Source organism: Canis aureus, chromosome 27 (assembly GCF_053574225.1).
Source record: "Canis aureus isolate CA01 chromosome 27, VMU_Caureus_v.1.0, whole genome shotgun sequence".
In the NCBI taxonomy this organism is placed as follows: domain Eukaryota; kingdom Metazoa; phylum Chordata; class Mammalia; order Carnivora; family Canidae; genus Canis; species Canis aureus.
This window is the reverse complement of record NC_135637.1, coordinates 33,830,193-33,961,605: the sequence shown is the minus strand read 5'-3', so window position 1 is coordinate 33,961,605 and position 131,413 is coordinate 33,830,193. Positions and strand designations below refer to the sequence as shown.

Sequence of the window (131,413 nt, the reverse complement as noted above, 5' to 3'; positions counted from 1 at the left end):
AAAAGGATGTTGCCTATACAGAATGGGAATTCTGGAAGAAGACAGGAGCAGAAGGAACATTTAAAGTGATAATGGCTGGGACTCACTGCCCATGTCGTGCAGGGCCAGTGGTGGTGGATGTGTGGCTCAGAGGTCTGGGCACCTGCAGCAGCAGCTCTGGCCTGTGAGCACTCTGTTACTCTTGGGGATGGGGCCTGGATACCCAGCACCCCTTCACAGGCTGTGGCGTGTAGGTGAGCATCAGCCTTGGGGTGCCCATCAGTGCATCCAGGTGCCAGGCATTCTGGGCTTTTAAAAAAAAAAGATTTTATTTATTTATTCATGAAAGACACAGAGACAGAGGCAGAGAAGCTGACTCCCTGTGGGGACCTTGATGTGGGACTCGATCTCAAGATCCCGGGATCACGCCCTGTGCCAAAGGCAGATACTCAACCATTGAGCCACCCAGGTGTCCTGGCATTCTGGGCCTTGTGGCTGAACCAGCATGAGCCCCAGAGATGTCCCCGAGCTCTGGAGGCATGACTGGTGTGCTCACAATTCATGGCCACCTTCTGAGTGGTGTCCACTGAGGCTATCCAGGAATGGGTGGCTAAACAGAATCTGACCTCATGTTCCAAGCTCACTGGGCATCCTGGGCCCCTTCTCTGCACAAGAACACACAGGAACAGCACACAGACAAAGGACAGATAGGTCCACAGAGGCTGAAGGTGGGAGCCTGTCCCTCCAGCCAGAGGTCAGCATGGCAGTCTAGCCAGCACCACTGGCCCCTAAGTGATGGTGAGTTCTTGTCCTCAGCACAGAAATGAGTTCTCCATAAGTGAGATAAGCCATTTACAAAGTGGTATTTGTGACCATCTCGTTTTTGCAATAAAATAAGTTCTGGGCGGGGTGCCTGGCTGGCTTCAGTTGGTGGAACATGTGACTCTTGATCTTAGCATTGTGAGTTTGAGCCTCTCCCCCCCACACTGTATATAGAGAATGCTTAAAAACATAATCTTAAAAAAAATAAGTGCTAAGAAAAATGGAGTAGGGCCCTGGTTAAAGATAAAATATCTTTTTAAAGGTAGTGTGTGTGCCTTGGTGTGACTCCATCGTGGAAAAAAACCAAAACACACACACAAGAAACCCCCAACGAAAACAAACCAAGAGTATTCCAAAGTTAATGACAGAAACCAAATCACAAATTCGGGGAATCCTAGACAACACCAAGCAGGGTAAATATGAAACACCGTCCATGTAGGCATAGGATATTCAAAGTGCAGAAAACCAAAGATAAAGGGACAACCCTGAAATAAGCCAGAAGAAAAAACAAAAACAAAAACCAGCTCACCTAGAGAGAAACAAGGGTGAAAGTCACCTGAGATTTCTTGTCTGAAACCATGCAAGCAAACAAACAAACAAACAAACAAAAAAACAAAACCAAAAAACAAACAAACAAAACATGCAAGCAAGGAGTGAGAGGGAATACTTAAAAGGATGGAGTGGTTCAGTCAGTTAGGTAATTAACCCTTGATTTTGGCTCAGGTGGTGATCTCAGGGCTGTGAGACTGAGCCCCGCGCTGGGTGTGGAGCCTGCTTGAGACTTGCACCCTGTCTCTCTCTGCTCCTCCTCCTGCACTCTCTCTCTCTCTAAAAAAAAAAAAAAAAAAAGGGTTTATGTAGATCTGAGATTCTGGCCTATATAATTTTCCTTTTCTCTGAAGAACTTAACATTTCTTGCAAAGTGGATCTACTGGCAACACAGTCTTTAAACTTTCTAAAAAAATTTGTTTTTAAGTAGTTTCTGTGCCCAATGTGGAGCTTACAACCCTGAGATCAAGAGTTACACACTCTATCAACTGAGTGAGCCAGGTGCCCTGAATTCTTTTCAGCTTTTGCCTAAGAAAGTATTTTTCTGTTTTGGAAGGATATGTTCACTGGATACAAAATCCTAGGTTGGTGTTTTTTTGTTTTGTTTTGTTTTTGTTTTTTTTTACTCTTTCAATATAATGTTTAACAGGAGTGGTGCAAGAGGACACCCCTGCCTTGTTCCTGACTTTGGGAAAACATGTAGCTTCTCAACATTAATAATGTTATCTGTAGGTTTTGTTATTGTTATTGATCTTTTAATTGAAGTATAATTGACATGTACCTACAGGTTTTTTGCAGACATTCTTTGTTATGTTGGGAAAGGTCCCTTCTATTCCTACTTTGCTGCAATTTTTTTTAAAGATTACATTTATTTATTCCTAAGAGACACAGAGAGAAAGAGAGGCAGAGACACAGGCAGAGGGAGAAGCAGGGTCCATGAAGGGAGCCCAACGTGGGACTCGATCCCAGGACCCCAGGATCACGCCCCGAGCTGAAGGCAGATGCTCAACCACTGAACCACCCAGGCGTCCCTTTGCTGCAATTTTATGATGACAGATGTTAGATTCTGTCAAATGCTTCCTCTGCATCTATTGATATGATCATGTGATTTTTCTTCTTTAGCTTGGTGATATGATGGATTGCATTAATTGACTCCCTAATGTTGAACCAGCATTGCATGCCTGAAATGAATCCCACCTGGCCATAGAGGAATTTGTTTATTTATTTTTTAAGATTTTATTTTTAAGTATCTCTACAGCCAATGTGGAGCTCAAACTTCCAGCCCAGAGATCAAGAGCCACATACTCCATTGACTAAGGCAGCCAGGTGCCCCTGTAATTCTTCTTATACATTGTCAGATTTGTAAAAAATTTGACTTTCTAATATTTTGTCGAACATTTCAGCACTTATGGCCATGAAAGATACTGTGATTTCTTTTCTTGCAGTCCCTTTATCTGATTTTGGAACACTAGGGTAATGCTGCCCTCATAAATCAGGTGTGTGCCCTCTATTTTCTGAAGAGACTGTAGAGAAACCATGTCATTTCTTCCTTTAAATACATGTGTTTGGTGCTGTCATGGACCATGGGGTAGGTGTTACTGGAAAGAGTTGAAAACTTACATCCACACAAAAATGTGCACACGAAGGTTTAGAGCAGGTTTATTTATTTATTTATTTATTTATTTATTTATTTATTTATTTATTTATTTATTTATTTATTTTTTAGAGCAGGTTTATACACAATTGGCCCAAATGGGAAACAGCCGAGATGCCCTTCACAGGTGAATGGATAAACAAACTGTGGTGCATCCATACAGTGTAGTGTTATTTGGCGATGAACAGAAATGTGCTGTTGTAAACAGAGAGGAGAGTGTGCTTATCAAGGGCTGGGGGGTGGGGGACATGGGGAGATGCTGGTCGGAGGGTCCGAGCCTTCATGTATAGACGAATGAGTTCCGGGGATGTCATGCACAGCGTGGCGACTCTAGTTAATGATACTGTGTTGTGTTGTAGACTTGAAATTTGCTAAGAGTAGATCTTAAGGGTTCCCATTACCTACACACACACACACACACACACACAAGAAAGGTAACTGTGGGAGGTGATAGATGTGTTAACCTGATACCGGTGATCATTCCACGAAGTAAATGTATTTTGAATTATCACGTTGTACACCTTAAATACATACAATTTTATTTGTCAATTGTATCCCAATAAGGTTGGAGGAAAAATGAGCTGTCAAGCCATACACAGATCCGTAGCGGCCTTAAGCACACATTGCTACACGGAAGAGGCCAATCTGAAAAGGCCACAGTCTGCGTATCTCCAATTACAGGACATTCTGGAAAAGGCAAAAGCTTAGCGGTGACAGAGCAAAAGGGTCTGTGGTCACCAGTGCTGAGGGGAGGGCCGGGGTCTCGGAGCCTGCACGCTAGCTGCTACTTACCCGTCAATCTTAAACTACTCAAAGGCAATGAAGTCTACTTAAAAAAAAAAGAAAAGAAAAGTAGGGACATGAGCAACAGGGACTGCACAGCTGGATTTGGTGGAGAGGAGCTCTTTGGGAGATGTGGGGGGGTCAGGAACTGACCAAGCTGGTTTGAGAACCCCCAGTGAGAGAGAGGGCGCCTCATGATCCAAGAAGTAAAGGGTAAGTTAACTGCTTTCTGGACTTAATGCCCGAATTAGAGTGTTGGGGAGCAAAACGTACACAGCCCAAGATCTACTTTTTGTCCAGAGTAAACATAAGAAAGCAGCGATGGGAAAAAGTAAAATGATTCTGGGGAGAGAACCCCCTGGAATTCTCGCCCCGCCTGCAGCGGCCCCAGGCCCAGGTGCGGCAGCGTCCACGCCGCTGTCCTAGTCGGACGCCGGCCCTTCTCCAGCTGCCAGACTGGCACGAAGCCTGAAGCCTCCTGGCACGTGTCCCCTGCGTTTGAGGCCCTCCGTGTGCCCCGGGGCTGCCGTCTGAATCTGGGGGGCAGGGGCCCGGCAGCCCACGCGGCGGGCTTCAGGGCGGCTTCGGGCCTGTGGTCCCAGGCCCCTCCTGCGTCCGCCCCGGGGTCCTGGGGCCGGGGTCCGCGGGCTGGAGCGGTGGGCGGGGTGTGGTGCCGAGGACCCGGGCGGCCCGAGCCAGGGCGGGCCCGTACCTCCGGGAGGCACAACGCGAAGCCAAACCGCCCAGACGCAGAGGAGAAGGCCGGGGAGGGCGAGGGCGCTCGGCTCCCGGGCAGCAGGGCGGCGGGTCGGGGTGGGGGTGGGGGTGGGGGTGGGGGTGGGGGTTCCCCGCCTCGAGGTGCGGCGCCCACGCGAGCCCGCGGACCGGGAGACGGAGGGTCTGCGCGGTTCTCGCGGTCGGACCGAGTCCCGGGGGCGGACACCCCCGCCTCCCGCAGCGTCCTCACGCAGGTCGCCGGCGGCCCCCCGGCCCCGGGGAGTGGAGGCGGACGGCGCGGGCCCTGGCCTCCGGCGAGGCGCACGGTGCCCGCGGGGGATCCCGGGCCTCCTGGGGAAACACGCTTGGGTCCCGGCTCTCGGCCCTCCGCCGCCTGCACGCCGCGCAGCGAGGGCAGCGGCGCCTCCGCCCCTCTCGGGCTCTCCCCCGCGCGCCCACGACGTCCGTCCGGCCACAGGCTCTGCTCCGGGCGCAGCGGCCCCGGCTTTGCTCCCGCGGCCTGGCGAGCGCCCCTGCCCCTCCGGGGGCCCCACTGCCCCGCACTCCCAAGCCGGGCGACCCTCCCGCACCCCGTCGCGGGGCCCTGGCGCGGGCTCGAGCCGCTGCTCCACCGGGCCGCGGGGCGGGGCGGGGCGGGGCGGGGCGGGGCGGTCACCCGGGGCCCCACTGCGGCCGGTCCCGGTCCCGGTCCCGGTCCCGGTCGGGGCTCCCGCCCTTCTCCGGGCCCCGACTCCTCTGGCGCCTGGGCGGGAGGCAGGGGAGGCGCGGCCGCCCGCCCTCGCCTATTCGCAGGCCAGTTTTACTGAACTCATCAAAGGGCTCTGGTGATGAAAACATTTTAAAATTGGGAGATCATTGCTGTGGGGGATGCGTGCGCCCAGCTGGGCCTCCAAAAGCAATTAAAGGGACCCCCGGGGGGGCTCGGCGGTTTAGCGCCGCCTTCGGCCCAGGCCGTGACCCCAGAGTCCTGGGATCGAGTCCCACGACGGGCTCCCCGCATGGGGCCTGCTTCTCCCTCTGCCTGGGTCTCTGCCTCTGTCTCTCAAGAATAAATAAAATATTTAAAAAACAAAAAAGCAATTAAAAACGCGATTCTTTACAAGAAGTCGGCACTGGCTCCTTGGAGCGGCTTCCCGCGTCCCCATCGTGCGCCTTGCGCCAGTGCTGTCCTCCCTCCTGGGCAGTTGGCCCGATCACAGAAAGCCCCCATTTTCTAGCCTCTATAGGGTCTGCTGGCTCCCCAGGAAATGGGGATGCTTTAGTGTGGAGTGCGCTTTGGGAAGGAAGTAAAGGCACTCTCCACGGTTTAGAAGGGGAAAAAAGGGGGGCGGGGGGCATCCGGACTTCTGGGAGTGGTAACGGACCACGGTCCGGCTCTCCAAGGTGGTTTCTGCCAGCCTGGTGACCCTCTGCAAGGAGACAGCCGGAGCTCATGCGCCCAGACCGCCAGTCTGAGACCTCCCGCCAGGCCCTGAAAGCTTTGGCCCCGGTGTCCCACGTGCCCCAGGCCACTGCACACCCCGCCTCTCCTTCCCACCACAGATGTGGCCTTCCAGTCTTACCATGTCCACAGCTGACAAGAGGCTTTGTTACTTTTTGATCTTACTGAAAGATGGGGCGATGGCTTCCCTGCTCCTGACCGAGAAATTAAAAGGGAAAAGCATCTCTACCCCCAACATGTAGAGGGAACCCCTGTCGCGTCACCTGTCTCCCCCAGCCTCCCTGGGCCTCTGCTCTGCCCAAGCCCGCCAATGCTGCTGACGGGAAGGACATGCAGGCCCCACGGGGCAGTACTTCACTAGACTCTCGGCACCACCTCAGTCAGGCTTCACAGCGACAGGCATTCCTGATTCCTCTTCTCACACTGGGTCATCCTTATTCTCGAAAGACTCTCCCACTTCACCCAAAAAACACCTGTCATGGGGCATAACTTCATTCCCTTTCCTCCTCTCTACCTTGTCTTCAAAGGACCTTTGTCTTCAGCTTTCCTTGGTGCCAGACTCCGAGAAAGAGCCCCTGTGCCATGCCCACCTTGACCCACCCCTTCACTGGCCCTCAGCCCTGTGAAGCCCAGCAACATTGTCCCCACCGCACCCCCCGTTTCCCTCGTAAGACGTAAGTGTGGTCACCCATGAAAACCTTGCCTTCACTGCTCCCCTGTGGACACACCCAACCCCTCTCTCCCTCTTCCACACTTGGGGCTTCAGGGAGGTCTGCACCTGCCTCCACCTGGTCTGTAACCCCGTGACGTGGGATTGGCTTCTGCACTTCCCAGAGAGCCACTCTGTGGCCACTGGTCAGCCCTGAGCGCTCTGGTTCTGATTAAATACAGAGAATCAACCAAGATGCAAATCTAGACTGCCAACTGGAATGGCTGCCCTACTGCTAAGACAAGGAGCTCATCATAATTAATGTGGAAAATAGAATTCCTTGTGCTGAATAAGGAAAATGACCATTATAATCGGTTTCTATAGGATCTAAACAGAGCTGATTTCTCAAAGGAAAGGGAAGGTGAAAATTCCATCAGCATTTCAAATACCCACCAATTGAGGAGAGATCAGCTCATTTCCCTGCAGAAAGTTTCAGACAGGTTTTTTTTTTTTTTTTTCAGACAGGTTTTTTCCCCGTTCAGATTAATAGAAAGCAGGTAGTTCAGTTAGCAGACATCTTAGTGCTGCCTTACAACAAATAAATACAAAAGAAATAAAATAAATAAAGGATTTAGGATGATCTGCTATTTAGTGTTTGTTTTGAAGTAGTGGGCTAGAAACTTAAAAATATATTTGTATAATCTTTACGACACGCAAAATTCCAGTTTACGGTCAAAGGTTTGAATGTACACCACAAGGAGTGGCCCAAAGCCTGTGCTCTTTCTACATCACTAAACCAGAAAATTTCCCAATATTTTTGTCCTGCAAGTAAATCACTGCCTGATGCCCAATATAGAGATGAACCAAATGTTCAAGAGTCCCTAATACATTCATGACATCTTGGTCTGAAAAAAGGCCGCCGAGGACACCTTCCCTGGCAACAGAGCTGCTGCAGTTTAGCAAGGCAGAGGAGGAGACGCACATGGGCACTGTGTCAGGACTCCCAGCAATGACGACTTCTCCCATCTATTGCCACGCATCTGAAGAGCAATCTGGAAAACCTGATGGAGCACTAAAATCCCACTGGCCTTCAGAGCACCATCTTATGGTTCTATCACTGATTACTATAAGCAAAGTCAAATTACAAACACACTTATTTGGGAAGCATTGTAATAAAGGACTAGACCACTTCATATTTTCACATATGAAATTCCAATTAAGCTATACATGCACAGTACTATATTATTTTGGTAACACAGGGACACAATTTAATGATTCTAATTTTTTTTGTAGTTTTTTTTTTTACAAGTCAGGTGCCATAAACATTCAAATAATCCATCTTTTAAAAAGTACGTTTACAACATCAAAAGAATTAAGATGAAATATAAACCTTTCTACTTACAATTTTTATACAGATTAACCAAATCACAAATACCACAAATAAATGTTAAATTGTAACAATATAATGAATAAACATTCAGATTCTTAATAAAATCTTCCTTTAACATTTTTTTTTAACTTACCATTATACTAAATAATCTATGCAGAGTTTTGGGGTACAATACCAAGAAGGCACCAACAGTACAAAGCAGATACAAAGCAGTTTCAGAACTTTCTCGAGTGCTCTACATGGATAAACAGCACAGAAAAGGCAACGAGCTTTAGGTAAACCTGGTGCAACCCCAGAGAATTTCCTCTGGATTCCTATTCATTCCCGATCCATGATGCCCAACTGGATTACAGTGAGAGAGACCACATATCTACTGTTACATGCTTCTCATCTGCACTATAGGAGTATCGTATTTCAAACACCAGCATGACAATTTTAAAGCACAACTGCTTTAAAAATGTATAAGCAAAAGGATTGCTCAGATTTTCAAAACCACTACATTTACAAAAATATTTCCCTTAAACTTGGGATTGCTCCAAAACATTGATTTACAAATATAAAAGTATTATGGAAGGACCCAAAGCATGTGTGCATATGTCGGTGTGTATTAACATACTGTTACCGTACTATATAAAAGTTACCAATTTAAAAACCGTATTAACATATAAGCAAATAAAGGTAAAACAGTCTCCTCTGAATGGTCTGAACATTATGTGGCATGTGGCGCAGGCAGCATATGTGTGTGACTCCTCACTCAGATACAACCACTGATGAGCCACGTGTGGCTCCAAACACTGACAGGACTCTGCATACCCATCGCCTATGCCTGCAGCAGAAGGACTGACCGTGAACACACCACGTACTGTGTACTGCACACTAACACAATGATACTTTCCTACCCATGCATCAAAATGGTCTGCGTGTCTCCATTATCTCTGAAGACTTGTGTCAGCACAGAGTCGTCATGAGTTCTCTCAAATCCATTCCACTGGCTTGGTTACGTATTTTGTTTCATACTAAATGAAAAGACTGGAATGTTTCAACAGGAATTTTTTGCTTTACGTTTTAGACACCAAAAAAGCCATTTATTGGTCTGAAAGTTTCTCTGAGCATACTAAGATGGAGGCATTCAGTATCACCAATAGGAATTTGGATGACCTAAGTGGATACATTTTTAGAGATATAAGAAGATCCAAATGACGAGCCTAGCACATAGAATAGCTAGTACTTTTCACAGGTACCTTGATTATGACAATTCTCTGACCTGTTAAACCAAGTTTGGCATGATTAATAAAAAGCACACAACTTACGGCTACAGTGATTCTAGAATGCAGTTAGTGGTTTCATGCTAATCTGACTCCACAGTACCAGTGAGGAGGGTGGGACAGCCCACAGTCCTCAGGTATTAGTAACCAAGGCTATGGCTTTCTATTTAGAGGACTGCAAATTAACCTCATAATAATACTAACATTCCATTAAAAAAAGAACAAAAGAAGAGTAAGAAAACTGTCACTGCTTCTTCGAAAATGAAAACTGACTCACCAATGTTATTAAGTAACAATCAAACTTCTATCCTGTCAATGCCGGATGCATTGACCTTGGCCTGGCAGCTCTGAGCATGGAGATGAATCACGTATTTTAGGGCAAGAATCTAGATGTGGTTCCGATCTCTGAGGCTGAGTTAGCCGTCCATCGTTAGCCCATGAGGTGTGAGCATCCACACCCTGACCCAGGTGGTATGGGCCAAGTGACACTGGGCAGCCCTTCCCAGCACCCCGCCATGCCCAGGAGCAGTTCTGGGGCACATAGGCAGGCCCTCTTTAGAAAGAACCAGAGAATCCAACCTGAGACGTTTGGGCTCTTCATCAGAGTTTGATATAGTATTTTAGACCTATGGTTTGAGTAAAGGAACATGTCAGAGTTGATCCTAGGAAACTAGGACCCTACAGAAATGCCTTCTAAATCATCCTGTGTAAACCAGTGTTGGGGCAGTGCCCGGGCGGGAAGGGGAGGCCCGTAAGCATTTCTGCTCCAAGCACAACTGAAGCTGACTGTCCATTTGGACACGCTGATCCAGAGGAAATTGACACTGAATCTTAACATGAATATGAAGATCGAAGATGTACATTTATTTTCATGAATTACAAGTGCATTTCTGTTCATATTAGCAGGCAGTCTTTATATAACCCATTCTCCATTGCTGTCAAAAATCAAACAAGAAAAAAAGGACAGCTGAGAAATGAAAAGCTAAAAATAGAATTATTTTTCCTAAGTGATCTGCTGGATAGCATTTCCGTGGAACACAAACTCAGAGGTAACAATAAATTTTTCGTTTCAATCATAGGCATGTGGCACTTGGACAGTCATCTCTGCACAGAAAGCTGTAACAGTCATGCGAGGGTACAGTAATTATTGAACAAGGCAAATTTCTCACCACAGAGAGCAGTGGGGGAGTCAAGAGGAGGCACCGCACTGGGACAGAACACCAAGTCAACGCCACAGTGTACAGTGGCAGGAACAAATACTTAAAGAGATCAGGAGAATATGGGATAGAGCTCCAAACATGACTTAGTGCTAGCTTTTTCTCATGGTCTTAGCTCAGCAGTATCAGAAACATTTGAGAGTACTTGACGACAGAACAGTGCTTCACGCCATGAGCTCATGAAGGCTTTATTACAAATTGTTATATCGTAGGTTGAAAAATGAACTTGAGATGCTGACATGCTGTAGGAGGAAAAAGAATTGTACACTTTCTCATTTAAAGACGCAGGGCTCCTCTCTGCTAAATCCTGAGGCATTGAATGTGGTTACACTGAACGTGGCACACCATGTGAAGTAGCTTGGGGATATACGTACACCTGTGTGTGCAGCTCTGCCCCATGACAGCTGGGTGGCCTGCTGGCTGCTTCTCCAGACACTTTCTTTAGCACCCTGTTGTGACCTGTGTACATCTCTCACTAAATCCTGAGTGCAGCTGTCACTTTAAATCTTTTTGTGTAAGCCTTGCAAACAGTACTGCAGATGACACATCTGGGGCAAGTGTTATACCTCAATAAATGGTGTAAGAAACCACATAAATCTACAGAGTGAAGTTGCTGGATGCAGTACTTCTTTTATTTAGAAAAATGGTTGAGTATTCTAAAAGCTGGGCAAACAGCACAAACCTTAAATATGTTAGTGACTAACATGATATGAGAAAAGACACGGGCAAGTGCCCCTAAAGGTTCCCGAGATGGGAGCACTTGCCGCAGGCTGCAACGACATCCCAGTTGTTTCCAAACACTCCTGCTCCGGGGAAACGCTGATGGTGAAAAGGTGATGTGCAAATAAGGGGCTGTCACTGACTTAAAGTGCCCTAGGTAGTAGCCTTCCCTATCATAAAGTGAGAGGCCAGTGACGAGAGCCAATCTGGAAAGAACTATCTCTGATGTGACTGCATGGGTCAGCAGGGCGGTACATAGGGAGGATTCAGGAGAGGGAGGAACCACTGCATCTTTCAAACCAGAAAGCGATTAGTGACTAAAGCAACGGTAAGCAGTAGGTGCACTGAAAGTACATACTGCCACAGGTCACCGGTGGGTGACACACACAGGGATGCCAGGAACAGTTCTCTGGACTGAAGGAATTCTTTGAAAGCATAAAAGCCACAACTACCAGAAACCGCCCCTCCGAACGGCTCAAAGGAGTCAAGGTGGATTAAGCCGAGACGGGCTGGAGACAGGACCGGGGTCAAGAACTGGGAAGAACAACACCGATGTCTGAGCACGTCCAGTCCTCTGAGCCCTTGTCCTATTGAAAAACAAACAAACAAACCTATGAGTTAAAAAAGACCCACGCTGGGGCACCTGGGTGGCTCAGTGGTTAAACATCTGCCTTTGGCTCAGGTCGTGGTCCCAGGGTCCTGGGATTGAGTCCCGCATCGAGGCTGACATCGGGTTCCCTGTGGGGAGCCTGCTTCTCCCTGTCTCTGCCTCTGTGTGTCTCATGAATAAATTTTAAAAATATTTAAAAAAAATTTTTTTAAAAAAGGACCTACATTAAAACAATGGAGCAGCAGCAGCATTAGGAAAATGGAGAAGTGAAAAGAATGAACCAACATGACAGAAACTGGAAAGTGGGGAAAAAGAATAGGGTAAGAGAAAAGCCACTCCTGCAAAAAGGTCATTTTACCTGGAACCACTCAGGCCTACACATCACAAGGTAGCTCTGAAGGGGTGGGCTCTGCCTCTGGTCTATAGGCACCTCTTCTCGGACAACTCAGAGGAGGTTCTTGCTACACTCACAAGTAACACATGTGCGTGCACTCATAGCTTGGGGGGGCTTCAGTGTTCTCAAGATGCCTTTTATTAACTACTGTACCCGCCACTCCAATGATCAAAACCAGAATCTGAAGGTCTTTGTAAAGAACATACATTTGGTGGGGTGCTTAGGTGGCTCAGTCAGTTGTCTGCCTTTGGCTCAGGTCATGATCTCAGGGTCCTGGGATGCAGCTCCATGTCCAGCTCCCTGGCTCAGCGGGGAGTCTGCTTCTCTCTCTCTCTCTCTCTCTCTCTCTCTCTCTCTCTCTCCCTCTACCACTCCCCCTGCTGGTACTCTCTCAAATAAAGCCTTAACACACACACTCGGGGCGCCTGGGTGGCTCAGTTGGTTAAGTGTCCAACTCCTGAGTTCGGGTCAGGCCATGATCTCAAGGGTTGTAAGATCAAGCCCCACATTGGGCTCCACACTGGGCACGGAGCTTGTTTAAGATTCTTTTTCTCCTCCTCCCCCTCCAAAAAAAAGAAGGGAAGGGGAAAAGGAAAGGGAAGGGGAAGGAAAAGGAAAGGAAACACATTTATGTAAAACATTTGTTTGCTCTGCCACCTCCTTTTTTTTTTATTTTATTTTTTTATTTTATTTTTTATTCATTTATGATAGTCACAGAGAGAGAGAGAGAGAGAGAGGCAGAGACACAGGCAGAGGGAGAAGCAGGCTCCATGCAGGGAGCCCGACGTGGGATTCGATCCCGGGTCTCCAGGATCGCGCCCTGGGCCAAAGGCAGGCGCTAAACCGCTGCGCCACCCAGGGATCCTGTCCTTTTTTTTTTTTAAAGTAATCTCTACACCCACTGTAGGGTCAAACTCAGAACCCTGACATCAAGAGTCACATGCTTCACTGACTGAGCCATCCAGGCACTTATACTGCCTCCTATTCTTACCAAGCCTCTTTTTCTCTCTGGATGTCCAGTCAGGACAGAATCAACCACAGAGCGCCAAGCATGTTGTTGTAACACTCAAGTTTCCTGTAACTGCAACAAAGCAAGACAAGCAAACTGAAGCACTGGCTGAAGTGTGAAGTTGGTGGGCCTGGATTCTGGTGAGGCAGGGGACCATGGCAGGGTTCCCACGAGCAGGAGATGGTTCTTATGGCTCAGGTCAGAGGTGATCTGACAGCTATTTCCCCACCAGGCCTCCAGGACAGCACCTTGAAAGCAGGTGGCACCCCGAAGATACCCTTCGTTCATTTACTACACTTGACAGGGCCCACCTGGCTCTCCAGATGTCTGCATATGGGCCACCTGCAAGAGATCCCCAGTACAAATCAAATCTACTCTCTTTATAGGCTAGTAGTTCTCAAGGGTGAGCATCAGAATGCTCTGCAGAGCTTGTTAAAACACAGATTATTAGGGGGTAGGGCACAGATGGACCACACTTTTGAGAACCACTGCCTAGGGCATCCATATATAATGAATTAAGCTCATCCCTAGGTTTCTATTAGCTTTGTATCATCCTAGGGAGAAGTGAAACATTGCCACTCCAATCATGTTGTGTTCTTGATTCTGATGAGGAAACCTGCTTGAGATGGCTGGGAGGGCAACTAAATATGTCAAAATGCAAACAAAATAAATATTCTCTCTGGAGAGACTTGTGTTTTTTTAAATATTTTATTTATTTGAGAGAGACAGTACAGAGTGAGAGAGAACAAGAGAGCATAAGAGAGAGCACAAGCAGGGGGAGGGGCAGAGGGAGAAGCAGACTGCACCGTAAGCAGGGAGCACAGATGTGGGGCTTAATCCCAGGATGCTGGGATCTTGATGCTTAACTGAATGAGCCATGCTGGCACCTGGAGAGACCCTTATTGCTATGAAATGTTTGCTAGTACGATCTAGCAGAATGTCACTTTGGTATTTCACAATACACTTTCAGGCAAGATGGCTTTCATCTACCACTCAAGAGTCAGGGCAGGAAGGATGGATATTATATCCCAATTCTGTGGCAAGGAGATAGACTCAGAGATGGGAAATGATCTCCTTCTAGGTCCCACTATTCTGAACTGCAGCCAAACGTACTGGCGGGGAGAAATTAATCCATTTGAGAAAACTCACCAACAGGCAGATGAGGAAGGGAGTCAGGAGCCTGCCTTCACCTTCACCAGCCTCTTACAACATGAGGCTTGTCAAAAAGTTAACCATGAACACATTTTTAGACTTTTCAGTGGACAATCTGAATCTGGTCAGTGACCTGACCCACTTAAATAAAATATAATGAATATACTCTGATCTTTTAAGACCACTAAGGGCATCAGTAAAGCCTGTGATGAGGTAAGCAGAGGACACCTGGAGCTTCTTCTGGAGTATCTGCCATCCCCTCCCACAAAGGGGTCCCCATGGCTGTGCTCTGAGGTCCTGTGTGTGTATGTTTTCCAGTTCTTTCCTATGTAGCTGGACAGTCAACATCACCTTCCTCTAACGTCCCTGTATGTTCTAGCACCTGTATCTACCTGACTCTCCAGTTTGTAACTTCTAATCTTACTGTTGTAGGCTGGGAACTCAGTAACACTGCTGCATGGTATTGTGAAAGAGTTCCTCGACCCTTTCCAGAGCACAGAACTACTCCAAGGCAGTCTACAGAACTCATAAGAAAATGGGATTCTGGGTCCAGAAGACCCAGACCTATCTAACTTTGCCACCAGCATAATGCCTAAACACAGGCAATCTTCAGTTTCCTCAATCATAAACATGGGCTGTGTGCTGACTTCAGACAATGTTGCTGTGAGCATCAAAATGAAATGTTTGTGAAAGAACCTGGCCCAGAATTTAGCAAATGCCCCCAGCCCCCACCTTCCCATGGATTCAACTTTTATATTCTAGATGACTAAATTTTTAAGCTGGTCTAGATGTTGGCAACCTCCTTTGAAATGCACACAAAAGTAGTAAGATAGATTGACAAGTAGATGGAAGAACAGATGGACAGATATGTGAGAAAGCATGTATAGCAAAATGTTAATTATGTAATATAGATGGCGGGAATGTGGGTTTTTATTGTAAAACTCAACTCTTCAGAATAGCTGAAAATTGAAAAAACCACTGGAAGGAACTAGATCTATTGAGGTGATTATTTTGTGATGTATAAAAATCAAATCATTATGCTGTACACCTGAAGCTAGTATTTTTTTTTTTTTATTTCTGAAGCTAGTATTATATGTCAATTATAATTCAGTAACAGAAAATAGGGAAAAAAAGGCTATAAGCACATACTGTGCCTTTTGCCCCCATGGAGAAAGTGAACTAAACAGAGAGTGAGGGTCTTTGCCACCCCTGTCCATGGTAACAAGCCATGGTCCCAGACTCTCAGAACTAGGGTGGACTCTGGCAGCTGCCTTGACCTCTGTCTGCTAACTCAGACTTCAGATGTCAGGCCCCAGGAGTTGCGCCCTGGATCCCCAGGAGCATGCTCGCCTTTGTCTTGTTCCTCTGTGGCTGCTGCACTGCCCTTCTCCTCCAGTAGCCTTGCCAGTGATCCCAAGGGTGCCCGTTCTCTGAGGTTGCCCAACATTCTTACTGCCCTAGCATCACGTACTCTGGTGCTTCAGGACCGGAAGATGCCTGGGAGGGAGAGGCGGGGCTCCTTGATAAGCCTGGACTTCAACCTCCCACTCGGACCTGACTCCCTGGCCCCACACTGCCAAGCACCTCCCCAGACAACAGAATGCTCCCTTCCTGGCACATTCTTTTACACGAAAACTGTGCATGGCAGTTCTGCCTGTCTTTGTACTCTACTAGACCGTATGCTCCTTTGAGGCCAGTTTCAGAGTTGTTTGCTCTGCTCACTTAGGCAGTCTAACATGTGCTTATCACAGGCATGCAGTATGTGTCAGTTCGACAAGAAAAAGATGGGGAAAAACAAAATCCACTAACAGACTTCAGGAAAATGAGCTGCTAAAGGGATTGTGAAGAAGAAAAGCAACCGAAGTAGTTCAGCTCACTATTCTAGGCCAGGGGTCAGCAAACCTGTTCTTGTATAGGGCCAGATTAAACTTTATCTACAAAACCGCAGGCAGCTGATCTGACCTCCTGCAGTCACAGGAAGGGAGAGAGAGGACCCCTTCCACTGTGAGCACCAAGCAGAGGGACCAGAAAGGAGAACCGAAGGAGACTCAATATAAGGAGTGAAAATGGTTGGTCCTGGGGTCTGACCTGTCAGTAAATGATCTTGCAGATCACTGTACATAACAAATACTTTAAAAGACTATCACACCAAGAGGTATGAAAGGATAAATGAATCCAAGCCTTGCTAGACTCTGTCCTACTCAGCCTCCTAACACCTTCTGTCTCTCATTCAGACACTTCCCCAAAGGCTTGTTTATCAGTATTCTCCTAATGTCCTGTAAGCCTACACTTCTTCCACACTTTACATGCTTTGTCTTTTAGGACATGTTCAGTGTCAGGCTAAGATCTCCTGGCCCCCAGGTTGCTAGGGTTAGGAAATTTGGAGTCTTTCAGACTTTGTGTTCCCTCCACTCTCCTGAACACAATGGTTCTCACCTCCACAGCCCTCATCCTAGCCTCTAGCCCTCTGGTCTGGAAGATTCATTTTGAGCTCATCTCCCATCCAGGCTTCTCCTCCAACCCTCCATACTTGGATACCAGACTTCTGAAAATTCCATTTTCTGTCCCATTAGTAGAGTAGCGGTACTCTAACCAGTTAGTACCACTAACTGGTAGTGGTATTCTCTACCAGTTAATAACCCAGCCTTACTCTGCCTGGCTTCCACAGCTCTCTGAAGCTGAGCTGGCCATGTCTGTTCTCAGATATCCTTTCTAGTTTTCCCCTGTCCTCTGTCCTTAATGACAGTGCTGGGAGCTTGTCACTGCACTGTTGGACTTCACTGGTGATTGGCTTCTGAGAGGTTCTGCCAATGGCTGGCACATATAGGAAAAAACAGGTTTCCTTTTCTCTGCTTCTTACCGATACATGGTTTTTTAGGAGGGAGACTCCTGGTTTTAGGAAGAAGGATGGTAATGATGGCTTTAGGCTCCAGAGATCTTCCACATCAGTGGCAGCACAGGCTCTTGACCCCTTTTCAGCAATGGTGATAATCTAACAGCTGCAGTTACAGCAGCTGCCCAGCACCCTTGCTGTGTGATGATCAAGGACCCTGGAAAACAGTTTGACTTTTGTTCCTTTAGCTGGAGGCTAGGAACAGCTTCCTGCGGTTACATCTAATGCCCTCTGACCATTTGTATGTCCTCCAAGTGAAACCCCAAGCAGTTTCTACTTGGAGCCTCAGTACTGCCCTCAGCCTGAACCATCATATGAAAATGCAATGGACAAAACAGGGAAGAGGGGAGCAGAGATATGGTTGTATTAGATGCATACTGCCACAGAACCCATTCCTCTCTTTCTGCTGTCAGGGAGCCTCCAGTTCCAAGGCAAGCGCAGCAGCTCCATGGACACTTGTGGGCACGCAGCACACAACACTGCTCCAGCCCCTGAGGCTGGTATGTCAAAGCATTTCTCCAGCAAATGCTTTGGCCCTTGCTTGTGATTCTCAACTTCACTGCTCATTTCTACAGAGTTGAACACAATTCTCACTCCCAAGTTCCCACACTATCCTCTCTCCTCTTTCCGTATGTTCTCTAAAATCAAGATCTGCATTTCCTTTTTCTTGAACACAATTTTTTGAAATCTTACTGATACCACAACATTGCTCACCACCCTTTAAAACTTAAGCAAAGGAAACTTCCATGTGGAACTCAAGGAAATATTTTGTAAATTTTATTTGTTTATTTATTTATTTATTTATTTATTTATTTATTTATTTATTTATTTGAGAGAGAGAGAGGGAGAGAGGGAGAGAGAGAGAGAGGCAGAGACATAGGCAGAGGGAAAAGCAGGCTTCTCGTGGGGAGCCCGATGGAGGACTTGACCCCGGAACCCTGGGATCATGTCCTGAGCCAAAGGCAGACACTCAACCACTGAGCCACCCAGGCTTCCCCTTTCTTTTTAATAACATTTAATTTATATTCTCTCTCCCTCACCAGGGTTTGTTGTGCGACTAAAACTCTAGGTACCTGATAAATTTAAGATCTGTATCCCGGCTGGAATCTAGCTGTCTCTTCGAAGATGAGCTCCTTGAGCTTTTCCTTGGGCAGGTCATCTAGCTCCATGTCAAACTTGAATGGCGCCTCAGCGATGGGCTGTAGGAGAGCAAAGAACATGGAGTAGACAAGAGTGATTGTGGTTGAGGTAGTCATGTACTGATTCATAATGTATGTGGATTCAACTCTGAAATGTATATAGTAGCACTGACATCTTTGGAAACCCAAAAGCTCTGAGAAGTATCTATGTACCCGTATTCCATCTACGTGATCCAAAAGGCACATTTTCTGTGAACATACAGTAAATGCACGGGGAGCAACTAAATCTATTTTGACCACTCTTCTGAATTTACCACTAATCCCAAAATCATTTTCAAAATTTTAAGGCACTGGGACACCGGGGTGGCTCAGTGGTTGAGCATCTGCCTTTGGCCCAGGGCATGATTCTGGGATCCATGATCGAGTCCCGCATCCGGCTCCTTGCGGGGAGCCTGCTTCTCCCTCTGCCTGTGTCTCTGCCTCTCTCTCTCTCTCTGTGTCTCTCATGAGTAAATAAATAAAATCTTAAAAAAAAAAAAAAAAAATTTTAAGGCACTAAGTATTGAAGTAACAGAAATTTGCTGTTGTGGGGATAGGTTTACACAATCAAAAGCCATGATACTCAAAATCAAATACTTGATTAAATACATTATACTATCTTCATATGAAAAATTACTATGGAGTCATTAAAAATGAAGCCGTAAGAAAGAATAATATTATGGGGAAATGTGCATGTTTGTGTTAAACAAAACCCTGTTTTTAAAAAAAGTTTAGATACAGAAATATTAGACTGAGAAGAAAATACTCCAAAATCTTAATATCTGTGTAACAAGACTACAACATGATCTGTCATAGTTTTCTGCAAGTTTTCATTTTTACTTTTCAGCACAACCTATGACTAATCAGAAGGCTATTTAATATTTAAGTACATATTTAAAATGACTATGTCAAAGAATTTCCATATATACAATGGTGAAAAAGAAAATCAGTCAATTGATATTATTTATATTTTGATTTTTAAGTACCTCCAAACTAACACAATGTTCTACAACTAATCTGATGAGGATTCCAGCTATCAATCAGTGGATGCCTAGTTACCAGGCACTCCTAGATTTTATCCATGTAATCCTCACACCAGGCCTTCAGGGTAAGGAAACATGGACACCAACTCTGCACTAAGCATTGGTTTTTTGAAAGGGGGAAAAGGATTCATGTCCACAAGAGAAAAACAAGTAGTTAGCCCTCTTTGAAGGGCAGCTGTATGTGTGAGGTCACAATGGTGTCCCACATATGCCATCCTTCTGGTCCTCCCACCTGCTAACTGGATTTGGAGTACCACCTAGGCTTGTGATTAGGACACGGGGGGCTCATAGGGCTGGTCAGAGCTCCAAACTTTACACTCTCCCCTCCTTCCCTATTATTTATTATGTTGTAGGTATCTTTGTAAGCTGCCTCCATTATTTTTGAGGGTAGGGGACAGAGATGGAAGGGGGCTAATTAGGAAATACTTCCTCTTTTTGATTTCTTCTTTCTCTTTCATTTATCAGTTTTTAACTTTTATATCTTTTTCTTTTCCTCTTCCATTTTTCCTTTTAACACACTCCGCTTGGTTCTCTTATGAAAGCTTACTGTCTCTGCATGAGCCTCCACTAGAAAGATCCAAACTTTGGTTCATACTACATTTTTCTTCATTACCATCCAGAGAATAAAGCCCCAGAAGAATCCAAGAGGCTAAGGAACTGGGACTTTCTTAGAGATAAACATGACACACAGGATTTTTTTTTTTTTTTTTTTTTTACACACACAGGATCTTTACCTGGCTTTGGAGGCCTGCCACATCCACCTCTGGACGCATTTCTTACCACAAGAGGCTCTAGTATCCCCATACCTAAGGAGGCATACCAGGCACATACCAGGCATACCGCCCCCTTGCAATGCCCCTCTCCAAGCAGGCAGTTGGCCTCCTTTCCACCCTCAGACAGGCACTGTGATTGAGGTAGCTCTTCCTGCCACAGACCATGACAATGGTCTCTAGCCTTGGACTGCTTGTTTATTCGTGCTCCCCTTTATTCATCTATTTCCCCAGTCCCACCTCTGCTGCAGGTGCCCTGGAGGAAGCTTTCTGAGACAGAAGGGGTTTGGGGGGTGGGGTAGGGAGAGGTTTCAAGCTGTGCTGACAGTACTAGTCCTCAAGCAGACAATGCAGGCTGAGAGGACCAGGTGTGGCATCATACACTTCTCAGAACCAATCTAACGTGACATCTGGGCCCTTCCTGGTTGGGCCTACTGCTGCCTGATAGATATTCCTGAAGCAGCAGCCAGGGTATAGGTCTTACCTCATCACTTGGGTCATAATACTGCTCCAGATACGGATGGGCCAGAGCCTGTTCTACTTCAATCCTCTTGTGAGGGTTGAATGTCAACATTTTGTCCAGTAAATCCAGAGCTACAAAGAGAAAGGTTTTGCAGTGGTGAGAAGCCAAAGGAACATTTACTGATTACTTTCCATTTCCTGTTTAAATTGACTCATGAAACAATGGAACTAAGCATCACTATGGGGAGAAGAGCCAGCAGCACACTGGGTGCCTATTACCTCTCTGAGCTTCTCAAGACTGTGGCTAATCTAACAATTGCAGACCTAGACTCAGAAAGGTGATGTGATCAGCCAAAGGCTGAAAGTGGAAGCCTAGGGTTCAAACCCAACTCTTCCTACAAAACCTGGATTTTTTTCCCTAAACCATTCTTATGTTTTGCAGGCATCTGAAGGTAAAGTGTTATATATGTATTTCTCTGAAATCCAAAGTCCTCTCTGCAATGGTCGGTTTATCTTTCAACATATAAAGAAGGCCTCTAAGGTCACAGAAGACAATGGTCACTTGTCCTCCTGTGTGGTTTCCAGGTCCTGGCTGAGATCCATGTGTGAAGCACAGGCCCCCTGGCCCACTCTGCAGCTTGGCATCTTTCTCCAAGGCCCAAAACAAAAGTATGCTCTCTCTCTCTTTTTTTTTTTTTTAAAGTTTATTAGTTTATTTAAGTAATCCCTACACCCAACATGGGGCTCAAACCCATGACCTCTACATCAGTCACATGCTCTTCTGACTGAGCCAGCCAAGCAACCCCTAAGTATTCTCTTGATCTGGTCAGTAGTGAGCAGCTGAATATTTCTGTGTAGAGAGTACAGGAATAGGAAGCAAGTGTAGCATCAACCAGATCAAGATGGAGGGACAGCTAATGATTAGCTCACCCTGGTGGCCTCCATAGCTAGTGTCCAGGCACTACTTCAAGCCATGAGAAAAGCCAAAGGTCATGGCTGACAGTGGCTGGAACACGGGTTAAGGGAAACGTGACCGAACACTTCCTGCATTTAATATCAGGCGCAGATTTCAATGAGAAAGAATACATGCTAGAAAAGACATTATCGCTCTGGTAAAGAAGCAGAAAGGGGATCCCTGGGTGGCGCAGCGGTTTGGCGCCTGCCTTTGGCCCAGGGCGCGATCTTGGAGACCCAGGATCGAATCCCACGTCGGGCTCCCGGTGCATGGAGCCTGCTTCTCCCTCTGCCTGTGTCTCTGCCTCTCTCTCTCTCTCTCTGTGACTATCACAAATAAAATCTTAAAAAAAAAAAAAAAAAAAAAGCAGCAGCAAAGGGAGCTTTTAAAAAAAGTGTCTGCTTTTACTTGACAATGCTTAGAACAGTGTTTCCACTTCATGTCCTTTCCAAAGCAGGTCCTTTTCTCAAATTCAAGGCTATTGACGGAGTAAGGAGCTATCCATCTTTTTTTTTTTTTTAATTTTTATTTATTTATGATAGTCACAGAGAGAGAGAGAGAGAGAGAGGCAGAGACATAGGCAGAGGGAGAAGCAGGCTCCATGCACCGGCAGCCCGACGTGGGATTCGATCCCGGGTCTCCAGGATCGCGCCCTGGGCCAAAGGCAGGCGCCAAACCGCTGCGCCACCCAGGGATCCCGCTATCCATCTTTCTTAAGTCCTAGCTCACAGTTCTGAGGCACCCCTAAAAAATCCAAGGATTCCAAGAAACAAGTCTGATAATCCATTCCAAGTCTGAAAAACTACTAGGGAATAAAAAGAACATTCTTTTTTAAAGAACAGTGATCAAGGGGATCCCTGGGTGGCTCAGTGGTTTAGCGCCTGCCTTCGGCTCAGGGTGTGATCCTGGAGACCCAGGATCGAGTCCCATGTTGGGTTCCCTGCATGGAGCCTGCTTCTCCCTCTGCTTGTCTCTCTGCCTCTCTCATGAATAAATAAAGTTAAAAAAAAAAAAGGGAATACTTAAAAAAAAAAAAAAAAAAAACAGAATGGTGATCAATAAAATAAAACCGGGGGATCCCTGGGTGGCTCAGTGGTTTGGCGCCTGCCTTTGGTCCAGGGCGCGATCCTGGAGTCCCGGGATCGAGTCCCACATGGGGCTCCCTGCGTGGAGCCTGCTTCTCCCTCTGCCTGTGTCTCTCTGCCTCTTTCTCTCTCTCTATCATGAATAAATAAAATCTTTAAAAAATAAAATAAAAACAAAAAATGAAAACATTGCCATCTACTCAATGAAGCCTTGGTTTATCAGTGATAACTTATGAGGTTGTCAACCTCATTCATCTGCAAATTAGCACATATCACTAAGTCCTGAGAGTAAAATGGTAAAGGAAAATCATTTTAATCATTTATTCACTAAAAGCTGTGTTCAACCCGTGAGAGCAGCCAGTATACAGTCAGAATCTTAAGTGACTGACCACTTGTGTGCTGGGAAGTCAATCTCTCTTTGGGAGTTCAAAGCAGCAATTTACTGCCTGAGGTGACTGAAAGCAGAGGCGTGAGAGGACATGTGTGCACGTGTGTGAGCATGCCTCAGTGTGGATACTCAGCTCTGGCTCCCATCTGTGACTCCCCTTATTGCACGTCACTCATCCTTAATCTTCAAGACAACTATGAGATAATCTATGTGGTAAACCACATGCTGGATGTCATGAGAAATTCCACACAACACAGAACTTTTCTCATGTCCACAAGACGAACTGTAAAAAAGTTTTTTACATAATGCATTTCTACAAATAGTACATTTTAAAATTTATTTTTGCCTCTAACTATAATCTCTTCAATACACATGAATGTACTGTAGGAAATTCGGGAACAGTGACACTTTGCTTTATAGGCTTTATGAGGACTTTTCAGGAGAGGAAGGAAGCTCTTAGGAATCTAGAGTGGTGACTAAAGCAGTGTCTTGGGCAGGAAAGGTATTTATCCCTGCAGCCAGGACATGGGGGGTCTCAGGGGCCCATGAACAGGCTAGGTTTCAGAGGCAGCTCTCTCAAGAGTCTGGACAATGCAGTACAATGATGAACTCAGGTGCCTCTGGCCCCAATCTAAGTTTCATAGAACCCCTGGCAGATGTGTGAACACATGACATACCAGTTGCTGGGCATCAGTCTTACTATCTGTAACACAGATAATATTACCTGTAACACAGGTAATAAACCTACCCCTGTTCTCCTCTCTCCATAAAAGAACTCACAGACATTCCCCAAACTTTTTTTAAAGATTTTTATTTATTATAATTTGAGAGAGCATGTGTGTGTGCATGGAGTAGAGGGAGAGAATCCCAAGTAGACTCCACACTGAGCATAGAGCCTGACATGGGACTCAATCTCACAACCCTGAGATCATGACTTGAGCCTAAAGAGTCGGACACTAAAACAACTCAATTACTCAGACACTCCTCAAAAACTTTCTTGAGATTAGAAGCTATTGGCCTTTTGTCCAATTAGATACCCTCTGTCAGGAAAAATCCAGGAGAGTTTGGCCATAGTCAGATTGTAACATCATTGTTTCTAAGCTGCTGGGGGATACTTTTCCCCTCTAAATCTTGTTGGTACTAAGTTGGGAAGCACTTCAAAGCAGCTGGTATTTGGTAGCTTAAACAGCTTTAAAATAGACCTTTTAGTTCCTTCAAGTTAAATTCTAGGCCCTTAAACATACAGGCAAAAATTGCAAAGGAAGATAGCTTTTTTTTTTTTTTTTTTTTTTTTGCTGCTTGAAAAATAACTGGATCTCTAGCTTCCTTTTATTGCTAGTGCTATTTCTGCGTTATTCACAGCTACAGAAGGGAAAAAGGAGAGAAACGGGAAGCAGCTGGCAGGTGCTGATCTCACAGTCAGAGTGCCTGGCCTCCCTCCTCCCACGCCACACAGCAATCCACTGGCATCACTCAGATGGCATGAATCACTCTGCCTGTGCGTATGCTTCCTTGGATACAGGCTTTATTTCCCCTAAAAGACTGGAAGTCCCTTTGAGGCTGGGATTACATCTAACCACAATCCTGGACTCTCCTTGGTATCTTCCTAGAACCTCACACCTTCTCTTTAACTTCAGTGGGTACAAAGCAACAAGACCCTGCCCTTCTGATCCATCAGCTATTTCTTCTTCCCATCTTAGCCCAGACTCTAGGGTAAGCCACAGGATTGGCTCTTCATAGCACCACAGCGGGTCCATCTCACCTATCCAGCAAAACTCTCCTCAGAGATCAAGGCTTCAACCTGTCACTCCCATCCTCAACCTGAATTTCTGAGCAGGGCCAGAGAAAAAGACCTAGCTGTTCAAACTGTGTCACTCCAACAATGCTTCTCAAACTTCCCGATCTTAGAACCCTACTCTTAAAACCTGTTGATGATTAATCTTAAAAACCAGTTAATTCAGACATAGTCCAACCTGTGTAAGCACTCCCACTGCATTCAGTATGTGTTCATGCTCTCGTTTTGTCACACAGAATGTGCAAAAGACATGTGAGAAGGGTGGGATTTAATAAAGTAAGGACTTTTCAGTGCTCTGTCAGGGACATTCTTATGTGCAGCTGGTACTGGTTTTTAGCTATGAGGACAGGGTACTGCCACTGCCTTGTCCTGGGTCGAGGTGCTGGCAGTCGTGCTCACCACTGCTTCTGCACCAAGAGAGCAGATGGCAGCACAGAGAAAGTGTGAGAATACCTTAAAACTATAAAAATAGTTTTAACCCTATAGACACCCTGAAAGAACCTGGGGGAACTCAGAGGTCTAAGAAGGATGCTATTGAGAACTATGTACCACAAAACCACAAGATTTTTAATCATATCAAGGATCTCCCCAAAGTTCTGGGAATTTTTCTGCTCAGCTGCCTCTGTATTCCAAGATTCAACTCAGACAGCTTGAATCATATCCTTCCTGCCATGTGAACTTCATTACTCTGTGCTACCGAGGAAACTGAGGTCCCCGGGAGCAACTCTCCGGGATGTCCCTCCATCAGATTCACACATATCCTTAACTGTGGAAAGAGGAGACCCTCTCCCTATTCAAAGCCAAACCTCCACAATGCTGTGGCCTGACCACAGCCAGCTCCCCTCATCTGGACCAGTTATTCCTGTCTGCACTTTCCAATTTGAACTTCCTGCTCATACTCAGTGCTTCAACTACTTTTTTTTTTTTTTTTTTTTTAAGATTTATTTATTTGGGAGAGAAAGGGCACGCATAAGCTAGGGGGGAGGCAGAGGGAGAGAGAATCTCAAGCAGACTCTGAACTGAGTGAGGAGCCTGCTGTGGGGCTTGATCTCACAATCTTGAGATCATGACTTGACCCAAAACCAAGAGTCCCACAGGGGTCCCTCAACTACTCTTATGTAGTCACCAATGACCCTTTAGTTGGAAGCCTCTCTGTTCCATGGAGGCTGCTGAGCATGTCCACTTTTCATGATGTCATCTATTGCTTCTGTGAAATATGCACTAGTTATTTTCTATGTCCATCATTCTAGTTTTTAAGAATTCCTACACCTATTACATTTTGGCCATTGAAGGTTCTTTAGGCACTACTAATATTAACTAGTCTAACAGCAATAAACTAGTAATTCATGGAAGTCCCCCACAATTACCCTATGAGGTGGGAAATGCAAGTTGTTCCAATTGAGATGAGGAAATTATGAAATAGAGAAGTTAAATACCTTGTTCAAAGTCAAAGATTTGAAGTGGTGGGGCCCATATGAATTCAGGCTGGTTCTAGAGCACATAGCCTAAACCATTGTGCTATGACGCCTTAACATCAATAGTTAGGATAGGGATCCTTCAAATGTTTTTCAATTTGAAACATTTTACACCTATTGCTCAGGTGTAAAATAGACCTGACCTATTTTAAGTTTTAAGCTTCTTTGTGAAATAAATAAATAAACTTTTATGTGATCAAATATAGCATTTTTATTTTATGTTTATCTTCTTGGTTTGTATGTTTTTAGAGCTTAGGAAGACAGTCTTTCTCCAATCAGAGATAAAAAAAACAACTGAATACTCTTAAATATCATTGGCTTTTAATGGCATGGTTTTTAAAAAAACATATCTAATTATCAATTCTTTCGGAATTCACTTTGAAGTGTGAGTAATGATTTAAACTGATTTTCTTCCAAGTAGTTATTCAACTAGCCCAGTACCATCTGTTGAATAATAATCATTTCTTCCCCCTCACTAGAGTAATTTTGGAGAGAATCCTAAACTAAACTCCTTTGAAGAAAAATACACAATACTACTCTTCAAAGGACTCAGCAATCAGAAATTTCTAATAAATATCTGACATATATTCAATCTCAGGATTTGTTTTTCTTTTATTAAGTAAGCTCTATGCCCAATGTGGGGCTTGAACTCATGATCCTGAGATTAAGAGTCCATGCCCTACTGAGCGAGCCAGGTGCCCCGCCTCAGTTGAAAAAAAAAAAAAAATTAAAATGCCACTTCTCTCCTATTTGGTTGGCAGATCCAAAAGTTCAATACCCTAAGTTGCTGGGACAAAAAATGTGACAGAACTGCTAAACTGCCCTGCAGAGAGACTCAAACAATCTACAGGCCATCAGCTGTCTCTGAAAACATCCATCTTCCCCACAGCCTTGATCACATGGTGGATCATCAAACTTGGTGCGTTCTACTGGAGGCCGGGGGGGAGGGATTACTGATCTTTCGATTTTCATATCCGAAATAATAATATCTTTTCCTATATTTGAGATATTTACATTTTCTTTTTTGTAAACTATCATTAACCAGACTTAAAACTGCCAGTGTTTCAGCTTGAAAGTTTTAGAGTTGTGAGTTCCCTGAAGTCTTCCACTCATTATTCACGTCATTTTTATACTAGTCCAGACTATTCGCTCCATGCAGGCAGGTAATCAATTTTATAGTTGTTCTATGTCCAGGGTCTTAGAAATCCGATGGCACAGAACACTCAGATCTATTTATTAAAATAAATGAAATTATGTACATTATAGTAAAAAACTAGAAACAATCTGGTGGCAGATTAAATATGGCCACAAATCCCTCCCAACAATGGTGAGTTTTTTTTTTTTTTTTTTTTCCAACACTTGAATCTTTGCTGACCTTGTCATTTGCTTTGACCAACAGATTGTGGCAGAAGTGTCTGCTATTCTCAGACCTTGCAGCTTCTGCTCTTTCTCTTTTGGAATATTTCTGCTGATGTCGTAAGTCACCCATTTGGGTCTACTGTAAGATGACAGGCAATGGCACAAAGGAAAAGCAATTGCAAGATGTGGTAAGGCTACTTTGGACCATGCAACTTGAGGAGACCTAAGCAGACCCACTTAGCTACGCCCAGGTCAACAGATTTATGAACAAATACATGGTGGTCATTATAAGGCCCCAAACTGTGGAGTGGTTTGTTATGCAGCAATAGATAACTGAAGTGAACTTTAATGTCCAATATGAAACTAGTTAAAGACACTATGAGTCATCCTTATTAAGGACTACTACCTAGCATTCTTTATAACTAGGGATATGGAAAAGACCTCTGAGATATATAAATGAAAAAATTCAGTCTTGAGATCTCAGAATCTAGACCTACAAATTCCAATAGTCTGGACTTTTATACAACCTTGTTGCATGTACTATTACTAACTCTACTTTATAATCGGGAGGGGCGCCTCAGTTGGTTAGGACTCTGACTCTTGATTTTGGCTCAGGTCATGATCTCAGGGTCCTGGGATTGAGCCCCCATCTGGCTCTGAGTTCAATAGGGAGTCTTGTTTGAGATTCTTTCCCTCCCCTTCTGCCCCTCTCTTGGCTCACATGTGCTTACTCACTCCTCAAATAAATCAATCTTAAAAAATTCTAAATAAATAAATAAACGGGAAAACCGAGACCCAAAGGGGTTAAGTAGTTTCTCTGAAGTTCACGCAGCTAGTAAGTGGCTTGGCTATGAACTGAAACCAGGAGGTCTGGCTGGAAAGCCTGTGTTCCTAACATCATAATGCTATGTTGCTCACTCCAGCACTACCAACTCCCATTTTCCCACTTTCTTTATTCTATTTATAGTCCCCTCCCTGCTTCATTATTTTCATCCAAAGCCTATATTCCAAAATTAAATCTCTGGATTTTAGTAATTTTTAAAGATTTAAAAAAAATTTTATTCAGGAGAAACACACAGAGCGAGGCAGAGACACAGGCAGAAGAAGAAGTAGGTTCCCCATGGGGGGAGCCCAATGCGGGACTCCAAGATCACGCCCCGAGCTGAAGGCAGACACTCAACCACCCAGGCGTCCCTGGGTTTTAGTAATGTTAATTATTATCTAAATAAACCAATCTTAAAGTTCATAGCTTTAATTTAAAGATGATAATCTAAATACAAATCTCAACTAATTTGATACAAATCATAACAATAAAAGAGCGAGGAAACAAACAGGGGAAGCCTGGAGGTCTATTTATTATAAAGTTTTAATTATGCAGTTTTGTTGTGCATCCACCTCTTACAAAAGCAACTTAGGAAGTAAGATTTATGTAACATGCTTGGGACAACACAGAATACAAGCCCATCTAATCAGTAACATATGCAATGCATGCACAGGTATAATTTTTTAAAATCTTACAATTATAATACATTATGTAATTACAGAATTATAACTAAATAGGTTAAAGCTATGCACCCACTGGCATAGCAAAATGTTAAAGGTTACTTTGAGATTCTGGTAATTAAGTGTTTCTTTTACCTACTATTCTTTCTAGATTTCCAAACTGTCTCTCATGGTAACACACTGCCTTCATTATCAGAGGTTTTAAATAATTTTTTTTAATCTTTTTTTTTTTAATTTTTATTTATTTATGATAGTCACACACAGAGAGAGAGAGAGGCAGAGACATAGGCAGAGGGAGAAGCAGGCTCCATGCACCGAGAGCCCGATGTGGGATTCGATCCCGGGTCTCCAGGATAGCGCCCTGGGCCAAAGGCAGGCGCTAAACCACTGCGCCACCCAGGGATCCCTATCAGAGGTTTTAAAAGATAGTTCCTTCTATATTCAAAAGAAATTCAATTTTAAACCACCAAGTGTTTCTGAACTTTGACTCAGGTTAGTACATTAAACAAATTCAACAGCTAAGCTGACAACTATTAAAGCAAAACAAAAACAGACATACACACAAAACAGTAAAAGGTAGAAAAAGCTTAATTTCCGAAAGACTAGATGAAATATTGTGGTTTTAAATAATGCTTCCGGAAGACTAGATGAAATATGTTGGGCATGGAGCCTGAGCTCATGGCCTTGACTGAGATTAAGAGTCTCATGCCCTGGGATCCCTGGGTGGCGCAGCGGTTTGGCGCCTGCCTTTGGCCCAGGGCGCGATCCTGGAGACCGGGATCGAATCCCACGTCGGGCTCCCGGTGCATGGCGCCTGCATCTCCCTCTGCCTGTGTCTCTGCCCCTCTCTCTCTCTCTCTCTCTGTGTGTGACTATCATAAATAAATAAAAATAAAAAAAAAAGAGTCTCATGCCCTACCAACTGAGCCAACCAGGCTCCCCTGGATGAAATGTTTTTAAATCATTAAAGAAAAGCCAGATCCATGTACTAACATGGAAAGACACTCAGACACAATTCTATTAACGGTGACCTTAAGTATAAAGGAATTTCACTTTTTAAATTGAATATTCCTAAAACTTTTGAATTTTTACCAAATAAATTAGCTGACATAGTAATTATTTATAGAAAGGAAATTTTAGGTAAAAATATAGATCTGTATGAAGATAAAGCTATGAAAGAACAAGTACTAAGATGTTGGATGTTGGCAAGTTGCTCTCTCTCTGGTTTCCTTTTTTATTTAAAAAAAATTTTTTTAAAGATTTTATTTATTTATTCATGAGACAGAGAGAGAGAGAGAGAGAGAGAGAGAGAGAGAGAGAGGCAGAGGCTCCATGCAGGGAGCCTGATGTGGGACTCGATCCCGGGGACTCCAGGATCACGCCCTGGGCTGAAGGTGGCGCTAAACCGCTGAGCCACTGGGGCTTCCCACTCTCTGGTTTCCTATTCTGATTTCTTCTTCCACTTTTAAGGACCCTTGTGATTATACTGGGCCCACTGAGATAGTGCACAACAATCTCCACCTTCTTAAAATCAGATGATAAGCAACCTTAATTCCTCTTTGCCATGTCACCTAATATATTCACAGATCCTGGGGATTAGGATGTGGACATCTTTGGGGATGTGGTCATTACTCTGCCTACCACAATTCTGTAATAAAGTTTTTAAAAACAGCCACCTATGAGAAAACAAAAAGCACAACCACCTAATATATTTAACAGATACATGCTAAATAGGCATAAAGGATAACTTAACTTAAAATTAAAGTTAACTTAAAATATAAAAGGGTAAAATGAAATCTATCATCTTTCTTTTATGGATGAATGCTCCTGCTATTTTATCTATGAAATCTTTGTCCAACCTAGGGTCATAAAGATTTTGTTCTGTCTTCCTGAAGTTTAATAGCTTTAGGCTATATTCCATTTTTAGGTTTTTATTGGGGGGAGGGGTGACATATAGAGATCTCCTGGTACCATCTGTTCAAGAGACTGATACAAGCAATAATGTTGACATATCTTGGGGCACCTGGGTGGTTCAGTTGGTTAAGCATCCAACTCTTGATTTTGGCTCAGGTCATGATCTCAGGGTCATGAGATCGAGCCCAGTGTGGAGTGTGCTTAAGATTCTCCCCGCCCCCCAAAAAGATTCTTTTTCCCTTTCCCTCTGCCCCTCCCTGTCCTGCACACATGCACACATATGTGCCTTCTCTCAAGAAATAAAGAAAGGAAAAAAGAAATATTGGTAACTCCCAAATGCATTATACTGAGTGGAAGAATCCAGACCTAAGAGGCTACATACTGCCTAATTAATTACAATTTCTATAACATTCTGGAAAAGGCAAAACTATAAACAAAGAAATGAGATCAGGGATTGCCAGGGACTAAGGAAGAGAAATGGGTACAAGGAGCAACTTTTGGGGTGATGAAAATAATCCATATCTTGATTTTGGTGGCAGTTATGTGACTATATACATTTGTTAAAAGTCAAAGACCACACAATTAAAAAGGATGAATTTTACTCTCCATAAGTTATTCTTCAAAAAAACATGACCTGATAAATTATGCAATAACAAGATGAAAATAGTGTAATTTATGTTGCAGGCTCCCAAACTTTCTGAATCCTAAAAATGTGAACTTAATCCAAGTTAAAAAGTAGGTGAAGAGGATTAAGAGGTACAAACTTCCAGTTCTAAAGTAAGTGCGTCACAGGGACAAAAAGCATGGTATAGGAAATATAGTCAATATTGTAATGCTTTTATCGTGGTGAGCATTTCATAATGTATGTAATTATGGAATAACTATGCTGTATACCTGAAACTAATTTATTATTGTATGTCAAGTACAATTAAAAAAAACATAACAAAACTTTTTTGAAAGGGAGCAAAGAGGGGTGCCTGGCTGGCTCAGTGGGTAAAGCATGTGACCCGTGATCTCGAGATTCTAAGTTCTCACTCCACACGGGGTGGGGGCCGGGGGGGGGGAAGGCTTGCGCATGCATACTTGAAAAAAAAAAAAAAAGGAAGAATAAAATAAGGGATGCCTGGGTGGCTCAGTTGTTTAAGTGTCTTGACTCTTGATTTCAGCTCAGGTCATGATCTCAGTCAGAGTTGTGGAACTGAGCCCCACATCAGGCTCCATGCTCAATGTGAATATGCTTTCCCTCCCTTTGTTCCTCTCCCTGCTCATGTGCGCACACACTCTCTCTCAAATATATAAATTAAAAAAAGTCTTAAAAAAATAATAAAATACGGGGCGCGCCTGGGTGGCTCAGTGGTTGAGCATCTGCCTTCGGCTCAGGTTGTGATACTGGTGTCCTGGGATTGAGTCCCACATCAGGCTCCCTGCAGGGAGCCTGCTTCTTCCTCTGCGTCTCTCATGAATAAAATAAAATCTTGAAAAAATAAAAAATAAAAAGAAGTATCTGTCTTTGAACAATGTAAACAGATACAGGCTCCTCCTGAAAAACTGGAACTTAAAAAAAATAATTTAAAAATAAAAACAAATTTAAAAAATGAAAAGCAATGGGGTGCCCAGGTGGCTTAGTTGGCTAAGTGTGTGCCTACAGCTTAGATCATGATCCTGGGGTCCTGGGATCAAGCCCTGTGTCAGGCTCCCTGCTTAGCGGAGAGCCTGCTTCTCCCTCTCTCTCTGCCCTTCCCCACCCTACCCCTGACTCATGTGGGCACTCTCTCTCAAATAAATAAAATCTTTAAAAAACAAATAAATAAAAAAGCAAAGAAACTATAAAGTGGAAAACTATACAGTCATTCCTAGATTCCCATACCCTATGCCACTGTTTGAAAAATGAAAGAGGAGAAAAGAGAGTGACCACTAAATAAGGCATTATCCAACAGGCTAACTTTTCAAGCTAGTGACCTAACAATTTAACCAGTAAAACACACAAGCAAATAAACAGCTAAATCTAAGAAAAATTATCAATAAAATAACATTTACCTTTCGAGTCAGCATTTGGGAACAGCCTGTTCCATGGCACCTTATTTTTGTGTGGAAGAGAAAGCAAGTAGTTTCTAGCTTTTAAATTTATTATACAGTTCAGGTCTTCCTGTGATGGGGATCCAAGAATACCTATCAGATAAAATAATTAGCTGTTAATTATCCAGACCCAGGTAGACTGACCACACACTATTGGCTTCAGGGCACAATGGACCCTAATAGCTGTTTTCTCACCATCTCCCCATGCTTACCTTTCTTAACAAGCTTTTACAGGATCCTTAACATTTCGAATCAAGCAAGATTACAAACTCATAGGTTAAGAGGTTAAAGAGTTGTCAAAACTACTCTTAGTTTCATGAAGTGACTCTTAACATAAACTGTGGCAGGTGAACTAAGTAAATCTAGCCTCTACAATGTTTGGTAACCTTACCCAAAATGTGGTTCAGCTGGTCGAGATAATGCTTCCCCGGGAAGATGGGCCTGTTGGACAGCATCTCTGCCAGAATGCAGCCTACAGACCAAATATCAATGGACTTGGTATAGCCCTGTAGTGGGAAGGGAGAAGAGATTCAGAATGATATATAATGTTACAGAACACAGTGAGATCGCCCTACATGACAGGTACATGGCTGATAGCAATTTTACCTTCTCCATTGGCTCTATAAGTCAGAAATAAGACTGTGCGCAGAATCAATAATTTGGCTTTCTTATAAGTTGTTGGACAACCAAGATTACTTGATTTTATTTCTCTTTTCAAGGTTGACTGATATGGGTAGTCCAGGTAGCTCAGTGGTTTAGCGCTGCCTTCAGCCCAAGGCGTGATCCTGGAGACCTGGGATCAAGTCCCACGTCAGGCTCCCTGCATGGAGCCTGCTTCTCCCTCTGCCTGTATCTCTGCCTCTCTCTCTCCTCTCTGTGTTTCTCATGAATAAATAAAATCTTTTTAAAAAAAGTTTACTCACTTATTATTAAATGAGAATTTCCGAAGTATACCTCATTCCTTTTCTCAAATGATTTGAGAGAAAGAATCCTTATAAGCTGAAGATGGAAAAAGCAGTAACATCCCTTGCTTTAGGACATCTGTGGCCCACTTATTCATTTTGAAAACGTGGAACCAACTCAAAAGAAGCAGCACTGCTATACTTCCAGAATATCTTTGCCCATTTTGCAAATCATTTCCAAAAAGATCAGGCTGAAAACCCTTGATCTTGGGGGTGGGGGTACACGGGACAATGATACACAGTGCCCAGGGTGTGCTGGCTCCATTACAGTTTACCAATCCATATTTCCTATCTTTTATTTCTATTCAATTTTCAGGTATGATTTTTTTCTTTTAAAGGACTTCTGTGAAAAGACTTGGAATAATTATCTAAATCATACAACAGTGTAAAAAAAGATAGCTCTCCAAGGAGGGTAAGTTAAGTTGAATTTTATGGAAAATGCTAGGTGATAAATAGTAATAGTGATAATACGAATAGAGGAAAAAAACTCAGCCAAATATTAAAGTTTAGAGAAACATAGTAAAAAAAATTCTGAAAATCAAACACAGAATGATCAGATCTGCAACTATGATAAAATGGGGTTTAATTTCAAGATAATTATTCCCAAAATTCTTGTAATCCAAAATAACTTTTGAGCCAAAACTAAATAAAGAGGGACATTTAAAACACACACACAAAATAACTAAAAGGAACCAGGGCTCCCTGGAGAAATGGCTGCTCCAAGTCTGGGACAGGGAAAAGTACTATGAGCATCTAGTGCCAAAAAGTAAAGTAGCGCTCAACATTAGTGGGGACATGTCAAAGTGGCTCCTATTAGAAAGTCTGGGACAATGTCAACATCAAATACAGAATGGTAGCTATGGAACTGAAGCCACTGAATAAGATAACCAGGAGTTAATTAAGTGGAGAGAACTAAAACAAAGAAGGAATGATAGAGGTACAAAATCATCAATGCATGGTAAAAAGTAGTGGTTGAAAGTATAATGAAGAAGATAACTTACACAATCTTTTTTTTAATTTTTATTTATTTATGATAGTCACACAGAGAGAGAGGCAGAGACATAGGCAGAGGGAGAAGCAGGCTCCATGCACCGGGAGCCCGACGTGGGATTCCATCCCGGGTCTCCAGGATCGTGCCCTGGGCCAAAGGGAGGTGCTAAACCGCTGCGCCACCCAGGGATCCCTAACTTACACAATCTTAAAGTACTTCCTCACAAATTCCTACTCACCTAATAACAATTATTACCATAATTAACCATAATGATCACCATTACATGGCAGAGAATCAAAGGACACCATTTAACCAAAGTATCAACATGTAGTTCACCAATACAGACATAAACCAGCTATACCTCTTGACAGCATACTGAGAATAAAACATTGTTTTGTGGTACTCATGCCCAGAACACATGACACAAAATTGAGGTGCATTCTACAAAACAGCCACCTGTACCCTTCAAAAGGATCAAGGTCAAGAAAGGCCGAGGAATTATTTCAGATAATTCCTGTGCGAGCCTGGAGCAGGGAGAGAAAAGCTATAAAGATTATTGGGACAATACTTAAAATCTGAATATAAATGATGCATTAGACGTTGGATCAGTATTAAATTTCCCACTTTTCCTGCAAGCTGAAAATTCTATGAAAATAAAATGTTACAAATACAGCATGCTAGCCTGCCAAAATGGGGATATGAGTATAAAGATGATAATGGACAGCCCATATTTCATGAGTCCGTAATAAATGTTTTTTTGTTTGTTTGTTTGTTTGTTTAAAGCTGGGATGGGGGATCCCTGGGTGGCGCAGCGGTTTGGCGCCTGCCTTTGGCCCAGGGCACGATCCTGGAGACCCAGGATCGAATCCCACATCGGGCCCCCAGTGCATGGAGCCTGCTTCTCCCTCTGCCTGTGTCTCTGCCTCTCTCTCTCTCTCTCTGTGACTATCATGAATAAATAAATAAAAATCTTTAAAAAAAATAAAAATAAAAAAAATAAAGCTGGGATGGGTACCTGGGTGGCTCAGATGGACTCTTGGTTTTGGCTCAGGTCATGATCAAGCCTTGCACTGAGCTCCCCACTCAGCAGGGAGTCTGCTTCATCTCTCCCTCTCCCCACACCCAGCTTGTGTACTCTTTCTAAAACGACTAAATCTTTTTTTTTTTTAAAGATTTATTTATTTATTCATTCAGAGAGAGTGAGAGAGAGGCAGAGACACAACAGGCAGAGGGAGAAGCAGGCCCCAAGCAGGAAGCCCGACGTGGGACTCAATCCCGGGTCTCCAGGATCACACCCCAGGCTGCAGGCGGCGCTAAACCGCTGCACCACCAGGGCTGCCCCTAAAACGACTAAATCTTAAACAAACAAACAAAGGTGGGAGACAGGAAGAGAAAAGAGAAAAAAAAGGAAGCTCTTCACAGAATAGCAGCGAATTAATGTAGAATGAATACATTTGGAAAATTCCCAATATAAGTGATAGGGGCAAGGGGTCATTGAGGGTTTAAACTGCTGAGAAACAGAAGCTGCTCCATATATGTGGTTCCAAGAATCCATGGGGTTCCTGCCAGAAGATTGTGACCTAAACCTAATCATAAGGAACTGATCTGTACTCTGCAAAGCATTCAATGTCATGAAGAAGACAGGAAGGGCGGGAGGACTGTTCTAGACTGAGCACAATGCATGAAACGTGATTAGATCACAGACTGAAAATAAAACAAACAGCTGTAAAGAACTTCTGGGCGGGATAACTAGGTTGTCACTGAATTAATGCTTACTGTCTCAATGCGCTAAGGGTACTACAGGTGTGGGGAAAGAACACCCCTCTGCCTTTAATGAGTATCAGTATGGCCCCAAGGGTCTAGGAGTAAAGTGGTATTTTATGTTGGTGAAGTGTCAGAAGGTTTGGCCAAAGGGAAGAGAGGAGGAGGCAGGGAGGGAGGCAGAGATAGCCACTGAAGGAGTAGTAAGATGTTAATAGCTTGTTAAACCTAGGGAAGGAAAACAAACAAACAAACAAACAAACAAACTAGGGAAGGAGTGTATGGGTGTTCACTGTACTCTCAATTTTTCTATAGGTTTGAAAATGTTCTAAATTAATAAGAAAAAAATTAATACGGTGCTAGAAGTAACATTCTCAGGCTAGAGGTGCTGTAAATAAACGAATTTCCCATTCAGTTTTCATCAGTTAACTTTACAAGCAGGAGGCACTGGGCATCTTATAAAACACAGAGGCCATCCTTTTGGGTTACTTCCCCGCAGAAGGTGAAGACAGTGGAGTCGCCTCAAACTGTATTGGAGGCTGCAGGGCCACAAAGGCACCAGGGTAAAAAGCCCACTGCCAGCTCTCCGTTACAACCACCAGCACCACGCACACACGCAAATTCTTCTGGTTTGGAATGGCTGTCACATGGCCAGTCCAAAGAAAGAACCTGCTATTTGGGACTATGTGTAATACAGAATGATGAGAATCAACATGGCATTTTCTTCTTTGAAACATCTGTTACACTACATCCTTCTTTATAATGAAATTTATTTTAATGGAATTTTACTTTTATAACTAAACTGAACAAATGTTTATCTAGAATAACTGCTTTTTTTTTTTTTTTTAACTAACTGCTTTAAACAAATTCCACTTCCTCACAAAATAACTTAGTGTTCATCTCAGGCTTTTCTATTTATAAAGGATGAAGAAAGAGAGTGAAGCTCATGGGCTAATGGATTCCCTTAAAGCTTCTTAGGTCAATTTCTGGTTCCTAGATCTGAGACACAAGGCCCAATGCCAGTTTTATTGCTTTTCTTCATATATCTTCACATTACATTAACAGTAGATGGCGCTGAAGAAGATGTGACCCTGGAGCTGGACCCAGGCAACAGGAAGCTCCTTACCCACTCCCCTGTCCTTGAACATACAGTCTGACCACTGCTTCCACAATGGGAGCCATTTTCAAGGATGTAGCCTAGAAAGAATAGGTATTTTGGAGGCCATCTGGACAGTATATGTGACTGAGCCCAGTTAAGGCCTCTATGTATACTTTTAAGGTCTGGCAGGTGAATACAGAAATTGACTGACTTTGCGGTTGCCCAAGACAAGCTTTGTAATAAGTATGTATTAAAATATGTAAAAAGGGCCACCCGGGTGGCTCAGCAGTTGGGCGCCTGCCTTCAGCTCGGATCCTGGATTGAGTCCCACATCGGGCTCCCTGGAGGGAGCCTGCTTCTCCTTCTGCCTGTGTCTCTGTCTCTCTCTGTGTATCTCTCATGAATAACAAATAAATCTTAAAAAAAAGATGTAAAAAAATTTATGTGCTAAAACTGCCTCTACCAATCTGGACCATGCTGCCTCTTCAGTTTCTCCTTGTCCACTTGGTATTGGGGGTACTTGGCAAACCAACAGATGGAATTAAGTGCAAATTTTGAGATATTAGGGATGCCTGGGTAGCTCAGCGGTGGAGTGTCTGCCTTCAGTTCAGCATGATCCCAGATTCTCAGGATCGAGTCCCACATCAGGTTCCTCGCAGGAAGCCTGCTTCTCCCTCTGCCTGTGTCTCTGCCTCTCTCATGAATACATAAATAAAATCTAAAAAAAATTTTTTGAGGGATCCCTGGGTGGCGCAGCGGTTTGGCGCCTGCCTTTGGCCCAGGGCGCGATCCTGGAGACCCGGGATCGAATCCCACGTCGGGCTCCCGGTGCATGGAGCCTGCTTCTCCCTCTGCCTGTGTCTCTGCCTCATTCTCTCTCTCTCTCTGTGACAATCACAAATAAATAAAAATTAAAAAAAATTTTTTTTTTGAGATATTATAGAAGTATGTGGAGTTCATGCTTTTTCAAATTTGATACTTCACTTATATACTATTTGCAAATGATATATTAAAAAAACTGACTTCGGGACGACTGCGTGGCTCAGAGGTTAAATGCCTGCCTTCCACCCAGGGCATGGTCCTGGAGTCCTGGGATCGAGTCTCGCATTGGTCGCCCCGCATGGTGCCTGCTTCTCCTTCTGCCTGTGTCTCTGCCTGTCTCTCATGAATGAATAAAATCTTAAAACAAAACAAAACAAAACAAAACAAAACAAAACAAAACAAAACAAACAAACTGACTTCAACTAGTTTGTCCAAAATAAACTTTGGAAAGAAAAAAAAATACTGAATCTCTCTTAAAAAAAAAAAAAAAAAAAAATAGGGCAGCCCAGGTGGCGCAGCGGTTTAGCGCTGCCTGCAGCCTAGGGCGTGATCCTGGAGACCCTGGATCGAGTCCCACGTCAGGCTCTCTGCATGGAGCCTGCTTCTCCCTCTGCCTGTGTCTCTGCCTCTCTCTCTCTCTCTGTGTCTCTATGAATAAATAAATAATCTTAAAAAAGAAGAAGAAGAAATAAATAAATAAATAAATAAATAAATAAATAAATAAATAAATAGGGCAGCCCAGGTGGCTCAGTGGTTTAGCGCTGCCTTCAGCTCAAGGCGTGATTCTGGAGGCCCAGGATCCAGTCCCACGTCGGGCTCCCTGCCTGAAGTCTGCCTGTGTCTCTGCGTGTGTGTGTGTGTGTGTCTGTCTGTCTCTCTCATGAATAAATAAAAAATCTTAAAAAAAAATCCTTGTGTACTTTTCTTTAAAAAAATATATTTATTTATTTGGCAGAGAGAGAGAGAGAGAGAGAGCGAGCGCAAGTAGGCATAGGAGCAGAGGCAGAGGAAGAAGCAGGCTCCCCACTGAGCAGGGAGTCCACTGCAGGCTCTTGACCTGGGATCATGACCTGAGGTGAAGGCAGATACTTTTACCAACTGAGTCACCCAGGTGCCCCCAAAATACTGAATCTCAATCTCCACAGCAGCCCTCAATGTGTGCCACCTTGGCTCATAAACCTAACAAAGATGTCATACTTCACTTTTTCTTGCCTTTATAAATTTATTCAATCATTTCTTATAACCAAGGCACAGATATTGTTAGAAATGATTGCCTTCCACCTGTATGCACTCTCCATAGACACTTTCAGATGCAGAGGTGCATTTGGAAGCAGGACCACCACATAATTTTGAAAGAACCCATAGTAGTTCCTGTTCTTTCCACACCTATGTTTTCTTCAAACTACAGTACAATTTTGCTGAAGAGACATTCTTCATTATCAGATAAATCTGACCTTTATAGAATAGTCCTGGCCCACCTTCAGAAAAATATGCACTTGGGATAACCTATAACAAGCCCAGCCTGTACTCAGCTGTGGCAGCAGAGATTGTAAAAGCTGCCGTAAGAAAAACTTCAGAAGAGCGAACCAACAGCCAGGACACAGACCATTTGTTTTAACAGTGACCAGACAGGCATACCCCCCAATTCTACAACACATCACCATTACTGCAGTGGAGGTAAAGAGGCCAAAACCCAGGGCCTGGAAGGTTCATGCTGGAGATTAAGCATGGTTCTGGCCACACAGGCCAAGCCTCAACCTAGGTAGACACAGACTTACTGAGAGGGAGACTTAGCAACACAGAGCCACAGTTCTTTTGCTTCTTGGTTTTCTTTTTATGCAAACCTTACCTTGGAATTCAACATAATTTCTGGAGCCCTGTACCAACGTGTGGCTACATACTCCGTCAGGAACCCTGTGTGATCATGATCCGGATCTGCAACACGGGCCAAGCCAAAGTCACAGATCTAGAAGAGAAAAAAAAAAGGGACACCTCAGAGACTGTAATGAAATTAGTACCTCAGACTTACTTCCTGTCCTCCTTCCACCAGATTCATAAATGCAGGTACCTCCAAAGATTCTTCCCACTTCCTTCCCTTCCATGCAATCTATTCCCAAAGCCTTAGAAGAGGTTTCATATACTAAAGATGAAATTTTTTAAGGTAAATATCCAGACTCTAATTTTTGCTGACTCATAGAAGTGCCTGCTGGCTATCCATACTTTGGTGCTACTCCAACACATATAAAATTTAAATATAATACACAGTTGACTCTTGAAGAACATGGGTTTAAACTATGTAAGTCTGCTCAAATGTAGATTTTTTAAAAAAAAGATTTTATTTATTTATTCATAGAGAGACACACACAGAGAGAAAGACAGAGACATAGGCAGAGCGAGAAGCAGGGCTCCATGCAGAGAGCCTGATGTGGGACTCGATCCTGGGTCTCCAGGATCATGCCCTGGACTGAAGGCGGTGCTAAACCGCTGAGCCACCCAGGCTAATTTTTTTTTTTTCAATAAATATCTGGAGGGACGCCTGGGTGGCTCAGTGTCCTTCAAGACCACATGCTGCCACCAAGCTACCTTCCCGATCTCATGTCTCCCACTACCTTCTCTGCCCACATCTATTCTTACTGACTCCAGACTACACCTGCTTTTATAACCTAACTATACAATGACCTCTCCACTGAGTGCCCTAGCCATACCATTCCTTTACCCTAAACCCAGCTTGAAAGTTACCCCTTCTGAGAGGTATCCCAGCAATCAACAATATCCCCCAAGAACTGGTTGCTCACTTTTCTTTCTTTTCTTTAATTTAAATATTTTGTTTATTTATTCAGAGACACAGGCAGAGGGAGAAGCAGGCTCCCTACAGGAAGCCCGACGTGGGACTCAATCCACGGTCTCCAGGATCACAGCCAGGCTGCAGGCGGCGCCAAACCGCTGCGCCACCAGGGCTGCCTGATTGCTTACTTTTCTAAACTCGTCTAATACTTTGTTAGACGCTTATTAAAGTACATCCCACAATCCATGATAGTTAGCTGTCCACATGCCCATCTCCCCAGCTAAAAGAGTATCAAGTCCCTAAAAAAGGCAACACTTGATTGACTTGTTATTCCTATGTGTGACACACATGGTGGGCACTTGACGTTTGGTGAACAAATGCCTTACTTTACATGTTTATAGGAAGCACAACTGGGGTGGATTAATTGGCACAGACCCTGGTACTGACCACTTTTCACAATATCTGAATTATTGATAATCTTTTTTTTTAAATTATTGATAATCTTAAAAAATAAAAGTGAAGGACACCTGAGTGGCTCAGTGGTTGAGCATCTGCCTTCGGCTCGGGACATGATCCTAGGGTCCTGGGATTGAGTCACAAGGAGCCTGCTTCTCTCTCTGCCTATGTCTCTGCCTCTCTCTGTGTCTCTCTCATGAATAAATAAAATCTCCAAAAAAAAAAAAAAAAATCAGAGTATAGAATTACCGGGATTAAAACCTTACTTTAAATAATCGTTAAAAAAAAAAAAAATCGGGGATCCCTGGGTGGCGCAGCGGTTTGGCGCCTGCCTTTGGCCCAGGGCGTGATCCTGGAGACCCGGGATCGAATCCCACGTCGGGCTCCCGGTGCATGGAGCCTGCTTCTCCCTCTGCCTGTGTCTCTGCCTCTCTCTCTCTCTCACTCTCTCTGTGACTATCATAAATAAATAAAAATTTTAAAAAAATCGTTAGTAAAATTACAGCTTTCAAAAGTGGCAATACTGAGGAAGGAAAAATTAAAAACTGGAATTCCTAGTTTTCCTTTGCTAGGAAAGATGACATAACCTATCATACTGAATTCTGCAATACATCTATTTCCTTAAGATTAAAACTAAATGTGAAATTGCTCTTCCTCTTCCCCTCCCTATGAGAAATCTAGTCCAAAGGCCCTTAAGAAGAAAAAACAAAAAACAAACAAAAAAAGGCCCTTAAGAGGGAGATCATATGACATAAGGATCTCTGTGGGATTGGGAGAACTGCAGCAGCCCATGGGGGTATGACACCCAAGTGGAGGTAAGAGGGAGCTCCAGAGCAGGACGTAGACGTAGTCTATGTGTGAGGTGAAGCGAAAATTCATGGGGAGGCAGTGGCAGCCCACCTAGGGTCTGAGAGTCTGAGTGAAGAGAGCAGAGGATCCGTGGATTCTATGCTGTAAACCATATATTTCATTGAAGTTGCAAATGGTGGTTTTTTTCTAGTTTTATTATTTGTTCGCATTTATTAGCTGGCATTCTAAAAAGATTAAGAGCCATTGTTCATCAACTGGAGCTGTTTATCCTGATGCACAAATCCTAATGGAAAGATAGGAATGACATTTCATCCCTTTCTTTTATAGTGATCAATTTTCAAAATACTGAGTTGGTGTACCATGTTTTATATTTGTATCTACCACATCTAGCAAAGGACATAGAACCAGCAGGTTCTCAAAAAGTCATTGGTTACATTTTTAAAAATAAAGAGGGAGATGTAGAGTTCTGACTTCTAAAAGATTTTACCACTCTATTCACGGTTATCAATGAAAAGCTCCTATGATTAAAAACATACAAAACAGTAACATTACAACACTGAAGGCTAGCTAAACTTTTATGGCATTGTCCATTGTGGACAAGCAGGATATGGTACAAGAAACATAAAATGACCTCCAGCACTCCTACCTGGCTATTTTACAGCCTGTGTAAACTCAGATTTTCATTAAACAAAGGAAACCCCAAAGACTGGTTCATTTCCCATTTTCCAGTCTTCTTTCCCAGGCACACTGAAAACCACAACCACTGTGATCCTAGCACCCTTGGGACTCCAACTGGGATTTCTGTGGGCTGTCTAGCAAACATTAAGGACACAAACTGCTAGAGACCTCATTTCCCTGGTAGTTCCACTAGTTCCACTAGAAATATGCTAGCAGAATCTCCAAATAGGATCTGTAACTCTTGTGTTTCTATGGCCCTGAGAAATAAAATGGGAGTCTCCAAGAGGGGCTCGGCTCCCAGAAGGGTTCTAAGAGGTCAACATCTACTTGTCTCAGAGCTTCAGATAACAAGTGCAAAGCATGTTTAATGAAACGAGAGAAATCTTACTGGTGCTGACCCTGACTAGTATGAGAGTCAAAAAGTTAAGTTTAAAATACTAATAACAGCTGATATCCCAAGGGCTCAAGACTAAGAAATAGTTCAGTAACACAGAAGCCAATGGAAAAAGAAAGAAATGACAGGACTGTCTACTTGAAAATTCAAAAAAACCCTAAATAATAAGAGGTAAGATCACAGGCTACAATTTTCCAGGCACAAAGGCCTGTGGTACAGGTATCATGGTCACCCCCAAGCAGTGAAGACGTGATGGATATACAGTGACTTCAGAGGGCAAGCAGGGAAAGACCCTTTTCCCCACTGGTGCTCTCTCAACCATCATATATACACCTGAACTGCCACTATACCCTGACCTGCCTTTCGGACATGTTCACCATGACAAATCAGGGATGACATACCATACTCATCTTTACAATGAGATTCTCTCAATATTTATATGCCCATTGAATGAAGCATGCCCCATATGTATATTTCAAAATGTGGGTGAATTGTACTGCTGTAAATATCTAAATTATCCTATTGTGTTTCTGAGTCTGTTATACTGAGTTTTGAAAACAATACTTGGATTGTGCAGATGGCCAACAACACAGATATATCAAATATCAACGTGGGTGTAAATTTTGGTGAGTAAGAATAAAATGGCCCTAGGTAAAGACAAGCCCAGAAACAGAGAATAGACAACAAAGTAGCCTGGTTCTATTTGTTTTCTTCTTAAGGATGAGCATTTTCAAACAAAAGTTAAGAGTCAACTTTCCCCCAAAATATTACATACTGGAAATACTGATTGATAATGTCTCTCCAATCGGGTAGCCCGGGTGGCTCAGCAGTTTATCGCTTTCTTCAGTCCAGGGAGTGATCCCAGAGACCTGGGATCAAGTCCCTTGTCAGGCTCCCTGCATGGAGCCTGCTTCTCCCTCTGCCTGTGTCTCTGCCTCTCTCTCTCTCTCCCTGAATAAATAAAATCTTAAAAAAAAAAAAAAAAAAAAAAAAAAGATAATGTCTCTCTAAAAACAAAAAGCAATCTGTCATAACAGAGTTATGGTAAAAAGAAGAGAAAATAGAAAAAAATTAGGAGACACAAAAATACCTAATTTTTCCAGAAAATCATGAAGAGCCAATGAAGTGTGGCCATTCCTACAAGCAGTTATATTCGTTTTGTGCCTCCCTGGCTTTTAGTTGCAGATTGGTGGGACAGGATCTGTTTACACCCTCATGTAAGACATGAATCTAACTCTGTAGGATCCCAAGAGGTGACAGAGTCTAACCTGTGTGTAATGTAAGAAGATACCTACCTTTTACCACATCTCACAGGATGTTGGTCACCCTGTTTTAAACACTAAATGATAGTGAGTAAGCTGAGTGACCACCTGGAAACAGAACTCACCGTTTTTTTTTGGTTTTGTTTTTTTTTTATATAGTTCCAGAAGATTCTCCATGACCTACCTCCAACTTTAGTGACAACGACTTCCAATTACTCCCAAAGCTGCAGCCACAAAAAGTGGGCCTCAGTGTTTATGCACTAATCCTTTAACTTCTTACCTTTCTTTCTGTTGTTCCTTTTGTCTACTCTGATACCCTGTGCCCAACACAGTCACTCCCTCACCGAAAGCCTACCTGTCTTTAGAGGACCAGCATGGACACCACCTGCTTCCTGATGCTGCTTAAAGCCCCAGCTAGAACTAACCCACCTTTCTCCTTTGCATTTGTACATTATTCTTTTCAGTATCTCAGTCATAGTAGATATTATTACAATCATCTATCATTTATCAGACTTCTGACCTATTGGTTTGGAGATTGCAAGGGCATACACTCCTCCCTCTCCCTTGCCAGGTATATTTTTATGGGCTTCTCACAGGAATGGCTGTTAAACTGCAATCCAAGAAATGATCATTGCTATATACCTAAATGTCCTTTTTAAATAACTTTGAGACATATACCATACAATTCATCCACATAAGGTATACAATTCAATGGTTTTGGTGTTATACTCACAAGGTACACAACTGTTACCACCTCCTAATTTTAAAGGATTTTTGTAACCACAAGAAGAAATCTTGTATCTATTAGCAGTCTCCTCATTTCCTCCGCAATCCCTAGGATTTTTTTTAATCCATTTTCTGTTGCTACAGATTTGTATATTCTAGACACTTCATGTAAACAGAACCACACAATATGTAATCTTTTGTGACTGGCTTCTTTCACTTACAGAATCATTTTCTAAGATTTGCCAATGTTACAATGTAACATTGTAGCAAGTTACATCCATTCCCTTCTATTCCATTGTATGGATCTACCACATTTTATTTATTCATAGTCAAATACATTCAAATTGTTTCCACTTTTGGACTGTCATGCTACTTTAGATATTTGTATGCTAGTTTTTATGTGAACACATTCTCATTTTACTTAGGTATACACCAAGAGGTGGAATCCTCACCAATACATATTATCTGATTATACCATCATAGTGTGTATAAAGTGGTATCTCATTGTAGTTTTGACTTGCATTTCCCTACTGACTTATGATACCAAGCATTTTTTTATGTATTTATTGGCTGTCTGCATAACTTCTTTACAGAAATGTCCATTCAGATCCTTTGCCCAATATTAAGCTGGGCTATTTATCTTTTGTTGTTGAGTTTCAAGAGTTTTTCATATGTTCTAATATGTTTCTTATCAGTTACAGGATTTACAAATATTTTTTCTCTCATTTTGTGGGTTGTCTTTTCACTTTTTTTTTTCTTTTCACTTTCTTGATGGTTTAGTTTGTAACAGATTCCTAATCTAGATGAAATCCAATTTCTTTTCTTTTTGTTGCTTGTGTTTTTGGTGTCACGTCTAATAGGATCTGCCTAATGCAGTGTCATGTCTAATAGGATCCGCCTAACACAGATTGCTAAGATTCACTCCTATGTTTTCCAAGTCTATTCTAGTTTAGCTCTTAAATTTACGTATTTAGGGGCACCTGGGTGGCACAGTTAAGCATCCAACTTTAGCTCAGGTCATGAGGTCCTGGGATTGGCTGGTAACTGGCTCCTGCTCTACACTCAGCAGGGAGTCTGCTTGTCTGTCTCCCTCCCCTTCTGCCCCTTCTCATGCTCACTCTATATACATTCTGTCTCTTTCAATAAATAAACTCTTATAAAATATTTTTCTTAGGTCTTTGATTTGTTTTGTGTTAATTTTTATACATGGTATGAGCATATATCCAGTTGTCCCAGCACTTTGATCATTCGTTGAAAAGAATGACCTTGGCACTCACACCAAAAATCAGTTATCATAAACATACAGGTTTATTTATTAACTCACAATTTTATTTCATTGATCTATATGCCCCACTCTTATGGCAATATCAGAATGTCTTGATTACTATAGTTTTGTAGTAAGTTTTGAAATCAAGAAGTGTAATAAGCCCTCCAATTTCTTTCCAAAGATTATTTTGACTATTTTGGGACTCTTGAATTTCCATATGCATTTCAGGACCAGCCTGTCCATTTCTGCAAAAAAAGCTACCTGGAGAGGGCACCTGAGTGGCTCAGGCAGTTAAGTGTCTACCTTCCGCTCAGGTCATGATCCAGAGTACTGGGATTAAGCCTTGCATAGGGCTCCCTACTCAATGGGGAGCCTGCGTGTCCCGCACTCCCACTCCACCTGCTTACGCTCTGTCAACTAAATAAAAAAAAAAGAAAAAAAAAGCCACCTTGAGCTCTGACAGGGATCATCCTGACTCATTCAATATGGGAGAGCACTGCCTTCTAAACAGTATTAAGTCTTGCAATCCACAGACACTGGATATCTTTCCATTTATATATGTCTTCTTGGATTCACATGCATTTTTATCAGACTGAATCCACATCCCCTCTTATCTAATGCATCTGGAGATTTCCCACCTCTTTTAGCTCTGCTACTATTTAAAATAAAAATATACATATGCCAACGCTGCTCATTTTTAAGAGACTTCTGAGGACTGTAAGGATCTAGGGTTTCCCTATTTATTGGGAATGTCTTAGTCAGGTACTAAAGTCATTAACATTGAGTCTTCTGTTTTCTGAGTGTTCTTTGTATAAAATTTATTGAAGAAAAAAGTTACCAATGAAATGGATGATTTTTTAACTTACACATAATGCATATGATCCTGCTTTTATATATATAAGCATAAATGTTCATATGTAAGTAAGAGCACAGCAAAAACTTTGAAAGAAGATATACCAATATGTTATAGTGGTTACCTTTGGAGAGGAAGGAACAATCAGATGGAGAACAGGAATAGCACTCTTTACTTGGATGGGTGGGTGTGGGGGGGTGAGGAGCTATAAAAATGTTTTCATGTATTTTTGGTGTGATTTTTTTTTATTTTAAATATAATAATATAAATATGCCCCAGTGAAAGAGTTTTTCCAATATATATCACCCTGAGAGTAAATAACCTGGCTGACCTTGAGATCGCAGGTGGTATTGAGCAGCAGGTTGGAAGGTTTGAGGTCACGGTGCAGTACATTAGCTGAATGGATATATTTTAACCCTCTGAGGATCTGGTAAAGAAAATAGCAGATATGGTCGTTGCTGAGGTGTTGTGTCTTCAAGAGCTTGTAGAGATCTGTTTCCATGAGGTCTTGTACTATATATCTGTTTAGACAGGTTAAGGTAACCAAGTATCTGGCTGGTTACACTTAGCAAAGCACTGAAAACAAAATGAACCCTCTCCACAAACAGTCCACTATTATATCATGAGGACTGCAAGGAAAATGAGAAATGATGAAAACTTGGTTTATCTACTGAAGAAATCGGAAATAGAGAACCACTTCTTAGGTCCTGTGAAACAACAGGCATTAATGTATGACTGATGTGACCAATAATGGGCCTAGAGTGAGCTGAGACAGGCTGTTACAGAAATACTGGCCAATCTTCAAGTCTGAATCTCCTAGTCCTACAAATTGTCCAGCATCAACAAACCCTCTCCCAGGATTACTGGAAAGGGCTGGAAGAGGGTGGTGGCCAGCAGGCATCATACATCCCATCCTCTCTTTGGCCCAGCAACAACTTATAATGTCACTGTTCTTTTACCCCCTGTCAAGTCACCCCCTTCTTGTCCTTAAGAATCAACCATAAAACCAATGGAAATAGGACCTAGAACACATCTCTACTAAATTCAGCCTTCTGTGTGCTTGACCCTTCAACTAATATTAAGATCCTAAATAAAGAGAGTCCTGGGAAATCATGCTCATTTTGTTGCCTGGTTAAAGACTGCATTTGAAAGATAGAAGCGTTAAGTATACTGAAGAGGATCTGCCAGAAAAAAAGTTACTGTTTGGGCTAGTACAGCATTCCTACCAGGAGCTCATTTTGCTCCTCTTGCTTTCTTGCATATCCATGTATCTAAGCCACCTAGAACTTTATCTTTGGTTGATTTCTTCCTTACAGAAATTGAATTATAAAACTCTAGCTTTCACTAGCAGTGTTTTTACATATTCACTTCTGTGAAAATATTTTATGTCCCCTACAGATTCATGCTAGATAAGACACTGGGATTCAGAGGAAACATGATTTGAAAACTTACCATCTTGAGGGGTGCCTGATTAGCTCAGTCAGTTAAGAGTCTGCCTTTAGCTCAGGTCATGATCCTGGGGCCCTGGAATCAAGCCTCACGTAGGTTTGGGCTCCTTGCTCAGTGGGGAGCCTGCTTCTCCCTCTCCCTGCCACTCCCCATGCTTGTGCTGTCAAATAAATAAATAAAATCTTTTCTAAAAATTAAAAAATAGGGCAGCCCTGGTGGCCCAGCGGTTTAGCGCCGCCTTCAGCCTAGGGTGTGATCCTGGAGATCCGGCATCGAGTCCCACAACGGGCTCTCTGCATGGAGTCTGCTTCTCCCTCTGCCTGTGTCTCTGCCTCTCACTCTCTGTGTGTCTGTCATGAATAAATAAATACAATCTTTTTTAAAAAATTAAAAAATAAAACTAATCATCTTCAAAGAGACTGGATTTTCCTAGTAAAAGGTAAAGAAGGACAACAGGTGGCAGCAGCAGGAGACATTTTACTTAAAATAACACAATAACTTCATTACAGAGCTGCTTAAAAATGGAAAGGAAACAGTGAGTTGCTTGTCCTTGGGGGGTGGGGGTGCAGAATGCAAACTAGGAAAACTGGTAGGAATGCTGTACTAGCCCAAACAGTAACTTTTTTTCTGGCAGATCCTCTTCAGTATACTTAATGCTTCTATCTTTCAAATGCAGTCTTTAACCAGGCAACAACCTCTGGACCTACTTAGTCCAGATTTCTAAATGTTGCTTATAGTTAAAAGCAGAATTTCAGAGCTAAGTCAGCTTTAAAAGGTCATGAAAGCTAGTGCCTTAATACTAAAGACGGGAAAACAGACCTAGAGGCAAATGACACCGTCTAAGATCAGGACAGTCTGGATTTGACCAGGTGATATGCAGGGCACCCTCTTTCTTAGTCTACTGTTCACTCCTTCTCTTTCTACCATAAAAAATCATACCTTGAATGGAAAAAAACATGACTGGAAGCGGTGTTAAGATTTTCCATAACTACACTTAAAATCTTTACTAAAACAGAGAAAATATTGGATTTGCAAGACACGAAAAATAGTTGACAACGGATAAATCAAAGAGAAAAAATCACACAAGTCTTCTAGTAAATAGCCAGCAGATTACAATTTCCCCTTTAATGTGCTTTGTGTACTTTTTCTTTACTCTGGTAAGTTCAAGTATTTCAGGTTACATTTCCTCAACAAGGTGACCAATCACAGGAGTCAGCTGTCTGAAAAGGATACACATCTTTCATTTGCTCGATGGTTGGTGCTCGAATAATATCATTGATTCCAATGATGTTCTCATGTCTGAAGCGCAGTAAGATTTTTATCTCCCTCAGGGTTCTCTGGCAGTAGGTCTGGTGCTCAAAAGGACTGATTTTCTTGATGGCTACTCGAACTTTGTTGACATTATCATAAGCAGAGCTAAAAAAAAAAAAAATAGGGGAGGGGAGAGATGGCATTTAAAATAGTTTCAGAACATCTTGGCAGGAAAAATAAAGATCAGTAACGTATTAAATATTTAGCACTCTGGGTAAATACTCAGTTCATATACATGAAGGTACCCTGTATATTATCCACAAAAAGCCTCAAGCCAGGAAAGATGCAGCTGGCACAATGCAGCACATACTGAATATCAAACTTAACTAAGGGCCCAGTCCTGGTAAATATGTCGATGCCCACTGTCATAAACCCAGGAACATGGTTTTAGGCCACACATGCATGCATAAAACATTTTCCCATTGTTTTTAGTAGCAACTGCATTTTGTTGAGAGAAATCATTTCTGTCTCCAAAACAACTTCCTATTGTTGTATCAGATTCCTCTGACTCAGCAGAAACATTCAAAAGACCATCAACCACATCTTTATCCCTAACAAAAATGGACCCAGAGGACACGCCTCAATTGCTTGCATCCACTCTGTCTTACTTGCAAAATGATATGACTCTTTCTTCTTTTTTTTTTTTTTAACTGTTCCAAGTAATCAATTTATGTACACTCAGTTGCAGGAATGACCTTCATATAAATGATAAGCAAACTATTCTTGGTGAGGAAAAATGATGGTTCTATGTATATTAAAGTAGTTTTTAGGGATGCCTGGGGTGGTTCAGTGGTTGAGGGTCTGCCTTCAGCTCAGGTTGTGATCCCGGGATTGAGTCCCACATCCAGCTCCTGTGAAGAGTCTGCTTCTCTCTCTGCCTATGTCTCTGCCTCTGCCTCTGTGTGTGTGTGTGTGTCTCATGAATAAACAAGTCTTTTTAAAAACATAAAATAAAGTAGTCTTTAGGGGCACCTGGGTGGCTTAGTCCATTGGGCTTCTGCCTTCAGCTCAGGTCATGATCCCACAGTCCTGGGATGAAGCCCCGGGTCAGGCTCCCTCCCTGTTCAGTGGTAACTCTGTTTCTCCCTCTCCCTCTGCCCCTCTGCCTGCTTGTGCTCCCTCTCAATAAATAAATAAATAAATAAATAAATAAATAAATAAATAAGTAAGTAAATAAACAAACAAACAAACTTTTTAAAGAAATGGTTTTTAATCATAAAACACAAAAGCCATAAGGAAAAAAAATCACACTTTAAGATAGTATTGATAAATACTACATAATTTTGAAACTTATTATAACACATTAAAAAAAACCCTCTTCATACACATAATTGCATTTTGTCTTCACAATAGTTTTAAAAGTAAGGGACAGCAGTGTTCTTATGTACATTGTCCAGCTAAGATTCCCTTAGTTATAGAGAGGAGAATTCACTTACCCAAAAAGTTAATCTCCCTAGGCCCTCTTTATCAAAAGTACCTTAGGCTTACATCCTTTTCTCAGGAAGTTCTCTTTTTATCTCACTCTCTCTGGGACAACAGAGCAAGGATAGGTTGCCATTAATGGATGAGCCCCCCAGCTCAACTAAAGTGCTGCTCAAATTGTGGTCCTCAGACCCCTGCATCAGGATCACATGACATTCTTGTTAAAAATGCTAGTTTCAGGGTGCCTGGGTGGCTTAGTTAAGCATCTGACCTTTCATTTCAGCTCAGGTCATGATCTTGAGGTCCTGGGACTGAGCCCTGCATGGGGCTCTGCACTCAGCAGGCTGTCCACCTAAGACTCTCTCTTCCTCCGCCCCTCCCCCCACTCACATGCACTTTCTCCAATAAATCAATAAATCTTTAAAAAAAAAAAAAAAACAAAGCTAGATTCTGTGCCTCATCCTAGGCCTTCCTTTCTGGAAAAAAGTTTTTTTTTAATTCTAGTATAATTAATGTACTGTTATATTAGCTTCAAGTGTGTGATTCAGCAATTCTATATATTACTCAGTGCTCATCATGGTAGGTGCGCCTTCACCTATTTCATCCATCCCCTCATCCATTTCCCCTGTGGTAACATTTGTTCTCTATATTTAAGGGGGTAGGAGGAAGAGTCTATTTTTCTGTTTTCTTTGTTAATTTCTTTTGTTTCTTAAATTCCACATATGAGTGAAATCATATATTTATCTTCTCTATTTCACTTAGCATAATACTCTCTAGATCCATCCATGTCACGGCAAATGGCAAAATTTCATTCTTTTTTAATGACTACTCGAGTAATATTCCTGTGTGTGTGTATATATGTACACCACATTTTCACCCATTCATCTATCAGTGGACACTTGGGTTGCTTCCATGTTAGCTATTATAAATAATATTCCAATAAGCACATGGGTGCCCATATCTTTTCAAATTAATGTTTTAATATTCTTTGGGTAAATAGTAGTGGAATTACTGGATCATATGGTAATTCTATTTTTAATACTTTGAGGAATCTCCATATTGCTTTCCATAGGGGCTCTTTCTTTTTTTTCCCAAGTATTTAACCAAAGTATTTGGGTAATCATATAACAAAACCTATAAAGTATTCTTCAAAAAGAGTTCCAGGAGTGCCTGGCTGGCTCAGTGGGAAAGTGTGCAACTAGATCTTGGGGTCGTGAATTTGAGCCCCACACTGGGTGTAGAGATTACTAAAAAGAATAAATAAACTTAAAAAAAAGAGAGAGAGAGAGTTCCATAGCTCTTATACAGAGCCCAGTTCTTTCCAAGTTGACCTCAAGGTTTGACTTAACAGAATTCCAAGCAGAAACAGTAATAATTATGCTTCAATTTCGTGATGAATTTATTTTAGAGAAAGTGAGCAAAAGAGCACAGAGAGGGGCAGAGGGACAGAATCTTGAAGTAGACTCCCCACTGAGTGCAGAGTCTTACTTGGGGCTTGATCTCCTGACCCTGAGGATCATGACCTGAACCAAAACCAGGAACAGGATGTTCAACTGACTGTGCCACCCCGGCACCCCATGGTGATGAATTTTAATCTTGAATGTTACTACTATCTTTATGATCAATATTCCATTTAATCTTTTCTATAAGAGCTTTTCATCTTAATAAATATCAATATCTGGGGATCCCTGGGTGGCTCGGCGGTTTAGCGCCTGCCTTTGGCCCAGGGCGCCGTCCTGGAGTCCCGGGATCAAGTCCCATGTCGGGCTCCTGGCATGGAGCTTGCTTCTCCCTCTGCCTGAGTCTCTGCCTCTCTCTCTCTTTCTGTGTCTATCATGAATAAATCAATAAAATCTTTAAAAAAATAATTAGTATCTGGTCCACTGACTGAAGCAATAACACTGACAGGCAATAAGACACTGCTTCTTGTTTCCTCAAGTAAGTGCCAGAAATAGAAAAAAGCCAAGTAAGTTTATTCTCAAGTTTGTGCTTCTATATGGTATTTGTCAGTTTGCTTATTTTGAGAATTACTGATACATTTGTCTGTCTCCATCGCAAAACTATACTGTAGGAGGCACCTTACCTTATTCGACTTCAATTCTCCCACACTACCATTAATATATTGCACTTAGATGCCCCCAATACTTTGAAATGAAATGTATTTATTTCCTTAAATAAAAGAATCACTACTCAAATCTTATTTTGCTTAGGTTTGCTGCATGAATGCCTAAAACCACTGATTTTCAGGTAGGCAGGCAGAGGGACATGTCATTCAAACAACTTTATCCAATATTGATAATATTTTTATAATTTAAAACTTTTGGGGCAATTAAATCATAGAGCATGAGTCCGATAAAAGAGAACACAGTTTAATACACTGGTTTAATATTAACATTTTAAATTTCTAGTTTTACTAAAACAGGGTAGTCAAACAAGGCCAAAAATTTGCTTCTAAGCCAAGATTGTTGGGGGGAAGGGGTTATGGTGAACGTACCCCTCCAGCTGTATCAACACTTAGGTGATGAAATAACCAACTGCCCCCTTTTAAGTGCGAAGGCATGAAATCCTCCTCGTTGGCTCCTACTTGAAAAGAAAGTATGATCCTGTCCATGGAGTTGGGTTATTTCCTATTGTTTTATACAATCTGCCATAGGACTGATCACAAACAGTTTGTTTTACACTCTTCCACAATTCTTTATTTGCTCATTTCTTCTTGGATTTCTCAGTTTTGTTTTATGTATTTTATTTTGCTATATCTTTTACTGTGGAGTTTGTGTTAGCTTTTATTTTTTTAATCTTTTTTTAAAGATTTATTTATTTATGATAGACACAGGTAGAGAGAGGCAGAGACACAGGCAGAGGGAGAAGCAGGCTCCATGCCGGAAGCCCAATGCGGAACTTGATCCCGGGACTCCAGGATCGCGCCCTGGGCCAAAAGCAGGCGCTGAACCACTGGGCCACCTAGGGATCCCCTAGCTTTTGTTTTAAAATCACTTTGGCACTGGGTTGCCTGGGTGGCTCAGAGGTTGAGCATCTGCCTTCAGCTCAGAGCATGATCCTGGTCGGAGGATTGAGTCCCACATCGGGCTCTCTGAGAGAAGCCTGCTTCTCCCTCTGCCTATGTCTTTGCCTCTATGTCTCTCATGAATAAATAAAAATCTAAAAAAAAAAAAAAAAAAAAATTAGGGACTCCTGGGTGGCTCAGAGGTTGAGCGTCTGCCTTCGGCTCAGGGCGTGATCCTAGAGTTCTGGGATCAAGTCCCACATCGGGCTCCTGCAGGAAGCCTGCTTCTCCCTCTGTCTCTGCCTCTCTCTCTGTGTTTCTCATGAATAAATAAATAAATAAATATTTTTAAAATTATAAAATCACTTTGGCATTTTCAACTTTTCCCTTTTAAGAATTTGATTTTTGCTCATCTCCATTTCCCCCACAACTAACACCATGCTGCAACTTTTGCTTTAAGGGTCTCTCTGTAAACAACTTATGGGTGTGGTTTAGGATCTCAATCTAGTATGTGATTATATAGTCTTTGAATGAGTTAATTTTAGATACTCGTATTTTTTTCTTTGAACTGATAAACTTGCTCTTTTCAAAAACAAAATTTAAACAAATTGTTCAACATTAAGGGAAATCTTCCTAACTCATCTCTATAAGGTAAATAATCTTTTTTTTAAAAAAAGATTTTATTTATTCATGAAAGAAACACACAGAGAGGCAGAGATACAGGCAGAGGGAGAAGCAGGCTCTCTGCAGGGAGCCTGATGTGGGACCCTGGGACCACGGCCTGAGCCAAAGGTATGATACTCAGCCCTTGAGCCACCCAGGAGCCCCTAATATAAGTAATCTTTAAAAATAAATAAAAAGTGATGATGATGAGAAAGAACTAAAGCCAAAACTAAAGACCAGGGGTGCCTGGGTGACTCAGTCGGTTGAGCATTTGACTCTTGATTTAGGCTCAAGTCATGATCTCAGGGTTGTGAAATCAAGCCCCTTGTCAGGCTCTGCATCCAGCAGTCTGCTTGTCCTTTTTCCCTCTGCAACTCCTCCTGCTCTATCAAAAAAAAAAAAAAAAAGCCCCAGAACTTTGTGCAAAAAGAGCAAACACCCCTACAACAAACAAAAAGACCTATCTGTTTTATAAGCACAGGCTTGAAAATCAACAAAAAATGAGTAAGTATAATTCAACAACACATTAAAAATCCATTATGTGCAAGTAGTACTTAATCTTGGGAATTTAAGAATGGTTCAATTAAAAATAAGATGACATGTGCTCACTCCCGCAGCACATATACTAAGAAACAAGATATCACGTCAAATAGACATTTCTCCAAACAAGATACATAAATGGCCAACAAGGATCTAAAAAGTTAGGGAGGGACGCCTGGGTGGCTCAGGGGTTAGTTAAGTATCTATCTTTGGCTCAGGGTGTGATCCCCAGGTCCCAGGATCGAGTCCCACATCAGGCTTCCTGTGGGGAGCCTGCTTCTCCCTCTGCCTATGTCTCTGGCTCTATCATGAAAAGGAAGGAAGGAAGGAAGGAGGGAAGGAAGGAAGGAATGGAGGGAGGGAGGGAAAGAAAAAGAAAAAGAAAAAAGAAAAGAAAAGAAAAGAAAAGAAAAGAAAAGAAAAGAAAAGAGACTGAAAGACTGAATGAAAAACTGCAACAAGTTATCATCTCATACCCATCATGATTGCCAATACATATATACAAACAAACACCTCCCCACTTTGTTGGTAATGTAACATGATACAGCCACTATGGAAAACGGTATGAAAGTTTCTAAATAAAAAAAAAAAAAAAAAAAAAAAAAAGACAGTTTCTAAATAAATAAATAAATATAGATTTACCATATGGTCCAGCAATTTCACCTCTGGGTATACATCCAAAAGAATCTAAATAGGATCTTGAAGATATATTGGCACATTTATGTTCACTATAGCATTATTCATAATAGCCAATTTGGAAGCAACATAAATGTCCACGGATGGATGAATGGATAAAGAAAATGTGATACATACATACACGGAAATATTATTGTCTTAAATAATATTTATTTAATATTTATTTATTTTAATATTTAAAAATATATCATATGCTATAACATGGATAAACTTTGAAGACATTAACAAATAAGCCAGCCACAAAGTACTGTGTATGATTCCACTCATAGGTAGTATCTAAAGTTGTTAAATTCATAAAAATCAGAATGTAGAATAGTGGTTACCAAGGGCTTGGGGGAGGGAGGAAATGAGGAGGTGGTGTGCAAAGGTACAGTTTCAGTTTTGCAAGATGAAAAAGTTCTTGAGATCTGTTGCACAATAATGTGAATATACTTAACATCACTGAACTGTATACTTAAGAATGGTTAAAATGTTAAATTTTACATTGTTATTTATTTGTTTGTTTGTTTATAAGATGTATTTATTCATGAGACACACAGACTGAAAGAAGAGAAGCAGAGACATAAGCGGAAGGAGAAGCAGGCTCCTCGCAGGGAGTCCAATGTGGGACTCGATCCCAGATCCCAGGATCATGACCTGAGCTGAAGGCAGGCGCCCAACTGCTGAGCCATCCAGTTATCCCCTTTTTTTAAATTTTAAAAGAGGTGCAACCATCTGGAAAACAGTACGAAGGTTCCTCAAAAAATTAAAAATAGAACTACCATACGATCTAGCAATTCCACTCTAGGTAGCTATCTAAAGAAAATTAAAACACGAATTCAAAAGGATATATGCACCCTCTTCTCTTCTTTCGCTGCCGCCCGGTCTTGGAGCCGCCGACGCCATGGGTTTCGGAGACCTGAAAAGCCCCGCCGGCCTCCAGGTGCTCAACGACTACCTAGCGGACAAGAGCTACATCGAGGGGTACATGCCGTCACAAGCGGACATGGCAGTGTTTGAAGCAGTCTCCAGTCTCCGGCTCGCCAACTTGTATCATGCCCTGCGTTGGTACAATCACATCAAGTCTTACGAGAAGGAAAAGGCCAGCCTTCCAGGAGTGAAGAAAGCTTTGGGCAAGTATGGTCCTGCTAATGTGGAAGACACCACAGGAAGTGGAGCTACAGATAGTAAAGATGATGATGATATTGATCTCTTCGGATCTAATGACGAGGAGGAAAGTGAAAAAGAAAAGAGGCTAAGAGAGGAACGCTTTGCACAGTATGAGTCAAAGAAAGCCAAAAAACCTGCACTTGTTGCCAAGTCTTCCATATTACTAGATGTGAAACCTTGGGACGATGAGACAGATATGGCAAAATTAGAGGAGTGCGTCCGAAGCATTCAGGCAGATGGCTTGGTCTGGGGCTCTTCTAAACTAGTTCCAGTGGGATATGGAATTAAAAAACTTCAAATACAGCGTGTAGTGGAAGATGATAAAGTTGGAACAGATATGCTGGGGGAACGGATCACTGCTTTTGAGGACTATGTGAAGTCCATGGACGTGGCTGCTCTTAATAAGATCTAAAATCTACATCATAGGGGATCCCTGGGTAAATAAATAAATCTTGAAAAATAAAAATAAAAATAAAATAAAATAAAATCTACATCGTAGATCATTGCCCTTAAATAAAAGCTTAAAAGAAAGAAAAAAAAGAATATATGCACCCCATTGTTCACTGCAGCATTATTTTTTTTCAAGATTTATTTTTATTTATTTATGATAGACATGGGGGAGAGAGAGAGAGAGAGGCAGAGACACAGGCAGAGGGATAAGCAGGCTCCATGCCGGGAGCCCGACGCGGGACTTGATCCCGGGACTCCAGGATTGCACCCTGGGCCAAAGGCAGGCGCGAAACCACTGAGCCACCCAGGGATCCCCTCACTGCAGCATTATTTACGATAGTGAAGATATAGAAACAACCTAAGTGTCTGCAGATGAATGGATAGATGATCTGGGGTGTATGTGTGTGTGTATTTGTATACACACATTTCACTTGTAAGTGCAATCTAAACAACAAAATACAACAAAATCCAGACTCATAGATACTGAGTGCTGGTTATCAGAGGGGAAAGAGTTGCAGAAAGGGTGAAATGGGTGAAGAGGATCAAGAGATACAAACTTCCAGGGATCCCTGGGTGGCGCAGCGGTTTGGTGCCTGCCTTTGGCCCAGGGCGAGATCCTGGAGACCCGGGATCGAATCCCACGTCGGGCTCCCGGTGCATGGAGCCTGCTTCTCCCTCTGCCTGTGTCTCTGCCTCTCTCTCTCTCTCTGTGTGACTATCATAGATAAATAAAAATTAAAAAAAAAAAAAAAAGATACAAACTTCCAGTGATAAAATAAGTAAGTCATGTTGATATAATGCACAGCATGGGGAATACAGTCAATAATACTGTATTAACTTTGCATGGTAACACATGATAACTAGACCTACTATGGTAATCAGTTAGCAATGTATACAAATGTTGAATCACTATGGTATATACATGAAATAGAATACTACCGGGGCACCTAAGTGGCTCAGCCGGTTAAGTGTCTGACTTTGGCTCAGGTCATGGTCTCAGGGACCTAGAATTGAGACCCGAGTGGGGCTCCCCACTCTGAAGAGTCTGTTTGTCCTTCTTCCTCTGCCCCTCTTCCCACTCATGCATGTGTTCTCTCTCAAAAAAATAAAAAGGAAACAATAATGTCAATTATACTTTAAAATAAAATTTTTAAAAGAGTTTATTTATTCATGAGAGACAGAGAGAGAGACAGAGACATAGGCAGAGGGAGAAGCAGGCTCACTGCAGGGAGCCTGATTCAGGACTCAATCCCAGGACCCTGGGATCATGACCTGAGCCAAAGGCAGATGCTCGACCACCGAACCTCCAGGCTCCCTCAACTTAAAATTTTTTAAGCGGTGCCTGGGTGGGCTCAGTCAGTTAAGCATCTGACTCTCGATCTCAGCTCAAGCCTTGATCTCCGGGAGGTAAATTCAATCCCTGTATTGTGCTCCATGCTGGGTATGAAGCCTACTTAAAAATTTAAAAAATTTTTAATTTAAGGGGAAAAAATACATGTTAACAAGGAAAAATTAAACATTTCAAGAAAGGTCAAAAAAGAATGGTAGTGGTTTATGAACCTACATATGGAATAAAAATGTACAGAAAACACACACACACACACACACACACACACAGGGATGATATACAGTTAGCGATATATGAATGAGCTCTATAGATTCTATCAATGTCAGTCTCCCAGCTATGGTACTGTGTGCTGTAACGTAACATATACTGTAATGTATAATAAAAACACAAGATGTTACCAAGAAACTGGGACCTCTCTGTATTATTTCTTACAACTGCATGTGATTCTACAATTATCTCAAAATAAAAAGTTTAATTAAAAAAGCATCCAACAGGGGAGTAGTTATCCATTCAGTGAAATACTATGTAGCTAAGAAAATGCATGATGCAAGATCTGTTAAGTGGGATAAAAACAAAGCCTAGCAGTGGATAACAAGCTATCTTTTTCTAATAAATAATAAAAGATAATATATATATTAACATTTGCTTATGTTTGCATAAAGGAAGTCTGAAGGATATACAAGGAAGTAAAGGAGTGGTGGTGTAGGGACAGAATGCCAGGCTGGAGTGGGAGACATAGGAAAACAAAACTTTTTTTACTGTATAACTTGATTGAAGAGCCATGTAAACCTCTTCCAAAAAAAAAAAAAATCTTATTTGGGAAAAAATGTACTGGAGAAATACTACTGCAATATTGGAATATCCCTTAAAGGAGGAAGAACAATTACTTTGAATTCCTGACCAATACAAAAATACTTGAAAAGTAATACTGGAAAGAGGTGCAAAATTAATTAGCCTTGTTCCTACCTGAGAGAATAGCTTGCTCTAATGAATAAATAAAATCTTTTAAGAAAAATTAGATTGGGTATATTATTTATACTCTTACACACACACACACACACACACACACACACACACCCCTGAATAAAGGGGGAACTTTTATCCAGTCTTGGGTTACTATTTTTTCTTAAAGATTTTATTTATTTATTCATGAGAGACACAAATAGAGAGAGAGAGAGAGAGATGCATAGACACAGACAGAGGGAGAAGGAGGCTCCATGCAGGGAGACTCGATCCTGGGTCTCCAGGATCACACTCCGGGCTGCAGGCGGCGCTAAACTGCTGCGCTACCGGGGCTGCCCTTGGGTTACTATTTGCCTTGTACCAAAGACTATTTTAACAGTTACAAAGATTACAAATAGTACTCTGTCCTTGAGAAACTCCAGCTACTGACAGAGCCAGTCATCTTACATAAATGTAGCCTCAAGTTCCAGATGAATCCTGAGATCCATTAATTGTGGGGAATGGGCATGGTCAAGGCTGGAGGTGAGTATCTCAATATTCAAAACAAATTCCTACTATTCAGCAATCAAAGGGAATGAACTTAATATAAACAGCACATAGGAATCTCAAAATAATTATGCTGAGTAAAGCCAGACCACCAGAAAAGTACTTCTACTCATATAAAATGAAAACTAATCTTTGAGGACAGAGAGCTGATCATATGGTTGCTGGCGGCTAGTGAGGAAGGGGGCTGGTGGGATGAAGGACTACACAAATGGAAACCAAACAACTTTGGAGGTGATGAATATTTTCATTACCTTGGCTGTGCTGACAGACATGGGTGTATATCAAAATATAAACTGTATACTTTAAATATGTGCAGTATATTGTTTATCAAATTGCTTCTCAAGAGAGCAGTTCCTTAAAAAAAAAAAAAAAGAACCAAGGTTCAGTTCCTGGGCCAACGTGGATGGAACAGATAGATTCCAGAAACCTATTTGATCAGCAAATGTGGAAGTAAAAGCCTACAAAATTCTGGAGTAGGTTATTTAACAGATGTTTTGTGATCACCTAGGGAAGAAAAGGGAACCAGTGTGAGTCAATTATGAACAAGTCATGCTAAACTAACTTCATTTCCTGTTTTGATAGGGTTACCACAACAACATGAGAATGACGCCAGACCTGTGGTGGACTCAAGCCGCACTTGACAAGTACTTCCCATTTGTGAGACTTCATGTTAAGGACTGGTGACAAAAACAAATAATGGTCTTGCCCTTAAGAAGCTAAGAAACTTGCAATTTAGTAAGGGAAGGAGACAGGATCAGACAACATACACTGCCTTTACATAGTAAAGCACTTCTGAAACCCAAAGCAAACCTAGATTTGGATCAAGTCCAAATAGGGGTATTAGAAGAGGATTAAAACATGATGAGACCTATAGAAACCATATCCCAAAGGATGAGCAGGCTCTTGAAAGAGGAGCAAGGGCATTAAGAAAGGCAAGAGGTAATACTTGGCAGAGGAAAACGAGCAGAACACCTATGGGGATCACTGCCCTCACCCAGTCAGGCCCTTCTCCATAAGGAGGTGTTCATGGGGTCTGGAGAACATGTCTATCAGGAGCTCCAGAATTCCTGTTGCCTGAGTCTCCTCCTTCCAAGGCTGTGCAGGCCTCTTACACAGCAGCTTTGCTGAGAGGAGAATATTCCTCCAGTTTCTATGCCCCAAAGAATGGCCAAAGGGCAGCTGTTTGCAGGGTGTGCACTGCACCTGGACTGTCATGTCAAGCTGGTATCCCATTCATGAGACACACACAAGCTCAAGCTCACAGCAGGGCCCAGCTCTGGGGGAAGAGAAGAGGGGTATGCTAGAGGTCTGCTTTTCTGGAACTGCTAGTACCAAACTCTAATAAGCCTAAGAATTTTCAATTTTTTAAAAAATGATTTTATTTATTTATTCATGAGAGACACAGAGAGAGAGAGAGGCAGAGAGAGAAGCAGGCTCCGTGCAGGGAGCCCGACGTGGGACTCGATCCTGGGTCTCTAGGATCACACCCTGGGCCACAGGCAGGCGCTAAACCACTGAGCCACCCAGGGATCCCGGAATTTTCAATTTGAAGCTGATCTTACAGGTCCTTAAGAAGGTTTATCTCTGTGGTAGGAGGAAAGACTATATTTTATTTATTATTATTTTTTTAATTTAAGGTTTCTTAATTTGAGGCTCCATTTGTTTTTTTTTGTTTGTTTTTTTAATTTTTATTTATTTATGATAGAGAGAGAGAGAGAGAGAGAGAGAGAGAGAGGCAGAGACAAAGGCAGAGGGAGAAGCAGGCTCCATGCACCGGGAGCCCGACGTGGGATTCGATCCCGGGTCTCCAGGATCGCGCCCTGGGCCAAAGGCAGGCGCCAAACCGCTGTGCCACCCAGGGATCCCCCCCATTTGTTTTGTTGTTGTTGTTTTGTATTTTGGACACAAGCCTTGAAACATATTCTTGACACAGGCCTTGCACACATTAGAGCTAGGTTTTAGAAGTACAAAATGAAGAAGGGGGGGTGGAGAGGATAAGGATCGTCTTGAACTTCCTGATTTAAAGGATCTAAGGATGCTTGTAGGTGATTCAGATGGAGGAAACGAAGGTTTTCTTCTTCCAAGAGCATTAAGGAGAGATCAAGGTTGCAAATAAGATATAGGAATCTTTAACAGAAACCAAGTGGGTAGGGGCACCTGGGTGGTTTAGTGGGTTAAGCATCCAACTCTGGTTTTCAGCTCAGGTCATGATTTTAGGGATGTGAGATGTCATGAGATCAAGCCTTGCATCAGGCTCCACATTTACCAAAGAGTCAGTTTGAGATTTTTCTCTCTCCCTCTCCTCCTCCCTTTTCTCATGCACACATACTCTCTCTCTCAAATAAATTAAAAAAAAATTTTTTTTTAAAGCCAACTGGGCAGTACTGCTGAGGAGAGATGATGTCATGAAAAGAGGCCTGAGGATAAAATTCAGAAACAGAGGAAGAGGAACTGGCTAAAGAGAGAAAGTAGTAGAAGTAATAATGGAATGAGAACCCTTGTTGTCCAATTCCAAAGCCACATGCTAAGCCACATACAAGAACCAGGAGGGAGTGGTGTTTCCGAAGCCAAGGAAGGAAACACAGAAGACTAAGAAAGGTAAAAACTGCAAAGCAGTCACTGAATCTGCAATGAGATGATTTGTGGTAATGTGGGTGTAAATAAGTAAATGGAGTGGAATAGCGACAGCAGTGGAAAAAATGCTGCGGACTGTTTTTTAAAGGAGGCAAGGAGGAGAACAACTAGCAAATCCAGGTGAACAACTGAGAGGGACAGGGTATTATGCAAGAAGTGGGTGGTCAGAGGCTGGAGGACCAGGTGGGGTGAAAGAAAAGGCTCCCTAAAGCTAGCCAGGGGGATGAGAGAGTGTCTATTTCAAGCAAAGCGGGTACAAAGGTGCAGAGGCCTGAGGAAACCTGGGGCAATGGTGTGCAGGGGCAAGGGGGTGGGTATCACGCTGAGGCTGGAGGCAGAAGACTAAAATGGAATTTGTTAAGGGAGGAACAGTAACTTTATAGTGTCGAAATCCAGCAGATACCACCTCAACCAAGTAATCGCAGTTCATACTCTCAGTGATAACACGTAAATATTGTGAATCCATTGACACGAGACAAAAAGGGCATTTCACCTCTGTGATATTCTTTCCCAATACCTGTAACTCCAGTCTAATAAACCCAAATTGAGGGACATTATACAAAACACTTAAGTAGTACTCCTTAAAACCATCAAAGTCATGAAAAGAAAGTATGAGAAACAGACCGGAGGAGATGAAGCCGACATGACAACTAAATGTATGTGGTATCTTGGGAACAGAAAAAGCAGAAAAATGAAATCTGAATAAAATCTGGAGTTCAGCTATAACATACTAACGTTGGTTTCTTAGTTTTGACAAGCTTACTACAGAAATATAAGAGGTCAACATCAGAAGAAACAAAGTGGGTGGGCGTACACAGGAACCCTTTGTCCTATCTTTGCAACTTCTTTGTAAACCTAAAATTATTCCAACATAAAAGTTTATCTGAGGGGTGCCTGGGTGGCTCAACTGGTTAAGCATCTGCTTTTGCTCAGGTTATGATCCCAGAGTCCTGGGATCGAACTCCATGTCAAGCCCCACACCTGGCTACCTCCTCAGTGGGGAGTCTTGCTTCTTTCTCTGCCTCTCCCCTAGCTTGTGCTCTCTCTCTCTCTAATAAAATCTTTTTTTAAAAACGGCTATTTTAATTTCCCATGAAAGTGAATGTTTGAGGGGATCCCTGGGTGGCTCAGCGGTTTAGTGCCAGCCTTCGGCCCAGAGTGTAGTCCTGGAGTCGCAGGATCAAGTCCCACATCGGGCTCCCTGCATGGAGCCTGCTTCTGCCTGTGTCTCTGCCCCCCAACCCCCCCATGTCTCTCATGAATAAATAAATAAAATGTTTTTTAAAAAAGTGAATGTTTGATGGAATAAAAATATTCTTAAAAAGGTAACTGAAAATGTTATCTAATTGAACTTTATAAGTTAAATTCCACCTCAATCATTTGATAAACATTTACTAATAAATACCTAACATAGCCTAAATATTCATTGTAAAGCAAAATAAATAAAACATCTCATCTGTCTTTCTCCCTCTGAGCATCCTTAAGAATAGGGATAATAGGGCAGCCCCAGTGGCGCAGCAGTTTAGCGCCGCCTGCAGCCCGGGGTGTGATCCTGGAGACCCCGGATCGAGTCCCGCATCGGGCTTCCTGCATGGAGCCTGCTTCTCCCTCTGCCTGTGTCTCTGCCTCTCTCTCGCTCTCTCTGAATGAATAAATAAATAAATCTTAAAAAAAAAAAAGAATAGGGATAATAAATGAAGATATATATACTGAAGCACTACCTTACAAAGCTTGTATTGCCAAATATAAGGATTACTACATTATAGAATGTTAATTTAACAGGTCATTGTGCAGCCATTTAATTGAGTATGAATAATAAATTAACTAAAGATAAGATTGAAAATAAAACCAAAGGGACGCCTAGGTGGCTCAACGGTTGAGTGTCTGCCTTCGGCTCAGGGCGTGATCCCGGGATCCAGGATCCAGTCCCGCATCGGGCTCCCTGCATGGAGCCTGCTTCTCCCTCTGCCTGTGTCTCTGCCTCTCTCTCTCTGTGTCTCTCATGAATAAATAAATAAAATCTTAAAAAAAGAAAAAAGAAAAAAAATAAAACCAAAGACTGAAGCTTAAAAATAATATCTAGAGGAGGCAATTTACAAAACAAGCTAAGATGATGGGATCATGAGTGATTTAAGACATAATTTATCTTTTGTCTCACCATTTCTGTCTAATCCACTGGGAGGAAAAAAAACAACCAATAAAGTGTAGGTTATATACAACAAGACAGCTTAAAATAAGGCAATAACCTGAGATTAAAAGAAGTTCCCAAAGTTCTATTTTCTTTTTTAAAGATTTTATTTATTCATTCATGATAGGCAGAGACTCAGGCAGAGGGAGAAGCAGGCTCCATGTGGGGAGCCCGATGTGGGACTTGATCCCAGGTCTCCAGAATCACGCCCTGGGCCAAAGGTGGTGCTAAACCACTGAGCCACCCAGGAATCCCCTAAGAAGTTCCCAAAGTTCTAAATACCTTCACAGGCTTTTGCTTCTAACCATGACAAAAGAACACAGTCTGATTTACTCTCCAACCTTAACCAATGAAAAAAAAAAATCCAGACAATATGTATGTGAAACTAATTTTTGGACATCCAACAATGGCCAACACAGGATAGTGAAGTTAGTCCTATGACTGCCCCAGCTTACTGCCTGGAGTCTCCAGACTGTAATGCAGAAAAGAGGAACTCAAATGGAGCCTGGTTGTCACCATGAGTCAAGGACAGAATTCAAATTTGTAGAGTTAAGTAAGAATTTGCCAGGCAGAGTACAGGACAGGAGAGAACTTCAGAGAAGGTTGAGATCAGTAGATGGGTTCCCTGCAAGTCTTCAGCTGAGTAATAATCAGAAGCACATGCACGATGAAATTTCCAAGGCTGGGGAAGGAGCCACCAAAATCCAAAAAAGCTTAAAAGTAATAAGCTTCTAAAGAACTGAACTGTACCTTAGCTGCATCCCAGATAAAAAGCCCTCAAATATTTAAAGGAATGCCAAAAAAAGAAAAAAAAAATCTTAGCACTTAGTAATGTAAATCCATTATGTCTTATATCTAATCAAACCTTACCAATATATTTTTTTAAGATTTTATTTATTTATTCATGAGAGACAGAGAGAGAGAGAGAGGCAGAGACCCACAGGCAGAGGGAGAAGCAGGCTCCATGCAGGGAGCCCAACGTGGGACTCGACCCCAGGTCTCCAGGATCGTGACCTGGGCTGAAGGCAGTGCTAAACCACTGAGCCACCCGGGCTGCCCACCAATATTTTAAAAAGCAAGAAAATACAATCCATAATGAGGAGAAAGCCAATGATAAAAAAAAAGACCCAGGGGGCACCTAGGTGGCTCAGTTGGCCTTCAGCTCGGGTCATGATCTCAGGGTCCTGGGATGGAGCCCCATATCGGGGTCCCTGCTCAACTGGAAGCCTGCTTCTCTCTCTCCCTACTGCTCCCCCTGCTTGTGTGTGCTCCCTCTATCAAATAAGAAAATAAAATCTTTTAAAAAAGATCTAGAGGGCAGCCCGGGTGGCTCAGCGGTTTAGCGCAGCCTTCGGCCCAGGGTGTGATCCTAGAGGCCCGGGATCGAGTCCCACGTCGGGCTCCCTGCATGGAGCCCGCTTCTCCCTCTGCTTGTGTCTGTGCCTCTCTCTGTCTCTCATGCATAAATAAATAAAATCTTAAAAAAAAAAAAAAGATCTAGAAATTAGAAATGATAGATAAGAATGTTAAAACAATTATAAGTTTAAAAAAAGAAAGTACAGCATGACAAAGAGAAATGGACGTTATAAAAAAAGACTTGAATTTCTAGAGATGAAAAAAATTACAATGGTTGGGAATTAGGAACAGATTACACACTGAAAAAAAAACCTGGTGACTTAGCAGACACAGCAATAGAAACTAGTCAAAATGTAATACAAGGAGAAAAAAGACTGGGCATGGGGAGTGGGTAACAGCATGAGTGAGCTATGGGACAAGATCAAGTGGTTCCACATACATTTAATTGTAATCTAACACCTTCATATGTACAAAATCTGAGAGAAACTAAATACCTGTTTCTATAAAAGTGCTGGAAAAAAAGAAACATACAAGTCCTCTCTCAACACTGGTTTTAAAACCAAGTTATAAGCACTAGCTAAAAGAGGAAAGACACTGTCATTACTACAGAGAGTGAAATGTATTCTAATGTCCAAGTAAAAGCCTGAGTGGTTACAGTTGTTGGATGCTTAAAATATTTGTCTCTTAGACTATAAAAGGAAGCAATTATTTACAGGTTCCCACTTGGACATACAGGAATACTTTTATATATTCTGGACTCTGAGAAACAAAAGAACCATTTCAAACCTGCTGTTTGCCAACTAGAACTGGCAGCAACAGTCTTCTGGGGGTGGAGTGAGGGGGAAGCAACCGGCCTTCTCCAAATTGTGATATGAAAACTGTACCTTTCATACTTTAGAAAGGCATTACTTCAAAATTTCAGATTTCTAGGGGTGCCTGGGTGACTCAGTCAGTTAAGCATCTGACTTGATTTCAGCTTAGGTCATAATCTTAGGGTCATGGGATTGAGCTCCATGTAGGGCTCCATGCTCAGCAAAGAGTCTCCTTGAAATACTCCCTCTCCTTCTGTCCCTCCCGCTCTCTCATATAAATAAGTAAATCTTTAAAATATTTTCAGATTTCTGGGGCTCCTGGGTGGGTGGTTCAGTGGTCGAGCCTTTGGTTCAACTCTGATCCCACGGTCCTGGAATCTAGTCCCACATTGGACTCCCCGCAGGGAGTCTCCCCCCTCTGCTTATTTCTCTGCCTCTCATGAATAAATAAAATCTTTTAAAAAAATATTTTCAGATTTCTAATTATTTGGTTCTTAGAGTTTGGGAACTAAATTTTATTCCTAAAACTTTTTGAAAAGCTTTACTTTTGTAGTATAGGTACTTTCAGTGAGAGTATTTCTTTGATTGTTTCTCTTAACATTAGTATCCCCCTCCTTGCTATCTTGAACATACTTGCTTTTTTCTAGATGCATTTGGGTCTATCCATGGGCCTGAAGGGAGGGCGCTCCACAATATTACCATTCTCTCTCCAGTGCTAGTAGTGCCCACATAGCAGTGAGTCAACTTGATTCCTACAGCTACACTTCCAAAACCGCTCTGCATTCTTATATAAGCTGTCTAGGCTTTGAAATACTCCACACTGCTGGCTTATACTGGGAAACTTTTCATACTATCTACTTCTGATCACATCTCCCGTCCTTTCTAGGTCATATTTACTACGGTGTAAAAAGCAACAACAGTTAACGTGGTTGGTATAGTACTTTCAACTCTTGCTTGCCCCATGTCAAGACTTCTTTTTCATGTACGTTATGTACTGAGCAGCAATTAAAGCATATTAAAAGTGTGAAAAAAATAGAATTCTTAAAAACTTGATGGCTTTGTTTTATAAAAAATGACTGGGGATGCCTGGGATGGCTAGGCTGGTTGGGTATCTGATTCTTGATCTCAGCCTAGGGTCTTGATCTCAGGGTCGTGAGTTCAAGCCTTGTGTTAGGTTCCCCGCTGGACATGGAGCCTACTTAAAAAAAAAAAAAAAAAAAAAATCATTGAGAGTACTCTAAATCTACCATACCGGGGATCCCTGGGTGGCTCAGCAGTTTAGTGCCTGCCTTCGGCCCAGGGCGTGATCCTGGAGTCCCAGGATCAAGTCCTGCGTGGGCTCCCTGCAAGGAGACTGCTTCTCCCTCTGCCTGTGTCTCTGCCTCTCTCTCTCTGTCTTTCATGAATAAATAGATAGAATCTTAAAAAAAATAAAAATATAAAAATAAATAAATCTACCATACCTGTAAGGATTCCTAGTGGGTTTTGGGGGGACCAAGTATAAAAGATAAGATATATCTATTAAGGGCAGCCGGGGTGGCTCAGTGGTCTAGCACCGCCTTCAGCCCAGGGCCTGATCCTGGAGACCCAGGATCGAGTCCCAAGTTAGGCTCCTGCATGGAGCCTGCTTCTCCCTCTGCCTGTGTCTCTGCCCCCTCCCCCTCTGTGTATCTCTCATGAATAAATAAATAAAATCTTTTTTAAAAAACGATATATCTATTAAATAATTTTCTCATTGCATTCTGATGTAAAACTGATAACCATTCAAACCAAGATCAAAACAAAATTCTAAGTTTTTTTTTTTTCAAAATTCTAAGTATTAATCATTTATGCACTCACCTTACATTATGCTTGCTTACACTTACTGACCTATTGATTTGCCTTATTTCCAATATGTACGTCACTCAAATGTTTATAGTTTACTTATGAGGAACTAAATAGTGGTGATAATGAAAAGTTATGTGAACAATTCTTTTTTTAATAATAGCTACAATTTATTGAGTGCTTATTATGTGTCAGGCACTGCTCTGTTACTATCTGTAGATCTCTTTCAGAAGGTGGTATTTTTTTTTAAAAAGCAGGCAAAATTGGGATCCCTGGGTGGCGCAGCGGTTTGGCGCCTGCCTTTGGCCCAGGGCGCGATCCTGGAGACCCGGGATCGAATCCCACATCAGGCTCCCGGTGCATGGTGCCTGCTTCTCCCTCTGCCTGTGTCTCTGCCTCTCTCTCTCTCTCTGTGACTATCATAAAAAAAAAAAGAAAAAAAAATTAAAAAAAAAAAGGCAAAATTTAAAAATAGGCAATATATGAGAAGGGCTTGTAGGTGGATGGAGCTGCAGGAGCTAAAGCATGGAAGGCTAAGTACAAGTGCTGAGTCGTTCCATATGGCTGGAGTTTTAGAACCCATCTAGGGAAAGAGAGAAAGGTGATGTAAGATGAGAAAACTGAAAAATCTAGGCTTTCTTCTTCTAAAAGATTCTTCAAGACCTAAGAGTGACACTATCAGAAAAACGGGTATAAAGCTGATGAAGGAGGCTAACTAGAAACAGGAAGACCAGTGAGAAGACTACAACTGTAATTCTCAAAATACTTATAATACTTATACTCCTCACTAACTTGAAATTACAATAGTCATGAGACCTGCTGCCTGATCTTGTTATTTACGGCATTAATAACAAGCACATATATCAGAATTAAGAGTACACTTATCATGATGAGCACTGAATAACGGATAGAACTGCTGAATCAGGGATCCCTGGGTGGCGCAGCGGTTTGGCGCCTGCCTTTGGCCCGGGGCGTGATCCTGGAGACCCGGGATCGAATCCCACATCGGGCTCCCGGAGCATGGAGCCTGCTTCTCCCTCTGCCTGTGTCTCTGCCTCTCTCTCTCTGTGACTATCATAAATAAATAAAAATTAAAAAAAAAAAAAAAGAACTGCTGAATCACTATACTGTACACCTGAAATGAATAACACCGTATGTTAACTATATTGGAACTAAAATGAAATCTTACAGTTTGTTTCACTAACGGTCTAAAAGATCCAGAGCACAAAAAGATTAAAAAGCCTTGTTACTGGCAATTTATAGATTCACTATAAGTGACAGAGATAGAAAACTAATATAGAAGTTTATATTCAAAGAAAGGACAATTTAGGATCTTGAAGGAGGTGCACTGTTGAATGTTAAAAACATTCACTTGTTAAAATTCGAATGTTAAGGTCAATTTTATTTTTTAGTCAAATATCTATTAACCATCCACACTGCACTGAATGCTAAGGAAAGAGCAGAGAAAATAGAAAGCTCCCTGTTCTTATTAACTTTATATAATATGGGGGCAGCCCCGGTGGTTCAGCGGTTTAGCGCCTGCCTTCAGCCCAGGGCGTGATCCTGGAGACCCGGGATCGAGTCCCATGTCGGGCTCCCTGTAGGGAGCCTGCTTCTGTCTCTGCCCCGCCCTCCCCCCCGTCATGAATAAATAAATAAAATCTTTAGAAAAAAAAATGTTATACAATATGAGGAAAGCATAGAGACACATATTAACATATATTTATATATAATAGAATATATGACTATATAAATTATGATGGATGCCAAGGAAAAATGCAAATGGTATCATCAATGTCGTCACGGATAACTAGACAACTTGGTTTAAACGGTTTAGAGGTTTTTCCTCTCTAAGGAAGTAGCATTTATTTTTTTTTTAATTTTTAATTTTTATTTATTTATGATAGTCACACAGAGAGAGAGAGAGAGAGGCAGAGACACAGGCAGAGGGAGAAGCAGGCTCCATGCACCGGGAGCCCGACGTGGGATTCGATCCCGGGTCTCCAGGATCGCGCCCTGGGCCAAAGGCAGGCGCCAAACCACTGCGCCACCCAGGGATCCCAGGAAGTAGCATTTAAAACAGACTTGAGGACACCCCTCAAGTGTGGGGGCTCAGCAGTTTAGCGCCAACTTCGGCCCAGGGCATGATCCTGGTAGACCCGGGATCGAGTCCCACGTCGGGCTCCCTGCATGGAGCCTGCTTCTCCCACTGCCTGTGCCTCTGCCTCTCTCTGTGTGTCTCTCATGAATAAATAAAATCATAAAATAAAATAAAATAAAATAATAAAATAAATAAATAAAATAAAATAAAAAATAAAATAATAAAATAAAATAAAATAAAATAAAATAAAAATAAAAATAAAAAAAAATAAAATAAAATAAAATAAAATAACCAGAAAGATGAGCAGGAATTAGGCAAGTTGAAGAAGGACAGGGACACGTATGGAGGAGTTAGGCTGGAGGATTTCTGGGCTCAAAAGGTTTCCAGGGTGGCTGAAGCACACCAAGCAGACAGTGTTAAGGGTGATGCTGAAAAAATAGGCAGTTCTGCTAAAGAATTAAGATAAGTGTTCTTCCACTATAAGCTGAGAACTAAAAGTGCCAAATTTATATTTTTAAATAATCTCTCCAGCTATAATACGCAGAATGAATTTTAAAAAGGAAAAAGTAAAAAAAAAAGAAAAAGAAAAAAAGGAAAGAAACCATTTGAAGCACTCCAGTGGTACCAGTGAGAGAAGACAGCACCTTGGACTAAGCAACAAGCACAAGTGGCACTTTACGGAAGTCAGTTACTGTGTGAAACTGCGCAATCTACTGCAGGACGTTTAGCATCCCAGGCCAAAGAGCTCTATGAACCAGAAGCATACTCAATTCAGGAAAATAATTTTAAAAAGAAAAAAAAAAACCACCACACCTCTGAGGGGAGTGGTAAAGCCCCTGGAATATACAAGAGCAACAGCAGGGAGACAGGAGGAAGAGCAAGGCAATGAGATGGGTGAGCCAATGAGATGGATGAGCCAGTCGGGAGCCTGACGTGGGATTCGATCCCGAGTCTCCAGGATCGCGCCCTGGGCCAAAGGCAGGCGCCAAACCGCTGCGCCACCCAGGGATCCCTGTTTGTAGGAGTTTTATGCACAGCAGCCACAAACTTGGAATAACCTAGTGTCCATCAAAACAAGAAAAGGGTGGTACGCCTGGGTAGCTCAGTGGTTGAACATCTGCCTTTGGCTCAGGTTGTGGTCCTGGGGTCCTGGGATCGAGTCCCACTTCAGGCTCCCCACTGAGGGCCTGCTTCTCCTTCTGCCTATGCCTGTTTCTGTTTCTGTAACGAATAAATAAAATCTTAAAAAAAAAAAAAAAAGGAACGGTAAACAAACTGCGCCATCTCCATACAATGGAAGAATACTCAGCAACAGAAAAGAAACAACTACAGCCCTGATACATGGAACACCAAAGATGAATCTGAAATACACTATGTCAAGTGACAGAACCAGGCACAAAAAGTACAGACTTTTTTTTTTTTTTTTTTTTTTTTGAGAGGGAGACAGAGAAGGCAGGGAGCAGAGGGAGGGAGAGGGAGAGAGAATCCCAAGCAGGGTCCACATCCAGCACAAAGCCTGCCGAGCTCCATCTCACAACCCTGAAGATCATGACCTGAGCTGAAATCAAGAGCCACTGAACTACCCAGGCACCCCAAAAGCACAACTTTCAAACTCCATTTACATGAACTTCTAGAAAAATTGAAGCTGAGCAATAGTTATAGAAAACTGATCTGTGACAGCCTGAGGTGAAGACTGATTGTAAAGGGATACATGGGTGCCTTTCTAGGGTTAAGTAACATTCTATATCTTTGTGGTGGTGGTTACACAAGTATATCCACTTGCCAAGATTCACTAAACTGTACACATAGAGAAGGTGCATTTTACTATATATATATTACACCTCAAAGGTGATTAAGAAAATTGAGCTGTGCTATAAATTATAGGGTTGGTTTTCTTTCATGGTTCATATACTTATATTGAAGGCAATTCCAAAAGAAACGTTCAAACAGGTTTTGAGCAATGGCAGGATCATCAGAATAAATGCCCAAATTTCCACCATTATTGCTGAGGCTTTAATATAATTATAAAATTTCTGGTATGTTCCAGTTTTCTCATCCTTCCCAATCCCCTGTCATTATAATCATTTCTTAGCAAAAGCTCAATAATTTTTGTGGATAATAAAGAATGTCTAAATAAAGTAGGTATCTTATCTTGCACAAGCACACAGATTGTACATGCTGTTAAGCAACTAAAATGCTACCTATCAACTGTGAATGAGATATTTTTAGAGAAAGCTATTAAGCTGTTCTCCAAGCTACCCATTTTGATGAACTTTAATTATCTGAACAAAACTACAGTACTTCATTTTACAGATAAAAATTAACTTGTCTTCAGATGCTAAGTAAGTTAGACTGATCCAAATTAATGTTCCAAAAATAAGAAGACAGATAATACAAATGACTGCTTTAAAAGAAAATGTATTCCTTACCTCAGCTTGATTCTCTCATAATTTACTAACCAAGAAAGCCAGTGCAAAGGGTTTTGTAAGAGGATGCAAACCATTCGGTGAGCAAAAAATAGCTTGTCTAAAGCCATTTCGACTCTAAAACCATCATTTTAAGAATCACAGCTTTATGGGACACCTGGGTGGCTCAGCGGTTAAGCGCCTCCCTTCGGCTCAGGTCGTGATCCCAGGATCCAGAATCAAGTCTTGCACCCGGCTCCCTGCGAGCAACCTGCTTCTCCCTCTGCCTGTGTCTCTGCCTCTCTCCCTCAGCCTGTATCTTTCATGAATAAATAATCTTAAAAAAAAAAAAAAAAGATCACAGGTCCAGGGGCACCTGGGTGGGTGAGCTGGTTAAGCATATGACTCTTGATTTTGGCTCGGGTCATAATCTCAAGAGTCAGGCTCTGTGCTAAGCATGGAACCTGCTGCTTAAGATTCTCTCTCTCCCCCTTCCTCTGCCCCTCCCCACCTCTTTCCCCCTCTCTTTAGGAAAAAAAAAAATCAGGGCAGCCCCAGTGGCCCAGGGGTTTAGCATCGCCTTCAGCCTGGGGTATGATCCTGGAGACCCGGGATCAAGTCCCACATCAGGCTCCCCGCATGGAGCCTGCTTCTCCCTCTGCCTGTGTCTCTGCCTCTCTCTCTGTGTCTGTCATGAATAAATAAATAAAATATTTTTCAAAAAAAGGTAAAAAAAAAATCAGTGCTCCAATATAATATCACAGCTTAAGATCTGATGTCATTGATACATACACAACCTCTCAAGAAAAGGTGCTCTGGACAGTCCAGAGCTTAAAAAAAGTTTGGCTGTCCATATGTGCATATTTCAATCTCTTCAGTAATAAAACAGGAGCCAAGAGTAAAAGACTTCCAACTCTATCCCTTCCTGAGACATCACTGAGTTACCTAACAAGGATCTCTGAACAATCGTTTGCTTGGATCAAAAATGAGGAAAGCCCAAAGTTTGTAAAGATTGCAGAAATAGGGGGATCCCTGGGTGGCGCAGCGGTTTGGCGCCTGCCTTTGGCCCAGGGCGCAATCCTGGAGACCCGGGATTGAATCCCACGTCGGGCTGCCGGTGCATGGAGCCTGCTTCTCTCTCTGCCTGTGTCTTTGCCTCTCTCTCTCTCTCTCTCTCTCTCTGTGTGACTATCATAAATAAATTTAAAAGAATTAAAAAAAAAAGATTGCAGAAATAGCTGATGCAAAGCCAAAAAGAAATCAGGCTTTCCCCCCAAAATGGCAGCAATTCTTATTGTTTTATTATATTATTCACTATATTCATTAATCTTAAAAGAGATAATAACATTAGGAAAGAACACCATGGGGCACCTGGGTGGCTCAGTCTGTTAAGTATCTGCCCTCAGCTCAGGTCATGATCCCAGAGTCCCAGAACTGAGTCCTGCACTGGGCTCCCAGTTCAGTGGGGAGTCTGTTTCTCCTTCTTGTGCTCTCACTCTCTCTCAAATAAATAAATATTTATTTATTTATTTTTAAATAAATATTAAAAAAAAAAAAAAAGGGAAAGAAAACACCAGACTTCAAATTAGGAGGGTCTGAGTTTTAGTCCTAGCTTTTGCTATGCCCTACATGTCTGCTCTGACAGTGTTGGCCAGTTACCAAAGAAGAGAAGACTCTAATATTCTGTGTTCAGGCTTCTTCTAAACATAGCCAAGCGAAAAAAAACTAATATGCATACACGACAATGAAAAAGATACCTACACCTAATACTGTATATACACGTGTGCATAGATATAAAAAGATGGAGACTTGTAGTGGCTTATATTTTGTAAACGTTCCTCAAATTTTTGATGGATTAAAGAATACAAATTATGGGGGGCCTGGGTGGCTCTGACTGTTGGTTTCAGCGCAGGTCATGATCTCAGGGTCCTGGGATCAAGCCCTGTGCTGGGCTCCATGCTAGCGGAGAATCTGAGGATTCTCTCTCTTGCAAATAAATAAACCTTAAAAAAAAGTATACAAATTATTGGAAGAGTATGAAAAACTAACATTCCTTGCCTCTTGAATAGGAGAAATGAGTCTATGCTATTAGATCTAAGATATCATAACAGGATTTGGTACCCTATCATCATCCTAAAAATCCACAACCAGTAAATCTTGTTTAAGTTGAAGCATGTTCGGGTAACAACACAAAATCAGTATTCTTTGTAACAGATACTCTAATCCAAAGCTGTGCTATTTAGAAGTGATCTTTGGGGTGCCTGGGTGGCTTAGTCAGTTAAGCGTCCAACTCTTGATCTTGGCTCAGGTCTTGTCCCAGGGTTGTGAGTTCAAGCCCCATGCTGAACTTAAAAAAAAAAGTGATCTCTGTAATTCCACTGTGCTCTGAACTTGTCATGACGAAGAGACAGAAACCTTGATGAAGCAGATGGGCCACTCACTTTTCGCTTATTGCCTTACATTTCCTTCCTTGGTTATTCCCTCCCACCTTCACTGGGCAGGAATTTTGTAAGGGTCAGGTCAGGCTGGTTAGTAGTGTGCTATAATGACAGCTAGAAGTCATCAACAACAAAGACTAAGAGCATCAGGTCTCTTCCAACGCCAAGCTTCAATGGTAGCACAGGCACCTCTGTGTGCCTCTGCACTTGGAAGTAGACTAAGAAAATGAAAAAGGACCTCTCTATTCATTATGACCATAGTGTCCCAAGCACTTGGCACAGTGCTAAGAGCTTTAAAAAAAAAAAAAACCTTTAAAAAAAAGATTTTATTTATTTATTCATGAGAGACACAGAAAGAAAGGCAGAGACATAGGCAGGGGAAGAAGCAGGCTCCATGCAGGGAGCCAGCTGTGCAACTCGATCCCAGGACCGCAGGATCACACCCTGAGCCAAAGGTAGATGGCTCAACCACTGAGCCACCCAGGCATCCCTAAAAAAAATCCTTACATACTGTCTTTACCATAACCCTATGAAGTAACCCATTTTGTGGATGATGAAACTCAGGCAGATGGGAAGAGTCAAGTAAGCTGTCTGTGAATACTTAACCAACAGCTAACAGAACTGGTACTTAAACCCACAAGTGCTGACCTCCCACATTCTCAGCCAGTACACCAAATGAGGACCCACAGTCCTCTACTAGCCATGCCCTCTTGGTAGTGGTGATTGATAAACCAAAACTAGGCCCATAACTGAGCCACATTTTGATAGGTAACTGGAAGAAGAAGAAGAAAAAAAAAGGCAGACAATGAAGACAAGAAAAAATGATCATGATTTTTTACAGATATGTTCTGCTTTCCAAAGCAGCCTATCTGTTTTGTTGGTTCTGGCTATTTAGATGTTCTTCAGGATGAGCCAAAATTCATCTCCCCGAAACAACAGACAAAAATAAATGCTGAAGGGCAGCCCCGGTGGCGCAGCGGTTGAGCACCGCCTGCAGCCCGGGGTGTGATCCTGGAGACCCTGGATCGAGTCCTACGTCAGGCTCCCTGCATGGAGCCTGCTTCTCCCTCTGCCTGTGCCTCTGCCCCTCTCTCTCTGTGTCTCTATGAATAAATAAATAAAATCTTAAAAACAAACAAACAAATATATGCTGAAAATGAGGTGTGATTGGGGTGCCTGGTGGCTCAGGTCATGTTCCCAGGGTTCTGGGATTGAGCCCTGCATCAGACTTTTGCTCAGTGGGGAGCCTGCCATTCTCGTTCTGCCTGCCACTCCCTCTGCTTATGTCTCTCTCTCTCTCTCAAATAAATAAAATCTTTTAAAAAAGAAAGAAAGAGAGAGAGAATATGAGGAGGGGGAGTGGGAGAGTATACTTGAAGGCACAAGACAGAAAGCCAAACCAGATACAAGGGAGGTGAGAAAGGGACCTGAATGGAGACAAGCAAAAAGATCACGGTGAAAAGCTGAAGAGGGACACACCTAGGTAGCTCAGCAGTTGGGCATCTGCCTTCAGCTCAGCTCATAATCCTGGAGACCCAGGATCGAGTCCCACATCAGGCTTCCTGCAAGGAGCTTGGTTCTCTTTCTGCCTAGGTCTCTTCTGCCTCTCTCTGCCTCTCATGAATAAATTTTAAAAACTTTTTTTTTTTTTAAGATTTTTATTTATTTATTCATGAGTGACACAGACAGAGAGAGAGAGGTAGAGACACAGGCAGAGGGAGAAGCAGGCTCCATGCAGGGAGCCCGATGTACTCCATCCCGGGTCTCCAGGATCACACCCTGGACTGAAGGCAGGTGCTAAACCACTGAGCCACCCAGGGATCCCTAAATTTAAAAATCTTAAAAAGAAAAGAAAACCTGAAGAAATTAGAATCCAGAGATTTTCAGTGGCACTAATTATGACACTTAAGTGATTTGTCTCCAGCATCTATCATAACCCTGAGCAAGATCAGGGTGGATTCTTGTAAAATGGGAGTGGAAAGATAAGTTGAGCATCTGGTCAGAGGAGAGGTCAACAGCCAGAATCCAGACCAATGCCAGATCAGACTAATATACTGGGAAAGCCAGAGAAATCTCAAGCCAAAGGGCACAGGGCAAAAGAAAGAAGGGACAACATAGAGCTTTGGTTTCTAAGAGGATGACCTACTTCATGAGTTTGACCCTTGCACACCTTCGTAAGCTAAACCCTGATGAGTCAAGTCAAAGAAAGAGCACCTGAGGGACACCTGGGTAGCTCAGCAGTTGAGCATCTACCTTTGGCTCAGGGTGTGATCCCGCGGTCCCAGGATCAAGTACCACATTGGGCTCCCTGTGGGAAGCCTGCTTCTCCCTCTGCCTATGTCTCTGCCTCTCTCTGTGTGTGTCTCTCATGAATAAATAAATAAAATCTTTAAAAATAAAAAGAAAGAGCAACTCAGAGGACTGTCCCCATCACTGAAACATAAAGTAGTTGTTACCCTTAAAAATAAAACTGAGTGGGACCCCTGGGTGGCTCAGCGGTTTACACCTGCCTTTGGCCCAGGGCATGATCCTTGAGTCCCAAGATCGAGTCCCATGTCAGGTTCCCTGCATGGAGCCTGCTTCTCTCTGCCTATGTCTCTGCCTCTCTCTCTCTGTCTCTCATTAATAAATAAAATCTTTTTTAAAAATTAAAAAAAAAAACTGAATTATTTTACCACTAAAAATGGGTTTATTCAGGAATAACAGAGAGTTATAATTTGGGACACACAAACTACAGTAAGACCACAGGCAAATCCGACAAAAGAGAGAAATTTCATTTTATGGAGCAGTAAGTTGGAAGGGGTTGTTTTGAACAAAAGTCCACTGGAGGGACACCTGGCTGGCTCAGTGGTTGAGCATCTGCCTTCAGCTCAGGGCATGATCCTGGGGTCCTGAGGAGTCCCACATCCGGCTCCCCACAGGGAGCCTGCTTCTCCCTCAGCCTGTGTCTCTGCCTCTCTCTCTCCCATGAATAAATAAAAGTCTAAAAAAAAAAAAAAAAAAGTCCACTGGAGAAAAGCAAAAGTTCAGGGTGAGGATGGTTTCTCATTGGCTGAATTGTAGAGGCAGTTAATTTCTTTTTCTTTCTTTCCTTTTCTTTTCTTTTCTTTTCTTCTTTTCTTTCTTTCTTCTTTCTTTCTTTCTTTCTTTCTTTCTTTCTTTCTTTCTTTCTTTCTTTCTTTCTTTCTTTCTTTCTTCTTTCTTTCTCTTCCTTTCCTTTCCTTTCCTTTCCTTTCCTTTCCTTTCTTTTTTTGAGGCAGTTAATTTCTTATAGGAGATACAATGTATCTCTCCCTACTGGGGCCTCCAAGCATTTTTTCCTGTTGACATTCTTTTGTTAGGTTCTATAATTGACATCCAGCAGTAAAGTCCTGCTCTAGGCTCCCAACTCCATTTTAGCAAGGTTTCACTTTATTAATTTTCAGTGTCTAGAAATCCAAGTGTCTTATGAACTGTCACTGTCAGAAATATCAAACACCTGCCTCAGACATGTGGAAAATGACTAAGATGGGGGGGGAAATGACTAAGATGGGGAAAATGTTTAAGCTTGAAGTATACAGTATTATTACCTAAACTGAAAAGAGCTGCCTGCACAATTAAGCAGGTGGTGAGATGTTATATAACAGATGCTAAACTAGGTAAAGTAGAAAACTGTAACATATAATTATAACTAAAATGCCAGTAAGAAAATCTCCAGTCAGCTCTGGAAAACTAATTTACTTCTTCCCATTAAAAAAGTTTCTGCAGGGGAGCCCTGGTGGCCCGGGATCAGGTCCCACATCGGGCTCCCTGCACGGAGCCTGCTTCTCCCTCTACCTGTGTCTCTGCCTGTGAGTAAATAAATCTTAAAAAAAAAAAAAAAAAAAGTTTCTGCAGTTAAAAGTTTTTGGGTTTTTTGCACAACCCATCATGACAGAAGCAGCAGATAAGGAAAGAATATCCTGAGCAAAATTTGATAATCTCTTACATGTATGTCAAGTTATAAAATGTAAGCAATTAACTCTCATATATTGCTGATGGGAATGCAAACTGTATTAATTTCTGGAGAGGAATTTGGCAATACTCACAAAATTATTTATCTACATCTATCTTTTGATTCAGCAATCCCACTCCTAATAATCTGCCCTGGAGATACACCTCCAATAATAGGAAAGTATAGATGTGCAATGTTATTTGTGGCAGCATTATTTATAGTTATTAGTTTCATAATACTGGAAATAATCTAACTACCCCTATATACTGGAGGGAGGCTGAATAAATTATGGTACACCCACACAAAGGAGTACTATACAACTGTAAAAAATAAGATCCCTAGCAAACTGATAATACAGGGTGACTCACTGGTTGAGCATCTGCCTTCGGCTCAGGGTGTGATCCTGGGTTCCTGGGATCAAGTCCCACGTTGGGCTCCCCAGAGGGAGCCTGCTTCTCCCTTTGCCTGCATCTCTGCCTCTCTCTGTATCTCTCATGAATAAATAAATAAAATCTTTGTAAAAAAAAAAAAAAAAAAAAAAAAGAACTGATAATAGAATGGTTTCCAAGATACAGTGTTTAAAAAAAAAAAAGCAAGTACAAAAGCAGTTTATACTATGCTATTTTTTTAAAGATTTTATAACATGTATTTTATATACATACACACTGCTTATTTGTACAAGAAATATAAGGATAAACCAGAAACCGACAGGATACCTATAGCAGGGTGAGTGGGAAAATGACAAAGCAGAGAATGAGAGCAGGATGACACAGATGAGGAAGGAATAAGATACTTCTCTCTGGGAAAAAAGAAAAAAAGAAAAAGATACTTCTCTCTGGAGCATACCTTTTGTGTAAGTCTAACTCTTAGAACCATAGCAATGTATCACATACTCAAAACTATCAAGCAAACAAAACCAGGATGCAGGAAGAAGCCAAAAATGGAACACAACTAGTAACAAATGAACCTAACTATATTACAAATATATAATATCACATTGAAGGGCATGAGGAAGAAACCAAGTAGCCTCAATAACTTTGGAAAACAGTATTTTAACTGGATGCTCTAAAGCTAAAATCAGAACCGTACACAAATCCTGTAATCTAGTTTGTAAATTTATTTCTCACAAGGATATGGGTTAGCAATTCTGAAATTACTTTATGTATATAGAGAATGGATCTGAACAAATAAACAAATGGAAAATAATGAGCCAGATGGCAAAGAATGACAAGAGGGAAGGCTAAAATAAATTAAATAGTGCTGGTTTCAGAATCAAAAGGTATCAGTATGAACCCACAGTTTTTAATATATACACAACAAATAGATACAGAAATACAGATGTGTGTATAAATGTGGACTGGTATATGTACACGTTTTCCGAGATGTTTGCTGAGAAGACCTCAAAACACCACCACCTCAGTAGCAATGATCAAACTTTGCACCTAAGAGGAACCCAAAAAAGGGGAAGGTTTATTGAAAGGATCTGGGAGTCAATCTGAAGGAACAAACAAAGGTCAAAGTTGCAACAATTTCAACAACAAAATAATGACAGTATAGGATTATAACCCACGGAATAAAACAAATATCCATGAGTTCATACTGAAATAACAAATAGAGACAGAACATGAAGACTCCTAACTCTGGGAAATGAACTAGGGGTGGTGGAAGGGGAGGAGTGAAGGGGGTGGGGGTGAATGGGTGACAGGCACTGAAGGGGGCACTTGACCGGATGAGCACTGGGTGTTATTCTGTATGCTGGCAAATTGAACACCAATAAAAAATAAATTTATTATAAAAAATAAATAAATAAAATGAAACAACAAATAGAAAAGATAGCTGTTTCCTACAGAAGCATTTCAATTAATACATTTAGAAAGAATAAGGGAGGCAGAGAAATCATCATTAGGCAAATACCACAATAATATTTTTTTGAGGAGTGGCTGGCTGGCTCAGTTGGTAGAGCATGTGACTCTTGATATCAGGGTCATGAGTTCAAGCTCCATCTTGGGGGTAAAGATTACTTTACAAAATTATTAAAGTTACCATCTCCAAGAATAAGACAAAAAACATCATGAATGGGATCCTTGGGTGGCACAGCAGTTTGGCGCCTGCCTCTGGCCCAGGGCGCGATCCCAGAGACCCGGGATTGAATCCCACATCGGGTTCCCAGTGCATGGAGCCTGCTTCTCCCTCTGCCTGTGTCTCTGCCTCTCTCTCTCTATCATAAATAAATAAAAATTAAAAAAAAAAAAACATGAACTCTCAAACATGCTTTCAGAAGGACACATCACTTTTTTCGCTTTTTTTGCCAAAAGTGTATAATCTCATTCCCCTCATAAGAAAACATCTAAAATAAACTGAGGGACAGTCTACAAAATAATCCAGTAGTCTGCAAATGTGTCATGGTCATGAAAGACAGGGACAGACTAAAATGGCATAGAAGAGACTTAAAGAAAAGTGACAATTAAATGCAACATGGGATCCTAGAAGAAGAAAAATGACTTTAGTGGGAATATGGGGAAATCTGAATGAAATCTGCGTCTGGTTATTAATAGCACTGTACCAGTTTTAATTTCCTGGTTTTCATAACTCTCCTATATGATACAAAAGATGTTACATTAGGAAAAGGTGAGTGCATGGAAACTATGAGGGCTATTTTTGCTACTTCTTCTATTAACAGAAATAGACTAATATAATCTATTATGTACCTTATAATAATCTATTACCTCAATATAAAAAGTCTAAAATAGTATACGCTTATATTAAAAATCACATGTTTGTGTAACAAATATTTTTTAAAAACAAACAGAAAAAGAAGGAAGAATATGAAAATAAACGGTAACTAGACTTGAAAGGAATAAAGTAAAAAAAAAAGAAGGAATAGTTATTAACTGGTGAGAAAAAAGAGCTAACAGACACAATATGGAAGAATAAATTAAATAAAGGACTTAATAGTTCCTGGCCCAAAATAAACATTCAATAAATGTTTTGATTCATATATTTCAAAGAGAAAAGAAATAAAAAGGGCAATGGGCAGAGCCATCATGGCAAATTTCCTGTTGCACTGGCCCACTGGTTCTCAACCTTGGCTGCATGTTGAAATCAAACACGGAATTTTTTTCTTTAATGCCTGGTCTCACATCCAGAAATTGACTGACTTGATCTAGGGTACAGTTCTGGGCACAGGATTTTTCTGTTTTTAAAGGCCCTCAATGAGTCTAATGTATAATTAAGGTTTAGAATCATTGCTCCAACCTTTCCTTCTAGCCCACTTTGTCCTGGGCAGGTATCTCACAGTTTTAGGTTGCTGTGGGAGATACCTCCCTATAGAACAGAAATAAGGCCAGAGAACACAAGATCTTCCAGTTATCCCTTTCTCTCTATTTTCACTTTGTATTGAATGGTTGTTGTATAGCCACAAGCAATCACCGGTTCCAGCCATGAGACAGATGAAGATGATCGCAGCATCTCTGTAAAAATTTACATATACATGAAACCTCTTCCAAGAGTATCTCAATTCTTTGAGCACATCAATGATTAACCACAAACCAAAATTTCATGTACTCATGCAAAAACAACTTAGGTGTTTCTGGATCACTTACAGTTCCTTCTTCAGATCTGATTTGTAAGACCTGCTAAGCAGGAAGCCTGATGCAGTGCTCAATTCCGGGACCCTAGCTAGAATCATGACCTGAATCGAAGGCAGCCACTTAACCTACTGAACCACTGAGGTGCCCTCTTTTTTTTTTTTTTTTTTTTTAGATTTAAATTCAAGTTATTTAACATACAGTGTAGAGGGTGTCTGGGTGGCTCAGTTGGTTAAGCATCTGCCTTCAGCTCAGGTCATGATCCCAGAGTCCTGGGATAGAGTCCCACATTGATGTCCCTGCTCAGCAGGGAACCTGCTTCTCCCTCCCTCTGCCCATCCCCGCTACTTGGGTGCACTCTCATAAATAAAATCTTCAAAAAAAATCATGTAGTATTGGTTTCAGGAGTAGAATCGAATGATTCATCACTTAAATATAACACCTAGTGCTCATTACACTATCTCTTTCTTCCCCAACCTACCAGTATTAATGTCTTTCAGATTATGCTTATAAGGGAAAATGCATTTAAATAATAAGTACCAAAAATTGACATTACTTTTCAGATGAGAAAACTGGCCACAGAAAAACCTTCTGGCCTCATTATCTTCATTTTTTTTTTTTTTTAATGAGGGGTCTTTTGTTTTGTTTGTTTTGTTTTTGTTTTTTTTTGAGGGGTCTTTTGGATTTTATTTTCTTTTATGATTTATTTATTTGAGTGACAGAGAGACACAGTGCACAAGCAGGGGTAGGGGCAGAAAGTGAGGGACAGAGAACTTCTAGCAGGCTTCCCACTGAGTGCAGAGCCCAACTCAGGGCTCAATCACAGGACCTAAGTCCAAATCAAGTCAGAAGCTTAACCCACTAAGCCACCCAGGCACCCCAGGTTTTGTTTTCTAATTGATTGTTCCCATCCCTGTCTTTATCTACCCGGATCCCATAAACGTTTTGAGTTTTCTGTTTATCCTTCCATTATTTCCTTATGCAAATACATACTGATTTATTTATGTATATTGGAATAAACTGATTTCCAAACCTAAGTAGGCCACTAGAGTCAACCAGGGAGGTTTTTTTTTTAAGATTATATTTATTTGAGAGAGACAGAGAACAAAAGGAGAACCAGATTCCCTGCTGAGTAGAGAGCCAGATGTGGGGCTCAATCCCAGGATCCTGGGATCATAATCTGAGCCAAAATCAGACACTTAATGGATTGATCCAACCAAGTGCCCCATCCAGAGAGTTTTTTAAAGTGTGGGCACCCAGTTTTTATCCTATACCTATTGCTTGAACAAAAATGTCTGGGAAGTGGATGTCTGGGAAGTGGAGCCTAGAAACTCTTTGCACAAAGTTCCCCCATGTGACTCTCTGTGAAACATCTTTTAGGGTACCTGGCCAGCCCACATTCCCCTCACCCAACGAAATTTGCCCCATTGCCATGACTGATAAAATAATACCCAGTATACAAGAAACCATCCAAAGGCTAAACTGGACCAACTAGCTTTTCTTCCGAGAAAACGTGTGTTTGGAGGGTGGAGAATGCTGGGATGGGCCACGCATACTCACACTTCATTCTGCAGAGAGAGGAGTATGAAGCAGACAGAGCTAGAGAAAGGGCCTGCTGCTCCAGAGAGATGACAAGAGCACTGCGCCTTGATCCCTAATGACTTTCCAATTCCTCCATCTAGTCCTCCATCCCTCAGGTCCTAGCCTCAGTTTGTTTCAATAATCTGAGAGCATACACACACAGAGTCCCCTGAGGATTTCAGAGACCGACTAGAACTCTGTAGGATACTGGTCAGTAGAATTACCAACTTTGTGAAACTACTCAGATTCTTCATTGCTCAAGTTACTGTGGAAATCTTATTTCTGAAATCATTTCCTTTTTTTCTCCATATATTACCTCCTCATTTTCACCTCTGAGCCATAAATATATCTGTGCCCAAACACAATCAAAGATTAAGAAAGGGAAATACTGCGAGAGTGGCTACCCCCAGATAACTCACAATACTGACCCACAGCACAAAGTAATTGATGATCTCCAGGACAACTGCTGAAACTCCTGCCTTTACGCACTTCAGAAAACCTACTGACATGATAGAGTAGCACGTGTTATAAGAACTAACCTTAAAACTTCTCAAGTTTTATTTTGGGTCATGTTACAAATGCTGGTCTTGGAAATACTGAAATCTAATTCAAGATCTTGCACTGTCACAACTCTATGCTTGTAACATTGGCCATGTCTCTTAACCTTGCTGAACCGCAGTATCTTCCCCTGAAAAATCACCTCCCACATATTGTATAGTTATTTGGAGGAATAAGTATCTGTGAACTACATACATTCAGTACATATGCAAACAATACTGCCACCTAAAAACAATTTTTATGAGTCCCAGCCCCAACAATCTGTTATTTTATTATTATTTAAAAAGAACCATTAAATCACTTAATAATACTCATTTTCTTTTGACCATTGTAAACTCTGTGTATTTTAATTTCCCTCATATTTTCATTAAACGTAAAAAATACACTTATTTTTAAGAACATGATAATAATATAGAACTTTAAAAAAAAAAAAAAAAAAGAACTTTAGAAGAATTCCTGGGACACCTGGGTGGCTCAGCAGTTGAGCATCTGCCTTTGGCTCAGGGCATGATCCCAAAGTCCTGGGATGGAGTCTCACATCGGGATCCCTGCAGAGAGCCTGCTTCTCCCTCTGCCTGTCTCTCTTCCTGTGTCTCTCCCTTTCTTTGTGTCTTTCTTGAATAAATAAATCAAATCTTTAAAAAAAAAAAAATCCTATCATAGAGTATAAATGACTTAATCAAAGCTATCCAATGAGAGAGGGCTACTTGGGTCTTTCTTCTGAATTCTGCGTTCTTTCCATCATACAAGAATGTGCTCAGAAAGTCTTACACAACAGAACTTTGGGAAGTGTTAAGTGAGAAATGGTACAGAATGCCTCCTTCAAAACCCAACAAAATAAACAAACATGTTACAAACAAAGAACAAAGATGAAACTCAGATGAAGGAACACAGCAAGCATATTTTAAAGGGCAACCCAGGAGCAGGGAGTGGTAACTAAGTACAAACCATAAAGGCCCAGGAGAAAAGGAACAGGATTGGCAGTCTAGTCTACAAGAATGGACATAAATAAAAAACAGAATGGGGGATCCCTGGGTGGCGCAGCGGTTTGGCGCCTGCCTTTGGCCCAGGGCGCGATCCTGGAGACCCGGAATCGAATCCCACGTCAGGCTCCCGGTGCATGGAGCCTGCTTCTCCCTCTGCCTGTGTCTCTGCCTCTCTCTCTCTCTGTGTGTGTGTGTGTGACTATCATAAATAAATAAATAAAATAAAATAAAAACCAGAATGGGGTTCACTAACATTTAAAGTATTACACATAGGAGGATGCTAAATAAAAATAGGCCACAATATATATTGTAGAACTATGACATATTACAAATGAATTTAAAACACTTCAGAAGGCAGAATGAGATTGAAACTAAAAAATAGGGGATCCCTGGGTGGCTCAGCAGTTTAGCGTCTGCCTTTGGCCCAGGGCGTGATCCTGGAGTCCCGGGATCGAGTCCCACATCAGGCTCCCTGCATGGAGCCTGCTTCTCCCTCTGCCTGTCTCTCTGTCCCTCTCTCTCTCTCTCTCATGAATAAATTTAAAAAAATTTTTTTTAAAGTGTGATGATTATTCTCAAGTAAATTTTATGGAGTCACTGACAAATAGTAACTAATGACTCTGAAAAGTAAATCCTGACAAGGCAACAAAAAAGTAAAATGCATGTGGAAAGATAAAGCAGAAGAGTGCAAAAGGATACATAGTATACTCAAAGAGCTTCACAGCAGCACAGCAAGCTCTATACTATTAAGGAAACGGGTTGGCTGCTAGGGGAGAAATGGGGAGTAACCACTAACCATAACAGGTACAGGATTTTAGGAAGTAATGAAAATTTTGATATTAGATATCTCCTCCCACCCCATGGTCACATGTTATAAAAAATTCTTTTTTCAGGGGGCACTTTTTTCAGGGGCGCTCAGTGGGTTAAGCGTCTGCCTTCAGCTCAGATCATGATCCAGGGGTCTTGGGTTCAAACCTTGCATCAGGCTCCCTGCTCAGCAGGGAGTTTGCTTTTTCCCTCTACCTCTGAACCTCCCCCTGCTTGTGCTCTTGGGTTCTCTCTCTCTCTCTAACGAATAAATAAAAAAAAAAAAACAAACTTTTTTTTTAATAGACATCTGGGAAAAATGAGAGTAAAAACCCTTATAATAATGCCAGGTATAGGGCAGCCCGGGTGGCTCAGTGGTTTAGCACCGCCTTCAGCCCAGGGTGTGATCCTGGAGACCCGGGATCAAGCCCGGTGTTGGGCTCCCTGCATGGAGCCTGCTTCTCCCTCTGCCTGTGTCTCTGCCCACAACTACCGCCCCCCCCCCACCATGAATAAATAAATAAAATCTTTAGAAAAAAAAAAATTCTACAGTATAAGCTTAAAAAAAAAAAAAGGGACCGTGCTGAGAACAGATCTAGCAGAGCAGAGGGAGCTGAAACCCAATGTGGGAAGGAGGACAGAACAGGAGGCAGGACCTGGAGAAGAGAGAAGCATGGCAGTGCTTGAAAGGGTACTGGGAGTTTGGTACTCCCTCACCTTTTTTTTTTTTTTTTTTAAGGAGTGGAGTCATCAATACATAGCAATTTGGATGAAGTCACCCAGACAGATTGTATGAACATGTGACAGCCCAATAACTAAGAACAAAGGGTCAAAGACTAAAAAACAGATGTATTTCAGCAAAGAGTGAAGGTAACTTTTTAAAAAGGAAATGGTTTACAACATCACCTCTCCAGAAAGATCAAAATCCTGGCAGGAGGATTTGGGGACCATGGCGAAAAACTGCCAAATCCAGAAGGATTAAAATTGAAAAAGACTACACATTTCTTAATGTACACAGCCTCAGTTCTGACTGAAGTCTGACTGAAGTGCTAGGTCTGAAGTCTGACTGCAGTGAGCACAAGAAGCTTAGAACACATAGAAAGAAATAGACCATTCCTGAGAGAATCTGAGTATAACAAGAACAAAAGGGATGCCTCGGTGGCTCAGCGGTGAAACAAATTTTAAAAACAAATTTTTTAAATAATAAAACAATGAAAAAGTACTAGATAGAATAACAAAAACAGGTATTTTCAATATATGTTTTACACCAAAAGATTTATTTCACTGACTTAAATTTTTTTTCCACCATAAAACTGGCTAAACCTTCAGATAAAGAGTATAATTTAGGGGATCCCTGGGTGGCTCAGCGGTTTGGCGCCTGCCTTTGGCGCAGGGCACAATCCTGGAGTCCCGGGATGGAGTCCCACATCGGGCTCCTGGCATGGAGCCTGCTTCTCCCTCCTCCTGTGTCTCTGCCTCTCTCTCTCTCTCTCTAGGTCTATCATAAATAAATAAATCTTTTAAGAAATAAAAAAATATATATATAATTTAAAAATAATTTTTATTGGGATCCCTGGGTGGAGCAGCGGTTTGGCGCCTGCCTTTGGCCCAGGGCGCGATCCTGGAGACCCGGGATCGAATCCCACATCGGGCTCCCGGTGCATGGAGCCTGCTTCTCCCTCTGCCTGTGTCTCTGCCTCTCTCTCTCTCTAACTGCCATAAATAAATAAAAATTAAAAAAAAATTAAAAAAAAATAATTTTTATTACCTTAAATAACAAAGAAATATTGTACAAACCCCTAGTCACTTAGAAGGCTTCTAAGATCAGGAACAAGAGGATGTTAGGGGCACCTGGCTGGCTCAATTGGAAAAGCATACAATTTTTGATCTCATGGTTATGAGTTTGAGTCCCATGCCAGGTGTAGAGATTACTTAAGTGCAAGAGTCTAATTCTCCCCCCCCGCCCATCCCCCACAACTCACTGCACACTCTCTAAAATAAATGAATAGGGACGCCTGGGTGGCTCAGCGGTTGGGGGCCTGCCTTGGGCTCAAGTCGGGATTCCGGTACTCAGGATCGAGTCCCACATCGGGCTCCCTGTGAGGAGCCTGCTTCTCACTCTGCCTATGTCTCTGCCGCTCTCTCAGTCTGTGTCTCTCATGAATAAATGAATAAAATCTTAAAAAAAAAAAAAAAAAAAAAAAGACCTACAGACTCAATGCAATCTCTATCTGAATCCCAGCTAGCTTCTTTGTAGAAGCTGACAAGGTGATTCTAAAATTATATGGATGGAGATCCCTGGGTGGCCTGGAGGGTTGGCGCCTGCCTTCGGCCGAGGGAGTTGTCCTAGAGTCCCGGGATGGAGTCCCACGTCGGGCTCCCTGCGTGGAGCCTGCTTCTCCCTCTGCCTCTATCTCTGCCTCTCTCACTCTCTCTCTCTCTCTGTCTCTTGTGAATAGATAAAATCTTAAAAAATAATAATAAAATAAAATTATATGGAAACTCAAGGGAGCCAAAATAACCAAAAGAATCTCACAAAGGAAGAACAAATTTTCAGGACTTATACTGCCTAATTTCAAAACTTATTAAAGAGTAATCAAGATGGGATCCCTGGGTGGCGCAGCGGTTTGGCGCCTGCCTTTGGCCCAGGGCGTGATCCTGGAGACCCGGGATCGAATCCCACATCGGGCTCCTGGTGCATGGAGCCTGCTTCTCCCTCTGCCTATGTCTCTGCCTCTCTCTCTCTCTCTCTCTGTGACTATCATAAATAAATAAAATTAAAAAAAAAAAAAAAAAGAGTAATCAAGAGGTTCGGTACTAGGCAAATGAACAGAGACCAAAAGAACAGAATGGTGTGGAAATAAACTCATTTGTCTATGGTCAACTAATATTTTTTTTAAGTATTTATTTGAGAGAGTGAGAGCACTTGAGTGAGGAGCAGAGAGAGAGAATCTTTTTTTTTTTTTTTTTTTTAATACATTTATTCATGAGAGACACAGAAAGAGAGAGGCAGAGACAAAGGCAGAGGGAGAAGCAGGCTCCATGCAGGGAGCCCAACACCGGACTCAATCCCTGGTCTCCAGGATCAGGCCCTGGGCTAAAGGTGGCGCCAAACTGCCTGAGCCACCCGGGCTGCCCGAGAGAGAGAGAGAGAGAGAGAGAGAGAGAGAGAGAGAGAGAGAGAGAATGAATGAGAATCTTAAGCAGGCTCCACACCCAGCACAAAGTCCAAAGTGGGGCTCATCTCATGATCTTAAGATCATGACCTGAGCCAAAACCAAGAGTTGGACACACGTAACCAGACTGCACCACCAAGGCGCCCCTATGGTCAACTGATTTTCAACAAGAGTGGCAAGACCACTCAGTGGAGGAAGGAAAGTCTTTCCCACAAATTATGCTAGGGAAATGGCATAGCTACATGCAAAAGAATGAAGTTGGACCCTAACCTCACATCATATACAAAAATCAATTCAAAATAAATTAAAAGACATAGGGGTCCCTGGCTGGTTCAGTTGGTACAGCATATGACTCTTGATCTTGGGGTGTAGGTTTGAGCCCCATGTTGGTTGGGTATAGGGAATATTTAAAAATAAGTCTTAAAGACAAACAAAAATAGATTAAAGACCTAAATCTAAGAGCTAAAATTGTAAAACTCTTAAAATGAAACAGAGGTTGTCTTAATCGTTGGGCTGATAAAATACCAGACTGGGTAGCTTATAAAAAGAAAATTACTTCTTACAGTTCCGGAAGCTTGAAGTTTGAGATCAGAGTGAGGGCACTCTTGCTGGTTTGCAGAGTTCTCATTATATCCTTGCATGGTAGAGGGGACTAGGGAGCTCTGTGGAGTCTCTTTTATAAGAGGACTAATCCCACTCATGAGAGCTCAGGGCTCCATCCTCATGACCTAACCACCTCCCAAAGGCCCTACCTCTGAATACCATTACAGTTGTCATTAGGATTTCAGCAAATAAATTTGGGTTGGGGGTGGGGGGCGGGTACACAAAAATTCAGACAATAGTAAGAGTAAATCTTCATGATTCTAGACTTAGCAATAAATTCTTAGATATGCCACCAAAAGCACAAGCAACAGAAGAAAAAACCAGTAAATGTGACTTGGTCAAAATTAAAAGCCTTTCTGCTTCAAAGGATACTATCAAGAAAGTAAAAAGGTAGGAGCACTTGGCTGGCTCAGTCAGTAGATCACATAATTCTTGATTTTGGGGTCCTGAGTTTGAGCTCCATTTTGAGGGTAGAATTTACTTAAAGATAAATAAATGTAAAAAAGCAATTCACAGAATGGAAGAGAACATTTGCAAATCATGTATCTGATAAGGAATGTGTATCTAGAATATATAAGTAACTCTTAGAAGTCAATAATAAAAAGATAAATACTCCAATTTAAAAATGGGCAAAGGATCTAAATAAATAGATGGTTCTCACTGCCTAAAAATTTGAAAAGCCAATAAACACATGAAAAGATGTTCAACATCATTAGTCATTAGAGAAATACAAAACAAAACCACAATGAGATACCACTTCACACCCACTAGGACAACTATTTAAAAAAAAAAAAAAGGAAAATAAGTGTTAGTGAAGATATGAAGAAATTGGGACCTATACAATAGGGACTTTAGCTAATGTATTAGTATTGATTCTTTAATCGTGACAAATGTACCACACAAATGTGAAATGTTAATAAAAGGGGGAACTGAGTGCTGTGGAGTATATGGGAAAATTCTGTACTATCTTTGTAATTTTTCTGTATTATCTAAAACTATTTTTTAAAAGATTTATTTATTTATTCAGAGAGAGAGAGAGGCAGAGACACAGGCAGAGGGAGAAGAAGGCTCCATGCAGGGAGCCTGATGTGGGACTCGATCCCAGGTCTCCAAGATCACACCTCGGGCTGCAGGCGGCGCTAAACCGCTGCGCTACCAGGGCTGCCCTAAAACTATTTTTTTAAAGCCCTTTTATTCTAGTATTTAAATACATTGCTTTGCAATGCATGAATGATATGGGTGGGTTTTTTTTTTTAAGATTTTATTTATTTATTTATTTATTTATTTATTTATTTATTTATTTGAGAGGGAGGGAGGCGCGCAGACACACCAGCCCTTTTATTCTAGTATTTAAATACATTGCTTTGCAATGCATGAATGATACGGGTGGGGTTTTAAGATTTTATTTATGTATTTATTTATTTATTTATTTGGGGGGGGGGAAGGAGGGAGGGAGGGTTACACACACACACACACACACACGCACGCGCGCGCGCGCGCAGACACACCAGCAGAGGGGAGAAGCAGGCTCCATGCAGGAAGCCAGATGCAAGACTTGATTCCGGGACCCTAGGATCACGCCCTGGGCCGAAGGCAGATGCCCAACCACTGGTGCCACCCAGGCCCCCATGAATGACATGGTTTTAATATTTTGACTGTTTTCAACGAATGTTTAGTGGCTCAGAAAATACATCATGTTAGATGAAAGAATCAGGACACCAAACTATATACAACTGACCCTTGAACAACATGGGTTTGAACTTCATGAGTCCATTTACACATGGGTTTATTTTATATGCAGTACAGTATTGTACGTGTATTTTCTTTTCTCTAGCTTACTTTAAGAATACAGTATATAATACATAGAACATACAAAATATGTGTTAACTGTTTATGTTATTGGCAAGGTTGACAGTAAGACTACCAGTAGTTAAGTTTGGAGGAATAAAAAATAAGATGGATATTTGAATGTGTAAGAGGTTGGGACCCTGAGCCCCATATCATTCAAAAATTCACTGTAAAAAAAAAAAAAAAATTCACTGTAATGTAACCTCAATTTTATTAGGAAAAAAATGTGCCAAGATGTTGACAGTAGATATCCCTGGCTACTAGCATTACAGGTGAAATTGTTAGGGTGTGTGTGCCTTTATTACCAGATTCTCCATAATAAAAAGCTGACACAATTCTCAAATCATATCATTTACTTGGACATTACAAACTACCAAGTTCAAAAAAAAAAAAAAAAAAAAAAAACAAACTACCAAGTTCAGAAGGAGTACACATTCATTAGTTCTTAGCTAAAGCCCTTGAAATCAGAGGGGTTTCAGAATTCAATACTTTTCAGATTTTACAAAGATAATAGAGTGCATATAAATGCAGCATACAACATCTCTGGCAAGGTCTCAAGACACATCCAACAATCCAATACTAGTATTTCTGCAGCAAATTATATGAACAATTACACTGAATGGGAAAAATAAAGACTATAAATAGCCACATGGTAGTTCAGGTTAGGGTTTTTTTTTTTTGCCATTTTATTATTTTTTAATTTAAATTCAATTAATTAACATACAATGTATCATTAGTTTCAGAAATAGAAGTCAGTGATTCATCAGTCTTATATAATAATACCCAGTGCTCATTACATCACGGTTTTGCCCTGAAGGAGTTACAAAAGAATCCAAAAAGGCCTGAGACTTTGAATTTGAACTGTATGAATAAGGACAGTGGACCTGTAGGCAGAGGCTTCTGGTCTGTAGGAGGACTTCCAACCCACAGAACCAATTCCAGCAATAACAGCCCTTCCTTCATGGGTTTGCTGAAACAAGAACTCAGTAGTTTCAAGTGTAAGTGTATAGATCCTATTCGGAGAAGATGAGACAGAAAGGGGCAAAGAGAATGCACTTCAGCAAAGGGCAAGGCAGAGCTCTCTTGTCAGAGGGAAGAGCACAGGGGCCACCACACAGCTCAGAGGATCATCATTATCTCATCTAAGGCAATCGGGACTGTAGTTTTGATACGTCTGATATTTTACTTGAGTTGTGTCATTTTACAGCTCTGCTGAGCCTTGGATATCTACCAGAATGCAGGTGTATTTTAAAAATTTAGATGTACGGGCGGGGGGGGGGGATCCCCAGGTGGCTCGGCGGTTTGACGCCTGCCTTCGGCCCAGGGTGTGATCCTGAAGACCTGGGATCAAGTCCCACATCAGGCTCCCTGCATGGAGCCTGCTCCTCTCTCCTATGTGTCCCTGCCTCTCTCTCTCTCTCTCTCCCTCTGTCTCTCATGAATAAATAAATCTAAAAAAATTAAAAAAATAAAAAATAAATAAAGATGTACGGACACCTATATTAAATCCTAAGAATTATTAGCATTTTTAAGAACAAGTGAGATTTATGTAAACATAGCACTCAAATGGTTACAGAAGACAGAAACACTTTAAGTTCCAGTGTATACTTAACCCCCTTCATAGTGTTGATATTTATAGACAGAGAACGTAAATAAAATATTACCTACCCTTACACTGTAGCAACAGGCTTACTATTTTCCTTTGTGGGCTAGACTACCCTTACACTGTAGCAACAGGCTTACTATTTTCCTTTGTGGGCTAGAACTCAAGACCCTGAGATCAAGACCTGAGCTGAGATCAAGAATCAGATGCTTAATTAACTGAGCCACCTAGGTGCCCCTGCAATAGGCTTACTTTTTAACATGACTTTGCTACAACCAGCAAAATGGTATCCACTCAAGTAGTGAATATTTTATTTCCAAGGATTTCATTAAAACCTCTATTCTGGGGAAGCCTGGGTAGCTCAGCAGCTGGGTGTCTGCCTTTGGCTCAGGGCGTGATCCCACAGTCCCGGGATCGAGTCCCGCATCGGGCTCCCTGCATGAAGCCTGCTTCTCCCTCTGCCTACGTCTCTGCCTCTCTCTCCATGTCTCTCATGAATAAATAAATAAATCTAAAAAAAAAAAAAAAAAAAAAAAAAACAGAACAAAAAACCTCTATTCTGTTTAAGAGAGTTTAAAAAGGCAAATATAGTTGCTGTGTTAGTTACAATTCCATTATGTGACAGTCTTACAGCTGATGACTTTCCTTACCTCCAAAGGAATACAGGCCAAACTCAGTAACTTGCTTCTAACAACAACAACAAAAAAGGGGCAGGGGAGGGATGGGTAGAAGTGATGGTATATCTTCCCAGGCTAGGTCATAAAGGTACTCCCTCTGGGAGAGCCTGGCCAACCAAAATGTGGTGAAAACACTCAAGCAGCCTATGGAGAAGCCTCCATGGGGACAAACAGGTCTAACCTCCTATCCCCTTACCACCAACAAGCCAGCCCTGTGAGTGAGAGAAGCAGATCCTCTAGCCTCAAGCAAGCCTTCAGATGTTTATGGCCCCACCTGAGATCTTGGCTGCAATGTCTTGAGCCCCTGAGCCAGAACTGTTCAGCTAGGCTCACTCCTCATTCTGATCCAAAGGAAGTGTGAGATAACAAATATTTATTGTTGTTTTAAGTCACTAAATTGTAGGACATTTATCACATAGCATTTATAGCAAGGAGTGCCTAGGTGGCTCAGTTGGTTAAATGTGGTTAAATCTCTGCTTTGGCTCAGGTCATGGTCCTGGAACTGAACCCCTCATCGGGCTCACTGCTCAGTGGGAAGCCCACTTCCCACTTTCCCTACTTGTGCTCTTTCTCTGTCAAATAAATAAATAAAATTAAAAAAAAAATTAGCAACACAGTAGTGGAATGAGGAAAATATGATGATGGAAAACTTTACAGGTATCATGTGGTCTGGGAAAAAAAATGGAAAGAATATGAAGACTACCTAGAAACTTCTTCCCTCCAGAAATGGAGCATTAACAGCACTGCATCAATTGCAGAGAAATGAGGAAAATCTCTTTCTAGGCTGTCAATAGTTTGCCTTAAAAAGTAAAATAATTTTGGGGGATCCCTGGGTGGCTCAGTGGTTTAGCGCCTGCCTTCGGCCCAGGGCGTGATCCTGGAGTCCTAGGATCAAGTCCCGCGTCGGGCTCCCTGCATGGAGCCTGCTTCTCCCTCTGCCTGTGTCTCTGCCTCTCTCTCCCTCTCTCTATCTCATGAATAAATAAAATAATATTTTTTTTAAAAAGTAAAATTATTTTGAACTACAGATATGCACAATATGAATGATACTCACAACACTGAATTTAAAAAAATAAAAAATCCAGACACAAAAGAAAAACAAACCATAGGATCCATTTACATAAAGCACAAAGCCAGGCAACTAATCTGCATGTTAGAAGTCAGGATAACAGTTACTCCAGTGGGTGAGAGGTGGGTAATGATTGAGAGGGAACACAAGGCAGGCTTCTGTAATGCCAATCACGTTCTTTTTCCTGATTGGAGTACTGATTACCTAGGTGTGTTCAGTTTGCAAAAATCCATTTGGCTGAACAATTAAAATACATGTAGGGATGCCTGAGTGGCTCCGCGGTTGGGTGCCTGCCTTCAGCTCAGGTCGTGATCCTGGGATCTGGGGTTGAGTCCCACATTGGGCTCTGCATGGAGCCTGCTTCTCCCTCTGCCTAGGTCTCAGTCTCTCTCTCTCTTGGTGTCTCTCATGACTTAATAAATAGATCTTTAAAAATATATATATGTAACACTTGGCTAACTGTATAATTCAATAAAACATCTTTAAAAAGGGCACCAGGGTGGCCCAGTCAGTTAAGTGTCTCCCTTTGGCTCAGGTCACAATCCCATGGTCCTGGGATCAAGGCCCACATCAGGCTCCTTGCTGGGCTGAGAGCCTGCTTTTCTTTCTCTCCTCCCTCTGCCCCTGTTAGTTCTCCCTCTCAATTAAACAAAAACCTTTAAAAAAAATATATATATATATATATATTTATTTATTTGACCAGATAGAGTATTACTTATTATTGTTACTAGGAATAATAACTGAACCCACATTAATGCTTTTCTTCAGCTTACAGGTTTCTCATAAAAAACCTTGACCAGGGATGCCTGGTTGAGTGTCTGCCTTTGGCCCAGGACATGATCCCAGGGTCCAGGATCAAGTCCCACATCGGGCTCCTTGTGGGGAGCCTGCTTCTCACTCTATGTCTCTGCGCCTCTCTCTCTGTCTCTCATGAATAAATAAGTGGGGGCAGCCCCAGTGGCTCAGCGGTTGGATCTTGGAGTCCCGGGATAGAGTCCCGCATCAGGTTCCCTGCATGGAGCCTGCTTGTCCCTCTGCCTGTGTCTCTACCTCTCTTTCTCTCTCTCATGAATAAATAAAATCTTAAAAATAAATAAATAAATAAATAAATAAACAAATAAATAAATAAATAAATAAATAAATAAATAAAATCTTTAAAAAAGCAAAACCTTAACCACCACAAAGGAATTTGACAGTTTTATCATATGCATCAAAGCCATTTAAAAAAAAATCAAGTTCATACAGGGAACCAACCCACTTCTCCCTCTGCCAATGTCTCTGATGAATAAATAAAATCTAAAAAAACAAAAAACAAAAACAAAAATCAAGTTCATATTCCAACAACAAGGAGAAGAATGCTTTCTATGCAGAAAATTCTCTCTGAAGACTACTTAGGGAAGAAAATAGTATCTCTCCACTTCTACCTGTACCCCCACTCTCCACCCCCACAGATAAAGCAAGCTAGGCTTTCCCTATCCTCTCAATACATACTATTTTCTGGGTATTATATTACACTCTCTCCCTCTGCCCCACTAAGTGATAATAAAGAACAGAGGGCAATGCCTACCTTATCCACCCTCAGGGAGGCTGTCACATCTGAAGGCTCTATCACAAGGCTAAGGAAAATGGAAATTCTAGGATTATCAGAGTATTTATGAAGTATAGTCTAAATAACTGGAAAATTTATCATGTCTTTTGAAATTCCACTGAGGGCAGCCCCGGTGGCCCAGCGGTTTAGCGCCGCCTTCAGCCCAGGGCGTGATCCTGGAGACCCAGGATGGATAGGAAATATCAGAAAGGGAGACAGAACATGAAGACTCCTAACTCTGGGAAACGAACTAGGGGTGGTGGAAAGGGAGGAGGGCGGGGGGTGGGGGTGAACGGGTGACGGGCACTGAGGTGGGGCACTTGACGGGATGAGCACTGGGTGTTATTCTGTATGTTGGCAAATTGAACACCAAAAAAAAAATAAATTTATTAAAAAAAAAAAAAAAAAGAATTCCTTTAGCAGCCTGGGTGGCTCAGCGGTTTAGCGCCACCTTCGGCCCAAGGCGTGATCCTGGAGACCTGGGATCAAGTCTGGCGTGGGGCTCCCTGGAAGGAGCCTGCTTCTCCTCCCTCTGCGTCTCTCTCTGTGTCTCTCATGAATGAATAAATAAATAAAATCTTAAAAAAAAAAAAAAAAAAAAAGAGTCTGACTTGATTTAAAAAAAAGGGGGCGGGGGAAATCCCTGGGTGGCTCAGCGGTTTAGCACCTGCCTTCAGCCCAGGGCCTGATCCTCCAGTCCTGGGATCGAGTCCCACATCGGGCTCCTGGCATGGAGCCTGCGCTTCTCCCTCTGCCTGTGTCTCTGCCTCTCTCTCTCTCTCTGTCTCTCATGAATAAGTAAACAAAATCTTAAAAAGAAAAAAAATTCATTTATAACTGCTGAGGAACAAAGGGCATGCTAGGGAAAACACTCATACACACATGGACTTCTAAATTGTAAGCTCCCTACTTTATGTACTAAAGGCTTCTCTGAGATAAGGGTTGTGCCTGACTCGTACTTTTATCCTATCAAGTGCTTAACACTATTTATTGAAATAGTCACTCCCATTTTATTTTTTTAAAGACTTTATTTATTTATTCATGAGAGACACAAAGAGACAGGCGGAGAAACAGGCTCCATGCAGGGAGCCCAATGTGGGACTCCAGATGTGGGACTCCATCTGAGACTCTAGGATCATGCCCTGGGCCGAAGGCAGGCACTAAACCGCTGAGCCACCCAGGGATCCCCCTCACTCCCATTTTAACTGCCAAATATCAACTGCTGACTGAAAGCACATCAAATATACAGGGCAAAAGACCCATCAAAACAAGATCTCCATCTCCCACCCATTAGAATGGCTACTATCAAAGTGAAAAAGAAAAAAAAACAAAAACAAAACCAGAAAATAAGTGATGGTGAAGATGTGGAGAAATCACAACCCTTGGGTGGAATGTAAAATGGTACAGCTGCTTTGAAAAACAGTATGGTGATACCTCAAAGAATTAAACCTAGAACTATGATATGATCTGGGAATTCCACTTCTGACTACATATCCAAAAGAAGTGAAAGAAGGGTCTCACAGTGGTATTCATACATCTATGTTAAAAGTAGCATTATTCACAATAGCTAAAAGGTGGAAGAAATCCAAGAGTGCATGAGTAGATAAATGGATAACAAGAAGGAAATCCGGCCATTGGCAACAACATGAAAGAACCTTAAGGAGATTATGCTCACTTATGAGGTACCTGTAGTAGTAAAATTTCACAGAAACAGAAAATAGAATGGTAGTTGCCAGGGGTTGAGAAGAGGGGAGAATGGGTAGAGTTTCAGTTATTCAGGATGATACACTTATAATTATACGGTCAAAAATGGTTAAAATAGTAAATTCCATGTCAAGTGCATTTTACCACCATTTTGAAAATAGTAATTTTAGGGATCCCTGGGTGGCGCAGCGGTTTGGCGTCTGCCTTTGGCCCAGGGCGCGATCCTGGAGACCCGGGATCGAATCCCACGTCAGGCTCCCGGTGCATGGAGCCTGCTTCTCCCTCTGCCTGTGTCTCTGCCTCTCTCTCTCTCACTGTGTGCCTATCATAAATAAATTTTTTTAAAAAATAGTAATTTTAAAACCCCTACACCAACCTTATGAGTTACCTACTTATACAGATATCCAGCCTGTACCCCTCAGTTTTCATTTCAATGCTTTATTTTCTAGTCTCATACTGGGATGCAAGAAAAATTGCTCTCAGGATTATATAGTGATTTAGTTGATGTAATCATTTCAACACTCATAAGGCATGACTCTACTTCACTAAAAAGTGAAATGAGACTGAGAAGTTAAATGACATGCTCTAGGGATCCCTGGGTGGCGCAGTGGTTTGGCGCCTGCCTTTGGCCCAGGGCGCGATCCTGGAGACCTGAGATCGAATCCCACATTGGGCTCCTGGTGCATGGAGCCTGCTTCTCCCTCTGCCTATGTCTCTGCCTCTCTCTCTCTCTGTGACTATCATAAATAAATTTAAAAAAATAAATGACATGCTCTAAAGTCACCCAGCTATCAATGCCAAAGCTGAGATTTTATTTTTTATTTTTTTTTAAAGATGTTCTTTATTCAAGCAAGACACACAGAGAGAGGCAGAGACATAGACTGAGGGAGAAGCAGGCTCTCCGCAGGGAGCCCAACGTGGGACTCGATCCTGGGACTGGGATCATGCCCTGAGCCAAAGGCAGATGCTCAATCACGGAGCCACCCAGGCGTACCAAAGCTGAGATTTTTTTATTTTAGTATTTTTAAGTTCTTTTTTTTAATTTTTTTTTATTGGTGTTCAATTTGCCAACATATATAGAATAACACCCAGTGCTCATCCCATCAAGTGCCCCCCTCAGTGCCCATCACCCAGTCACCTCCACCAACCACCCACCTCCTTACCACCCCTTGTTCGTTTCCCAGAATTAGGAGTCTCTCATGTTCTGTCACCCTCTCTGATATTTCCCACTCATTTTTTCTCCTTTCCCCTTTATTCCCTTTCACTATTTTTTATACTCCCCAAATGAAATGAATGAGACCATATAATGTTTGTCCTTCTCCGACTTACTTCACTCAGCATAATAACCCTCCAGTTCCACCCACATCGAAGCAAATGGTGGATATTTGTCGTTTCTAATGGCTGAGGAATATTCCATTGTATACATAGACCACATCTTCTTTATCCATCATCTTTCGATGGACACCGAGGCTCCTGCCACAGTTTGGCTATTGTGGACATTGCTGCTAGAAACATCGGGGTGCAGGTGTCCCGGCAATTCACTGCATCTGTATCTTTGGGGTAAATCCCCAGCAGTGCAACTGCTGGGTCATAGGGCAGGTCTATTTTTAACTCTTTGAGGAACCTCCACAGTTTTCCAGGGTGGCTCCACCAGTTCCCATTCCCATCAACAGTGCAAGAGGGTTCCCCTTTCTCCACATCCTCTCCAACATTTGTGGTTTCCTGCCTTGTTAGTTTTCCCCATTCTCACTGGTGTGAGGTGATATCTCATTGTGGTTTTGATTTGTATTTCCCTGATGGCAAGTGATGCGGAGCATTATCTCATGTGCTTGTTGGCCATGTCTTTGTCTTCCTCGGTGAGATTTCTCTTCATGTCTTTTGCCCATTTCATGATTATGGATTGTTTGTTTCTTTGGTGTGGAGTTTAATACGTTCTTTATAGATCTTGGAAACTAGCCCTTTATCTGATACGTCATTTGCAAATATCTTCTCCCATTCTGTAAGTTGTCTTTGAGTTTTGTTGACTGTATCCTTTGCTGTGCAAAAGCTTCTTATCTTGATGAAGTCCCAATAGTTCATTTTTGCTTTTGTTTCTCTTGCCTTCATGGATGTATCTTGCAAAAAGTTACTGTGGCCGAGTTCAAAAAGGGTGTTACCTGTGTTCTCCTCTAGGATTTTGATGGAATCTTGTGTCACATTAAGATCTTACATCCGTTTTGAGTTTATCTTTGTGTATGGTGTAAGTGAATGGTCTAGTTTCATTCTTCTGCATGTGGATGTCCACTTTTCCCAGCACCATTTATTGAAGAGCCTGTCTTTTTTCCAGTGGATAGTCTTTCCTCCTTTGTCGAATATTAGTTGACCATAAAGTTGAGGGTCCACTTCTGGATTCTCTATTCTGTTCCATTGATCTGTTTTTGTGCCAGGACCACACTGTCTTGATGACCACAGCTTTGTAGTACAACCTGAAATCTGGCATGAAGTTTCTGAATTGAGACATATCCCTGATGCTTTTATTTATTTTTTTAATTTTTATTTATTTATGATAGTCACACAGAGAGAGAGAGAGAAAGAGAGAGAGGCAGAGACATAGGCAGAGGGAGAAGCAGGCTCCATGCACCGGGAACCCGACGTGGGATTCGATCCCGGGTCTCCAGTATCGCGCCCTGGGCCAAAGGCAGGCGCCAAACCACCGCGCCACCCAGGGATCCCCTCCCTGATGCTTTTAAAGACGCTTATAGTTTAGTGAGGAATGTTTTTCTTCCTTCAATTCAAATTGATGGAATTTTCAAATAATATAGGGAAATGAATGGAAATGTGAGAAGGACATGTAAGGAGGACAGCACAGAGAGCTAGCCAGCTTCAACGTACCATCACTGGTACTATTACATATGGCTGATTCCACAAATATTTGCTAAGCACGTACTACGTGCAATGTGTGCATTAGATGCTGGGGCTACACCAGGGAACGAAATCCTTGCTCTCAAGGAGTAGGACCAGTCCATCGATTTATCTCTAGCTGACTTTAAAGCACAAAACAGGGATCCCTGGGTGGCGCAGCGGTTTGGCGCCTGCCTTTGGCCCAGGGCGCGATCCTGGAGACCCAGGATCGAATCCCACATTGGGCTCCCGGTGCATGGAGCCTGCTTCTCCCTCTGCCTGTGTCTCTGCCTCTCTCTCTCTCTGTGTGTGACTATCATAAATAAATAAAAATTAAAAAAAAAATAAAAATAAAAAAATAAAGCACAAAACAGCTGTGTCAAACTTTCTTCTGACTTTCCAAGCCCCTGATCCCTCACACAATGAATGCACTCTTGACAGATGTCTGACCTTAACTCCTAAACTCAGAAGCTAAAGCCACCTGGCAAAAATATTCCTTTTTTCCACCAGAAATAATGGAGGTGCAATTGTCAAAGGCCTGTTCCTTTTTCCTTCCCTGGGGCCTTCTTCCCACAAATACCCCTTCTTCTAATACCACTAATCTAGCCAGCAGAAAAGAGATGACAAGATGATGAACTTCACTAGAGAACTTAAATCTGTGAAAAAGAATCAAAGAGACTCCATCAAGAAAATGAAAAGGCAACACTCAGAATGAAGGAGGTATATGCAATATATAAATTTAAAAAGACTCCTGTTCAAGACCTATTAAAAAAACTCCTATTATTTACTAAAAACAGAAAGCCGAGGCACCTGGGTGGCTCTGTCGGTTAAGCATTTGACTCTTGGTTTTGACTCAGGTCATGATCTCAGGGTCCTGAGACTGAGCCAAGTCCAATTCTGCTCTCACCATGGAGCCTGCTGGAGATTCTCTCTTCCCTTCCCCTCTGCTCCTCCCCCTGCTTGTGTGTACACACAACACATACACATTCTCTCTCTGAAATAAATAGAATCTTAAAAAAAAAAAAAAAAAAAGACAGAAATCTCAATATAGGGGCATCTAGGGGGCTCAGTTGGTTAAGTGTCTGCTTTTAGCTCAGATCATGATCTCAGGGTCCTGGGATCAAGCCCCACATCTGGCTCCCTGCCCAGCGGGGAGCCTGCTTCTCCCTCTCTCTGCCCCTTCCCTGCTTGTGCTCTCTCTCAAACAAAATAAAATCTTAATGGGGAGGAAAAAAAAAAAAAACTTAAAGGGCACCTAGGTGGTTCAGTGCTTAAGCATCTGCCTTTGGTTCAAGTCGTGGTCCCAGGGTCCTGGGATCAAGTCCTGCATCAGGCTCCCCAGAGGGAGCCTGTTTCTCCTTCTGCCTCTCTCTTTCATGAATAAATAAATTTTTAAAAACCTCAATATAAAAATGTGCAAAAAGGTTTCTTCAAATGAAGATGATCAAAAGACTAATAGCCAGAAAGTAATCTGAAGAGCTAAATTCATCAGGGAGATGGCAAACAAACCCAACAACGCATACCATTTCACACCCACCAAAATGGCTAAAACTAAGGTAGAAATTATCAAATGCTGTTGAGGATATGGAGCAGTCCAAAAATCTAATACACTGCTAGTGGGTATGAATATGATTTAACCCCTTTCAAAAATTGTATGGCAACAACCACTGAAGTGGAACCTATGCCTTCCCCGGGCATAACCATTCTGTTCCTAGGTATCTATTCAACAGAAATGTGCAACATGATCACCAAAATACACTGCACTATGATGTTTATGGTAGCACTACTAATGATGGTCAAAAACTGGGAAGAATCCAAATGAATATTAACAGGATGAATAACTGAGATACAGTCACACTATGAATACTAATACTATAATGAGAATAATTTAAAGCTGCAAAAACATGATGCTGAATAAAAGAAGCCAGTTACAATAGAAAACAAATATGTTATATAAGTAAAAGTACAAAACAAAGGACGCCTGGGTGGGTCAGCAGTTGGGCATCTGCATTCGGCGCAGGGCATAATCCTGGAGTTCCGGGATCGAGTCCTGTGCATTGGGCTCCCTGCTAGAAGCCTGCTTCTCCCCCACTGCCTATGTCTCTGCCTTCTCTCTGTCTTTCTCATGAATAAATATATAAAATCTTAAAAAAAAAGTACAAAACGATACATCTATGCTACACGTCAGGAGAGAGGTCACCTATGTATCTATGGAGAATGATGGGAAAGGAATTCAAAAGGAGCTTCTGAATTGCTGGGGTTCTGACTGTTGATCTGGACATGGTCATTTACATGAGTGTGTTTACTTTGTGTAAATTTATCTAGCTGTAATCTTGTGACTTGTGTACTTTTCTGAATACTATATTATACTTCAATAAAAATAAAAAGGGAGTGAAGGCTGCAAAGAACAATTATCACAAAATTGAGGATAGTGGTCGACTCCAGAAGGGGATTTCATAAAGCATTTCTAAGGTACTGATGATGTTCTAATTTTCTTTTAAAGATTTTATTTATTTATTCATGAGAGAGAGAGAGAGAGAGAGAGAGAGAGGCAGAGACACAGGCAGAAGGAGAAGCAGGGCTCCATGCAGGGAGCCTGACGTGGGACTCGATCCCGGGTCTCCAGGATCAGGCCCTGGGCTGAAGGTGGCACTAAACCGCTGAGCTACCCAGGCTGCCCAACGATGTTCTAGTTTAGAATTTGCATGATTACATGTATTTAATTTGTTATTCTTTAAACAGTACATATGTTTGAGTATCTCAATAAAACTGAGAAGAGGTAAGAAAATATAATACTTTAATAAATGTAGAAGGGGATCCCTGGGTGGCGCAGCGGTTTGGCGCCTGCCTTTGGCCCAGGGCGCGATCCTGGAGACCCGGGATCGAATCCCACGTCGGGCTCCCGGTGCATGGAGCCTGCTTCTCCCTCTGCCTGTGTCTCTGTCTCATTCTCTCTCTCTCTGTGACTATCACAAATAAAAAAAAATTAAAAAAAATTAAAAAAAAATGTAGAAATAAATTCCTAGAAAAATATAAATTATCAAGAAGAAATAGAAAACGGAGAGTCATACATAACCATTTTTTAAAGAACACTGAAACAGTACTTTAACATATTCCCACCAGAAACAAAAACGAACACCAAAACAAAGCAAAAACAATGAACCACTCAGGTCCAGACTTTTTTACAGGCAAGTTCTACCAAACTTTACATGAATCCATCATTCCAATTTTACAGAAATAGGAATAGTAGAAAAAGAAGAAGCACTTTCTAACTAATTTTATAAGGGTAGTCTCTCTTTTTTTTTTTTTTTTTTTTTGAGGGAGAGAGAGAGAGAGAGAAGGCACATAAGTGTGGAAAGGGGCAGAGGAAGACGGATAATCTCGAGCAGACTCCCCATGAGTGGGGAGCTATATGCAGCCCAATACCACAACCCCAAGACCATGACTTGAGCTGAAATCAAGAGTGTAACATCTAAAGGACTGAGCCACCCAGGCACCCCAGGGTGGTCTAATTTTGATACCCCAACTAGAGGAGAACATGAGAAAGGGAAAACAGGCCAATTTCATTCATGAACACAATGAGGAAACCTTAACTATTTATTAGCAAACCAAATGTAGCAATATATAATAATGATAATACATTACGGCCAAGCTGGGTTTAATCCCAGAATTGCGAAATTGGTTCAGCATTAGCAAAACCTATTAATGCAATCTGAAATTTATAACAGATTGAAGGAGAAAAATCACATGAAAATTTCTACAGATTCAGAAAAAAAAAACGTGTGGAAATTCAACAAACAGGATAAAAGCAACAACAAAAAAATCTTTAAAAACCTTGAAAAAAAAACCTAATAAGGAAAACTACAGTAAAACAGACAGCCCCTCCCCCATTCAACTAGCGCTTTCAACATCAGAACAAGTCTGCATGATGCCACTATCCCCACTGCTCTCAAGATAAAAGAAATGTAAGTAATGAAAAGAAAGTTGTCATGATTTTCAGATGATGTGCTTGTCTTAAAAGAATTTAAGCAGAAATTACTACAATAAGGGTTTAGTGAAGTTATGAGACATAAAATCAATTTTATAAAAATCAAATACATTTCTATAAACAGCTACAAACAGATACAAATTATGATAGAAACAACAAATGAAGGTACCCAGAATAAATTTAACAGAAGATATACAAAAGTAAATAGCACAAAAATTTGCTGGAAAAACTACCTAGGGAAACAAGGTGGCATTACCTAGTGAACATGCATGCATATGCCCTATCACCTACCAATTCTACTACTGGGGTATGTCTAAAGAAACTCTCATACACCAAAACCACTGTATTAACAAGAAACAATTCTAATGTTCATTAATCCCTGACTGGGATAAATTGTGGTATTTTTATACATGAGACTTATAAAGCCATGAAAATGAATAACTTATACTAAAAAACATAACAATGGGTGAAAAAAGCTAGTTGAAGATGATGTATGGTATGATTCCACTCCTACATATGGTGCTTAATGGATAATAAGCTCTTGAAAAAATAGTAGTCATGATGGTAGTTATGCAGAACAAACTGGAGGAGCAAGAGTGATGGCAGAGAGACCAGGCAGAAACAAAACTTGAAGGAACACAAAAAAGCACCAGGCTAATGGTTTCTTAGGGACATTCTACCACTTAAAGTAATCCTAATGCTATCTCAGAACACAGAAAAAGAAAACTTCCAAATTCACTTTATGAAGAAAGAGTAACTATAACCCTCACACCTGCCAAAAGATTGCACAAAAAAAAAATATAGTAGACTAGTATCGCTTGTGAATATCAACACAAAATCTTTAAACATTAGGAAACAGAATCCAACAGTACATTATAAAAAAGAATACAGCCTACCCAAGCAGGATTTATCCTAAGAATTTAAGGGAAGTGCAATATAATATGGATATTAATAAAGAGGAAAAATATCTTCATGGAGGCAGAAAAGACAAATTTGACAAAATTCACTCATTTATGTTAAAAAACAACCAAAATAAGAAATGATAGAAGGATGCCTGGGTGGCTCAGCAATTGAACGTCAGCCTTCAGCTCAGGGCATGATCCTGGGGTCCCGGGATCAAGTCCCACATCGGACTCCCTGCATGGAGCATGCTTCTCCCTCTCTCTATGTCTCTAACTCTGTGTGTCTCATGAATAAATAAATAAAATCTTTAAAAAGAAAAAAAGTAATGGATACTTCCTTACATAAGTAAAATACATCTCAGCCCAATGCCAGCAGTTTACTTAGTAGGGAAACGTAAGACACTCCTGCTGAAATCAGAAAATACATAAGGCCAAAATATCATCCAATTTGCATTTTTATAGATTAGCATTAAATTCAAGGATGCTATACAAACATTTACCAGTTTTTGAAAGCTACATTCTGCCTTCTGGGGTAATTCTTATGACCATTCTGTCTTACACTTTTTGGTGGCAGGAAATAAATGGCTCTTCCAAGCAGTTATGTCAGAGTGGACAAAGAATCACAAATGCCCTTTCTTTACAGATCCTTCTAGACTAAACAAAGAATTTATAACACTTCTAAAGAGGGGCACCTGGATGGCTCAGTAGTTGAGCATCTGCCTTTGGCTCAGGTCATGAACCCAGGGGTCGTGGGATCCAGTCCTGCATCAGGCTCCCCACATGGAGCCTGCTTCTCCCTTTGCCTATGTCTCTGCCTCTCTCTCTCTCTCTCTCTCTGGTGAATAAATTAAAAAAAAAAAAAAAAAAAGCAAGTCTAAAGAATATCACTTTTAGGGGCACCTGGGTGGCTCAGTCGGTTAAGCATCTGTCTTTGGCTCAGGTCAAAATCCCAAGACCCTGGGATCCAGGCCCACATCAGGCTCTGTACTCATGGCAGAGTCTGCTTCTCCCTCTCCCTGCTGTTCCCCTGCTTGTTTTCTCTCTCTCAAATAAATAAAATATTTAAAATTAAAAAAAAAAAAAAAAGAATATCACTTTTATCATCACATGAATGGTAAGGAATCAGACTTGTCCTAAAAGGATGCTTGAAAACATTGGCAAAATATGTAACAGGCAGAACGGCCCAAAAAGGAGATAAACATTCCTGGTAACAGTCTTCGATTAATGTAGTCTTGCTATCAACTGGTTTTTCAGGTATGTGAAACATCACATCAGTTATTTTTATATGCTTATATGGTCTTGCAAAAATTAATTTACATGAAAGGATTAGATCGATGTTAAAAAAAAATCTGCTTCAACTATGAAACAGAAACAAAGATGATTTAACAGGCGAAATAAAATTTTATTTGAAGTTCAGCACTGCTAGATTGAAAAGGGAAGGAACACTTCAAATAAGCCCCAAACTAAACATTTTCACATTTCTATTGAAGCAATTAAGAGCAGTACCTTCAGGATCCCTGGGTGGCTCAGCGGTCTAGCGTCGTCTGGCCTTCCGCCCAGGGCATGATCCTGGGGTCCCGGGATCGAGTCCCACGTTGGGCTCCCTGCATGGAACCTGCTTCTCCCTCTACCTATGTCTCTGTCTCTCTCTCTCATGAACAAATAAATAAATTTTTCTTAAAAAAAAGCAGTACCGTCAACTCAGTTACTGACTCAAGATAAAAACCTTGTGGGGATCTCTGGGTGGCGCAGCGGTTTGGCGCCTGCCTTTGGCCCGGGGCGCGATCCTGGAGACCCGGGATCGAATCCCACGTCGGGCTCCCGGTGCATGGAGCCTGCTTCTCCCTCTGCCTGTGTCTCTGCCTCTCTCTCTCTCTCTCTCTGTGACTATCATAAATAAATAAATAAATAAATAAATAAATAAATAAATAAATAAATAAATAAATAAATCCAGCAAAAACCTTGTGGCTGGGCAGCCCGGGTGGCTCAGCGGTTTAGCGCCGCCTTCAGCCCAGGGCGTGATCCTGGAGACCGGGGATCCAGTCCCACGTCCGGCTCCCTGCATGGAGCCTGCTTCTCCCTCTCTCTCAGGAATAAATAAATAAAATATTTTTTTAAAAAAACCTTGTGGCCAAAGTAAATTCTGTAGGTTTTACTCCCTACTTTACAAACCTGACCTGTGTTCGGTGGAAATTTAGATATTAATTGGGAAAATGTATTGGTTTTGCTTAATTTTCTTTACCTGTGCAGTTAAAACTATTTCTTCTAAAAATTAGATTGTACTAACTTATCTTTTTCAGAATTACTTATTATCAGGAGCACCTAACTGGCTCAGGCAGTGGAGCATTGAGACTCGATCTCAAGAGTTGTAAATCTGAGCCCCACATTGGATGTAGAGATTACTTAAAGATAAAAAATTTAAGATTTTATTTATTTGAGAGAATGCACACATGTGCACTTGCACAAGATGCGGAGGAGAGAGAGTGAAAGAGTGAAAGAGAGAGAGAGAGAAACAGACTCCCTGAGCAGGGAGCCCGTCCCAGGGCTCAATCCCAGGACTCCAAGATCATGACCTGAGCTGAAGGCAGATGCTTAAGCAACTGATCCACCCAGGTGCCCCAAAATTTAAAAAATCTTAAAAAAAAAAAAAAAAAAAAAAGATTTACTTATAATCGGTTCTATTTAAATATCTCCTATCTCTGAAACTCTACATTTTCATCATACATTTGTTCCCAAGCTGAGGACAGCTTAACATTCATCTCAGTCACCAAATAAACTCTCTTCAAATGCACACAAATGATCTAATCACTTGAAGTAAACCAATACTCTGGTACAGTATAGAAAGAGCACAAAAATAATCATTCTCCTCAGTTTAATTTTGAGATTAACATTTTGTTAGTTTTTAATAGGAAGTTCCCCAATGTTTTTTTAGAACTCAATAATGACTATCCAGAGGTTTCTCAGGTGAACTACACTAAAACAGACATCTTTCCAATAACAGGTAAATAAATAATCTCAAATATGCATATGTACATACGTGTACATACACATGTGTGTATTTGTGTATATATATATACACACATATGCACACTAATTTTATGGACTGTCTCTGAGGGAAGTAACAATATTAGAGATGGAAAGGACTTTATAAAGACTTACCTAATCACTTTATTTTCAGATAAGAAAAACTAAAACCTCCAGAAGCAAAGTGACTAGCACAAGCCCATGAAACATGCCAATGATGGCAGGTATGGAGACTCAGGTCCCCTGACACTGAGGCCAGTGATCTTTCACTTGGCTGAAAGATGCCTTTTATGACTTCTCCCAAATTTCTGCACACCCTCACACAGGCACCTTCTGGAGACCCAGCAACTCCAAACTTGGTACTCTCTGAAGCATCTGAGAGTAAGTTTGCTGTGATACCTCATTGTTCCCTGATACTTTAGTGTATACTTCCTACAAACAAAACAAGACCATTTTCTCACATAACATGCAAATATCAGAATTGTTAACACTGATACATTCTTACAATCTAATCTCCAAGCCCTACTGTACCAATTCAGAATCATCCAACACATTTAGTTGTCACATCTCTTTAGATTCCTTCAGCCTGGAACAATTCTTCAGGGTTTGTTTTTTGTTTTTACTTTCATGACCTTGACATACTTGAAGATTACAGCCTAGTTATTTTATAGAATATCCCTAAATCAGGTTTTTCTGGTGCTGCCTCATGATTAGATTTGGATTATGCTTCAAATTCTTGGCTGTCCTTATACTTAAGGAAAACATAGTGCTGAGCTATATATATCAGAACCAAATGAAAGACGACAATTTTTTTAAAGGGGCAAAAGTTAAGACCAGACATTTCATCAATGAAGATATACAAGTGGTTAATACGCACAGAAAAAAATCATCATTAGTCATGAGGAAATTGCGAAGTGAAATTATAATGTAATACCACTTATAAACTCAATAGGATATAACCAAAAGACTACGTTTTGGTAAGGCTGTGAAGAACTGGAACACCTCACACATCGCTGATGGAAATGTAAAATGGTGTATGTGCTTTGGAAAATAGTTTGGTGGTTTCTTCAAAACTAAAAATAAAAAAAAATAAAAAAATAAACAAAACTAAAAATACAGGGCACTAGGGTGGCTAGTTGGTTGAGTGTCTGCCTTCAGCTCAGGTCATGATCCCAGGGTCTTGGGATCAAGCCCTACCTTGGTCTCCCTGCTCAGTGGGGGATCTACTTCTCCCTCTCCCTCTCTGCCCTGCCCCCCCTGGCTCAAGCTCTCTTTCTCTCTCAAATAAATAAAATCTTAAAAAAAAAAAAAAAGGTAAAAATACAACAATTTTCAAAAGTGTCAAGGCAGGGATGCCTGGGTGGCTCAGCAGTTCAGCGTCTACTTTTGACTCCGAGAATGATCCTGAGGTCCAGGATCAAGTCCCACATCGGGCTTCCTGCAGGGAGCCTGCTTCTCTCTCTGCCTGTGTCTCTGCCTCTTTCTCTCTCTGTTTCTCATGAATAAATAAATAAAATCTTTAAAAGAAAAAAAAAAAGTGTCAAGGCTTTAGATTCAAAGGAAACCTGAGGAACTGCTCCAGCCAAAAGGAGACAGGACAACTAAATGAAACACGGGATTACTGAATAGGGTCTAAAAAGTAGGAAGTAATAATGTGTCAGTGTTAATTTCCTGATGGTGATGGTTATATTACGGTTATGCAGGAGACATTTCTTGTTTGGTAAAAATACACATTGAAGTGTTCCGGTGATTTGGGGCACTCTATCAGCAATTTACTCTCAAACGGTGTAGGGAAAACCTTTGAAATATATATTTTTATTTATTTATTTATTTATTCATTCATTCATTCATTCGAGACACAAAGAGAGGCAGAGACATAGGCAGAGGGAGAAGCAGCCTCCGTGCGAGCCCGATGTGGGATTCAATCTCAGGACCCCAGGATCAAGATCTGAACTAAAGACAGATGCTCAACCACTGAGCCACCCAGGTGAGAAAACCTTTGTACTGTCCTTATAATATTTCTAAACATTTCAGATTGTTAAAAAAAAAAATAATTTTTAAAAAGATTGTTGGGCAGCACGGGTGGCTCGGCGGTTTAGTGCTGCCTTCAGCCTAGGGTGTGATCCTGGAGACCCAGGATTGAGTCCCACATTGGGCTCCCTGCATGGAGCCTGCTTCTCCCTCTGCCTGTGTCTCTGCCTCTCTCTCTCTGTGTCTCTCATGAATAAATAAATAAAATCTTTAAAAATTAAAAAATTATTAAATGTGTAGCATTAAAAAGGTTGACAATCTATTACAGAAAAAAAATGCCTTCCCCTTTCCATTCTATACTCTTAATCTACTTTATAAAAGTTTTCTTCAGGGAGGCCTGGGTGGCTCAGCGGTTGGGTATCTGCCTTTGGCTCAGGGTGTGCTCCTGGAGTCCTGGGATCAAGTCCCACATCGGGCTCCCTACAGGGAGCCTGCTTCTCCTTCTGCCTGTGTCTCTGTGTCTCTCATGAATAAAATCTTTATATAAAAAAAAAATCTGGGATCCCTGGGTGGCGCAGCGGTTTGGCGCCTGCCTTTGGCCCAGGGCGCGATCCTGGAGATCCGGGATCGAATTCCACGTCGGGCTCCCGGTGCATGGAGCCTGCTTCTCCCTCTGCTTATGTCTCTGCCTCTCTCTTTCTCTCTGTGTGTGACTATCATAAATAAATAAAAAAATTAAAAAATTTAAAAAAAAATCTTAAAAAAATAATAATAAAATAAAATAAAAGTTTTCTTCATAGCACTTACCAGTCAGTGAAATGTTAGTCTATCTTTTCCACTAAAAAGGAACTTCCTCAAGGTCAGGGACTAAGTTTTGTTTACCACACTATTTTCAGGACTTAGACTCGTACACAATACATAGGGTATTCATATTCATTCAGTGAATTAATTTGTTGTCTTATTATGGTTTAAAATAAAATAATTTTGGGATGCCTGGGTGGCTCAGCAGTTGATCGTCTGCCTTTGGCTCACAGGATCCAGGATGGAGTCCTGCATCGGGCTCCCTGCGAGAAGCCTACTTTTCCCTCTGCCTATGTCTCTGCCTCTCTTGCTGTGTCGCCCATGAATAAATATTTTTTTAATAAATAAAATAAATTCATTTTACCATCCTCTCCCAAAAACCACACACACACAAATCATCTGTCCTATGACCCAGCAACCCAACTAACCAAAAGATATAAAACCAAATGACACAAAAACTTATACATGAATACATATTAGCAACATTCATAATAGACAAAACCCCAAAACTGGTATATCCAACCAAGTAATTACTATTTAATGACAAAAAATAAACTACAGATCCTGGCAATGACACAGATGAATCTCAAAACCATGTAAGTGAAGAAAACACCAGATACAAAAAATTGTATCTTGCATGATTCTATTTTCATGAAAGTTTAAGGACAAGCAAAACAGAAAGCAGATCAGGAGTTGCCTGGGGGTGGGAGTGGGAGTGGGAACTGACTGCAAATGACAAGAGGGAACTTTATGGAATGATGGAAATGTTCTAAAGCTGGATTGCACTTTAGATGGTTGCACAACTTTGTAAATTTACTAAAACTGATTGAACTGAACACTTAAAATTTTATGAATTTTGTATTATACTGATATAGCTATTTTAAAAGGTAGAAAGAAAGCTAGACACAGCCTTCTTTTGCTTGCCATTTGGTTAATTTTTTAAAAATCAGTGTCATATAAATGGATGAGTGAGGCTACATCCTGTAAGGGGGACAGGAGTATTTTAAAAGAGCTTGCTAACCCAAATTAAGGTCCAAATTGCAAAACCTGAGACCCTGATAATTAGTAGGAGCTGCAACTACCATATTCTGTCCATTTGTCTAATCTTATGAGGGTCAAGTTGGCCTTAAAGGGAATTCTCAGAATCTGCATCAGACTCATACCTGGTCATCCCTCCAACACTGGGGACAAGAGGCTCTGGGAGTACCTGGGCTTGGAAAACAACCCATTAATGCTATAATTGAAATTACTTTGAAAAATTAGAGCTAAAGAATTTGAATTTAGGGTACTGTTTTGCTGAGAAAGAAACCATTAATTTTCTTAGGCTATCCTATCAACTTTTTAGTTGTCAACCACAGTTTTATTTCTTACAATAGAATATGATTCTTAAATAGGGAGGACAACTTTGACAGGGCTTCAGATTCTCAAAAATTATTTCAGGGGACACGTAAGAAAAAAGAAAACAAACATGTCCTGCTTAGTACAGAAACTGCTCAGAGATGCTTCATTTTCATTTAATAACAACAGAAAGTTTAAATAGAAATAGAAAGCTTGGAGCGCCTGGGTGGCTCAGTCAGTTGAGCATCTGCCTTTGGCTCAGGTCATGATCTCAGGCTCTCTGCTCATCAGGGAGTCTCTTCTCCCTCTCCCTCTGGGACTGTGTGCTCACAAATAAATAAAAGAAAAAAGGAAAGAAAAAAGAAAGAAAAAAAAGGTTAAAGTTTAAATAGAAACAGAAAGCTTAAAAACTAGGTTTGTGCATGGAGTGCCTGGCCGGCTCAGTGGACGTGAATCTTGGTCTCAGGGTTGTGAGTTCAAATCCCAAACTGGGTATAGAGATTACTTTAAAAAATAGAATCTAGGGGGGATCCCTGGGTGGCTCAGCGGTTTGGCGCCTGCCTTTGGCCCAGGGCGCGATCCTGGAGTCCCGGGATTGAGTCCCGCGTCGGGCTCCCAGCATGGAGCCTGCTTCTCCCTCCTCCTGAATCTCTGCCTCTCTTTCTCTCAATGCCTATCATAAATAAATAAATGAATAAATGAATAAATAAATAAATAAATAAATAAATAAATAAATAAATCTTTAAAAAAAAAAAAAAGAATCTAGGGGCACCTGGGTGGCTCAATCAGTTAAGCACCGGCTTTCAGCTGTGGTCATGACCGCAGAGTCCTGGGATCGTGTACCTCCTCAGTGGGGAGCCTGTTTCTCCCTCTCCTACTGCTCCTTCTCCTCCTCACATTCTCTCATTCTCAAATTAATAAAATGTTTATTATAATAGAATCTTTAAAAAAAAAAACAGGTTTGTGCATAATCCACCCTTTCTGCTTTCCAAATGCAGAACAGGAAGGCCATTGAAAATTAAATGAAATATCTATGAACTCCAAAAAAAATATTTTAAACTTGTCCTGGGGATAAATGCTATAAAAAGAGAAATAAAAGGAAGCTCACTGGAAAGAACTTAAAAGTGAAGGCCGTGACCAGGCCTAACTCTCTCTTCAAGCCACTCCCATTAAACCAGCCATTCCAAACACCGTAAGCTCCCAGGGCCACATGTTTGTTTCACTGACGTACCCACACAACTACAAGGTGCCTAGTATATATGTTATTTGTTAATTATAACTAGAAAGGTTAGCCAGAGTTACCTGCTCAATCGAGAATGATTTTATAACAGTGTTTTTTTTTTTATCATATTACACATTTATTTATCAGTCTGCCCCTAATACTATACTGCAACATTTGTGAGGGAGATCAGGAACACGGCTCAGGGCTTGGCACAGAAGATGCTCTATGATTGTTCAATCAAAAAATAGGAAAGGCATTTGCCCAAGATCACACAATTGGAACTTGACAAACAACTTGTGTGACCCAATGCACATGCTGCTTTATACTACAAGAAGCTATTCCAAAAGACTGGGGCACCTGGGTGGCTCAGTCAGCTGAGCATCTGACTCTTGGTTTCAGGTCAGGGTCATGAGATCCAGCACAGTGTCAGCTCCATGAGCTCAGTGTGGAGTCTACTTGAGATTCTTTCCCCCTCCTTCTCCCTCTACTCCTCCCCCACCCATGTGTACACTCTCTCTTAAATTAATAAATAAAATGGGACACCTGAGTGGCTCAGTGGTTGAGTGTCTGCCTTTGGCTCAGGGCATGATCCCAGAATCCCGGGATGGAGTCCCGCATGGGGCTCCCTTCAGGGAGCCTGCTTCTCCCTCTGCCTGTGTCTCCGCCTTTCTCTCCGTGTCTCCCAGGAATAAATAAATTAAATCTTTAAATAAATAAATAAAAATTTTAAGAGAAATGGATATTCCAAGAGACTGAGGTAAGAGAGGATCCAGATTTGCAAGGCCCACTGACTTCAAGGGAATAATTAGAGCATGAATTGGACACTGAGAACTCAGCACTTCACCTACATACCTCACTTAATACAACACTGAGGTGTACACCACTACTACCTTTCTACAGATGGGGAAAACAAGGTATAACCTGGATAACCTGTCAAAGCCACATATGTAAGTGGTGAAAACCCATGCTCTCAATCCATTGTACAGGCTCCCAGAAAGAAGTTAAACCTTGGAGTGAAGACTGTGGCTAAGTATCAGAATGCTGGCCTCAGACAATCTGGTCAAGAAGTCACTGAAGGGCGTGGGGGGCGGACTTAAATAGCTCAGTTGGTTATTAAACATCTGCCTTCAGGGACACCTGGGTAGCTCAGCAGCTGAGCACCTACCTTTGGCTCAGGGCATGATTCCACGGTACCGGGATCAAGTCCCCACTGGGCTCCCTGCATGGAGCCTGCTCCTCCCTCTGCCTACGTCTCTGCCTCTCTGTCTCTCTTATGAATAAATAAGGTCTTTTTAAAAAATTAAAAAATAAACATCTGCCTTGGGACGCCTGAGTGGCTCTACGTGTTGAGCATCATCTGCCTTTGGCTCAGGGCGTCATCCCGGAGTTCTGGGATTGAGTCCCACACTGGGCTCCCTGCATGGAGCCTGCTTCTCTTTCTGCCTGTGTCTCTGCCTCTCTGTGTGTCCCTCATGAATAAATAATTTTTTTAAAAAATAAACAAACATCTGCCTTCAGCTTAGGTCATGATCTCAGAGTCCTGGTATCAAGCCCCAGGTTGAGCTCCCTGCTCAGTGGGGAGATTACTTCTCCCTCTCCCTACCCGCCCCCATGCTTGTGTTCTGAGATAGATAAAAAGAAAAAGAAAATCTTTAAAAAAAAAAAGTCACTCAGAGGGTGGTGAGTTCTTAAGTATTTATTGTTAGCCTGCATAACTCATACATGTTAGATATGTATCAAATATTAAAGTTTGAGATACCACTCAGTTTAGCAGCTGCCACCACCATAATGCCAGAGACAGGAAAACAAAAGAATCCTAAAAGCAACCCAAAGCCCTTCTTCTGCCTCAACTACTTCTCCCAATCTTCATGTCTCCTCTCTTGCCTTCCCACAGGCTCCAAAAAGCAGGGGAAAATTCCAGCCCAGAGAAGAGCAGGGGAAGCAGCACTAAGAACTTGAACCTGGCAAGTCAGCAGTCAATAGGACTTTTGACTACCCCCACCTCATCCCTCACACCTTAAAGAAGTCCATCCAGCCTTTTCAAATGACTCCACCAACTGACTGGACCAGAGATGAACACTATCCCAAGCTGGATCAGATTCTCTCTCCCAGGAATTAGATTCAGAGTGCTCTTAACCTCTGGCTGTCAATGTACTAAAGACACATACCTTAAGGAAGCTAGAATAAACACTCTTCTGCCAAATGCATGGGATGTGTAAAAGAGAAAAGAAAAAATCCCTAGCTGCGTAAAGATGCAGGATGCAAGATTTTTGTAAACATCAATATAGAGGGAGGTAGGTGATTTAGTCTATTTTCTAGTTCCAGGTTACAACCATACCTGAAGTTTTAACTGCACTTGCTGTCTCTGGAGTACCACGAGAAAGATCCCTGAATTTTAATAAACTCAATTTCTTCAGTCATTTTCTGTAAGGTAGTGGATGAAACACTCCAGCACCTTTCAATTTGCTAGCTCCAAATCATTCTTCAGGTCCCAACTTAAACACCACTTCCTCTAAGAAATCTTCCTGGACTACCATCCCAGCTCTATCTTTTATGCTCTCCTGTAGCACTATGCACTTCATCAAACTCAGTAAGTTATTACTTTCCTGTTGGGACAGTAAACATCAGAGTAAAAACCATTTCTGTTTGCCACTTTGATCTTACTGCCTAGCACGTAGGTCAGGTACACACTTAATATTAAGCTAATGGAAATAAAGAAACTGCTGGAGGTAAGTAGAAGGGATGGAAAAAAAAATCAGCGCTACCCTCCTAAAAGTAAGTCTGACCCTACCTTTCTCATTCTTTCCAGGTATCAAGCTTTTCCCTCTTCTACCTTCCTATAGCCCCAAGTCATCTATGACAATTATCATTTTATATTTTAGTGCCAACGCATTCAAGAACTCAAGCTGCAGGGAGCATGTTTCCAGGTAGCTTGGTATACAGAGCAAAGCCAATCAAGTAATAATACAGGTTTGCGGATCTAGATAAATCTCAGTTCTCCTGTATATTTACTGGCTGTGAACCTTGGACAAATTACATGAGGCCTGGTTTCCTTATCTGTAAAGTGGAAAAAAAATCAACTTAAAGATGAGAATGCAAATGAACTTGAAACCACAGTACCTAAAATAAGGTAGGCTTGCAGCTAATGTCAGTTAATTGATTGTGGCATACCCCTACACCCTACTTCCCAGCTCCTACGGGCCATGGATTCAGAACACAGAAAGTGTCCTAAAACTGAAAATCTGAAAAGGACCTTGGAGAGTATCTATCCTGCCTGCTTTCCGATATGAGGTAGCCCCAAGTAGTCAAAGAGAAACAAAAGCGGAGAAACAGCACCTCAGGGTTAGGTGGGTGGGTGGAGTGGAATGGAGTGGATTCAGGGTGAAATAGCTCTGGAAGTTTGTTGGGGAATCAGTTCTTTTTTAATGAGTAGATACCTTAACGTGAGCAAGGTATAGAATAAATTATATACGGTTCCTGAGAAAACTCAGATGCTTTTCATAAAAAACTTTTCATAAATACTTGAGAGGTGAAAACATACAAATTAAATTCATGGAAATGGCTTATCACTTATAGCTAATCACTAGAATCCCACACATTAATAGAAATGTTATTAATATTAAAAGTAATTTCATTAAGTACTCAAAACTGTTCAGAAACACTGAGTTTCCAATACCTCACGTAAACCGGTGTACTAAGATTTTTGAGCTCCCAAAAGCATACCAGAGACTCCCTTATTAAAAGTTAACAGTTCGGGGCAGCCCCGGTGGCGCAGCGGTTTAGCGCCGCCTGCGGCCCAGGGCATGATCCTGGAGTCCTGGGATCGAGTCCCACATCGGGCTCCCTGCATGGAGCCTGCTTCTCCCTCTGCCTATGTCTCTGCCTCTCTCTCTCTCTCTGCATCTCTATGAATAAATAAAGACTTAAAAAATATATTTAAAAAAAAAAAAAAAAAAAAAAAAAAAAAAAAAAAAAAAAAAAAAAGTTAACAGTTCGGGCAGCCCAGGTGGCTCAGTGGTTTAGTGCCGCCTTCAGCCCAGGATGTGATCCTGGAGGCCCAGGATCTAGTCCCACGTCGGGGTCCCTGCATGGAGCCTGCTTCTCCCTCTGCCTGTGTCTCTGCCTCTCTCTCTCTCTCTCATGAATAAATAAACAAACCTTAAAAAAAAAAAAAGTTAACAGCTGGGCACCTGGGTGGCTCAATGGTTGCATCTCTGCCTTTGGCTCAGGGCATGATCCTGGGGTTCTGGGATCGAGGTCTGCATTGGGCTCGTTGTGGGAAGCCTACTTCTTCTGCCTGTGTCTCTGCATCTCTCTGTGTCTCTCATGGATAAATAAATAAAATCTTTAAAAATAGGGACACCTGGGTGGCTCAGTGGTTGAGCATCTGCCTTTGGCTCAGGGCTTGATCCCAGAGTCCGAGGATCAAGTCCCACATCGGGCTTTGTGCATTGAGCCTGCTTCTCCCTCTACTTATGGTTTCTGCCTCTCTCTGTATCTCTCATGAATAAGTATATAAAATCTTTTTAAAAAATTTTTAAATAAATAAATAAAAATAGAAGTTTACAGTTAATAAGCAAAACTAAGAATCTGAATTCAGATATACTTGTAGGTCTTGAGCTTCTACAGGTGATATATACCACTGCTGGTCTCGTCTTTCAAACAGTTGGTATGAATACCCAACAGTTTCAGGAAGGGAGGGAGTGCTACAGCCAACAGGAATAAGGGTAAGTTTATGGAGAAGATGAGCCTTAGAGGAGCACAGGACTTCAACATCCCACCCCAATGTTTCTCAGGGGTGGGATGGAGGGGTGCACTGCTAAGCATCTTGACAGGACGATTCTCCAGTGCAGACTGTACCATGCACCATAGATTGTTTAGCATACCTGCCTTCACCATATACACATGGAAGGCCTAAACATTCCCCAATCAATGTTAACAATGAAAAAACTAAAAATAAAAACAAAAAGAAATCCATATATTTCAGACACCTGGGTAACTGTTGGCTAAGTGTCTGCCCTTGGCTGAAGTCATGATCCCAGGATCCTGGGATCGAGGATCCAGGATTCTGGACCCCTGTGTCAGGCTCTCTGCTCAGCAGGGAGTCTGCTTCTCCCTCTCCCTCTGCCCACCCCCCCCAGCTTGTGCTCTTTCTCTAATAAATAAAATGTTTAAAAATAAATAAATAGGAACACCTGGGTGGCTCAGCAGTTGAAGATCTGCCTTTGGTTCAGGACATGATCCTGTAGTCCCGGGATCGAGTCCCACATTGGGCTCCCTGCATGGAGCCTGCTTCTCCCTCCTATCTGCCTATGTCTCTGCCTCCCTCTCTCTGTATCTCTCATGAATAAATAAATAAAATCATAAATAAATAAGTAAATAAATAAATAGGCCACCTAGGTGGCTCAGTTGGTTAACTGTCTTCAGCTCAGGTAATGATCCCAGAGTCTGAGGATCAAGCCTGCATCAGAATCCTTGCTCAGCGGGCAGTATGCTTCTCCCTCTGCCCCTCACTCTATCTGGGAAAAAGATTTTGGTAATCCTTTTTTTTTTTTTTAGTAAAATATTTTTAACAGAATGAATGAATGAATGAATGGCTACAAAGTAGAGCACCTAGGTGGTGCAGACAGTTGAGCATCTGACTCTTGGTTTCAACTCATGTCATGATGTCAGGATCCTGAGGCTAAATCCCACATGGGGCTCCAGGCTTAGCAGAGAGTCAGCTTGGGATTCTCCTTCCCTCTCCCTCTGCCCTTCCCACTCGTGTTCAAGCACACTCTCTCTCTCTCTCTCTAAAATAAATGAAAAAAATCTTTAAAAAATAAAAAATTACAAGGCTAAAATTTAATACAAGTAAAAGCAGACATGTATTTCTTGAAAGCATAGACTTTCTCAACTTTCATCTTTGGTTGAGTATCATTTAGGAACCGGACAGAATGGGATGCACTATCATTTCCTAGTCATGTGTCTTTGGGCAAATTAACTAAACTCTCTGTCCCAAGTTTCCTCACTTTCATACAAAGTAATCATGTTTGCAATGTGGTTGAAGATTAACTGATGTACATAAGCAAAGTGTTAACTAAATGGTAGCGCTACTAGTCTGCCATAATCAACATGCCTCAAAAAAACAGGATATTGTACCATAGAGAAGGTGATCACACTGAAATTTTGTCTCTCTTCAAGTTGCACTGTTAGTACTCTATAGTATTCAATACCAATCCCTGATGACTACAGACTTTTTGGTTCCTTTGATGATGCACACTCCTCATTGTCTGGTCTCTCTAGCCACACTTTCTCTGTCCTCTTCTGTAACTTGCCCTCTCTGCTGACACCTAAAATCAGACATTCCTGTGGCTCAGTTCTTACATTGCCCCCCGCATCTTATCCATTCTCAAGGTATCTCTATTTCTATCTCTATGGAGATGACCCCATGACCTCTCAATCATTCCAAAAACTGTTTCAGAACTCAACCTATTCAAAATAGATACCTATCTTTTTTTAAAAGATTTTATTTATTTATTCATAGAGACAGAGAGAGAGGCAGAGAGAGAAGCAGGCCCCATGCAGGGAACCCGATGTGGGACTCAATCCCGGGTCTCCAGGATCACACCCCGGGCTGCAGGCGGCGCTAAACCACTGCGCCACCAGAGCTGCCCTACCTATCTTAATTAATAAATGATCAAGCATAAACAACTTCCGTTTCTCCTCTCATTTTTTTTTTCTAATTCTTATACATCTGACTAGTCTTTAGGATCCCATTCCTCTGCCTACCTCTTAAAAAATATTTATCAAGGGGGCACCTGAGTAGTACAGTCAGTTAAGCGTCCAATACTTGGTTTCAGCTCAGGTCATGATCTTGGGGTCGTGAGATCAAATCTTGAGTCAGGCTCATGCTCAGCAAGGAGTCTACTTAAGACTCCATCTCCCTCTGCCCCTCCCCATTGAATGCTCTCAGGAAGAGAGAGCGAGCGCTCTCTCCTCCTTTCTCAAAAAAATAAGACTTAAAAGAAATATTTGTCAGGGTTACCTCTGTGGTATTCTCATTCTACCTCAGTGGTTCTTAATCTTTCTGGGACAATGGACCTCTTTGAAAATCTACTGGATGTGTGATCTATTTACTAAAAAGATGAATAATACACATCTGCTTGCAATTTCACCTAATCCGTCACCTCAGATCTCATATAAGAATCTCATCCATGAAAGACTACCACTTACATTAATTTTCATCTCGATTCTATTTCCCTTTTCTTTTTTTTTTTTTTTTTTTTTAAAGATTTTATTTATTTATTCATGATAGTCACAGAGAGAGAGAGAGAGGCAGAGACACAGGCAGAGAGAGAAGCGGGCTCCATGCAGGGAGCCCGATGTGGGATTCGATCCCGGGTCTCCAGGATCGCGCCCTGGGCCAAAGGCAGGCGCCAAACCGCTGCGCCACCCAGGGATCCCCTATTTCCCTTTTCTATATTTCAAGATGCCTTCTAGATGTTGCCTAAATAGTCTATAGTCATCACAACTTACTAAGTCTCAACTCACTATGTATCCCTAATAAACTTGCTTTGTCTACCATATTTCTTCTCTGATAACAGCAACACCATCCTCCCAGACTTCCAAACTAGAAGCCTTGGAATTAACAAACATGACCATACCCAAACTAAAAAATCCTTGTCTCAGAAATCTCTCTTAAATCCAAATCTCACCTCATTAAGACTCTTGTCCTTTAAGATCTCATCATCCTTTGCTTCTTCCCATACGTGCCATAATTCAGTCTACCATTCTTCTGATAAGAGCCCATATGGATTTCTTTTTTAAGATTTTATTTTTAAGATTTTATTTATTTATTCATGAGAGAGAGAGACAGAGACACAGGCAGAGGGAGAAGCAGGCTCCATGCAGGGAGCCTGACGTGGGACTGGATCCTGGGTCTCCAGGATCACACCCTGGGCTGAAGGTGGTGCTTAACTGCTGAGCCACCCGGGCTGCCCTAAAGATTTGATTTTTAAGTAATCTCTACACCCAACATGGGGCTCAAATGTACAACCCTGAGATAAAGAGTCACATGTTCCACTGACTGTGCCATCCAGGAACTGCACGAATTCTTTGTGTGTGCGTGTGTGTGTGCAGAGCCCAATGCATAACTTGAACTCATGACACTGAGATCAAGGCGTGAGCTGAAATCAAAAGCTGGACACTTAACTGACTGAACCACCTAAGCACCCACGATTCCATCTTAACAAGGTCTCTCAACACTTCCATCTGTTACTTTCCAATGCCACTATATCACTTCACCTCTAGACAATTACAATAGGTTAATTGATTCCCCTCATCACAGTTTTTTCTCTATCATTTCCACCAGTGCTGATCTACCCCTCAAAAATTTCAGAATTGACCATAGGACTTCTTTTTTTTCAAAATCACTGATGTTTCTTCCTTGCACTAATATACAACAATGCTCATTTTTGCTTTTAGAGTCCTCTACAGTTTGCTACTTAACTACTTTTCCATGATCATATTCCACAGCTCAAACTCACTTGTGCCTATTACCCATCAAAATTATACCCACTCTTAAATATCACTATTTAAATATTAACATTTCGGGAAGCCTGGGTGGTTCAGAGGTTGGGAACCTGCCATGGCTCAGGGTGTGACCCCGGGGTCCCAGGATCAAGTCCCACATCGGGCTCCTGCAGGGAAGCCTGCTTCTCTCTCTGCCTGTGTCTCTGCCTCTATGTCTGTGTCTCTCATGAATGAATAAAATATTTTTTAAAATAAATAAATATTAACATTTCATTCAAGAAGCCCTCCATAAACCCAGCATTCTTTTTTTTTTTTTTTTAATTTTTATTTATTTATGATAGTCACAGAGAGAGAGAGAGAGGCAGAGACACAGGCAGAGGGAGAAGCAGGCTCCATGCACCGGGAGCCCGATGTGGGATTTGATCCCGGGTCTCCAGGATCGCGCCCTGGGCCAAAGGCAGGCGCCAAACCGCTGCGCCACCCAGGGATCCCTAAACCCAGCATTCTTAATCAACACTTATTAAACGCTAATGATGTGCAACATAAATTACATTCTTACTAAGGTAAGGATTAAAAACTATAATCTGGACCAAGGATTTTAATTCCAGTTGTACTTGTATTTGGATTTTAGGAAAGGAAGATTACTGTAAAAGTACTTGGCATCTTCCCTAATAAAGACTTGGAAGGTCAAATATGTCTACAGCAATGACAGAAATAGTTACCCTGGGATCCCTGGGTGGCGCAGCAGTTTGGCGCCTGCCTTTGGCCCAGGGCGCGATCCTGGAGACCCGGGATCGAATCCCACGTCAGGCTCCCAGTGCATGGAGCCTGCTTCTCCCTCTGCCTGTGTCTCTGCCTCTCTCTCTCTCTCTGTGTGTGACTGTCATAAATAAATAAATAAAAATATTTAAAAAAAAAAAAAGAAATAGTTACCCTATCTTACTTATCTTCAAACTAGTAATAATCTCATCGGGGGGAAAAAAAACTTTCAATTAAAGTAACCTAAACCTAAAAAAAAAAAAAAAAATTTAAAATTTAAAAATAAAAAAAAAAAAGTATCCTAAACCTAAAGTTTTTTCAGTCCATATGTTAGATGCTAAATTTTCAAAAAGAGCCATGGGACATGATGGACAATTCTGAACCTCTCATGACACATGCCTACTTACCAGCAGGTGCCATAGCAATCAGATGTTATGACAGAGAAGTGATGCTGTGGGCAGTACTTTCTAGGGCCTTATTTCTTTTAGACCTGACCTAGTTTAATTCTTCTTTTGGCTCCTAAACCTGAGTTCACGTTAATTTTCACAGTTGTATATGTGAAGCATTTTGCTCCTCAAGAGAATGAAAATAGTCAAGATTCAATTAGTCTTTTTAAAATTTAATTAGTCTAAAATACTTGTTAAAACAGGCCCTTTATGGCATTTCTAAAATCACAATCACTTAAATTTGAATACATTTTTAAAACAGATTTGCTTACAACAGTAAAATATACCAAACTCTAAAGCTACTAATAACACTATTTAAAGACAAAATATAACTGAAAGAGCTCCAGCAAATGAGAGAGGATCTCAGTCTATCATCTCAAGTCTGTCTCTTCTAGACGTAGGACTTGAAGAATTTGCTCCACCTCGAAATATTTTCTCCCCTGAAAGAGGGATATCACCACCTCGAAGGTGGCTGTTCATATAAAATGAGATAATATACCTAGTACAGTACCTGCCACCAAGTGTTCCGTAAATATGTTTGCTTCCTTCATTCAACTCAAAACACACAAGAAAGAGGTGTAAGGGAGCCCACGCTTCCGTAAGTCCTCATCAGCACAAAATAATACAGCTAATTCTAATAAAAAGAACCAAGAACGTTTCTGAGGGATATGATCAAGATAATGGAGGCTGCACGTAGTCCTGCAAGAATTCCATTAAGGCTGCACTTATACTGACCACTAAAACATCATTAACAGGACAAGTCCACAACAATTCTGCTAAAACGTGTGAATACATTTACGCCAAGAGAGTTCACTAGGGGTAAAGAAAAAAGTGAAATTAAGCCCAACTCCAAATGACTAATAAATCAACCAAGATAGCGGTGCAGGCTTATCCTTCTTGAAACGCATACAGTGTGGGTATTAAAATCCATTTTAAAACTTCAAGATTAAAATATTTCACAACCCACAGTGGTGCCACTGATGCTTTTTACGGACAGCCTGCGCGGGGCACCGTTAGCACGACCGAAAATATTTAATGAAAGCCGTTCGCGGAATACCGGGGAGGGGAGAAGATTATTTCAGGTTCTGCACACAAGACCGCGGCCAACACCACCACCGACGAGCATCCGATGGAATTCCTGGCTCTACAGTCGGGATGTCAAGAGGAAGGCCAAGATGCTAGCATCATGGGGGCGGGGGCGGGGGCCCGGGGACCACTTCCGTTCCCCTCCCGGGGGTCCCGGCTCTAAAACCCGCGCCGCGCCCGGATCCCCGGGTCCCCGGACACTGGCCTCCGCCCCCCGAGCCCCTCCCCTCGGCGAGCGGAGGCCGGCCCGCGAAGCGCAGTGAGCAACACCCAAACCTCCAGCGGCCCCCGGGCCCCGCCCGAGGCCCCCGGCGCCCACTCCGCGCGGAAGCCACGGGCTGGGGGCGCGGCGGCGCGGGAGGCCGGGACGCAGACGAGGCCGCGGCTGCGTCCGCCGCGTCTCCGGGCGGCGGGTGGGCGGGCGTGGCGCGGCCTGCGGACAGGCGCCGACACTCACCACACCATGCCGTAGGCGCCCTCGCCGATGTAGGAGAGGTTGGTGTAGCGCGGCCCCACGTCGAACACCTGCCCGCGGACCATCTCCGGGCCCGCGCCCGCCGCCGCCGCCGCCGCCATGTTGGCTGCCGGGCCGCCGCCGCCGCCGCCGCCGCCGCGAAAGGCTCGACGCTCCGCGGCCGCCGCTCGGCCCACGCCGCGCCTCCCGGGGGGACTGCGCCGCTGCGGGTGCAGCTGCCGACGCTGATCGGAAAGGAGCAAGGAGGGCAGCGCTCAGGACCGCGGGAGAGACTACGGCCGCTCGGACCGACTGCCTGCCTGCCTGACTGACGGGCGGGCCGGCGGGCGGCGGGAGGGGCGCGCGCCGAGGAGGGCGCCGGGGCGGGGCCAAGGAGCGTGCGCGCGGATTGGTTCCCCGCCGCCTGGGGGCGGGGCTGCGCGGGCCGGCGGAAGCGGCAGGTCGGGGCGGGGCACTGCGGCGGCGGCGGCGGCGGAGTCACCGCCCTGCCTGGTCACGTGCGCCCGCGGGGGTGTTGGCGCGGGATGGGGCTCCGAGACGCAGAAGGACGGCAGGGCGTCGGGACGGGGACGGGGGCCGCGGGCCTGAGAAACTTTCCGGGCGAGGCGAGCCCCGGAGCGGGGCGCTGACTGGGCCGGGGCACGACCTGGGGCCGCGCGTGCGGCTTGCCGACGCTCCGCACACCTCCGCGGGCCCGCGCGACCCCGTGGCCCACGCACACACCGAGGCCTCCAGACGCGGCCAGAAAATGAAAGGCAGGACCGAGACCACGGAAGATATTTGCATACTGAGAAAGTGTGAAACACAAAGCCTCCAGCGAGAGGCTCAGGATCCGCTAATCAGACACCTTCCTTCAACCAGTGTTTGGTGAGCAGCTGCATTGTTCCTGGGCATCCACATTCTAGAGTGAGGAGATAACCCGGTGGGTAGATGAGACAGGAAGGAAGAGAGGTAAAGAATACTCAAGTAGTGGGACCCCGGGGTGGCTCGGTGGTTGAGCGTCTGCCCTTGGCCCAGGGCGTGACCCCGGGGTCCTGGGATCGAGTCCCGCACCGTGCTCCCTGCATGGAGCCTGCTTCTCTCTTGCCTGTGTCTCTGCCTCTCTCTCTGTGTCTCTCATGAATAAATGAATAAAATCTTAAGTGCCAGGAAGAAATACAAAGCAGACTGAGGGGTTGGGGTTAGTGGAGAAAGACAGAGTCAGAGACTGAGACCCACGTCAGTACAGGTAGACAATCTTAGGACATAAAAAACAAATGCAAAGATGGAAACACCAAAACCAAAACGTTAAGATCTAGAGAAAATGAGACAAACACACCGAGGCCCTGAAGTACTCACAAACGCCAGAGGTTGAAAACTTAGAATCCTAAAGCAGGTGAATACCAGGAATAACTAAGACAAATGAGACAGGAGTGGTAACAGCCACTGCTTCTGAGCATTTCCGAGGCCATCTTTGGAGGGGAAGTAAGGATGCAAGATCCTGCATCCCAGTTCTCCAACACTGTGATCTTGAAAGCCCTCAACTCTGGACTTCTAGACGTCAGCAAAGTTTAGTCAATCTCAGAGGTGAATAAGCAAATATTTAAAAACCTGCTAGCAGGACGCCTGGGTGGTTCAGTGGTGGAGCCGCTGCCTTTGGCTCAGGGTGTGATCCTGGAGACCGGGGATTGAGTCCCGCATGGGGCTCTCTGCACAGAGCCTGCTTCTCCTCCCTCTGCCTATGTCTCTGCCTCTCATTGGGTCTCTCATGAATGAATAAATACAATCTTTAAAAATTAAAAAAAAAAAAAAACCTGCTAGGAAAAAAAAAATACGTGGCATGGGAAATAAGACAAAGTTCTAGAGGTAAAAAATTCTCCTTTGAAATATATTTAGTCCACCAAGCAGAATCCAGTTTTAGAGGACACCTAATTTTTATTCTTTAAGATTTTATTTATTCATGAGAGACACAGAGAGAGAGAGAGAGGCAGAGACACAAGCAAGAGAGAAGCAGGCTCCACGCAGGGAGCCCGATGCAGGATTCGATCCCTGGATTCCAGGATCACGCCCCCTGGATTCCAGGATCACTCCCTGGCCTGAAGGCAGAAGCTCAACCGCTGAGCCACCCAGGGATCCCTAATTTTAATTCTTGATTATAAAAAAAAAAATTCTTGATTATAAGAGAAAATCATCTTTTGAAGAACAGGCCAAGATAAATGGAGAGTACTGTGAAATTAAAACTACAATAGCCAAAGTAAAATTCAATAGTTAATGTAGTAAAAAGCAGATTTGACAGTGCAGAAGAGCAAATCAGTAATATAGAAGATAAACATAAGAAATATTCAAAGCAAAAAAAAAAAAAAAAAAGAAATATTCAAAGCAGCAGAACGCCTGGGTGGCTCAGTGGTTGAGTGTCTGCCTTTGGCCCAGGGCGTGATCCCAGAATCCTGGGATGGAATCCCACATCAGACTTCCTGCATGAATCCTGCTTCACTCTCTGCCTATGTCTCTGCCTCTCTCTCTGACTGTCTCTTGTGAATAAATAAAATATTAAAAAAAAATGTCAAAGTGGGGACGCCTGGGTAGCTCAGTGTTGAGTGGCTGAGGTCATGATTCCGGGGTCCTGGGATGGAGTCGCACATACAGCTGCCCCCAGGAAGCCTGCTTCTCCCTCTGCCTGTCTCTGCCTCTGTGTCTCTCGCGAATAAATAAATAAAATCTTAAAAAGATATGTTCAAAGTGGTGGAATTCTTCGAGAAAAAACAAGCAGGAGAACATCATGAAGATTCAAGCTTTAGGCATCCCTTAAAAGAAGAACAAATCAATTTCAGGCAA

General features: G+C 42.1%; 1 protein-coding gene and 1 pseudogene across 1 annotated transcript; one reads left to right on the top strand and one right to left on the bottom strand.

The window, feature by feature from the left end:
* Positions 1–10,113: 10,113 nt before the first annotated feature.
* On the bottom strand, positions 10,114–128,933 carry MAPK1 (mitogen-activated protein kinase 1). The gene is made up of 9 exons (XM_077874569.1): positions 128,582–128,933; positions 50,817–50,999; positions 48,466–48,655; positions 40,753–40,869; positions 33,660–33,774; positions 33,230–33,361; positions 20,741–20,850; positions 18,339–18,464; positions 10,114–11,794 (listed from the first exon to the last, which is right to left on the bottom strand). Exons 1-8 carry the CDS (start codon positions 128,698–128,700, stop codon positions 18,348–18,350), a joined length of 1,083 nt encoding a protein of 360 aa, XP_077730695.1. The 5' UTR covers positions 128,701–128,933; the 3' UTR covers positions 10,114–11,794; positions 18,339–18,347.
* Positions 58,060–58,780, top strand: LOC144299184 (elongation factor 1-beta pseudogene; annotated as a pseudogene).
* Positions 128,934–131,413: the final 2,480 nt, after the last annotated feature.

What these genes read in the sequence shown, in the direction of transcription:
- MAPK1 (XM_077874569.1), bottom strand. Translation starts at nt 128,700, where the DNA reads ATGGCGGCGGCGGCGGCGGCGGGCGCGGGCCCGGAGATGGTCCGCGGG. An exon ending in GGCGCCTACGGCATGGTGTG is followed by an intron (nt 51,000 to 128,581) that starts GTGAGTGTCGGC and finishes TTTTTTTTTTAG; the next exon opens with CTCTGCTTATGATAATGTCA. An exon ending in ATTATGACCCAAGTGATGAG is followed by an intron (nt 18,465 to 20,740) that starts GTAAGACCTATA and finishes GCTCTCCTACAG; the next exon opens with CCCATCGCTGAGGCGCCATT.